Source organism: Hoplias malabaricus, chromosome 8 (assembly GCF_029633855.1).
Source record: "Hoplias malabaricus isolate fHopMal1 chromosome 8, fHopMal1.hap1, whole genome shotgun sequence".
NCBI classification, from domain to species: domain Eukaryota; kingdom Metazoa; phylum Chordata; class Actinopteri; order Characiformes; family Erythrinidae; genus Hoplias; species Hoplias malabaricus.
The window spans coordinates 17,627,906-17,731,482 of record NC_089807.1 but is presented as its reverse complement, the minus strand read 5'-3'; the positions used below and the strand labels follow the sequence as shown (position 1 = coordinate 17,731,482).

General features: G+C 38.2%; 7 protein-coding genes across 8 annotated transcripts; 2 read left to right on the top strand and 5 right to left on the bottom strand.

The window, feature by feature from the left end:
- The first annotated feature begins 2,274 nt into the window (after positions 1-2,274).
- On the top strand, positions 2,275-12,782 carry sfxn3 (sideroflexin 3). The gene is made up of 11 exons (XM_066679410.1): positions 2,275-2,418; positions 3,986-4,159; positions 5,351-5,521; positions 5,991-6,089; positions 6,868-6,943; positions 8,263-8,348; positions 8,428-8,555; positions 9,444-9,493; positions 9,598-9,647; positions 9,739-9,786; positions 9,875-12,782. Exons 2-11 carry the CDS (start codon positions 3,996-3,998, stop codon positions 9,969-9,971), a joined length of 969 nt encoding a protein of 322 aa, XP_066535507.1. The 5' UTR covers positions 2,275-2,418; positions 3,986-3,995; the 3' UTR covers positions 9,972-12,782.
- Positions 12,783-13,572: 790 nt separating this feature from the next.
- On the bottom strand, positions 13,573-18,866 carry selenou1a (selenoprotein U 1a). 2 transcript variants are annotated; one of them, XM_066679071.1, is made up of 7 exons: positions 18,734-18,859; positions 17,298-17,695; positions 16,958-17,137; positions 16,749-16,840; positions 16,523-16,663; positions 14,852-15,016; positions 13,573-14,701 (listed from the first exon to the last, which is right to left on the bottom strand). In XM_066679071.1, exons 2-7 carry the CDS (start codon positions 17,548-17,550, stop codon positions 14,606-14,608), a joined length of 927 nt encoding a protein of 308 aa, XP_066535168.1. In that variant the 5' UTR covers positions 17,551-17,695; positions 18,734-18,859; the 3' UTR covers positions 13,573-14,605. The 2 variants fall into 2 exon arrangements, with proteins under 2 accessions (XP_066535168.1, XP_066535169.1); XM_066679072.1 differs by lacking the exon at positions 17,298-17,695 and having other exon boundaries at positions 13,574-14,701; positions 18,734-18,866.
- A 7,248-nt stretch (positions 18,867-26,114) lies between these two features.
- Positions 26,115-34,817, top strand: mat1a (methionine adenosyltransferase 1A). Its single transcript, XM_066678874.1, has 9 exons — positions 26,115-26,411; positions 29,195-29,272; positions 29,567-29,689; positions 29,821-29,933; positions 30,031-30,174; positions 32,052-32,270; positions 32,382-32,564; positions 32,771-32,904; positions 33,180-34,817. Exons 1-9 carry the CDS (start codon positions 26,336-26,338, stop codon positions 33,280-33,282), a joined length of 1,173 nt encoding a protein of 390 aa, XP_066534971.1. The 5' UTR covers positions 26,115-26,335; the 3' UTR covers positions 33,283-34,817.
- Positions 34,818-36,333: 1,516 nt separating this feature from the next.
- zgc:154058 (Transmembrane protein 150A-like) lies at positions 36,334-63,320 on the bottom strand. Its single transcript, XM_066678875.1, has 8 exons — positions 63,028-63,320; positions 62,593-62,785; positions 58,713-58,760; positions 56,314-56,400; positions 51,474-51,541; positions 45,515-45,642; positions 39,357-39,534; positions 36,334-38,644 (listed from the first exon to the last, which is right to left on the bottom strand). The coding sequence occupies exons 2-8, from the start codon at positions 62,667-62,669 to the stop codon at positions 38,400-38,402; spliced, it is 831 nt and encodes a 276-aa protein (XP_066534972.1). The 5' UTR covers positions 62,670-62,785; positions 63,028-63,320; the 3' UTR covers positions 36,334-38,399.
- Positions 63,321-66,082: 2,762 nt separating this feature from the next.
- On the bottom strand, positions 66,083-72,058 carry LOC136705841 (tripartite motif-containing protein 16-like). The gene is made up of 6 exons (XM_066679638.1): positions 71,442-72,058; positions 70,459-70,554; positions 70,105-70,338; positions 69,201-69,360; positions 69,047-69,106; positions 66,083-67,990 (listed from the first exon to the last, which is right to left on the bottom strand). The coding sequence occupies exons 1-6, from the start codon at positions 71,859-71,861 to the stop codon at positions 67,467-67,469; spliced, it is 1,494 nt and encodes a 497-aa protein (XP_066535735.1). The 5' UTR covers positions 71,862-72,058; the 3' UTR covers positions 66,083-67,466.
- Positions 72,059-75,339: 3,281 nt separating this feature from the next.
- si:ch211-198a12.6 (uncharacterized protein LOC563253 homolog) lies at positions 75,340-81,101 on the bottom strand. The gene is made up of 2 exons (XM_066679843.1): positions 80,937-81,101; positions 75,340-79,162 (listed from the first exon to the last, which is right to left on the bottom strand). Exon 2 carries the CDS (start codon positions 79,032-79,034, stop codon positions 77,457-77,459), a length of 1,578 nt encoding a protein of 525 aa, XP_066535940.1. The 5' UTR covers positions 79,035-79,162; positions 80,937-81,101; the 3' UTR covers positions 75,340-77,456.
- Positions 81,102-83,780: 2,679 nt separating this feature from the next.
- stox1 (storkhead box 1) lies at positions 83,781-103,343 on the bottom strand. Its single transcript, XM_066679345.1, has 4 exons — positions 102,854-103,343; positions 87,203-87,355; positions 84,405-86,727; positions 83,781-84,209 (listed from the first exon to the last, which is right to left on the bottom strand). Exons 1-4 carry the CDS (start codon positions 103,188-103,190, stop codon positions 84,056-84,058), a joined length of 2,967 nt encoding a protein of 988 aa, XP_066535442.1. The 5' UTR covers positions 103,191-103,343; the 3' UTR covers positions 83,781-84,055.
- Positions 103,344-103,577: the final 234 nt, after the last annotated feature.

The following is a 103,577-nucleotide window of genomic DNA, read 5'->3' as shown; positions in this document are numbered from 1 at the left end:
ACTTAGACTTTAGCTGGACCCTCTGTTTATTACCTTGGTCTAAACAAGCAGCAGTAAAAGTGTAGTGATCCTGAAAAAGCCAGAAGTCCACACATGCACAGTTAAACTCCACACAGTGTTTACAGTATTTGTCTTAGTATCGTCACACGCTTCAAGGTGTGAAGCCACATTCCTCAACTATTTAAAACAAAGGTCTACAGGCTATTTGAAAGCGGACTGTCTAAAGACATTTAAAAACTTCAGCAAAGGGAAGCAAAACGACATTATTACCTGTATCCATGCCGCGCTGAATGACCTCACCTAAGTGGAAGGCAATATTAGTGTTCCTCAGGCCCGCCTCTCAGGAAACATGATTGGATTACCTGCACAGGCTTAGAGCACAAACTTCAACCCCATTTGATCCAGAGACTAGCAATCAACTCGCATACCATAAGAGTATTATACAAGTATGTTTTTTTTATACATTATACAAGTATGTTTTGGAACACACATATCCAATTTAATCACAGACTTAGGGGTTTAAAAATGTCTTTGATATCGTTTAGATAAACAGACAGCCCAGGATTTGGTGAACACAGGTTTAGTTAGACAGTAATAAAAGTTATATCCATGTAAACCTACATTCGTTTAGTTAACTTGGATGTCCATCAACTGCTGTTTTTACCGTGTGTTGAATTGAATGATCATTACTAAACGAAGATTTTTTTCTGTAGGCCCATTTCCCATTTAAAACCCAATGATCTGCTTTTGACGCTACGAAATTTTCCCACAGCGTTATACTGCCACCTACTGCTCATTCGCCATTACATTACACATAAAACAATAACTTTTACTTCGCTCTTATCTCCCTTTTTAAGTGAATTTTAAACACGACAATCGTGTACCTGTTATGGAAAGGACCATATAATATAAAAATATGTTGGTATCAATACATCACAATATTGAGCTTCAGCAAGAGCAGTTATATTTGTCATGGCCTCAGCCTACATTTAATACAAATTATAAATAAAATGTAACATAGATATATGTGGAAAACTTGACCATTAAAGCCCATGTTAGTGCCTAGATGTAACTTTACTCTTTGCCTTTATTCAGTATGTGTGGACCTATGAGACAATGTGAACCTATAGTGAAAACCTATAATGAAAGCACATCATTTTAGCTATTTATACTGTAATAGGTTTGGCAAACACTAAAGCCTTGCTGTTTGTTTTACTGGGGCCTATGTTTGGCTATAGTCTAATAAGAGACTAAGGGCAATTCCATCCAAAGTTGACTTTTTTGTCACATTCATAAGACGAATAAAATGCCACATAATTGTTTTATGATGCAAATTATGTTAGGCTACGACTGGTGGCATTTATTTTTATAGCTTTTAATCATTCTGCAAATAAAACAAAAATTCAGCAAGGTCTTTTGTGATTAGGCTATTATTTGTTATACATTTAAGAGTTTTTAGATTAATGTGTGGTTAGATAACTGGACTGTTTATCCAACCATGTTGTTGGTTGAGGGGGGTCCATGGGCACTGCTTGTGCAGAAGGTTCAGAATTTGGTGCTACACCCCTGCCTATGGCTATTCAATTACTCACTGCCCCTTTCTCCAGTCACCCCTCTGTCATTCTCTGTCAGTTTGAAACACTTTCAGCTCCCACACATTGACAGGATTGGTTCTTTAAATTTAGGAAAACTTAGCTGTCTGAATCCATGTTTATTTATTTTTATTTATTTTTTATTTTTTTTATAAAATGGAAATGCTCAGCCATAGCATTGGCTGCTTGCTCATTTTGCAGGGTAGATCTATTCTAAAGTATACAGTATAAGAGTACACTTTCTTTCAGTCTCCAGTTTAAATTTGTACTACGTTTGGAAAATGGAATGAAATCTTCCCGGGGCTGGGATCATATGTGCCTATAAGTTCATGGGTCTCTGCCCTAAGAGCTACATGTAAATGCCCAGATGAACATTAATCTTAATAAATGTGTGATAAATGTGCAAGACTCTACGGCAGAGAAAGAGAAAAGTTGATGAACAGCCTTACAGACATAAATATATACGAGCAGACTGTTAATGGGTGTATTTGGACTAAAATTCGCAGAGTTTCTGTAGAATAACAGGGCTGGGTTAAGGGGAGCTATGGAGGTGTGATGTACTTCATCTTTAACGGTAAATAAAGCACCAATAGAGACTCGGCTCTCTCTCCACGCCCTGTCCAACTCCACCAATGAACTTGGAGTTCCTCAACACCGCCTTTATTCTCAGACGCCCCTCATTCTCTGTTTAAAACCACAGGAATCTGCGTTTCGTCACATTTACTGGTGCTTTTCCAGTTTGACCGTGTGGACACTCCCAGTAAAGGAGCGTTGTGTGAGAGTTCAGTCACGCTCCAGCTGTCCCTAGGTTTATTTACTGATAACGGTAAGTAATGTTATGCCGGCGACTTAAAGAACCGGTCTCTCTTTTTAATGACATAAAGACTTATATTTCTACATGACATTCCCATTCGCTGTCCTTAGCTTTGTTAGCTTGCAACTGAAGCAGGGAGGTTGCTTTGTAAAACAGCTAGTAAGCTAGCAACTCACAGCATCGTTACAAATATAGCTCTCTCTCTTTAGCAACAATTTTAAAATGGATGTACTTTATAGAACACTTAATTTGTTAATCCATAAATACAACCTTGCTATGTAATTGTAACTTTAGATAAATTGTTAGTGTACTAATGTTAGGCTCAGACGAGGCTGCAACTCACTAGTTCTAATTTGTAGGTCCACCTTAAAAGATAGGCGCTAGAATGGGAATACTGCATCATTTAAGGTGGAACACAAAAATCGAAAAAGATGGCAGCTTAATGTCAGGTAGCAAACAAGTTTTCCGATCGACGATTAAGCTAGCTGTTTGGAACAGTTGACGCCACACGTCATGAAATGTAGTTTTTAAGTCAGCTTTTCCTCAAATGTGATCTCGTGAGCAAGCTAAGCTAGGTATCGCTAGTACTAGCTAACGTTAGCAAGTCCGTTAACATGCCTCATGACTCTGTCGTTTGAAAGGTGTGAGGGTTAGTTAATTATTAACAGCTACCTGGTTTTTCATCTTTTAGCTTAGAGTCAAGAACACTACTTCAAAGATAACACTAATGTTTCTTCAAAGAATTTAAGTATCGCTAACGTTATAGGACAGGTATTTTTCAACTCTTGACTGTGTGTTCACCACCTGGTGGACATAGCTAGTTACATTTGTTTAGTTGCAATTGTAGCTATTATTTTCATCATTCGTATACATTACTATGCTAAGCCAGTGTTCAGTGTCAATATTTTAAGTCTTAAGTCGTCTTAGTGTCTGTTAGGTGTAGTCAAATTTTAGGACGTCCATATTTTTTTTATCATTCTCTTTCTGAAATGGGTGAGTGGGAACTCTAACTGCAATAATGAACAGGTTGCTGTCTTTATATTTACTCTCAGACGTCACTGTATATTACATCACTCTTCCCTCACATACATCTTTTCAGTGTAGTGTTTTTAAACTAGTGAGTTTAAAATAGTTGTTTAGAGCAGATGGTTTTTTTTATTTATAGACATTTGAAAAATGGTAGCAAAACATCATCTTATCTCTATTCCAAATGATCAATCATTACATTTTTATGTCAAACAAGAGGTACATAGTATTGTACATATTTGGTTGGATTTAAACCATGGCCATAAATAAGTTAAAACCTTGCAATTTGTCAATGACCAAAGCCAGAGTAATTCAGCTATTTTTGCTGTGCAGTAAAAATGGCTGTCGCTTTCATTTCACAGAATAAAAAGTTTAGAAGTTGTACAGTTCAGGAGTTTAGACCAAGGTAACAGTGTTATGTTTATAACTGTCCCATTTGAAAATATTATTATTATTTTAATGAATCAGTGTTTTCCATATGGCATTTAGTCTCTTTAATACATTGAGAAGAATGATGAGATAAGGGAAATCACATTTTATGGTTTTCTTGTAGGTAGAAGAGGATGTCTGGAGATTTGCCACTGAACATCAATATTAAGGAACCACGATGGGATCAGGGCACATTTATGGGCAGAGCCCAGCATTTCTTCACAGTGACTGACCCTAGAAACGTTCTGCTGTCAAGTGAGGTTCTGGAGGATGCCAAAACCATTGTGGAGGATTACAGGTCAGCATGGATTAACTGGGGAAAAAAAATGGGCTTTTATGAGGAAACCTGACACTCAAACCATTCATTTTATTGAATACAGTAAGCCTGTGTCTATGTTAGTGGTGTGCTGAGTATGGATTTTTATGTCTGACTGCAGACCTTTGAGTATTCTTTTTAATTGAATATAAATACCAGCCAATGATGATTAATTTATCTGATATTTATTTTCCATTACAAAGAAATATACAAAGCTTGCGTTAGTGACTGTGGTTGTTGTATTCCATAACCACATCGTCAGTAATATTTATTTGTTATTTAATGGGCCTAATTGACATATAAGTTGTCTATTTAAATAATGATCAATTACAGTGACACATTAAACACAGTATAATTAATAATTTATAAATTTGCCACAATTATTGTGTATTAAGGTAGCAGCAGTGTTCAAATGCAGTTAGTACATCTCTAGGCTCTGTAGCACATGGGATTATTACAATTCAGTGATGGTGACTGGATTATATTTTGACATTTCATTTTCCTTTATAGAAATATTGGACTGAATTGGGGGTGTAACAAACTATATTTGAACTGATTCACAACACTGTTTATAGTTTGGTGTTCTTGTGATCTTTTGGACAAAAATGACATGAAGAAAAATTTAAGGACATGTTGTTACAAATGACACTAGAGCTTGTAGGCAAGAAGAATGCTGGACTAAGTTATGCATGCTTTAATCAATCTAAGTGATTAAAAATGCAGTTTTATGTGATGCCATGATGAAACAGAATGTCCTTTTTTTTTTTTTACTGTGCATTTTGACCTCACTATGATGCACATTGTCAAAAGTGTGTATTGTAGTCTCATAATGCATTGTTACACTCCTATACTGAATAATGGCTTTGAAACAGTTAGGGTTAGTTCTGTTATGATGTCTATCATTGCTTCAAGTTATGCACATGTGGTGATGTACTGTCTTGTGATTATAGTGTTGTGTGACTGTAGGCTGCAGGCTTGGGCATCTGTCTACATTATTTTAATAAGTGTTTACAAAATAGACAGAAAATGCACTTCATAAATTAATAAAAACAAAAAACATAGTTGTGTATCAAAGTGCTAGTAAAATAGTTGCTGCCTAGGCCTACTATGAAAGAACCTGATGGTGTTATGCACTGCTGTTGAAGTACTAAAATACTCTGTCCTCTTGTACAGGCAGGGTGTAGTGAAGCCTGGGCTGACCGAGGATCAATTATGGAGGGCCAAATACATCTACGACTCTGCTTTCCACCCAGACACGGGTGAGAAAATGCTGCTGGTTGGACGCATGTCTGCACAAGTGCCCATGAACATGACCATCACAGGTTGCATGCTCACATTCTATAGGTAAGGACAGTGTACACAACTCGTATATTATAACTGAAAATGTTATTTACTCATATACTCATATTTGTGACATATGGCCGATTAGGAGTGATTTATGCTTTATGCTTCAAACCGTACAGGACATAGAGAGAGAATTAATCCTTGCAGATCTGGCAGAAATATTACTGCTCAGCTCTGAGTCATTCACACATGAGTCACACTGGAAGAAGCTTCTCATCCACTTTTTTTTTTTTTTTTTTTTTTTTTTTTTTTTGAATGCAGTGTTCTTTTTCCTGGGTTTTGTCAACATGTTTCTTTGTAATTTCAACAATGTCTTCTATTACTGGTAGAAATCTTAATTTTAAATTAAGTTTTAGTGGTTGTAAGTTATTTGCAAAAACAATAAGTTACCAAACTTCTTTTCTGCTGGTTTGTTTTTCTGTGTAATTATTCCACATTAAATTGTGTATCACTTTCCTATTTCTTGTAGGACAACCCCAGCAGTTGTGTTCTGGCAGTGGGTCAACCAGTCCTTCAATGCTATTGTCAACTACACAAACCGCAGTGGAGATGCACCTATCACTGTAAAGTAAGAAAAAACGACATTTACATTTTCTAGGGTGATGGCTAATTTTGCAACTCTCACAGTAAGTAAGTGTTGCTGAAAAAGCAATACATTGCTATAATTTTGTGACCATTCAATTGACACCTGTGGGGTACTTCAAAATCATAATGTTAAACATGCCATTTAATCCCCTTTTTAACAATATTTCTACAGACAAGTACACACACGTTTGCGGTCAAACTTTCCTTGGCATGTAAATGCATGTTTAATGGTCTTTAGGTATGTTGTAAAATTATAGATGGTATTTGATGTAGGGAGTTTTAAAAGCAACAAAGAGCCATCAAGCTTTAATTGGTGTTTGAGAGTACATTGCAAACTCAAATAGGGCATAATATCCATTTGATAAATTTTGAAATATTTAATTGAGCTTCACTTTTTTTGATTATGGTGATAACTGTCTTTTTTGATTCTTGAATAGTTTTTACCCACTTGAAGTTTAAGTTTCCCCCACGCACCAAACTCTTTTCCCTCTGCCCAGTTCCTGAGCTGAGCTGATTTTCCACACTATTGTTTTGAAATTTTTGGGTTTTGACAGTTTGGAGACGGGGCAGGGCCATTTTTGCTCAGTGAATGCTATTGGCTTATGTCTCCTGGTTCTGTGGCTTATATTTTCCACCAGGTGTTTTTGTGCCCTCTACTTTTGACACTGATGGGATGCCATAGTTTACATCATCAGCACTATTAGTATTGCTCTAATGAGTGTGTGTATGTGCATATTCACAACTTTCTGGTCTTTTTGCAGTCAACTAGGAGCAGCCTACGTCAGTGCCACTACTGGAGCTGTAATCACTGCTCTTGGCCTTAAATCACTAACCAAGGTGAACTTTACTTTTCATATCACAATACAGTAACACTTAAGTTTCTTGCTGTGTGCGATTCTTTCTCTTAAAGCCTTTTTAAGCTGTCCTCAGTAAAGCATTATTTTATGTGGACCTTTTGTTAAATCCCTTGGTCACTCAATTTAATAATTGCCTTCTAATAACTGTCTATGTAATATTTAAGGAGGTTTTCTGCTGTCATGTTTTAGTTGGACAATGTATTAAACATTTGGCTTATGTAATGTCAAGTCTGCTAAAGAACCACTCAGAAATTAGCAGCAGCAAACATTGGTGCATTTAATTACCATTAAACTGCATTACACTGCACTGCACTGTATATACTTATTCCAGGGTAGGTCTTTAGTAAGGTTTTAAACTCCATCGTATTGCTGTACTTGCTAAATGTGCATTTTAAAAATGTAAACTTTGTCAGTTATCTTTTGAGAAGTGTCTTAACATGGGTAACATCATTTGGATAAAATTGTTTGGTTGGTGCTTCTTAGGATCAGTGTATACTGAAAATAGATACATTTTTAGCCTAATGAAGTAAATTGCTGTAATCCATAACATATTTGGGGCTGGTTAGTCATGCATCCATATTAAAAATAGACTAAATGGCCCTTTTCCACCAAAATAATTTTTTTCCTGTAGATTCTTAGAGCTTTGGTGTGAACCAGCATGCGTTTCCACTAGTTTTGATGGGATGTATCAGATCCGAGTGATTTTTGATACATATGTGGAAATGATGCAGAGGTCTGTTTGTTAAAGTTTTGAGTATTTCTATATGGTTCCAGGGCTGTCCTGCTAAGCTTGGGAACAACAAAAAAAGTAGCCTTAAATATGTCAAACTGACCACAATCACAGAAAACACAGGCACCTGATTTTATTTTCTTGCAGTTTACTTTTCAAATCAGGAATCAGATAATCATCCTTTCTTCCATTTTACTCATTTAAAACTAAAAGGTATAGCAACCCATCAGGAACCCCATAGGAAACCCACGCGGACACACCAAACTCCTCACAGAGTGTCACCTGTAGCGGGACTTGAACCCACAACCTCCAGGTCTCTGGAGCCTCCTGCGCCACCACGCACAACTAAGATTATTGTTTCAAAAAGGACTAGGCTTAATTCTTGCCCATGAAACCAGCTCTTGTCTATGAATAATAAATGGAATTATCTGTATCAGCAGTGTATTAGCTTGATCCAATGCACACAGCTAAAACCTAAGCATTTACCTGAACATTTGTGAAATAATGCTGCAGTAAGCACTAATGTTTCATATTTCAAGTGTTACTAAAATTGCGTCATCTGCCTCCAGCATCTGCCAGCTATAATTGGTCGGTTTGTTCCATTTGCTGCAGTGGCAGCAGCCAACTGTATCAACATTCCCTTCATGAGACAAAGGTAAGGGTTATTCCATAAGCAGCATTTACATCCAGCAGCAAAGGAACAATACTCACTTGCTCTTTTTGCCTTCTCATAGAGAACTGAAATATGGTATCCCTGTAACTGATGAAGAGGACAATCGCCTGGGAGAATCTGCCAATGCTGCCCGGCAGGCCATTGCACAGGTGGTGGTGTCTCGAATTGGCATGGCAGTACCAGCAATGGGTAAGGGTGTAAAATGCTTTAACCCCGTAGGAAAATAATTTGACACTAATATTGTATTCAGTATAGACCAAACAAGTAACACTTGATCCAGAGTTCATCATGGCCAATGAAAGATTAAAGCCCGGATTGTGAAATGGAACTGATCTTTTCTAGGGTTAGGTCTCGTGGTAAAGAATGTAAGTGAGGTATTTAATTTAGTTGAATATGAAAGTGAATTAGTTAACAAGCATGACTGCATTTCTTTGACTGAGAACAGTAACATCATCTAATATTTACGAGCAGTCAAAATTTACATTCCACTTACACAGGCTGATTATTTGTCATTGGCCTCTTTGTCTTGAGTTGTCCATTCTTCATTTTGACTGTTGGCACTTCTAAAATTACTGATTGTGGCTTTAATTGCAGACTAATAAAGACACAGCTAATGTGCTACTTGTAATTTGTCATATTCTTTCTGTTATTAAAGGGAAGTACGATTCCATAATTTGCTCCTTTCCAGTCTGTGTTTACAAAGCTCCAGTGTCTGTAAATTTCTGTATGCTCTCACTGCTTATGGGAAGGGAGATTTGTATATTTCTCTATTCCTGCTCCATAGATGGGGAAATATTGACTTATTTTTGCTGTTTTCGATTAGTTACGGTGGAATTTGTCAAGTTACAAATGAGTTTCCGTGTTAATTCAGTGATTAAAAATTTACAGACACACTTCAGCCATGCACAAACGTTAGTTTTTCTTCTCAAACATACCACTCAATCTTTAAAGATGTGGAGATAAACAACACAGAGAGAATTGCGTTTCCCCACAATCGTAGATGTCCCTTTTTAATAAGAAGGTGATGTAAAGTGACGATTTCTCAGGTGTACATTTCTGTTTGTGTTCTCTTTACAGCTATTCCACCAGTTATCATGAATGCCTTAGAGAAAAAAGCCTTCATGAAGGTAAAGTATCAAGCTAGAACATAGCATTCCTGTGGTTGGTTCTGTAAATTGTATATTTATAAAATATGAATGCACCTCAGCTTTAACTCTCTCTCCTTCCACAGCGCTTCCCTGTGCTTAATGCACCAGTGCAGGTCGGGCTTGTTGGATTATGGTAAGTTCCACTTAAAGTAACGTTGGAACTGTGTACTAAGATTGTTTCTGTTATAGCTGATGAATATCTGTGTTTTTCTCTACTCTCACAGTTTGGTTTTTGCCACTCCATTGTGCTGTGCCCTTTTCCCACAAAAGAGGTTAGTTCATATATTTTCATCCATTCTTAACTAGGTTCTGTGTCGACTGGTGGATTGTAACAATGCATGTATGTCTCTGTATATGCAGCTCCATGAAGGTGAGCAGTCTGGAGCCTGAGCTGCAAGAGAGTATACGAAAGAGCAGTCCTCATACCACCATTGTTTATTTCAACAAAGGGCTGTAGAGGTTGTGCTCTCCCAGTCCATACTGCTGCACTCTGCTACATTGGATTTTAGTGGGCACAAATTGAAGGGTAAATATATTTATTATATTGTTTTTTTTTCTCATCTGAAATAGATGTCTCTAGTGTTGCTTTGCTCTGTGCAATCTATTTAGCTTCCCTGAAGATATTATGCAACCCTGTTTCAGTATACCTGTACAACATATGGAACGAGATGCTTAGTTTGAATTAGTAATGTAACGTGGTTGTTGGAGTCATCTTTTGGGGTTAAGGGTTCCTTGATATGACTGCTGCTTTGATATGTAATCACACCTTCATATATATTTAGTCTTTTTTTTTTGTAGCTTATTATATTGTGAATGTGTAATTTTTTTTCCTCACCATGAACCTATTTATTGTTTATTTATTTTTGTTTTTCACAAAAATACTTGAGCTGTTTTTTTAAAAGCTTAGCCAAACACTTATGTACTATTGTTGGAGCACTCTCTCAAAGCTAATGAGCAAAATATGGTTTATAAAATCAATTTCACCTCTTAGGATTAATGTAACTGGTGTAAATTGTTTCATCTGATAAACCTGTTTATGTGCCATTAAAGTGCACTTAACTCTCACATTAAGACACTATAGGCCTCGTTTGAAAGCAAATCTAATAATTGTACTTAACTGTCACTGGCCCTTCATTGGCTGATGTTTATAGGGTGCAGTAAGTTAGTGTTTGTATCTAAGCTTCGAGCCTTATGTGGTCTGACAGAAGTAAAATGATACACGCACATATCAACTGTTAAATTAATTATAGGTGAAGTTTGTAATGTGTATAGTTTTTCCAGAACCTGTTTGGGAATAAGAGAGAGAGAAGAGAATATATTAAAGGCACAATAAGGTTTTTGTTGTTGTGGTTTTTTTTTTGTTTTTTTGTTTTAGCCCCCTTTTTTCCTGTCTTTTAACTTCCCCCACACATGCACAATTTTTGTTTGTCAGTTTATTAACACTGTTACTATGGTATATGCATTAGTGCTAGTTGAATTGGAAGGAGACCATTTGTAGATTTTAGCAGTGATATTTCCCTTCGCTGTACAGCAAATCCTATTACCATTCAATGCCATTCATGTCTTTTGATTGGATGAATTTAATGGAACATTCTAGTTATTTAACGTTTATACAGGGTCTGTGATTATAAATATCATATAAAGATACAAATAAATGTAATACATTTTACTGAAATTTATATTTGTTCAAAAGATACAGCCCAGATAGTTGCTCCATTTTACTGTTCATATACTGTCACCCATTATTGCTTTAATAAGCAATAACGAATGTAAGGTAATATTATTTATTTGTAAAACTTATATTTCTTGCCGTTAGAAGAATGTTGTACCAAAAATATGATCATTGATCTAATAGACAGTCTTGTAAATTTCTTAACTAAGTCTAAGAAAATTGTTATAACTAGAGCAAAATGATCAAATCTACATTTCTAGAAGTGTTGTTGTGAGGTGACAATGTGTTTTGTGTTGTTGTGTATATAACATTTCATTTTTCCTCACCACCTGAAACATACTGTAGATATGTCATGAAGAATGTAATTAAAACACGTTGAACTTTGTTTTATGGCCACACAGAGAGACACAAAGATTTCCTTTTGCTGCACAATGACTTGTGTGATTCACTTCCTGAGTTGATACTGCAAATCACACCTTCTTTTAATTAAATGAATGTTCTGTATATTATGCAAAACTCATGTCTTTGAAACAGATAGAAAATTGTTAGATTTGCAGTTTTATTTTTGAATATTGTTCTAAATGGGACAGGCACAGGAGCCTAACTGTGGATCATGCAATATGGTTGGAAAATGCCCAGCATCTGACATTAGGGCTGACCCCCCCCACCATCCCTGTTCACACTAGCAGGCGACAAAACAAGCGTCCAGTTGTTTCCTATGGAAGAATGCGATTTGTAGCCTTGATTCAGCAGCAAGCAACAAATTTAGCCAAATTAGTTATGACACGGTAATGCACCATTTTAAGTGATTGACTGTGAGAAATTCTTTGAACTGATCATAGACACAAGGTCTGAAGTTCAGCCAGCTTCTTCTCTTTGATCCGCCCCCCACCCCAAGACAACAGGAGCGGCGTCGACACACCCACAAGAGACAAACTTGGGGCGACATAATAGAGTTGTTAAAGTTCCTACACTGACAGAATTTTATAACAATTTAACTCCACATTTAGAGCCATTTATAGACTTAAAATAAAACTATACATTGTCACTAAACACTAAATAGTAACAAGTTTTATTACCTGCATGATCTCATTTTATGGGTTGCTGGCCTTAAGGAGGCACAAGTTGTCTCAGTGAGAATTCCCATCTAGACCCACAATGTTGGCATGCAACTCAGTTCTGTCCATATCATTTCAAAGTTTTATAACACGCGCGCGCACACAACTAGTTAGGAACAAAGAAATACAAGGAAAAGCGTCACTGTTTTGCATACCTTATATATGTTACTTTATATCCCGAGAAAAGCACATATTTGGGCTTTAAACTTTCATGGTCTTTAGCCATTTAAATGCAGTTTGAATTGTCACAGTTCTTCTCTCCTAAAAGTTCATGAAGGAATTTATTTTTTTTGTGTGTGTCATGTACTTTTCCATTTCTACATGTATGGATAATGCAAAGGCTTTTCAATTTTTAAAATGCCTGTAAATCCCTTAACAGTACTGGTGCTCCCCCACCCTTCCTCCTGCGTTTTGTATCCTATTCCATTTTCTTACCTGTGTTATATCTGTTTGTGTGACAATATAATAAAGATTTTAAATGATGAGTCACTCGTTTAGGTGTAACGATTTTGTCAGTATTAAAGTGTGCTGATGTAGTACAAATAAAATTTTAAAGCTGAAATGGCACTCCCTGATTTCTTGTATTAGTGCCATTTCCTTAGTGTTAGTTCTGTAGTAGACAAAAGGAACTCGTGAACAAAAACTTTTTACATCAAATTAAGGACCCTGTTAAAAAATTATATAAAATTATATATCCTATATTTAAAAAACTGAAAAATACCTGGCTTATACATTGTCAACTGTAGTTCCTCTACTATAAATTTCACTTAAGTCTCAACTAGCATGTTATGCCCTGATTTAATCAAATTCATCAAGAGCGCAAGAAATTGCTATCAATATGAAAACAGTGAGCACTATAATCTCTAAACAGCTGGAAAAACAGATCAACTTCCCAGTAACTGCCAATAATAATTCTCTTAAATACTTTGCAAAAATCTCCATTCACCATTCAGCCATTCACAAAAGCATGGAAATACAAATAATTGCCTAAGCTACAGTCCATTTATAATATCATCAGTCAAAAAGGTCTAGGTACAAATGTTGGCAGAACATGAATATTCTCATGCTTGTCATAAAGCCTCAGGATTTATGTTTAACCCACTGATACACCCTAGATAATTATACCCTGTAATACAGCTCTGTTGTCAAATCCTGCAATATGTCAGCTAACTGCAAATTGATTAAAAGAGGAAATCCTTATTCAATTTCCAATTCATTACAATAAAAACATGAATAATGGATATTTCGTCTATTTAATAAACTTATTTAAATAATCTCACATGGTTGAAACCTAATTTAATCGCTGACAAATGAAAAACATATCTCAAAGAAAAATGTCTTTACAGGAAAAAGAAATATCTTATCTATATTTTTTTACACAACATGAAGGACAGCTGCCATGTTCAAATGATGTAGTAAACTAAAAACTGACAAAAATGTGAATACATTGTTTTTCATTGAACAACGTTGATATTCGGTTGAAACGCCAAACACAATTAAACATTGAGCAGATCAATAAGAAGAAATCAGTCAATAAGCAAATACTTCACATCACGGCAACATCTGTTGTTAGTGTGTCACTCATGGCGTTCTGGAGCATATGTCCTTAGTTTCTAAAAATATGCCTAAGAATGCTGCTCAATAGCTGGCAAAACATTCTCCCAATGAAATCACATTTTTATACTTGTGTAGGCTAAATCAAAGCTTGTAAAAATGGGTTGACTGCCACTTAACACAAAGAAACATCACATTGCTTTATATTTGCTGTTATTTATTGTTGTGAATGACATACTTCACCAGATTCAGAACTTTTAGATGTCCACTGATCAAAAATTGGTGAGCAGGAATGAATGTGTAAAGCTTCAAATCTGCTCTCTCACTGAGGAGTTTTGAGTCAGACTGTCATTAAAACACAAACACAACCCGTCACTAGCCCAGCAGCAGACAGCCAGCAGCACCTGACTCAGTGAAGAACAGCATAATACAACATACATCTGCTTCTATTGCAGAACCAACTGCCAAGCAGTAAGAGCTTTAAAGTACCTGAATGGAAACTATTTAACGAAAAAAAATAAAGTTCCTGCAACAAGGCATGATTTAGTCCTGAAAATTATTCTCTATAACCAAGAGTTTAACACAGCCTGAGCTTTCCTTTATATTCACAGCATTTAGTAAAGAAAATGTGCAAATACTTAATTTGTTCTTTCTAACATTTTTAGTTACTTGGAATCTGCATTATAATACATTTATTACTAACATTATTATTATTACATCTATATCAGTTAGAATACCAAAGCAAGTCTAGTTTTCCACCACAATATTCTTAGCCGCCTCCAAAACAGATTCATTGGTGACTTTGTCACCAAACTCCTTCTCTCTGTGTTCGAGCAGAATTCCCTGCAATTGCAAAAAATACATGATTACATTAGCAAGAATATAATACATTATTGTATTGGTTTAATACAGACTTAAGAGAATTACAAATATTACCCTTTTATGTCATAAGTGTAACTTGTAAGGTTTATACATTTGAACCATTGAAATCACCTGCTTGCCAGATCCAATGACAAAAACCCCACCCAGCATGAAGCCCTCTCCGTTCATATTGCCCTGGTAACCAGACTTCCAAGCTCTAATGAAGTTCTGCCAAACTCCTAGACGAATGAAGCCAAGGCCACCCATTTTCCTCTGGAGTGGTCCATAGAAAGCTTTCTATAAATAAATATAAGCATTTTAGTGCACATACATTTTCGTCACAATACCTATAAAGACTTTCTCCACAAAATCATGCATGAAATGTCACTTTTTTTTATTGACTTCTGTTAAAAAATATTTTAAAAAGGTGCACTATCCAAGATTTTACTCATTCATATATCAAATGACTCGTTTCAATATAAACGTGTAGTTGAATTAAGGCGTCCTGAGCAGCTCTGCTTTGTTGTTTTCAAGGCCTCGTTTTCACCCTTGGTACAGCTTTTGTTCCCACACTGTTGAAACTTGGGTCCTTCCTACATTTGGTTTGCCCTCCCAACAAGTCCATCACTGACAACAAAGCTTCCTCTAAGCAAGATGGTGAGCTCCACTACCAAATATTCAGGACAACACATCAATTCACATGTTCCTACAGCCAGTAATACAGAGTGACAAAACCAGAATCCACATTGTACTGGCTTTTCCAATATGGAGAACAAGTTCTGTTAAAAGGCTCCAACAGGAATCTGTACTCATAGTCATTCTCCTAGAAACCCTCTCCTGGGTCAGTGGCTCCTATCCTGGCTGATGTGGTGTGATGGCGCACTGGGAAATACTACTTCCTCTTCTCTAACTCACATCATCAGGTAAACTCCTGCTTAACTCACTGCTGGGTTGCAACTGTTGGACTGGGAGAGTGTGTTTCTTTTATCCTCCTCAAGTGCTGCTGCAGTTACACACTGTGTAAAGCAAAATCCTAAAATTAGCATCCTATTCATCAGTCCCTTATTCAGATTTCCCATTCCACCTTAAAAGCTCATTTACATACATTAATAGGCTAAGGTTATCACACTGTGTTGTTTTTTTCCCATTCAGGGTGTTTATACAGCATTTTATTTAGTGTTTTCATTGTTATTTACCTTTATTAGTGGTAAAACACAATGTTTACTGGCACTATTTAAGGTGGATCAGAAAATGAAAATGAGATGCTAACTACTGCAATTCTCTCTCACACCGTTACTGCCCTGAGTCCAAACAATGAGGCCAATGAGGAACACACCCTGGAGGAGGCGCCAGTCTTTCACAGGGCAACACACACTCACACATTTTCATTCAATAGTCGTTCATTTCAGAGTAGTGACTTACATTAGTGTCCCAAGGGTCTGCCCATTTGACTGATGTGTAATATGTAAACAGTGCGTAAACAACTTATAAGAACTGCAGCAGACTGTATGCACAATCCAACGATCTCCCTGTGATGGTGTATTGTGGAAAGATTCTTATCGTTTACAATCTAATATCATATCACACACCCCTAACCTTAGGTGTTACAAATATTATAAGCTTGGATTGAGTGAGTGTGACATTTTAACACGATTGGAGGTGTGGTTGAGGCAGGAAGTGGCTGAGGCTAAAAAGAAGGGCATTGAATACTTGTTTATGTTTGGCTCTGAAATGCTTGTGCGACCTCTGCTGGCAAAAGCTTGGTAAGTGCACCTTTTAAACTTGATTGAAAACATGAATAACCTTTTCATCCAGAAAAATGTCCCCATCAAAGTGGGGTCTGAAATCCTGAATCTCTGTACCGATGTCCTCTTTGACAATGGCATACAGAGGGACCCCAAGCTGGTCCAGCTGGGGCTTCAGAGAGGACAGCTCAGAGGCCTCCTGCAAGGACACAACACCATCAGTTAAATCACCAAAAAGCATGCTCTTTACTGAATTTTAATACAGGAGAGTGTATTAATGTTACCTCTCTGCACAAAAATCATCCAGGTCTCCGTACAGCCATGATCACTGCACCAGAGTTCTCCCACAGAGTTCGAGCTTTAAATGTCTTCTCATCTACATGCAGTGAAAACCATTCGTCAATTAAAGCTATACATTTGTTTTTGTCTTAGGTTCATTGTCCTTCAAGGAACAGCTACCATAAATGAATGAAGCTGTGAAGTTTTTACTGACCTCCTAGAGTGTTTCTGAGGTCAGCATCACCCAGGTACTCTAAAGTGGCATGTTCAGGCTTGGTCAGGAAAAAATCAGTATTGGCAAGAATTATGCCTGCAATGGCAGCACCTATAGCCCCAAGGCCCAGGGACCACATCCCCATGGCAAGTGTCTCCCCCTCCAACACTGAAAGTGATGCTGCAGTAGTACAACAGAAAAAGAAGGTTACATAAATACCTTTTAACCTGTCAGTAAAGGATTGACATACAGGCATCCTGATTTCCACCTCATTTTATGCCCTCACACTCCTCCCTGCTTAGGCGGAGGAAAAAAACTGTAGAGATGCCTGTAGCAGTACCTTTGGATTCATGGGTGATGGACTGGCTGTTCTTGCCCCTCTCCGATGGTTGTTGATTTGTTGAATAAGCACGAATGCTGACACAACTATAGGAAACTGGTGATTTTAAGCATGGTTTAAACCTTAAAAAGATTTGTGCCTCATCCTTAGGGTGAAGGTGATTTCTTAAAAGCACAGGTCTCTTATATGGGGCAGGCCTTACTGGCCACTGGGGCAACACTTCAAAATTGCTGATATTGTACAATCCTGTCATAACAGCACTTTTCACGCAAGGGATAGAGTTTCCTCTTTCCAATAACAGATATTCGCTTGAGATATACTTTTATAAAGACCATTTCTGACATCCACAGTTTTAGCAGCTTGTTCTTTATCAGGTAAAATCATACGTGGAGAAAGCACTAGAAAGGAAAAGAAGAATTATCTCTAAGTGTAAGATCATGAATTCCAAAATCTGTTTAAATACAAGCAACAAACAAATACAGGAAGCACTTGTGACAAAATCTATGCACTGTAGGAACATGGGCCTACATTATCCATTATCTGTATATATGCTTTATTAAGGGTAAATCCGTAACTGGGTAATTGTAACCGCAAGCCAATTTTAACTAGTTAATTGTCTGTTTCCATTTAGACAGATCAATACAATGTATACTGTGATCATGTATACTGTATATCATGGATTTGTCTACTTATAAATTATAAAATATCAGGTTACCATTTTCTGAAGTCAATGTACAATGTGGCCAATAACATTAAAGACTAAATGAATAGTTATAATTCCTCTCCTTTTCTAGATTGACTAGTGTTTTAGATACAGTTAACAAATAAAATTATTTGCTATTATAAAATGTAATAAAGCGGAAGTAAAGGAAAATTAAACTCTAATCAGAGATCAGTTTTATAGGGTTTTAATTTAGTGAAAGGAAGCAGTGTCACAGTTGAGGGAACACTGTCCTGTTAAATTGCCACTTTAGTCTGTGCAGCCTGTTCAAATGTAAAAATGAAGCTTTAAGTGTACACGAGAGAAAGACAAATGATATCACAAATGACCAGGCGCTGGAGCTACCCTCTGTCTGCTGTGCACACATTCACCCTTTATTTAGCTATATTTTCAACGTTTTAACTGTGTGCTGGTTTAAAAACAGTGTAACAAGCGTGAGCGAACGTTAGCTATCACTAGCTACCAACTTCTCTACTCGTTTAGCTACAAACAGCTAACGACAGCTAAACACCCTACAAGGAACCTTGCCAGCTTTAGTCTGGTCTAGCCAGATGTTTCGAAGTCGTTTTGAGATTAGTACGTCAGACATTTAGAGCTCGATTTAAAGCAGGGAACAAAGTCCAGTCAGACTCTCCGAATTACTAACGTTACACAAAAATCTGCACGCAGAAACACCAAAATACCTTCCCTCCACCGCTAAAGTATAAATACTCACTGAGAGTCAGTTTCTCTTGTAACTCTTGAGTCACTAAATGTAGTTGCACTCCCCCTCTCTTCGGAGATTATGTAAAGCTATTTTGAAAACAGACTCGACTATTGGATTCCCGAATCGTCGATGATTGCTGCCGACCGGAGCCAAGAGGGGCGGGGTTTTGGAGGAGGAGCCTAGTCACAATTTGCATCAGGCACTGAAATGTTTTCTAATGCCACTGCTAATGTTTTCACAGGTCAGTTGGACTTCTGGACCTCCAAGAGACGGGTTAAACCCGGAGGTGGGGAAATGAGACACAGACGTACTGCCGTTTTCCCTCTTTATGCAGAAGGGTGCAGTGCACAAGAATACGTTTTTAAAAATATTAGGCTTGATATGTGACGGGACTAATCCTCCGTCACCTAAATCTTCCTAATGCTCTGCCCACACCAGCCACCACACACCCAGCCCAAAACACTAGAACACAACACAGCAAATTAACCCCAACAAGACTTTAAACGCCCAAAAGACCCCACGATGAGCCCCAGCTCGGACCGCACGTTCCTTAAAACCTCAGACTTTAGAGTGGCGAATGCAAATAATGATTGACAGGGCCACAAGCGCACCGATTTAATAATGGAGATATAGGTGAACAGATGAAGAATGATTTTTTATTTGCACTCCAAAAGGTAATTCACCTGTTTGAACGTGCACCCAATGTTGACATATGCGTTCAAACTGTGGAAACACAGCTTAAATAATCTCCATAGAAAAGCATAAAAGTAAACAGGACACTGCAGCATCTGCTCAATGTCTTGTGAGCTGAAGAGTCCCCAGCGAAAAGGGTTACACAGTAGTGATGTGTAGGTCGCGAACGAAACGGTTCAAAGAGCCGGCTCTTGTAAGTGAACGATAAGAGCCGGTTCCCGTATAAGACCGAGCCATTTTTTTCTAAGGCTTGCCATTCAACCAATCAGAGAACAACAAGCAAGCTCCAAACTTCCAACACTCCAACCCTCCGAGCTGAGACACTTGGTTTTCCTGAATGCCAATCTGCCTTCCAAAAAATAGTTGAAGAAAATGTTAAATCAGTTAAATGTTTGTTGACAGCTGTGGTTGTTTTAATCACTACCATTGAATGCTGCTGTTTTGCACTTTGCAGAGTATTTGTTTATTTTATTACCCAGAAATGGATGAATATTTAATTTAATAAACTATTTTGTAATACCTACATTTTGGGTTCCATTGGCTGTATTTCAGAGTTTACAAGTGATTTTTTATTAAGGTGTTTAAATAAAAATCCAGTTATTTATACAATTGAATGTGTGAGTGCAATCAGTGAGTTATTACAAGACAGACATAAAAACAATTGGCCATTGCAACACTATTATTTTTAATATTGAACAATAATATTTTGTCCATATAGTCATGTAAAATGTAGGTAATATTGCTCTGTACCAGTGGAAATAAGTGGTAAAACAAAGAGCCATTTAAAAGAGCCGGCTCCCCAAAAAGAGCCGAAATTCCCATCACTATTACACAGTAGGAGGTGTATGTCTGTGTGGGTATGAATGGGCGTAGGAGTGAGTTAGGGGGACATATTTGATTAGTCAAAACCCACCCCATCCATCCATCCATCCATTATCTGTAACCGCTTATCCAATTCAGGGTCGCGGGGGGTCCAGAGCCCACCCGGAACCATCGGGCGCAAGGCGGGAATACACCCTGGAGGGGACGCCAGTCCTTCACAGGGCAACACAGACACACACACGGACACTTTCGAGTCGCCAATCCAACTGCAACGTGTGTTTTTGGACTGTGGAAGGAAACCCACGGGGACACGGGGAGAACACACCAACTCCTCACAGACAGTCACCCGGAGCTGGAATCGAACCCACAACCTCCAGGCCCCTGGAGCTGTGTGACTGCGACACTACCTGCTGTGCCACCGTGCCGCCCCAAAACCCACCCCATACCCTATAAATTGATTCCTATGTAGATAAGGCAGTAAAATAATGCATTAATGATGTGGATCAACATTTGATTAACATTAACCTTAGACAGTCAGGCCGTGTCCCAAAAATCTTACCATGGAACTTTACATACTACACTATAGAGCATTGCTAATCGTTGTATATTATTATTATTATTATGGTTGTATATTATTTTATGCACACTATTCAGTGGAGCAGTGTGCAGTTTGGGACACAGCCAGAGACTAACGTTAAGTTGCTGCCTGTTAAGAGCGCTTTCTCAGAATCTGAACACAGCTAATTTAAACGTTAACTAACTCTCGGATACTTTGTGTCCCCCATTTTTCAGTGACTAGGACCACCACAGAGCAGGTATTATTTAAATGACTTTAAATGGACTGAGTGTTTAGGTATTTTTCTCATACAGTACCAAGAGCCTACATTTATGAACGAGGAGAGTCCATTAAATTTTATACCCACAATACCACTTTGACAACCTATCTACCTATGAGTTAATTGGCTATTTTTAATAAAATGTGGGAGCACCTCAAACACAACATTAAGCATGGTGAGCTTTCCTTTGACCTCTGTACCAGTGACTGTTGTCCTCACTTATAGCATGGTTCCTAAGGATTAAATACAGTAAATTCCCTTACATATCTGTCAGAATATTTATAAAATGTATATATAGTGTTTGGGCACATGATATACTCACGTTTGTGTTGGGTCTGTTTGGTTGTTTTTTATTAAAGCACATTTTGTTCAAATGAGTGGGAGATTTAAGGTTCTTGACGTTTTTTACTTTCCACAGCGTGTACAGAGTATATTACGATTATGATACACTAACTGTGTATTATACAGTAATATTAGAAGTTAGAGGAGGGTTCAGTTTTGGGCTAATTGTTATTTTTAGGGGAGCATGGGCAAAGAATCATGAGCCTGATGCTAGCCACTGCAGAGAGGAATGTGCTGAGAAGGGGGCAGCACTGACACCACACCCCAGCCTGCAGTTGCTGTTGCATTCCTGCTGGCTACCAAGCTGTCACGGGACACCTCCTGCTTTCCGATTTCACCCACTTTCCCATAATCTGCCTAACTTGTACTTCATCTCTTCATGCTCAGCTATAAACAGATACCAATGAGCATTTTACTTTGATTTGTTTATATTTGCACATTAGTTTTAGACCTGTCTATTACTACCATGTACCAGACATCTGACTTCACAGAATACCAAAATATTTAATAGCAAATATAAAATATAATTTAAAGTGAATTAGACATAAAGAATAATAATGCACTGCATTTTCTCATTATTTAACATAAGACTTTCATTAACATTCTAAAAATCTTGTCCAACATCTCAACAGTGATGTGTCAGTGTTGTGAGTGCTGTGAAGGAGTCAATTTTCACTTCCATGAAAATTAACTCCAATCGTGTTCAATTTTTTTTATATTAGATTTTCACTTTTTTTAAAAATTCAGATTGTGACAATTTTAGTGAATTCACAATTAGGGTAATATCCTCTCTAGCCACTGAACAAAAACACAATGCTTTTAGAGTAATAATTTGCAGCTGGTCCCTAAAGAGACAATAAACAGGTTCATGATAGTGGTGACAAACATCTAAGAGGGTAGCAGCAGTAAAGGTTTCATCTGTGTAAGGCTTCATTAATAAAACATCAGATACCTATGACTTGGCAAGGATTACAGATTGTGTACTGCTAGATGTTTTGTGCCAACCTGAAGAGACAGATCAGGATCTATTTTGTTTACAGGAGAAATCAGGGTAGGTGATCGTTCTTTGTTTTCAGGCCATGTTTATGCTCCAGCTGTTTTGGTTCACACCATGTCCTACTGACTAGCCCCTCCTCTGTCACTTCAGAGGTTATGACCTCTACTCGGTCACTTCAGAGGTTTCTATGACCAAGCCACGTTTCAGCAAAATGTTTGGTACAAAAAAAAAGAACCAACCCTATCAGCGGAAAGGATATGTGCCCCTCCTTCTGAGGGGCTCGGTATATGTCGACTATTGGCTGGTGAACAACACTCCTCAATTTGCTTGGTGGCCTATCAGACTATCAGAGACACACCAGGTATAACTAGGAAGCCTAAGAGTCCGTTATGTTTGCTAATGTTAGCATGATGCCAAGAGTGCGGAAATTCCAGGAATAGCTATAAATGCATTTATAAATCTGGGCAGATATGTTTCATCTTACATAACTGAAAAAACTAAGGCAAAACCTTCCCATACAACATGCCTGATTTTAAATTGTTGTTATATTTTTGATAAACAGTAATAAATAATGTACTATGGAGCTGGTTTTAGTCAGTAAACATGTACACACTGTGCAGGACTGTCATAATCGACCTTGGACTTTAGAAACATGAAACTGCTGTTTACAATCTAAGTATTTGTTCATTTATTTCAAGCTGTGTAGTGAGGGTTATTGGCAGTGACATCAGAGTGACCACAGTGACATCAGAGACCATTAGTAATTAATTCTGGTTTGAAAGTAGCATTAATAACAATTCCTTACATACAGACACAGTATTTACAGCATTTTTAAATCATTAGTTATAAAATTTTCTTTAAGTATATTTCTCAATTGCTTAATAAGCTGTAAATTTATAAATTAAAAGTTACAAAAATACAGAAAATTATTATTATTATTAGCAGGAGAATAATTGCATTTATAAAAAGTATTTAATTTAAGCCTCTTACCACACCAGTTTTTCAGTTCAAACAAGTTCAAACTTCCTTTAGGTTTATTTTCTAAGATTCCATATCACTCCAGGGTAAAGTTGAAGGAAATGCTGCACTTTGAATCATATGTCAGCATAATCATACATGTTGAGCATAGCAAACTGTAACTAAAATCACGGATTTCAGATTTGCAAACTGTAACACAGCAGTTTAGTTCTTATTTAATATGTGTAAATATGTAAACACAGACATTTATTCATTGTCTGTTGGAGCCTAGCTGAAATCATTGGGCACAAGGCAAGAACACACCCTGGATGGGGCGCCAGCCCATCGCAGGGCGATACACATTCACCCACACACTCACAGCTATTGACTCTTTATGAATAGTCAATCCATATAGTAACGTGTGTTTTTGGACCATGTGGGGAAACCAGAGCACCCCAGTGAACTTCACCAAACTCTTTACAGTCACCTTGAGCGAGGCTTGAACTAACAACTCACAAGCTGTGTAACCGCGACACTACCAGTTGTGCCTCCGTGCCACCCTAAAAGTGGAAACTTTAATTAAAAATGGTAAACAACTGAAAGGTATAGATGTTTTTAATACTTACAAAACATTAATATTTCACACATTTGAATTTGTGTCAACAGGCAGTAATTTAAAATAATACACCTTGAAAAAACCTCCAACAGTTTAGCAGGAACACCTAGGATGTGAAGCATAAGGACACACTTGGGACCCTTCACCAATCCACCAATCATACTTAAGTTTGACAGTTAAGCAAGTGAAATATTGGCAAGGCCATAGCACTGATATGGTTATCTTTCTACTCAGTGCAATTTTGTCTATTGTAGAAAAAAATGGCCTCTGTCAGTCATTAACTTCTTGCTTTAACGTCCAGTTTTCCACCCACCTATAATCTGGCATTGCTTGTGTTACTTAGTGGCAGAGATGAATGTTTTATATACATGCATGAGGCCAAATCAAACAGTGATGTACCATTCCAGGTGCAGATCAGTGTCAGTTTGTGCCTTTAAGCCAAAGTTCAAAGATCAACCAGCTTTATTTGGTGGATGGATGATCTTTTAATGCACTGCATTTTAAAGCCAGTTGTTCACAACCAAAATAAATCTTGCAGGAGTGTCATGGCTACTGGTAAGAACTTATGATCTGACATATGGCCACAGTGACATGATCTGACATAACACCACAGTGTATATACAACGTTACAGCTGCTCCTGCAGAGGTTTGCTCACATTTAGAACTTTTATTTTTATTTTTATTAATTATTTAATTTATTTATTTTAACCTTTAATTCCACCAGGCAAGTCATTAAGAACATGTTCTAGAACTGCATATAATATAATATTACATTGCATATAATCATTCATATTACAAGATACCTGTTACATACATAGCCTGCTATGCATATTAAACTAAACCTGTTACACCAAGTTGTATTTCATACAATTAGTCTTTTACATGAATTGCAAAAAATTCCCATTCTTTTCTTCTAGGCATGACACACACAGTTTCACCAATATCATTATTATTTTTATTTACAACAAGAAAATATAAGGATTAGCTCTTATTTGTCTCACATTCTTCTCAGTGCATAGTGGCATGCATTGTCCACTGAGACAGTATGTCCTTCCTGGTGTCATGCCATATGTTCTCTGGCAGTATATGCATGCCCTCCTTACTATAGCAATGAGTGTGCACAACATTTTTAACACTGGAAATTGTATCTGAATTTAAGAAAAAAAATACTGTATTTCAGCATTTGCTGCCATGTTTGCATAACTGATACAGAATAGTCCTGAATATTACACCATAAGGACATTCCAATTACTCATGTTTTATGTGTGTACAAAATGAAAAATATTGGTCAACATTACATTGCCATTACTAGACTCATTCTTACTGCACAGTCAAAAACTTTCTGCCCAAAACCAATCCACCAATCAAATGATCAAAAAGCTGTAAGGGTTCACCCCACCCCCCTAACTGTTCACATTTTAAATCATGTCTTACAATCAGCTTTTCTGTGTGCACAAATGACATAACAGCATTCACAACATCTCCCATTTGTTTTCTACTGGGTTTAGTACAGATACTGTACAGTATTTATTAATCATCAAAGCTGCAAACAGTTAGCATGTACACTTAAAGTGCCTCAGTGATCTTAAGATGCACATTTGTGCACTATAAGTTACACTACATTTAGTTTTTTAGGGGGGAAAGATCATACTTAGTATCATTTTTCGTAAGTACAATTTTAAGAAGAAAAAAAATTAAAAGCTCAGAATCAACACAGAGAATACGGAGTGGTTTTACATTAGAATATGCTAACTACACACACTAAAGGCTTACCCAGAGTGACACTAACCCAGTGACAATTATGGTTAATTCTGGTCAGAGTGAGTAGGACTTAATAAACTTTATATACTGTAAACAACATAAGTTCAGACTGACACACTGAACCTGACAGGTCCTAGCTCAAAGCTGTGTCCACATATCCTAGGATGGCCCTCAACCCACAAAAGAGTTAGACCATGAAGGGTTAAAAGGGTGCTTCTGTAACTTTGAATCCCCTCCCTCCAACAACTCCCCCTGGAATGGCCAGCCCCAATGGTTCACATGATGCATATGTATGTGTGTGTGTGTGTGTGTGTGTGTGAGAGAGAGAGAGAGAGAGAGAGAGTTTCTCCCAGCCATATATAGGAGTATGTTTGGTTAGAGAGCTGTTGATAATCAGTGATCTGACTGCAAATCTCCCTCTCCCTCTTTGTCTCTCCTTCCCCTCGTGGTCTTACACACAGTCAGTGAGGAATATAAAGGAAACAGCACTCTTGTCCTTATTCAGCTGCTGTTGGAGAGCATTAGAAAGAGGTAGATTAATTGTATCCCTAGTTAATTTTGGGCTCTCAGAATCACCTTGAAAAAACATGGAAGGACTGAATGACTTTCCTGATGACGGCTCCTTCATGTTCACCTCAGAGTCAGTGGGAGAAGGGCATCCGGGTAAGTCTTCACTTCTATCTTTTCTGAGTTAATTGCAGTGAGAATGCCTTTAAAGTGTTTGATCTACACAGTGCTATACTGTTTAGTATTGTGAGCAGTAATAATGTCTGTAGTGAAACTGACAGAGTCTTTCTATCAACACATTCACAGTTTTCTTAATCTGTGTAGTCCCATACAAGCAGTTCCAGTGGCTAGCTGCTGACACAGCACTCTGCTTGCCTCATCAAGTGCTTATAGAGAGGTCTGAGTCTGAGTGGCAAGACTGACGGGATTGATCCCCCTGGTTAAATCTCTAGGCAGATATTTGGGGGATAATGTAATTAACCTCTTAAAAACCTAGGAATATTAGATTCTACGTTTAAATATTTGGTAATTACACTGAAAAAAAGGTTATGGTATAGTTAGGGTATAGTTAAAACTGTGTAAACGTCTGATCCTGGCTAATTACTGACTTACACAGGACAGTTGTATGTACAAAAATGTAATTCAAAATAATCATAATTAAACACTGAGCCATATCATGCAGAAAAACTCAGGTGACATATGGTTGGTTTCGGAAGCAGTCAAAGACAGGTGGCTCATGCTTAAAGTGAAAACACATTCATGCTACTGCACACTCAGCTGGAATTTCATTCAGTGAGTACAACTGCAGTGCTCATAGTCCAGACTTATATTACACACTTTTACACGTAGAGTCTCTGAAGAGATATTTGAACTGCAGAAAACACTTCAGCATGTACTCATGTTATAGAAATAGCACATTCCCCGCAGGGCAACTGCAATTTCAAAATACAAAAAGCCAGATTCGATGGTCACATGACTGAGCATTTGAGCCTGCTTCAAAGAATCAAGAGTTATATTGATAAATTTGTTATGTTTACTGAGAAAAACCTTTGTTTTTCTTGTGTGGGAATTTGCCAGATTTCACATTTCTTATCTAAGGTTTGCTCACAGTGCAAGGCCAGCACAGTTCAAAAACAGGTAAAATGATTGACGTCCACCATTGCCCAAGGGGATACGTAACATTTTCACCAAAATCATTTAATAAGCTCCATTAAAAACTTTTTAACATTAAACCAGTCATGCCAAGTTAGAACTCTAAAACAGAAGTATTTAAAAAATGCTTGCTCATAGACCTCTGCTTTTTTCAGTCAACCTTTGACACTAAATCAATAAGGCATAATAAGGGTCATTGACTTGGGAGAAAAATGCATATCCCATACATTTTCTTTTTGGTTGAGTTTTAGACATGCAGCATGGCTTTTCAACTCAGCTGAACTGATGTGCAGGCCTTAGAGGTCAAAGAGGCTTGTTATTGTTAGTGTTGTTTCTGATGTAACTCACATAAGTTGTTGCCTCAGTGCAGAACAGGATAAAGTGTGTAAGCAAAGGGTATTGTTCTGCTGTGGCATCTCTTTACTGGGGCACTTTTGTGTGGTTAAAGCAGAATTTGACAGCCACACTGTGAACGTGATTAAAGGGTAAGCTTTTCTTTGTTTTCATTTTGTAATTCCTCTCTGAATAGTTTTTTTTTTCCTTTTTTTTGTGATCATATTTTGCCTCACAGCTCCAAGCACTTTTCAGTTCAACTCTTGATTCAGTTCAGTCTCCACCTCAGGTTACTGCCCGTGAGGGTGTGTTCCATTGGTCTGGTTCCTCGACTTGTAATTTGTAACAGTTGATGTCAGAAATTGACTCTAATTATAATTCAGTACAAAAGCAGCATCCAGGAATGCATAGACATTTAGCAAAATAATAATAATAATAATAATAATAATAATAATAATAATAATAATAGTAGTAGTTTGGTGTATTCTCCCTGTGTTCGTGTGGGTTTCCTCCGGGTGCTCCGGTTTCCTCCCATGGTCCAAAAAACACACGTTGGTAGGTGGATTGGTGACTCAAAAGTGTCCGTAGGTGTGAGTGTGTGTTAATGTGTGTGTGTTGCACTGTGAAGAACTGGTGCCCCCTCCAGAGTGTGTTTCTCCCTTGTGCCCAATGATTCCAGGTAGGCTCTGGACCCACCGTGACCCTGAACTGGATAAGCGCTTATAGATAATGAGATGAGATGAGATAATAATAAATAGGACCTACACTTTGACAAATGTGTTAAAATGTTTAAAAACACGTCCTCATAAAAAAATTGGGATTTTGGATATTTCAAGGAATCTGGCGAAAATTCAGCAAGAGCAAAAACGCAAGTCTTAACTGAATAACTGTGATCTCTGATCCCACAGACGGCACTGCATGAAAAAACATAATTCATAATTCATAATTCAATTCTTGGAGTTAGAGAAGAATAACAACTGTAGCAGTAACAAGTCCAAAAGCCAGGGTCAGTCATAATATGAGAGTCTATCTTACACTTCTGTGATAGCACAATTCACACTAAATCATATAAAAAATACTGACTTCAAGAAGACAATTTTTTCCATTTCCTATGTATATTCCAATCCCATTAAATTTAAGCACTGCAAAGGTATGATTGGGAAAGACAGGGGTTATGCTCTGGACTGTGGTGTGTCTATAATCTGGACAGTTCAGAATGTGGCATATTTTGACACACAAAAACAACAAGAGGGAGAATGAGACAAAATTATACTCGAAATGTTTCATCACTTGGACTTCAGTCCCTAATTCGTTTTATATATTTGTATTGAAAATATATCATTTATGTGTACTTTCCATACTGTTGTATCGTTTTGTAATTTGGTGTTTGTTGATCCTGGAATAAGATTTTTGTTCACACATTTGATTAATTTGTTCTCTTTGCTCTTACGCAGATAAGATTTGTGACCAAATCAGTGATGCTGTTCTTGATGCACATTTAAAGCATGACCCTGATGCCAAGGTGGCCTGCGGTAAGTTTAGAGTGCTGTAATGTTACAATCCTGTTACTGATTTTCATATTCATTCTTATGAAGCCAGTTCTATTTTTTGTAAGGTCTTTAAACAGGGCAAAATATAAAATAAATTATAAACATAGGTCAAAATACATGTCACCATGTAAATAATTGTACATTACAATTTTAAGCAGACCTGTTTACCATCTATTACATGCAGACTATTCTTTTCTTGACCCAGCCTTGATATATTTGTCTGCTGTCTTTTTGTACTGTCGATGCATTTCTGGTTGTGTTTATTCTCAATCATAGAGACTGTATGTAAGACTGGTATGGTTCTTTTGTGTGGTGAGATCACATCCCGGGCGAATGTGGACTACCAGAAAGTTGTAAGGGACACCATCAAGCACATTGGATATGACAACTCCGACAAAGGTAAGAACACATGCATAAAAGCATATATATATATATATATATATATATATATATATATATATATATATATATATATATATATATATAGGTATTATCTTCAATCACACCTGTATTTTCTCTTCATTTTTTAGGCTTTGACTATAAGACCTGTAATGTATTGGTGGCTCTTGAGCAGCAGTCTCCTGATATTGCACAGGGAGTCCATGTTGACAGAAATGAGGAGGACATTGGAGCTGGAGACCAGGTATTAACTCAATGAACAAGATTAATATAAGAGTGAATAGTAAAGGATGGTTAATTAACTACAACGAAAATTAACTATATTCCTTCCTCTCTGGCAGGGTCTGATGTTTGGTTATGCCACCGATGAGACAGAAGAGTGCATGCCACTAACTATTGTACTTGCCCACAAACTTAATTCCAAGATGGCTGAGCTCCGTCGTGATGGCACCATTCCTTGGCTCCGTCCAGACTCAAAAACACAGGTGAGACAACGATAAAACATTCACACAATGATAAATGTAAATCATATTTAAAGTTCACTTAAAGCTAAAATGTCCAGGCTTTAAGGTCCTGACTAAAATTGACCATGTGTTTCAACATTTTTTAATTCTTTGTGGTCTTCACACTTCTCTGTTGGCTAATAGATGCAATCTCCATTGAGTAAGATCAAAAGCATATTTTTACGCCCAGAGATAAAAAGGACTCTCAAAATGATATCCAGGGCAGGTTGGAAAATGCTGCGCAATTTCAGTCTAGCCTTTACAACATTGCAGCTTCTCGCATTACTACCCTCTCTAGAAGGCTAAACTTTCCCAATTGTAACATACGGGTGACATATTACAGGAAACACAGTCTAAAAAATATTTAAAATATGTAACTTATGGACACACCCAAACAAAGTCCATGCACCAAAGCACATATTCTAGAAAATGACTTGTGCTGGAAGTATGAGGCATTATTCTTCCAAACCACAGTCACACACTTGTTGTTTCTTGATTGTGGTGGACATCAGTGTCTAACACAGTGGTGAATATCCTCCACAGTTGTTTAATTGGGATGAGATCTGATGGTCCAGAAGACTGTGTTTTTATAGACTTATAGAAAACTATAATGTTTTCCTCCATATCAATGGAAGCTTCTCACATATGCAGGTCACCCTTGCTATTTTCACAGGTGCACCGCATACACGGCACACCATGAGAGATGTTGGCTTTTACACCTATTACTGATAATGGTCTGGCTAGTCCCTTTCATCATTAGCATGGAATACACAACATCAGTTTTTTTCCTCTGATGACAGCACACATTTGTACTTCTTTAGAACATCTGAGATGAACTTGAGCCAAGAGAACACATTAGCAGTTTCATATAAAATTGATATTTCAGGTTGATTCAGGTTGCTTTTATTGATGAAGTGGCAAACTTTGTAAGATGACAACAGTTTTTTGAAGTGCTCTCAAGCCCATGTGGTTATATTCAACACTGCAGCACGATATGCAGTGCTATCTGAGGGCTCGAATGCCACATTCATCTAAAATTAGTCCAGCCTTACTCTACATGGACTGGTAATTCTCCAGATTTATTGAATAATTTCACAGCATTTATCACAGTACTGCAAAATGTTCTGATTAAACTTTTTCATAATTCTTTCATTAAGTTCAGCATACAGTATTGAGCAACCAAAGACATAGCCTTTGGGGAATGCTCCTTTTATACCATATATATATACACTTGCTTATAGTGTAATGCTTCAAAACAGTGTTAAATGAATCTTCACATGGACTTTTGACACTTATTTTTCCCATTCCAGAATTTTTGGAGTGTGTTGCAGGTATCAAATGCTAAATGCTTTACAGCACAAAATCGAATTAGTCAGTGAATACTTTGGAAATGTTAGAAGACTGATAGGTGCAAGAAAAAAAGCTGATTTAGAATGACCTTTCCCTCTAAGACAAGTGGACTCCATCATAACAAATCCAAAAGCCCCTCATTCATGCTCCCTGTAGATGTCAAGCCTAGGCCTGAACTGACCTCTTGATTTTATGACACATTCACTAGCCCATTTGTATGCTCGTACGGTAGAGGTACATTAAAGGTCACTAAAGGTACAAACAGTGTAAATGTACCTTTAAAAATACAAGTGGTTTTGAAGTCCACTTCCAGTTTTTCTGACAGTTTAGTGAATTAATTTATCTGACCATCTCTGTAGTCAAGTGCCTATGGACTTATGGTCCGTAACCTGCACTGCAATCTACTACTACTATAAAATCTGACTCTACATAGTCATAATTTGACTATTCTTAATGCTCACACATTAAGAATTAAAACTAAAATAAGCCTCTTTTGTGTATGCCTGTAGGTCACTGTGCACTACAAGCAAGAGAATGGAGCAGTGATCCCACTGCGTGTACACACTGTGGTCATCTCAGTGCAACATGATGATCTCATCTCACTGGAGGAACAGCAGAGGATTCTGAAGGAGAAGGTCATCAAGGCTGTGGTGCCTGCCAGATATCTTGACGATAAGACTAGATATCACCTGCAACCTAGCGGTCGCTTTGTCATTGGAGGGCCTCAGGTGAGTTTTTGTTATGAACCATTTTTTTTATTTGTTTACTTGTTTGAATCACATTCAATATCTCATCAAGATTTAGCTTCATCTGGGACCTCACTTTTCACCGTTCATTAGGGAGATGCTGGGGTCACTGGAAGGAAAATTATTGTGGACACTTATGGTGGATGGGGTGCCCATGGTGGAGGGGCCTTCTCTGGAAAGGACTACACAAAGGTGGACCGCTCTGCAGCCTACGCTGCCCGCTGGGTAGCCAAGTCTTTAGTAAAGGCCAAGCTATGCAAAAGAGTGCTGGTGCAGGTGAGAAAATTTAGGCCATGAGACTGCTGAATGTGTTCTTGAAAAAAGTAAGAGCATGGCACTGTAGTAATCATAAAAGTGAGATGGTGTGTTCTAGTTTCAGGATGAAGATAAATGATACTCAGCAACAAATGGTAAGATCACTAAAGTTCATGCCTCGCTTGAATATTTTATTGAAAAACTGTATTTTTTCTTTTGCTGTTCAGGTATCATATGCTATTGGAGTGGCCCACCCCCTGTCTATCTCACTTTTCACGTATGGGTCTTCTGAGAAGTCAGAGAAAGAACTGCTTCATATTGTCAACAAGAACTTTGACCTTCGGCCTGGTGTCATTGTTAGGTAAATATACATGTTGTTATCTTCAACATGAATCAAATACAGGGGATAACAAGTTTTTATGAATATCCTTTTGGATTAAAAAATAAATGTTCAAAAAATATATCCAGGATGTTTGAAACACACTGTACAAAACACAAATACATAATACTCATATATCAATTAATTCTCTTATTTCTAAAAAATGAGCCAGTAATTTTTCAGCACTACATGAATTTGCTGATTTTCTGGTAAATTAAGTCAGATAGTAAACACTGAAACGTTAACTCTGTTCACAGGGATCTAAAATTGAAGAAGCCGATTTATCAGAGCACCGCCTGCTATGGTCATTTTGGCCGTTCAGAATTTTCCTGGGAGGTTCCCAAGATCCTTAAGTTTTAAATCAACACAAGCCAGTAGAAGTGCTTCCAGCAGACAACACAAAAAAACAGAGAGTGTTTTATCTGCTCCCGCCCATTTATGTAGGATTCCTCATCTGCACACTAGTGGACACTAATGTGTTTATCTGAGCCCATGGTGCATTTCTTCATCTATAGCACTCTGTTAATGGTGCTGCTTCACACATTATATTGTAATTTACCACAAAAATCCTGAAGCATAATTAGCCACCTGTCATTTTCACTGATAGTGTGTGCTATTGAAATGACTGCCTTTGAATCAAAACCACCATGTGGGATTGCTTACACTTTATGGGTAGGGCTCAACTGCAGGGAACAATTTCTTGCAACGCAAGAGCTTCAGGCGCAACTATCTTAAATACAGTCAGATCTTTAAAAAATGGGAATAAATGTCAAATTCTCAGTCTTATGTCTTAACTCCTTGTGCTGCAGCCAGTTCACACGTCAGGTCAGTTTTTGATTTCAAAGATGTACACCATAACCTGTTACAAATGGTCACAAGCAGAGTTTCATTGAACTGGGTGTTAATCCCTCCAGCCACAGTCTGAATCATTTCCTTACAATTGTGCTGCATTTTGCAAAAGTCCCTTTGCATCAATTCATCATTAAAAAATAATAAATAATTGAACACCCACACACATATCTACACACAAATCATGCCTTAGCACTGCATAATAATAAATTATTGTCATAAGTATCTCATAATTTTGAATGCATTATAACGAAAAGGAATGGGATCTCATTCACATAAGACAGAAAGGCATAATTTAGCAAGATGCTCATGCAGGACTTCTTAATTGTGAGACACCAAGTCATAATTATTGAAATATATGTATTATTACTAACAAATTGGCTATTTTTACAAGTGGGATTAACAGACTTTCATATCAGATTTTGTCTTCAGTGTTCACTTTATTTATCAGCAGCACAACTTCTCTGGAGCCTGATAGTTTTATTGTGTTTTTTGATTTCTTTTATTTCTTTAATTCATCCTTTTTGTAAATTTTGTTTGTAAAAAATGGATCTATGAATTATTAAATACCACGCTGTGAATAGTGGGCATGAACTGGTGGACCACTGTAAGCGTTGCATTATAAAGGCTATTTTAATGCTAAACACTGCAGGAAGCATACACCAGAAGAAATCATTTTGTGTGCCTTATTTCTTATAACGATTGCTTTTTATACCCTTTGGAAGGTATTAATGTTATTATAAAATGGTGCAATGGCGATAGTGCTAGATCGCATGAGTGAATATTGCCTGCCTGTTTACATGTATAGATCCACTGTGGTGAGAGACAACATCCTTCCATAGTATTACCATCTAAAGCCAAAACCATGCTGTAAGAATGAGGTGTGTCAGTCACAGTAGGACTCATCTCTTATCTGTGTCCTAGCATTCTACGAAAGGTGCTACTCTTTTTAGGAAATCTACAATCATTTTTGTTCTTCTCCAAGAAATGTGTCTTTGACAATCTGTGATCTGATCATGTAAATAATTGTGAATAATTAAACTATTGAAACAAATGTCACTTGTTCATTTATGCATTTACAGTACCCCTAACACAGTGGCAGATGCTGGTCTTTCAAGGAGGGGAAGCTCAATTTCGGCCTACATCATAAAATGTGTCGGTTTATTTATACATAAATTCTACCCTCTGTTCCTTTTCAAGAAAATGATCTGTGACCCTGTCGTACCAACAAGGCGTCTTTTCCAGGGACTTGACTAGTGTGTCAAGTGTGACTAATCAATGGCCAGCAGAGCTAGGCTGCTTAAACGGCCTTGGCCCATGTGAAATGTGTCCGCCTGTGAGTGTTTTGTGACGGTGGAGGGGCTCAGCAGCACCTGCGATAGAAGTCAGTCTCCAAACACAAGCAGCTACAAAAAACCCCACCAGAAATAGAAGCTCGATTTGTCGCTAGTCGTTTTTAACAAAGAAAATGCCGCTAAGAGGATTAAGAAAGTCTCTGGTTCAACTCAGAACAGAATGAAAATTTACTGCTCCCACGAATCTTTACACCAAAGGATCGCTGATTCGCTCATTTCGCTGTCAATCAAAAAGGGATTCAGCCTCAGACTAGTCATCCAATCATCATGCAGAAGCTGAGCGTCCGGTCCAGCCGAGGCCAGCCCACTGCCCCATAGGCCCCCAGAGACGCTGAGCGTCCGATGGGCGGGACAAAGCCCAGCATTTATCCAATGACTCGCCTTGTTTTGCTGCACTTCGCTGCTTCACTATTGAACTCTGTGGACGCTCAGTGTCCACACTGTTTAAAGCACTGTGAAGCTGCGGGAATGATTGAGAGGAAAGCCGTGTCTTTACCAGTGATAAGAAGCTGATTCTGAACAAAAGTTGAGTAGAATGTAGTAAAACTAGAATGTAGATTTTAAAAAGTAGCAAACTTATATACATTGGTTTAGAAAATTGTATTGATTTTTTCATCACTACATTATTAAATGCTTTTTAAAAACTCTTTTTAAACATGACTGGCAAAACTCAGAGCTGGTCAACATTTCATTTCTAATTAAACTGCCATTAAGCACAATTAATTTTTAAATAATTATTTTTTAAATCTAAAGAAGCAAGAAACATTTATGAAATAATTAAACTTCACACATTACCTCTGCATAATCCACTGAAACTTTACCATTATGTTGCCTTTCAAAAATGGATGCATATGCATCTAATTCCTAAGCATCTAAAAATTTTTGCTTCAAGCTGAATATTCACAGACTATGTTCATCCTTGAATTATGAAGAGACAATTCTACACTGAGTCTGACAGGATGCAGCTCTCAAGAACGCATTACTGCAAAAAAGTAAGAGATATATTAACAGAAACAATTAATGTGCATTTATACATCAAACCTGAAACACTATTAGATGTTGAGTAAGGTTTTAAGGATGTTTGATTAAGTAGAATCATATGGATAAAGTGTAACATGAATTCTAGAGCTTCACAGAGCTTCTTTGGAAAAAATGAAGGCATTGTAGTTATATATGGATTTGTTTTATTTGTTTATTTTTTGTACAACTTAATGGAATTATACATTACAATAAAAATATATCCTAATTTCTACTTGGAACCATTTCAGTCTTTGGTTGAATGAAAGGAAAGGCACAGGAAGGTGCTTTTTGCTTTCCAGCATTTGTTATTCCACCTTGAATATGGGAGAGGCTTTTCTGTGAGAGTTTTTGCAGTTGTACACTGTGGCCATACATTTGTATTTGCTGTCGGTTTGAGCATGCTCTTAGTGTGTTATCACACTTTACTCAGTAGGAATGTTCTTTGACTGGAAGTTTAAGCAATACTACAGTCGTTGGTAAATCAAAGTAAAAAGTGATCCTCTAAATCACCCCACTTTGCAAAGAAGATACATTGCAATCGGCATATATGAGGTAATGTGTCTTAGAGAGATAAAAACATATAGGCTATTTAAAGTTTTGCATGTCAAGTGTAACACTTAGAACCTGCAGGTGACATAACAGATATACTTCAGACATTGATTTCACTGTAAAGCACTCACTCAGCTCAAAACTCTAATATTTTTATAATTACGTTCCAACACACTACAACTACTACTCTTTTATTTAAAGAACCCTAAAGACCACATTACCTGAGGAGTAGACAAGAGACCGAACACAGAACGACATAATAGTAAATGTGATAACATTACACATAGTAGGATCCATCTAATTTGTATTATGACCGAACTAGCGAATGTGTAAAGGGTTTCTGTTCAAAGTTACTTAAATGTTAAAACTGCGACAAACATTAAAATAATAATAATAATAATAAAAATCGCAACAGGATATGTCTATCAATCTGAAAGATTTAAATAATAAATGTGCAGTCCTGCTGCAAACCTCCCTGCTGATGTCGAAAAGAGCTTAGCTTTATGAAAAAGATCAATCAAAAGGGGGCTGTTGTGAACTTTTAGGGTTTTTGTCCTCAAACTCTGTCTGGCAATAATCCAGCAGGGAGACACCTCTAGTCAGAAAAGCTTCAGCGTATTCTCAGTATCTACAGGAACAGTTGACCATGACAAACAGAGCAAGCAAATACAAGGTGCTTAACTGAATACCAAACCATGGCCAAAGCTTGAGATCAATATTCATGCTACATCTGCTTCAAACAGTCACTATTGAATAGTAAAGGCAGGCTGAGATTGTTTGAAGCAAGCTGAATGAATCATTTTTGTTAAAAAGGGATTTTGGTGTAGACCCTTTTTCTTAATAGGCTGACAAAGATGTAAACAGAAAACCACCTCCCAAAAAACCACACCTTATAAGGTTCATTAAACAGAGTATGTGACCACAATTACAAAGACAACAAAAGCAAGTTCAAAATATAGTTATATGTGAATGCTTTACATTAGTGTAACAACCATCATTTTCTGTTGTTGTCATTGACACCTCTGTGATAACATTTTAAGTATAAAAGTACATTTACCTTTGCATTGAACTGAGCACACCATGAAAGAACAGAGTTACTGGTTATTTATGTATAATGTCCATTATACAGCTTTTCTTGGCCCCTTTTCATAAGGCACAGTGGTAATGATAGTCTGCCTGAACTGAAGATGCATTGCTGCAATCTAGGAAAAGCGAAACATCCTTTCTGGTCTTAAAGTCTTGAAATGTGTAGAAGGGTCACAAAAACATTTGTGTCAACGCCCTGCCTTGCTTGTAGACACGTGTGTGTCTGTTTTATCAACATTGCTACAAAACACAACACCTTATGGATAACACTGCTTTTCTCCACCTTAAAGCTCCTTTTATTACTGGATAACATTGGGAAGGAACTAAAGGGTTGATGATTTTGGTCTTTTAAACGGCAATGTGCAAAATGTGAGCAGAGAACTTTGGCAAACTGCCAACAAAGGCAGGAGATCAAGGATCAAGTATCAGTTTCAGTATTGTTTTTTGCTGGTCTAGTGGCGTCCTCCGCTTCCTGTTTGTACATGTGCATGTAGGTGTTGAGGGAGATGTGTAGATGAAAGAAAAAAAAGGAGAGAGAGAGACAGAGAGAGAGAGAGAGAAAAAAAAACAAAAAACAAACAAAAAAAAAACTATCCCGGTTTCTCTCTCTCCCTGAGGTTAAAGCATGGATAGGCTTTCAGGCTGGTGCTGATTAACTCCACTCAGTGAGTCAATTTTGTGGTCTTTACTGGAGCTTCCTAACGAACCTCCTCTGGCCAACACCATCATTGTTTTGCTGGATATGCCAGCAAACTCAAAGGCAAATGTGCCATAAAAGAGCATGATGATAACACAGAAGACCCACTCGAAGATGGCAGAGGCGTGCTGCAGGACAAAACTCTCCTGGACAAAGAACACTCCACCTGGAGGGCAAAGGAGTTAAGGAGCTCTTAACTCCACTGAAAACAAGAGGTCAGCAAGAGGCACAGATTTTTTTTGTTCATTAACTACATTCAGAAGCAACCTAACCCAGATGCAAATAAATAAGTCAGTAGGTTTAACATAAATATTAATTTATTCATTATCTGTAAGCGCTTATCCAGTTCAGGGTCGTGGTGGGCCAGAGCCTACCTGGAATCATTGGGCGCAAAGCGGGAATACACCCTGGAGTAGGGACACATTCGAGTAACCAATCCACCTACCAATGTATGTTTTTGGACTGTGGGAGAAAACCCATGCAGACACGGGGAGAACACACCAAACTCCTCATAGACAGTCACCCGGAGTGGGACTCAAAGCCAGCACCCCAGATCCCTTGAGCTATGTGACAGCGACACTACCTACTGCACCACTGTACCACCCTTTACGATAAATAGATTAAAGGTTTTTATTAATTTTTTTTTTAAATAATGACAGCAAAAGAAGGAAGTAGCAGGCAATTCAATTTGTTGAATGCTCTGAACACTGCTCTGAGGAGAATGACATTTAAATGAAAAATTTTAAAATGTCATATTATGGCAAAATCCATATATTGAGATACATCCACATTATTCACTTTTATTCCATTCTACATTTTATAGTGGAAACACATAATTAGAGAGTTGTAAACAATGCCTTATCCAAAAGGAAGGATACTGAGCACCAGGGCTACAAAAGCCAACAGGGTCATGATGAGGCGTAAGTGTCCCATGTTGTATTCACCCTGAGTCTTGGCAAGGCGGTAAGTGAGTGCTGACTGTAGAGACACAAACAACATGCTGGTGGGGAACGCCACACCAGCTCCAACATAATGCAACACTTTTGCATTATCCACCTGGAACAGAAACAGAACAGAAGCAGAGTCTTAGTATTCTCCTCTGAAATGTTTGTGTCATAATGGTATATTTTGAATAAACATACAATCACATTCACTATGTAGTCAAACCTGAAGATCCAAAGAACCAAAAAGATCAGAATCCAGAAGCAAAATGACTTCAGAATTTGTATGTCATCATTTTAATATGTTCTATATGTCTTTAGAAATATGACCTAAAATAGCAGATCACCACACAAGTACTAAAAAGTACTTAAAATTTTAATTAAACATTTAAGACACTTAAATGATCCAATGGAACATATCTGAAATTGCAAAAAAGCAAGACAAAAAAGAGGAACAGCTGGTTCTTACATACGAAAAACTTAAAATAAATAAATAAACAAACAAGCATTTTTTAAAAACTTCATTAATGCAGACATTGGACAACCGGAGGAAATCCTTCCCAGATGGCATCAACCTATAAAGATCACTCCAAGAGCAACGTAAATATATTGTTGCAAGGTCACCAAAAAAACCAAGGGTAAATTCTAAGCAACTAAAGGCTTCTTTCCAATTGGCTAATGTTAATGTTCATGAGTACATCCTCAGGAGAACACTGAACAACCAATAGTGTGCGTGGCAGAGTTGCTCTGAAAAAGAACAGTGCTGCCCATCTGTAATTTGCTAAAGTTCAAATGAAAAAGAAAAAGTTTACATTCCAGAAAATGAACATTGACCCATCTGTGAAGGACACATCTTTGTGAACAGAATCTCAAGAGAATATGAATCACGCAGTGAGTCAATGACTAACCACCCAGTTTTCTGTACTTTGTATTCTTATTATTCATTGTACACAGTAATAAAGAAACATTAATAACATTATTCTTAATTTAAGATGAAACCAAAACTCCTCTTTTGTCAGTTTCCTGACAAAAGTATATTTAAGTTTCAGAAGAGTACAACTGAACCAGAATTTTTTTTTTTTTTTGCATTATTGTTTAGCAACTGGGTTTTGAGCCTGTAGGCACAAGAAGACAGTTATAACTAGCTGTTAGAAGCAGACTTCCATGTCAAGTGAACCACAACCATTTCTCCTAAAAAGAAACACAGAGTAGCACAGGCAGTAATTACTGTTTGCACGGACTTGCATATCTGTAGCTGCCAGCTATTTACAATGCTCACCACACAGAGCTGTGCATGAAGATCAGCAGGCTCAGAAATACAACCCAATTCATTTGGTTGTAGTCATTTGGCCTCTTTAGCATGTGTGTTGTGTTGGTTTATTATTTTTAGTATATCAAATATTGTTCTACTGAATAATGTATTTTTTTCCCTTTTAACATTTAAGGTTAAGCAAACAAATTAGTTTTAAGCAGCATTGCTCTGACCTTACCAGCTGAGGGCAGCAGAGTTCACCAATTAATGTGATCTTCTTCACAAAATTTCTACACATTGTAACATCTGTCTTTATGTATTCAGACAGCACCTTCTTAAATCTCTAAAATCCCTGGTGCCAGCTCACATATTTTGAGGAGTAAAGTGTGCTGCGGGAGTACAGTGGGCTCAGGCGACTCTCAGAAGAGCCCTTGTCAGGCCGCTTTCAGCCAGAATGCACAATGAAGCAGATTGTAATCTTGTGACCTGGGCCACACAACCAGACCATGCAGTTCTCTCTCACACTGGTTCTACCGATCAGACCTGATAAAGAGCTTACAACAAACTAACCATTAACCTCACACAGCATCACTTCAGTGACATAAGCAGAGTTTTAACAGGAAGAGAGACGTGTTTAAAAAAGGTAAAATAACAATAAGAAGAATCAGTGCTTGGACCTCTAATAACTCTCAAACAACAAAGCTGTTATTACAACCTTTTCACAGTCACAGCTAGTAAGGAATCTTCCAAAACAAAAAATGTGTCTAAAACCAAGGCAGAAACTGGTTACATAAGTCCATGTGTGCAAGTTATTTTCTTATGCTGCTCAGAGTGGCCAGTTTTGGAGAGTGGTGGGACAAGCCGCACTCTGATAAACCTGCTCTAACATGTGGCTGTCTGATCACCAGACCTGTTTAAATATAAGCCTCTTAGATCTGTCTCAGCAGAAGGTGAAAGAAAAAAGTGGACAGAAATGCTCAGAACACAATCAGGAAGACCATGTCTAGACCATGAGAAGATATGGCATTTAAAATTGTGAAGTAGATTGCTACTGTGCATTGCCCGACTGATATCTTTTAAATGTCATCCTTTAAATGCCATGAGGAAGTCAAGGTTGAATTAATCTGTCGGAACATTTCAAAACCATGAAGCACGGGGGAAATGAATGCATGAATATTGATTTACCCTGAAATCTAGCCATAAAAGGGTTACATTTAGTAAGTGATGGACATTGTGTGTGTACTCATCTCAATAGGCCTGTCTTTACTTAGAGCTGTTTCTGTGAGCCATGGGAATTCAAACGGAAAAGCTCCCCAAATGCTGGCAGATGGAATCTGCAGTTTGCTTTGGCCGGCTGTAAATGTCACCAACTAGACACTAGATAAAATGTTTATTACACACTCATATACAGCAGTTGTGATGTTAGATTTGGAAGTAAAACACACTGGGTTTGTAAGTCCAGTAAAACTGCACAATGCAGACATGATGCTGTTTCTCACAATGACAATATGAGAAACACCACTGTTGTTCTATGTAGTTAAAAAGAAATGCAACTAAACTCTGCTTTCAGCAAATACCAATAATACAATATACCACGCCTCTTTCATTACTGTCCAAATGGCAAAATAAACATATAGAAAAACAAACAGCAACTTACTAGGACTTAATCTTCATATCACACCATGGCACTAATATTACACGCTTCTTAACACATTTCTGTCAATCTAATTATGTCACTTTTACACCGTGTCTGTAATTTAATCTGTTCTGTGATCACAGCCCTTCTCTATGTGCTCACTGTGGAAACTCTTATCCGTCTGTTGATAAAATAAAACTATTTATAATCATGCAGCCCCATAGTCAAATGCTGTGGCAGGTTAAAAATTGCAGTGGGCTGCACACAATCATGAGTAAGTGTAATCACATACCTGCATATCCACACAAACCTCAGTACACACATAGTGAAACCTACATACCATATAATAAAAAAAAACAAGCAGACAAAACACAAAAGTAAACACAGAAATAATGAGAGCGAGGGAGAGACATGGGGAGAGAAGAGTGTATGCACGTATATGTGTGTGCAACGTGGCAGCATTTTCTCAGCGTGCTCAGGCAGGTTTGTTAAAGACTGAATCCCCCAGAGATGCTTACACACCTGTACCTGTACTAACCCTCTGATGAGGCTCCAGAAAACCTCTTTCATTTCTCCATTCCTCCCCTCTCTTTAATCTCCTCTTCCCTTCATCCCCTCTGTCTCAGCTGAACTCTACTGGATAATTCAAAACATTTACAATTACAGCATCCCAAGAAATGTCTGTTTATCAAACTTTTGGTCACCACAAGAATACAGCCAAGGGGATGTGTTATGTAAGCTCTTCTGTTTGCTATTGGGAATAATGTGATTCTCATGCTGCTGCTCAGTTGATGTCCTGTATGATTAAGAGAATCAGTGGAATTCTCCAGAAGAGCAGGCCGGCAGGAGTGATTCACACACATTACCAGGAAATTTTCCTCTATTTCACAACATAAGTAATTCTGTAAAGTGAGGATAGAAAAATAGTTTTCCCACACTTTCAGTTTTACATGTTCATTCTTAGGTTTGCTCCAGTAATGAGGGGATCTAGGTCGATAAGCAGAGGACATTTATGCACCTTTTAAAATAAGAAATTGCGTTTATTTCTCTTTGTGAATTATGTATACTGTTCTTTATAGTTTATTCTGCTTACATTAAAACCTTTTTTTTTTACTTTAAAGTAAACATACATTCATTTCAAAATGTACACTCACACCCCACCCCCTGCCACCTTGGCTCAAGAAGTTTTATTTGGCAGCAGGAATCGACTCACATTTCAGTCGGCACTAATAGAGCTTGCACTTGAGCCCTAAATGGAAGGCAACAGCCATGTGACTTTCTTCCACAAACAGAGAGGAGTAAGGAGAGTGGTTCTGTTTGTACGTCCCTCCTACTAGGCCACGTGTTGAAGAACTCCACACACCACACTCACAGACAAAAGGATCAGTCCATTCAGACTTAATAGCTTGCAGATTGTATGTGTTTAGTCCAAACATGGAACACTCTGCTGCTTTGTGGTACACACTGTTTTCCACACATAGTGAGGGAGGTCTATGTAGCAGCCACACGTGCGTGAATTAAACAGAAATCTAAAATCTTTTATTTTAAAATATTATATATATATATATATATATATATATATATATATATATATATATATAATGATATTCTAATATATAATATTTATTAGGCAGGTTCTGTAATAGCTGAGCATTTAATTTGCTAAAAGCTGGGGTAAAACACGATATTTTATTTCCCTGCATTGTTATGTACATTACAATGACTGAAACTCCAAACACAATTTACAAGCAAGCAAACATCATGACATGACAACTAAAAGGTCATTTTTAAAAACATCAATTCCAATACAAATTAATACTTAACATGATCATAGACTAAGGGCAATTTTAATCCGGCATTTATTTTAACAATAGACTATTCAGGGTTTAATGTTATAGCACTGAAACAGACTGTTCTTAAAACTACCTAGAGACACAAATCTTAAAGTATTTGGGAAGAACTGCAGACCTTCAAGCCATTCAAAAAAAAAAAGGGGATCTACAAATTTACTCTGACGCGCGCACACACACACACACACACACACACACACACACACACACAGAGATGAGCACATAGTTAAGAGGTGAACGTTTACATTATCAGGACAAGTATGAGAACTTGCTTTCCTCTACTCTGTCACTATGGCAACTGGCCCATAAAAACCTCTGTCTGATGCCCTTTTGGCCAACTTCCCTGCATTGCTTGCAAGCACCCAGCCCAGCACCCAGCCAAGCGACCAAACATTTCAGCTGCCTAAAATTCAGTCCATAAACAGCCTGTACCGAATCATAAATAAAGGTAAAAATAATGCTCCTACCCCAAGTGATTCTCCCTGTGTCCAAGGGATTACAAAGGCTGTCCTACAAACTAACATAAAAATGGGCACCACCTTTGCCCAAGTCTAATAAATTTCAGGACCTTTAACTGACATATATCACCATCATGACTCATGACTTTTCTCAGTGAAATAAACAATGTTGCCTCAGGAGACTTTGCACAGACCATGGTCAGCCCAAACCCAATGGCAGTCAATATGATCTACAGAGCCACATGAAACCAGAGAATGGCTACTAGGGCACTTCTGACATTGATTATTCTTTTCTACAAAATGTACCATAGACAGCAGACTAGAATCACCTCTAAGATTTGCAAACACACCTGATGACAGAAAATTGCAACTTTGGCATTGAACAGACTGAGTGAGATTGGGTTTCATTGCTCTGATATTAATGTATACAACAATCTTTAGAGTCAGTCTCTCTAACAATCCCCAGTAGCAGGTTATCTTTGTTTGCACAAATATATACAAATATTTTGCATTAAAAATTTATTATTTATTATCTTCCTGAGCTTTGATGACCATGTGTTTTCTTTTTACACAGGTTCCAACTAGTTTTTGTTTTAATGTGAACCTGTAGAATAGTAGTTCTATGAAAACTTGTGCATATATCAATTCATAGCCATCACATAGCAGAAATAGTTCAGTTCATAAGTGTGTCCATTGGAACATGCTTGGAAGCTTATATTTAAATTCCAACATAAGGTTCTTGCCTATACTTGGTATTGCTTTGTTAGAGAAGATTTTAAACACCCTTCATAAAAAGATAATACAGCACAGGTGATGAACTGACGAGGAAATAGGGCCTTTTTGGGATTGTTATAATGTCGTACTGTAATAAAGTAGGATTAGGGCATCAGTTGTCTTACCTGAAAGTTTCCAACCATGATCAGACCTGCAGAACAAATCCAACCAGTTGAGAGGCTTGCAGTGTTTAACACACAATTCTGGTGTTTCTCAATAACATGAGCGTAACGCAGCAGCACAATCACCATAACTGAGAGAGAGAGAGAGAGAGAGAGAGAGAGAGAGAGAGAGAGAGAGAGAGAGAGAGAGAGAGAATCTGTATTACATGTATTATGAAACAAATGTTAAATGTTATGAGGAAGACTGTATATTTATCACCACAGCTTTGTCTGTTATAAAACTGTTTGGCTTATTTCTCTATAAACAAATGTTGCCAGGATTATCCTGCCTCCTACATCATTAAGATAATGTCTGGTTTATGTCATAATATTTAAAATATATATATTGCCACCCTTTATCAGTGTAATATTTCTGTGTGATCCACCACTCACAGAGATTGGGGGTGCACCGGCATGTGCATGTTTCAGCATGGCCTGATTGTGCATGACCAAAAAAAAAAACAGGCTGCTTTTCTTCAGACTATTCATTGCTTTCCTGGAAGAGTGGGGGGTGGGCTGAGGAAAGAGCAGGGAGGCCGTGCTTGTGTGTGTTTTTTCTTGTGGGGGGTGTGTAATGGGGTTGATCTTTATGTGCCGAGAGTCGTCTAATGCAGTCTCTATCGTGCCAGCCTGTTCTTCTGTTTGCTCTGCTGGGTTAATGCTTAATGTTTAATGAAAGCTGACTGGAGCTGCCCAGCTGGGGGCAAGCATAGGGACAAATCACCCCTTGCACCATAACGGCCTCATCAACCTCACACTCAGAAGGAACGGTTCCAGAATTTTCAGACACAGAGCCAACAGCCAAGAATGAGAAACTGAAACACAACAATCTCCAGGGGTGTTGATCTCAGACCTCACAACAACTGAATTGCAATACTTTGAGAAATGATTGAAGAACATTTTTAATGGATTTTCAAATGTCACCATGATTATAATAAATTATTACTGGACCATTAAAAGACTTCATAATATTAAAAAACATATTACATTGTTAATTAAATCAATATCTAGATATTTACAAGATTGACTAAACAGAAAAGAAAAGAAGCATGAGGACAACCTGCAAATGTGCCTTAAAATTTATTCTATGGCAATTCACAAACGCATTATGAATAATTATATTATCTAAGAATAATGATTTTTTTTTACATGATTAAAAAAATTGTGCACATCTAATAGACATATATTTTAAATAATGTTGTCAGGTAGATTTTGTTACTATTCCTACTTATGTATATGTAAATATGCAAATGTATACTGCTTATAGGTGTTAGTCCCCAGTTCCTATTGAATGTGTGTGGGCAGTGCATGATTTCCTGACAAGACCTAAACTCTTTAGGAGAAGTTAGGTAAGTTACAAGCATGGAAAAACAAACTGCATGTCTTCAGGCAAAGGAAATGATCTTCCTAATTCTTTTTAACAAAGACCATCTGCAGGAGAAAGAGAGAGAGAGAAAAAAAAACATGTATGCTTGTTTACTCTATTGCATTATAATATTGGCTAGGCTTGGCTCTCAAAATCTCAAAATTCACTAACAGTGACTTTCTCCAGTGAAGAGGATGCACAGCGGATACTTTCACAGGAAACAAGTGCAAATTCAGCGTACACAGCATTTCACAAATGGCTAAATTTATCTGTGGAATGACAGCACTGCAGGGCTCTCATCACTGACTGTAATAAGGTGCCAGATCTTGACACAATTTATCATGTCTTATCATTTACACTGTGAAGCACCAGCACTACATCACATGTATGGCATTCAAACCAACAGAACAATGACCGCTGCACTACCAGGCCTGTTTACTGGAACCAAGGCAGGAAGGTGATAAAGGTCATTGAGGGTCATTGATCTGTAGTCCCTAGAGAAACCTGTATGTGAATGTGTGTGTGCATGCATTTCCTAGAGCTGAACTTGCAACATAAAAAAGAAAGAGGTGGGGGGTTGTGGATGCATGCTGTGGTTGGCAATCTGCCATCATTATTTTTTTACTCTAAACAAACACATAGGGTGGGGCAGCCTCCCTTCAGAGAGGCCACCTAGCCAAAAGGGTTGGTCTTCAGCCTGGTTTGGTCCCACGCCATCCCTCCTTAAACAGCGTTATATTTATGTAGAAACCATTTAATCACACATGCAGAAATTATGCCGCTGTGGCTACATGTCACTTGTGACCACTTGAAGCATTTACAGATCATTCTCCATTTAAGCATCTCTGCAGCTGCAACGTCACCCCAGCAGTTTCTGCAGACTGAGTGAATGCATGATAATGTTTGGTGTAAACACATTGGAAATTTACTGGAGCTCTTAAAGCCGTGCTGTGAGTGATAATAACACTGACAGCAGGCATTGTGTTAGTCACCCACTTGGTGTGTTAACTACGCTGTTAAAGTTGATAAGGCATATTGTGCATGGTGCTCTTTGCCAGCTGCTTCCAAAGTGTAGACTCTGGTTCTCAAGTAATACCAGACCATGGAAAAACAGCATAATTTAATGGATCTACATTTAACAATGACCCGGCCATACGCTATTAGGACTGCATTCACTTACCGTATTAAAACTGAGTGGAAGTGTAAGATTTTCTGTGACTTTATGGACTGAAAGGCAGCAATATATGTAATACAATGTTCTGGTCAATAGTGAAAAATGTATCTGAAGACTGTGAGGCAACTGATTTTAATATACAGTATCTTAAAACTTTAAAATAAATAAATAAATAAATAAATAAGTAAGTAAGTATACAAAAGTAAGGAAACACCCATATACAGGTGCTGGTCATAAAATATCATGATGAAGTTGATTTATTTCAATAATTCCATTCAAAAAGTGAAACTTGTATATTATACTCATTCATTACACATTACCATGCAAGACATGGGTAATGAATGAGTACAATATCCAAGTTTCAGTTTTTGAATGGAATTACTGAAATAAATCAAATTCACAAAAACACACAAACGTGGAAGAAGGAAACTATGGCCTAGCAGGTTTCCCTGATCCAACACCTAAATCCAATTTCTAAAACTGGATCAATGCATTTTATGTGTGTGTTCCATTCATTTTATGTGTGTGTTCCATTCATTTTATGTGTGTGTTCCATTCATTTTATGTTTCCTTACTTTTACCTTACTAATACAACGATTTATATATTTAGGTTAAACTTTTTAAAAAAATATCTAATTAGGAAAAATCATACCAAAAATTGTATCAGATAAGTGAGTTTGAGGTTTTATGATAAAAAGAGTTTGGTGGGTTCTCCCTGTGTCTGCATAGGTGTCCTCCGGGTGCTCCGGTTTCCTCCCACGGTCCAAAAGCACACGATGGTAGGTCAAAAGTGTCTGAATGTGTGAGGGAATGTTTGAGTGTGTGTCACCCTGTGAAATACTGGCGTGTTCTTGCTTGTGCCCAGTGATTCCGGGTGGAAACCTGAACTGGATAAGCGGTTACACACAGTGAATTACTGAATTACTAATAAGTCAGACTTTTTATGCACCTATAAACATGTACCTTTCTCATCTTCCACCAGTACAGAAATCAGCAGCAACTATTGGTTAACTTTGAGACTCCATTCTAAAAGTCCTGAGACTGGGCTGTCACAGTGAGGAGTGATTTTGAAGGAGTCAGAAAGGTACACCTATACAATTACATACAAGATGACAACTGACTTATTCAGGAAAAAGGAAATGGAGAGATAATATTTTGCATAAAGATGTTCTCTTGTATGTCTACTGGCCTTGGTACGCTCCTGCAGCAATCTCTGTTTTATTTTATTTTCATACTGTGTTAATATTCAAGGATGTTTCCTCCTGTACTCCACTTGTTACAATATATAACGTTATATAACGTTCAGCAATGCCAAGCAAATGCATCCCTGGTAGTGAAACACTGCCAAACATATTTACTCTATTTACTCAGGCAGAGTGTCAACATTTTTATTCCTTACAAAACCCATTTCTGAGGTCTACCTCTACAAAGCGAATGCAGCATATATTAAACATACATAGTTCTGTAATGTTTAAACAAATGTGGTATATGTTATGGCTTTAATCATGTATTACAGAATGCCCAGCTTAGTTAATAGCAGCATTATATAACAATTAAAATGGAAACGTGGCAAAAAAAAAACAAATAAATAAATAAATAATGGCAGGTTTCTGGTATTTCTGGAAAAGGCACTGCCCTTCAAGGAATAAATAAATAATTGCTCATAATGACATAACCTGACTGATTGGCCTATGGGCAACAATATAGACCTTCAGCCCTGACTATGTAGTTTGTAACCTGACCATGTCATAGGCCATGATTCACCAGGAACACAACATAGAAGACTTTCTTCTGGGACCTGCAGCACAGTTCACAGCTGGTTGTGATAGTTGGGTTCACATAATGCTGCCCATTCAGTTCAGGACTTCCCCATTCTCACACCCCTGTACAATCAAATTAAGTTACAGAATGACCCTGTCGTCTTCTTAAACATTCATAGTTTTCCTTTCAGCTGTTAAAGAGACCCCTCAAATCTTTGTGTAGGGTGAAAAATTACAAATGGAAACGAGCAAGGACTTTTGAGCACAGCGCAAGTGAAAGACTGGATCTGAAATATTTTTGACCAAAAATGTCTTAGATTTATTTAAAATATACAATGATTTGATTGTGCAGTGTAATTTAAACAACTTTTCATTACTGTTATTTTTTTGTATTTACTAATTTTGCTATTATATATTATAAGATATTACTGATATTTTGATATGTTTAACTAAAAATCAAGCATTTATCATTTGATTAAACAAGTATTTGTTGTTATGCTTAATATCTCTCGCGCTCTCTCTCTCTCACACAGAAACACGCAAACAGACAAAAGTAGAGAGATAAATATCAAAACAGTTTTGAAATTTGCAAGAGTTTTATCATCAAATTTGACTGTCCATACATCCATCCATTATCCACCGCTTATCTGGGTCCAGGTCACGGGGGAAGCAGTCCGAGTAAAGAAACCCAGACCTCCCCCTCCCTAGCCACTTCTTCTAGCTCTTCCGTGGGTATACCAAGGTGTTCCCAGGCCAGTCGAGACATTAAGTCTCTCCAGCGTGTTCTGGGTCTTCCCTAGGGTCTCCTCCACGTTGGACATTCCCAGAACACCTCACTAGGAAGGCGTCCAGGAGGCATCCGGACCAGATGCCCGATCCACCTCAACTGGCTCCTCTCAACGTGGAGGAGCAGTGGCCCCTCTCCGAATCTGCCCAGCTCTCTTTTCACCACAACGGACAACATTACAGAGTCCACATTACTGCTGACGTTGCACATATCCGCCTGTCAATCTCCTGCTCCATTTGACTATATGCATCTTTAATGTATAAGAATCAGTTGTAAGTGCTAGCTTTATTTTGACACTGCATTTGGTTCTCTAGCACTGTGTGAGATACAATGTTAACTGTTTTCTTGTTTAGCGACTTCAGATGAGCCTTTGTGCTCTGTATTGAGCCTAATCAGATTCCAGCGGAATTTTATGGTTCATCTTAAGTCCTCTTTAGATTACACGTGATAAATGTGAAAGTATAACATGATGATCAGCCACTCACTTTCAGATACTTGAAAGCAAATGTCATGGAAAAGGACTTGATGAAGCACTAGAGCAGCAGATTCATGAATTAATGCTTGGCAGATGGTGAACTTGGGATTCATATCATTAGGTTAGATCTAGAAATTGTTACTGGCACATTATTATTGCCAATTTTAGTCCAGCAGGAACCCCACAAACACAAGCTATATCCTCTTTCCCTTATACATGCTCCCATTAGGAAACATGTTTTGGACATACAATTTATCTTTTCATTATTTGTCATGACCAAAACCACGTCACGTTAAGACTGAAAATAACTTAAGCCCTAGAAAGTTTGTACAATCATGTTGCAGAATAAACACACACTCACCCATAAAGGATCCTGTGCTGCAGATAAGACTGAAGAAGCAGCTCTCTGGAGGCAGTGTGCCACACTTGCTGCAAACAAGAAAAACAGCAGCGCAGAGGTTAAATATTTGAGTTGCTTATTCTGAAGGCCCAGCCATGGGAGTAAACCTGGGACAGTTCTCACTCTCTTTTTTTAAAAAAATATGTAATCATGTTCTTTTCAGAGCAGAATCAAAATAAATGCTACACTAGAATTTACACAATTAAAAGACACATCATTGTAGGGGCGGGGTAACAAAACTGGTATTGTATTTTAAGATTATGTGATGGACTGTGAGTATATTATGGGTATTGTTTGCATTTTAAGATGATTGTAAATCTCAATATATCATATAAAAATGCTGTTAGACCAATTTAGATGTTTTTTAAAATTAGTAAAGACAACAACATAAAAAAATCCTCAAACACCAGTGTCTAGGTACGCATATTATGCCTGCACAAAAAGCTGCTTAACGTCCATCAGATATTTCAGATATTAGGCAAAATGGCCTCAGATTCAATAACAATAATTTAGCTATATTTAAGACTAAATACTATAATAATCATAATTCATTCATTTATTCATTCATTCATTCATTCATTCATTGTCTCTAACCGCTTATCCAATATCCAAAAGGGTCGCGGTGTGTCTGGAGCCTACCGGAAATCACTGGAGAATTTAATTTAATAAAATATTTTTTTGAAATATACCTACAAATCATTGTTTGCTGACATCATAAAGATTAAGCTAAAACCTACACTATTTCTTTTTGCAGGCACAAAATTAGCGGAAGAAAGTGTATAAAGATTTTAGAAAACAAAAGGCTCCTAAAACTTCAAAATATTCCAGTTTAACTGGTTACCAAAGTTGTTTTCCACACAAATAAGACACAGGCAGAAGTCTACAAAAAACAGCAAAGCAGAAGGTCCTGTGATGAACCTATTATGGCAGCTGATTAAAACAGGCTCTGCTTGGGCCCCTAGGAACAGTCCAGTAGCTAAGCAAGAAGAGAGAAGAGGAAAGCAGGAGCTGAGATTCATCATAGCTGTCAGCTTGCATCCACAACAGAACAAGACAAACAAGACAGCACCGCAGGAGTATGACGAGAACCAGAGGAAAGCTATTCCAATTTTTACTGATGGGTTAAAATACACACTATACATTGTATTATAGAATGAACATTTATACACACAAATCAAGCTAAAACAAGACAACTTATCATTTTACATTCATTCATTCATTATCTGTAACCCTTATCCAGTTCAGGGTCGCAGTGGGTCCAGAAATACAATGGAGTTTTTGTTAAAAGAGAATGTGATGAACCCAAAAACAGAAAAAATACTCAGAAGACACTTGACTAAATTTTGTGCTCAGAGGCATGAGGCTTTATCCTCTAAATATGTATGTTTTGAGCCTAAGTTCACTAGAAAACCATCTGCTGTGTTGCGCTAAACCACAAGTGCCTGTTAGCTGGCTAGCTATGCTTCTAAACCGTGTAGAACCATCTTACTTTGCTTAGTGTCCAATTGTTCAGTTCCTCCAGCACCAGTCGCTGAAATTTGCACTCTCTGATTTTTATCATCAACACATGGCGGTGTGCACTGTCAGTCTGTGCTGAGCTGAACTACCCAGTGCAGAAAACCCTTCTCTCAACCCACACTCTCAGATATGAAGCTCACAAAGCCCAACAGTGCACCCCCACCCCACCCCACAGTAATACCACATACTGTCTTAATATTATTAGATATTAGGTATTAAAAATGTGAATACTTCCCATTCCTAATTGTCATCAAATCTCAGTCACAAAATCATGTCAGCAATAAGAACAGTAGTTAACCTTTCATTGCCTTTTGTAACCACATAAACAATACTACGTACCTCATTTAACTATATATAGAAGGCATGATAAATGGTCTGCTGTGGTCTCCAGTATCTGTGCTCACACTTTACACAGAAGTCTGACCTTTCACCTACTTCAAATACACATCTGTGCCAGGAAGGGATGATGGGAAACAGCATGAAAAACACCCCCTCAACACACCCACGCTGCAGAAACAGTTCCAGCACAAGGCCCAAGGACACATCCAGGAGCATTTATAAACATGTTCATATAAACGCAGGTTTATTCACCAAACTCCACAGGCCACAGTGCAGTAAAAACACAGGAAATGGATATTTAGGACAAGAAAGCAACTTAGAAAATAAAGAAGCCCAAACGTTGCTCAAGAATCTAAAATACTGAGCATTAAAGAGTCAAGGCCACTAAGTGAAGAAAGCATTTCCTGTAAAATAGAAGCTCGAGTTCTCTTCTGGGTAAACTTGGGGGAATTCCTTTGTCTGTAAGGCAAGCACATGCCCATCCCAGGACTGTCATACTGAAACACAGGAAACCTTCCTCCACAGACTTTATTCATAGCAGACTCCTCATTAACGCCATGGGGCAAATAGATATTATACTACCACATTCGCACTGGACTACACTAGTCACAAAACAACTACTACTACTCCTACAGTTCATACTTCCACTACAATATTCACACTACACTACAGCAGTGGTTCCCAAACTTTTTCTTCAGTGCCCCCATTTTGTAGATAACACTATTTTCAAGCACCCCACTCCAGCATATATACATGTGAAAACGCAACTGGATTTTTTTAAATCACGTTTACAATGGAATTATGACATATCCCATACATTTCTTTTGCTGCCCCCCTCTACTATCACTCTACAACATATACTGAATGAGCTTTGATTTACACACCCATGGATTAATTGGAAATGGTTCTAAGAGCCTATTAAAAAAATAAAAACACTCCATATCCTCTTTACAAGAGACAACGAATATAAGAACTTCCGGGAGATGAACACAAAGTTATCTATGCATACATTAAACATGAATGTGCCTTCAAATGTATTATTATTATTTTATTTTTTTTTGCATTTATCATGGTAGTATATATTTCCACAAGAGACTATGGTATGTGAAGAAAAAGCAGGAGGAAGAGAAAGGGGAACCCAGAAGATCAGTACCAGATAAGCAAAAAAAGCAGAAGAAAGAATAAAATTACAGATTGTTTTGCTGGTAGAAGCAATCCTTGCTCATCACATAGTTCTGAAAAACTCTTCAAAACAATCCCAGGAGCCTGTGATCAAACACTCTCTGGGGATACATTACACTCTTTCAGTCACTATGTCAGAGTTAAGTACAAATGCCTAAAAGATGGGTTAGGGCACCCTCCCTTGCTGAAAGAGTTGGCAAGGCCCTGACTGGCTAATCACCCTCAGCTCATTCAGTAAAAGCTATTGTAATTGGTTATCTTTAGGAATGAACCGATAACACTTTTTCTCTTCCGATACCAATATTTCATGTTCAAGTAGTTCAAGTCTGCAGATACCGAGAACCGATACCAACTCTGTCCATCTTAATTACTAGATATGTGCCTAAAAATCCAGAAATTTATATTGCTATACTTATAGCAATTAATGTATTAAAGCAGTGTGCTGTATCATTAATAAGATATATTAAGCTTGAGGGAACATTTACATTTTATTAACTGCACATTAAAATTTTTTTTTCAGAGCCATGAAAAAATAAATATTTCCACAATGCAGTAACAAGTACAATTAGGAAGACATAGTCTAGCCTGACTGAACAGCTTTTTACACTCTCATGAAGATATTTGTCATGACTGTGAAATGCACTTTAAGGACTGCTGCTGACCTGTGTTAGTGTGCTTCTTTGTGGTTGCTTGAATGAAGAAACTGCTTTTGTCATGCCTTAAGCTGGGGTTACACTGCATGACTTTTAGCCTGATTCTAAATATTTTTCCTCAAAATTGCATTTCAGGCCAGTTGCAGCATATCAAACGTTTGATTATTTTCGAACCAACTTTGGACGTAGTTGCACAGTGTAAACTCTCCACCAACTCAAGGCTGAACAAGTCCTTTCAACGGCCAGTGAGAACAGAGAACTGAAACAAGCGCGTACAGTGGAGCTCTACAGTGGAGGGCGGAATAAATGGTTAAATTATGAAACGCTACATTATATTAAATAGTGTTGGATGCACATGTCCCCAAATATAGAGTATTACCTGTAGGAGAACATAGTGAGCCACAAAACACATTGTCACAGCCTTTATTCCAAATGTATTCTAATTTTCCATTCCACCTTAAATGGCACAATACTGGAGCACTGCCATTAGCGCAGTTTCTGAACCATTTAAGGTGGAACGTAGCCGTAACAATGTGCTATTCTAATCTCCAGCTCCCGCTGCAGTGTGTAGAGATTGAGCTGACTGAGTTTTCACATCCATGACCCATTTTTACATGTTTTTTTTTTGTGAATCCATACAAACAGCAGCGCAAACAATAACTGCAGAGATTGTACACCCATATTTATGTGTGTTTCCTAGGAAACGAGAGTTGCGTGTTTGGTTGAGGAGTTTGGGGACGTGTAAAAATGGACAAAAACGTGTAGTGTGAAATATCTGGTCTGTTTACAGTGTGCTCTGACTTAAATTTGAGCTGCAATTAGTGGCGTGTATGTGCATCAATATCTGCCATAAGTGTTGGTATCAGTTCCGATACGGTATTGGTATAACACAAGTTGCTTTGATGGCATAGTGAAGTTCTTTCTGCTCTCCTGAAACACACTCACACTCTTCCCAATCTCATATGAAAGTTATGGAAGCTATAAACTCTACACTATAATGGTATCAGTGTTATTATGCTCATGGGGTCCAAAAAAGATATAAATAATAATAATAATAATAATAATAATAATAAAAAACTTAGCTCACAAACTTAGAGGACTTGCCTTACCTGATAAGTGGCACATTGTCCAGAGTACAGCACAGTGTTGGTCCACTTTGCATGGGCAGATCCTCTTCACAGGACTGATTATACATCCTGGATGATAAACATACAGGGTCAAAGAAGTACAAATATTTTGTAATACATTTTTTAGACCAATATCAATTTTGAAATGCAGTTACAACAAAACAACTAAACATAAATTGAGCAACTTTGACAGAAGGTTTTCACTTATGAGGAGCAACTAAAAGAAGCCCATTAGGATCCAACACTTCAAACCGTACATATATACATATATAAACAGCTTAAAATATAGCATCAAACAATGTAATATATCTGGGTAGATTTGTGACAAGTGTGTGTCATTATTTATTCTACCCTGATATAGTTGCTGTCCAATGAAAAATATGTATCTCCATTTCTGTCAGAACCTTCAACCTCCAATCACACACTCAGATTACAAGCTGTAGTTACACTTCAGTAAGAAAGCCCATCTTACATAATGGAGCCTCCTGCATTTGTTGAAAAGTGTCTTTTTTTTAGTAAGCAGATTTTTAAATGGCTCATTAGAGCAGAAATAGAAAATGATTAAATATGTATGCAAATTTAAACCTCATATGATTTCAATGATCAGCCATAACATTATGACCACCATCTTCCTCCTTCAATTGTCAGGACCTCAATCAGGGCCACCACATAGCTGTTTTTATTCGGGTGGTGGATCATTCTCAGAGCTGCAGTGACATTGACATGGTGCTGGTGTGTTAGTGTGTCTTTACGAGTAGATCAGACGCAGCAGAGCTGTTTGGGTTTTTAAACACTGTGTCCACTAACTAGCCACTCGATTAGACACACCCACCTTGTAGATTTAAAGTCAGAGAAAATATCTCTTCTGTTGTTGCACCATTTGTGTTGGTCATCCTTTAGTGGTCAGGATAATTTTAATCCACTCATACCTGAACAACACACACTAACACATCACCACCACCAAGTCAGTGTCACTGCAGCACTGATCCAGCAGCGAAATATTACCTGCCCTGTGGTGGCCCTGGCCATTGAAGAACAAGGAGAAAGAGGGCAGACAAAGTATGCAGAACAAAAGATGAACTACTGTCTGCAGTTGTAGAACTACCAAATGCTCTTGTATGTTCAGCGGGAATGAGAGAATGGACAGCAAGTGTAAACAAGGAGGTTGTAATAATATTATGGCTGATCTGTAGTAACATTCTACAAACTCATACAATTCAGGCATTTTACCTTTACAAGAAATTTTAATGGTGTTTTTCATGCACATTTTGATTCCAGCCTACTTCTGTTTAAGATATTTATATATTTTACGGCTTCAAGTGGCTGCTGCTAACATTTTTTATCTAAATTCTAGTTGCTGTGAATTAAGCTTTCACTGATTTTTGGCTACTTTCACCTCCATTGCAAAACTAAAGAAGAAAATGTGTGGCGTCCAACATCTTAGATGATGTAAGCTGATCTGGTTAGGACAATTTCTTTAACGTATCTGTAGAACAGTTGGAATCTGGAAATCTGGAGTCTAGCAGATGGCGATCAATGTCTGAGTAGTGAAATCAAGCCAAACTGCAGAAATCAAGCTCTACTGTTGCTACTGAAGAACACCAAATGCTCTACATAGTCACATGACTGTGTCACATGTCACATGGAAACACGAATAACTATTGTATAAAATTCTTTTAACTCAATCTCTATTCCCCCCCAGACACTCCATACATACATATTCAATGATCCAAAATTACCTACACCAGGGATCTCAGGGTCCTGAAGTGTTTGTGATTTCTCTGTTTAAACACTTACACTAAACCTGGTGATTACTATATTTGAATATATAATAATATATAATTACTATATAAGTTGAATTAATAGTTTTTGAGCAGGAAAATGATCAAACAGTGCTGAATACTGGCCCTCCATGTCAAGAGTTCAAGTACCCTGAATTGTACCAATCATGAACATGTCAGCTGTACCTAAATGCTTACACAATTTCTCACTCTGTAAAGAATGACCAAAAGCTCTGTCTTCAGCAGCAGTTACCTTGACTTGTTTAACTTTAGATAGACAGAGAGTTCAAATCTGTTATTCAATAACCTTCCTACCCATGATGAACAAGCTAATATTCTTTCAACCTCTGAATGAGCAATTGCAAGACATGTTATAGCAATTAAGAATACCCATCTTAAATGAAGATTAAATTACTAAAAAGAGACTATAATTCCATTCATAACTAAATAAGCCTAATGGGGTGTTTGTTATTTTTTAAAAAAAATGTTGTAACAGACAAACATCTATAAAGCTGGTGTAGGATTCTAAAGCCCTACTGCTACATGAATTGTTTGGTAATTTACAGCAAAAACGTTCAAAACAAAACAACAGAATCTTACCAGTTATCCACGGGGCAGACATGCTGATTGTACAGGGCCATGGCATACCTGAGGTAAAAGGCAAGAGAATAAATTAGAATACAGTAGCCCAGTAGTCTTATCAGAATCCTTAAAATATTTTTAATCCCATAAAGATCCATCTCATTTAAAAGACATTAGATCAGTACAATGCATTAAGTCATGGGAAGAGACAGGATTATTAGTAATGAAGGCTAATTAATGAGTCTCTATCTCAGTATATAAACAACAGGAGGGTCCAATGCATGCTACTAAACAACGTGACAGCTATAATCTTAAGGTTAGAGAGGTGAGCTTGAAACTGGAGGGTCACTGGTTCAATTTCCAGGACCAGCAGGAATAATCCATCCATGACTAAAGTGCCCTTCAGCACCCAGCCCCAAACTGCTCCCCAGGCACTATGGTTGGCAGCCTGCTGCTTCCGGCATGTGTTCGTTCACTGCCCCTGGTGTGTGGGGCTAATAAAAATTGCTCTCTAGTGTGTGGTTGTGTGTTCACTACCACAGATGGGTTAAATGCAGAGTATCAGTTTCCCCAATGGGATTAATAAAGTAATTCTTCTTCTTCTAAAGCATTAGAAGAAGGTTTGCTTAAATGATCATTGATAGTAATGAAATTCCTGACTGATTTGCTTAGTTTTTTTTTTACTTTGGTAAAACACTCTAGTGCTCTGTGAATTCAAAAGATTTGAGAGATCAGTTATCAGCTCAGAGTAGCATGACCATATTTTATACATCTCTCACTGTCTGAGGCAACACGGTCAAAAAGCAGCTGATACACAGTGACCCTGACTGGATGTCAGTGAAAAGTGGGGCATCAGATAACGGTCAGAGTAAACATAGGCTCCTGAACATCTACACTGTCAAATGTCACAAGACTTTCAGAGGAACATTTCAGCAAAGAAAATGTGCTTACAATAAGACACACTGTGTCACCCAACAAAACATCAAATCAAATGCACACACTCAGAACACCAAGCTACAATTTGCAGTTTTTCCTACCGTTCACAAAGAATTTGCATTTGTCCAGTGTAACTGCATCTGACAGTGTGCTGGGTCAGCAACAGGCTAAACATCAATTAGGGCAGTTTCCATCTCTCACTGCATCTGCATGTGCGCATGTATGTATGTACACAGTGAGGTGCACCTCCGGAGCCCAGTTCAGTGCTCAACCTTACACCGAGTGAAATTACATTTGCTAAACAAACATTCTGCCATCTGCTTCAAATGGTGTTGTGAATAATCTCATATATAATTTCCAGGTTACTTTAAACATCAGTGAGGAAAGAGGTAGCAAGCATAGGTGTGTGGGGTGGGGGTTAAACAACACCACCACCTGTACCAGAGGTTCTGTTTCTTTCATATTTGTTGCCTTTTTCCTTTGGAAATTTAAAGTAACAAAAAAATTAACTGAATTAACCGTTTGTGTTTTTAAATATCTATTTTTTCTTAACATAGGATATTTGTGTGGGAATATGTAAAATAAATATAATAATAATAATAATGTGCTTTTACCCAACCTGTTTCAACCTCGCTTTAAGACAAATTATACACAATATTTCTGATATAGTACTTTTTGACAAATACACAATATACAGATTGGGCAAACCTGAGCAAATTACATGTTAATTGTTGAATGAAAAGGGGTCAATATGCCATTTAGAACATATATATTATGTATGTCCATATATTTGACATCACTTTTTCTATAGGGCAGTGTTGTCAGCAAAATCCTGGAAGCTAGTGTTCAATTTTCAGCTGCAGCTTAAAGACACTGGGGACAGTAACCAGATCCAAAACTTACATTAAATAAGCAATCAATATTTATGAAACAGAAGTATTCTGCAGAAAATGTGTAAAAAACTTTATGGGAATTAACATTAGTTATATTTTAGTGTGTCCCATTCGAAAAGCAGTTTGGGCTAAAACACTTACAACTTCAACATGAATAAGCAGGACTAAGGCATCAAGTGAGACCTCTGTGTAAACCAAGAGCCAGCCCTAGGGTAGTTGTGGCACTGTTTCAGAAATTCCCAGTGAAGACAATGAAGGGAGTTGGAAAGACGATAAGCATTAAAGACAGTGCTTGCATATCAACAGCAAAGACACAGCCTCACACACAAAGAGCCAAGCGAGACTGAGCTGATGTGTGTGTGTGTGCATGTGCGTGTGTGTGCTCAAGGGCAGAATGTGAACAAAACCACTTTTTCCTGGTCCACATTTAACAACCCGAACATAATGAAAACTCACATGGAAACTCTGCCATGGAGACTAAGCCTAAATGGAAAGGTTCAAACAATATAGCACCAAGACTGAACTATTCAAAGTAACAAACATGTGTTGCATTTTATATGTGGGTTGCACGTTATTAAAAGCCAAAATACTAAAACTTAATCTAAATCTGGGAGCATTTCATGTAAAAATGACTTCTTGGGCATCTTGTAAACAATAACAACATGTCAGAGCCCTCTTTTTTAGGGAACACAACATTTTAATATATACTCTAAGCTCTAGGGTTTTAGTAAATCTTCTGTAGAGTCATAATTACAGATGCTTTTTTACCCTGCAAACAAACCTCGTGGTTAAAGCAACTATTTAAGGAGCAATGCAAGCTGCCCACATTTTATTGGGAACTGCCCCATCGCGTCACTAAGGGAGACGTGGAAAGAAGTCGTCCAAATCTTTCCTAGAATCTTCTCACAGCCAGTAAGAAGTGAATGATGCTGTGTGGAAAGCGTAGAAGTGAGCTCCACCCCTGTTTTCCTCTCCTTCTCCCAGGCTCCCATTCTGGCAGTAGCTTTATGTAACCATTCCTGCCTTGCCACACTCAGGGGCCTGCTGAACATGTGAGGAAAAAGACTCCCATTTGATTTCAGAAAATGGGCGCCTATGAGCATTCCACAGGAAGGAGCTTGGGCTGAGCAAAGAGACGATGGTGTAGTGCTGTTGCATCTCACGTGCACGGAAGAGAGACAGTTGCCTACCTGTGTCTGTATTCCATAACAATGTCCGCAGAGTGAGAAAATACGTTTTTTAAGTCCAATACAGAAAGGTGTATAGTCTTATTCCCCATTGAATATTACACAATATCTGGTTTCTTATGCGTTTTAGGTCTGAACTTCACACCAGCCACAGCACATTCCTCTCTTAGGACAAGACTAATTTGCACACAGACATGCCTAACGGGCCTTGGTATAAGTGTTATTAACAAACAGGTGCTTTTTTTAACCTTTGACCAATAGGTTAGCCTACATTGTTTTTATGCATATTATCGCCAGCTAAGTAACAAGACTACATTAAAAACAGCTGATGGCTTGAACTTGTAGAAGTAACATCTCAAATTAGAAATCGACACAAAAAAAAACTCTTATATACCACATTAAGTAAATATTTGAAAAAAAAATATTGCAGTACATTTATTCAATTAAAAATAAACATAAAAAAACATTCCACACCTGCGTGCTAGATATACATCAGCAGTTGAAACTGATGAGCAATACTATCATTTTCATGCAGCATGGGGAATTCAACCTACCAATAAATCTATAACAATGATAACAATAAACTCAATTCTTAATAATTAACACAACGGTAATAATTCTTTTTGTTAATTATTCGTTAAAAAAACACGATCCAAACAATATTTTTGTGGAAGGGTACACTGTTGATTAAAATATGTAGTGTCCACAGAAAAAAAAAACTGGATTGAGAGGTGTACCGAAAAAGGGAGGGGGTGGGTAGAGGAAAGATAAACTAACACAGAAAGAAGAGGGAAAGAGATACAAAAAACAGAAATACAGACAGGAGAAATAGAGATAGATATTAGAGACAGAAATAGAGACAAAGAGAAAGAAAACACTTACACGACCCAGATGCCGGTGATGGTGAGAGCAGGGAGGCTGACGGGTAAAATCATCCACAGAGACATCATCATCATCATCTCCTCCTCTCGGCTCTGCTCCTCTTCCTCCTGCGCCTTCGCCAGCCTCTCGCCGGCCTCTCACACTCTCGCATTTACCGACTCCACACGACCCCCAGATCCTTCATCTCACCACGCTGCATGACAGAAACGGGTTTAGTCCAAGTCACGAATAACTTAGAGAAGCGACTGAAATGCAGTTGATTAATCCCTATGAATGTAGAGACGTGAACTTTATAAACACACTTTTTTCCCCCACAGAAGCAAAATGGCTGAACTTTGGAACACCAGCTCGGAGGATAAGGACAGAGAGGATGCAGGGGTAACAAGGTTAGCAAACCAGTGTAGCACAGGAGCTCCAGGTCCTTCGTTATCTTACCTTCCCCCTCTCCTGACGGACCGTAACAGACTCACTCCCTCTCTCGCCTTCCTTTCTCGCCTTTCGTTTCTGTCCAGATTTGCCGCTTTTTGCGTGCCTTTTCTTTTTATTATTCTTCTTCTTCCCCTCTATTCCTCAAACTGTAGCTGCAGCACCGAGCCCAACACTTCTCTCTCAGTACGGTTTCTGGGTCTGGTGTGTGTCTATCTGTCTGTGTGTGTGTGTGTGCTGGTGAAAATCAGACAGCTGGAGAAGAGCAGCTCCTCCCCCCTAACCGCTCTACAACTCCAGCTCCAGATCTCCCACCAGCCTCGTGTCATGCCTCTGACACATGTAACCCTCTCATTTCACTATGTTTCAACTGCTCGATTATTACTAGAGGTCATATTGGAAAATAATTTTAAAATGCAACCCAAATCACCTCATTATGGGAATAACATCATTGCTGTTGACAAATCATTTTTCATTTTAAAATAATGTATTGACAAACAAATCAATATTATCCCAGATTACCTCAGTTTAAATTGTGTAACATTACCTTACATTTACATTTAAGGCTATTTTAAGAAGTTGCTATTTTGGTGATACAAAGTTTTGATTGCAAACATCAACTGGACAGTAGAAATGCTGAGGGAGGCAGCAAGATTTCTGCTGCACTGACTCTTTCATGGTGAAGCTCTTGCTTGCACTACTGACTGACAAGTACACTCCGATCATTGACTAAGAGCTTTTCTCCAGCACAGTGTTGACCATGGAGAGAGGGAAGTAACATAAGGGTATACACACACACACACACACACACACACGCAGACACACAAAGAGTGAAAACAGGCATACACACAAAACCACAAACAGAAAAACAACTCATTACATATAAACAGTCATAGGCAATAAACACACAAAAAATAACTTCTAGCAAAGTGGTCAGCAGTGCATCATGGAAGTTGTGACATCACCAGCAGCTTTCTCTCCCTTTTTCCTGCACACACACAGCTTGGAGTTTGACACACAGTTTTCATGCTGCAAGATACAACAATATGTCAAAAACGTAGTAAACATACATTCATTCATTATCTGTAACCCTTATCCAGTTCAGGGTCACGGTGGGTCCAGAGCCTACCTGGAATCATAGGGCGCAAGGCGGGAATGCACCCTGGAGGGGGGCCATTGCTTCACAGGGCAACACACACCTTCACACATTCACTCACACACTCACACCTACAGACACTTTTGAGTCACCAATCCACCTACCAACGTGTGTTTTTGGACTGTGGGAGGAAACCGGAGCAACCGGAGGAAACCTGCACAGACTAGATTCAGGTCTGGGGAACGGGTAGACCAATCCATAGCATCAATGCCTTCATCATGCAGGAACTGCTGTCACACTTCAGCCACATGAGGCTTAGCATTGTCGTGCATCAGAAGGAACCCAGGGCCCACTGCACCAGCATATAGTCATATATGGCAGTCAGGGTACCTCTGGCTAGCACATGGAGGGCTTTGCAGCCCTCCAAAGAAATGCCTCCCCACACCATTACTGACCCACTGCCATACCGGTCATGCTGGAGGATGTTGCAGGCAGCAGAACATTCTCTACAGCGTCTCCAGACTTCAAACTTGTGGATGTTGAGCCCTCATACCACCCTCATGGAGTCTGTTTCTGACAGTTTGCGCAGAAACATGAATATTAGTAGCTTGCTGGAGGTCATTTTGCAGGGCTCTGGCACTGCTCCTCCTGTACCTCCTTGCATAAAGGAGCAGGTAGCAGCCCTGCTGCTAGGTTATTGCCCTCCTACGGTCCCCTCCACGTCTCCTGGTGTACTGGCCTGTCTCCTGGTGTCTTCTCCATGCTCTGGACACTGCTGACAGACACAGCAAACCTTCTTGCCACAGCTTGCATTTATGTGCCATCCTGGATGAGCTGCACCACCTGAGCAACTTTTGTGAGTGGCAGATACTGCCTCATGCTTCCTCTAGGGGTGAGAGCACTGATAAAATGCACAAGTGACCAAAACATCAGCCAGAAAGGATGACAACAGAGAAATGGTCTGTGGTCACCACCTACTGAAACACTCCTTTATGGGGGTTGTCTTGCTAGTTGCCTCTCATTTCTACCTGTTGTCTGTTCCATTTGCACAACAGCAGGTGAAATCTATTCACAATGTTGCTTCCTAACTGGACAGGTTGATTTCACAGAAGTGCGATTGACTTGGAGTTACATTGTGTTGTTTAAGTGTTCCCTTTATTATTTTAAGCAGTGTTTTATTATTATAATGTAGTATTCCTAATGGAGCTGGGAACTGAATCCTATATAACAGTGTGGAGTGCAGTGCTGTTATCAAAACACCATATTAACTACCAGTTCCAACTGTAAGAACAGCTTGTAAAAATCTCCATAATAAATAATGGAATGTAATAGGAAGCCCAGGAGCAGCTGCACATGAGGCTAAGCTCACCAAGCCCGGTACCAAGCATCAGCTATCACTGGGCTGTAGAGCAGTGAAACTTTGTTCTCTGGAATAAGGGAGTACCAACCGATACTTTATCATCCAAAAAGGAGGGTGATTCACTGTAGCGAATGTGAGAAAAAAAATCGCTTATTTGAAATCGCTATTTTGTTTTATAGCATTAAAGGACCAACACATTGGAACTCTTTCTACCCTCTGTTAAAACAAAATCATTCTAGGTATCTTCAGTGTGTCTTCATAAGCTGCAAGGGTCACACTTGTGGAGGTCATTCCAAATGACATTCCATGTCAATGTGGACAAAGAGGATACTGTAAGACAAGGCTGAATGTAAACAGTTTTGAAGAAACGTTTACTGAGCTTTCAGACCATGTTAGGTTTGTGTGTCCTGTGTATATTTGAAAACAGCTTGCAAAGAGTTTACTTTAAAAACAGCAAACTATGCTGCATTTTATTTTATTGAGGAACCAACTTGTCTGGTTTCTCAACTCTCAGTTTCTTTTTTGCCTGTCATGTGGGTTCCTAAGTATTATGTTGTTTGTGTAAATGTTAGATTGATGTTTTTGTTTCCTTCACAACAAGAGCTCTAAATGAACAAATTTTCTAGACACTAAATCCAAAAATATTCTCAGTATTAAGGTGAATAAATTTAATCTGAGTGCTATGAATAGCCATGGAATTATAATTTAAAATAATCTGCGTTTTCAGTCTGTTTGCAGGGCTGTTTGGCCATTTTGTCCAGTTATGTAATATGTAGAATACAATTTAATTAATTAATTACTTCATTCATTTATTCATTCATTGGTCATTAAACCATTCATACATTTTCTGTAACCATTTCATCTTGATCAGAGTCACTGTAGCCTACCTGGAATAATTCAAAATCTATTTTTCCAATTACATATCTGGTCCACAAGTATAAAGAAATGTGATCATTCATATATTTAGTAGATGTACAGTTATTTTGATTTTGACCCTTAAAGGAAGTTTGAAACATTGTGTTTTATATGAAAACATCCTTTCAATTACACTGGATAGACCCTATTTAGAAAAGTATCATTTTATAATTTTGTAAAACCACTCATTCATTGGGGTGGCTGAGTGTGAGTAGTAAGAATTAATTTTGAATTGTTGCATCAACTACACAAATAAATGGAATTTGTAGACAGTGTTTTTTTAAACTAAAATATAAATTCACTTTTTGTATCAAATCTGCAATCATTTTTTTATACACGGATTTCACTCATAAAAGAATGAGAAAACAGTAAGTTAAAAAAATTATAATAAAATCTAACCAGTGCTGGATTCACAGAGGTTCTGCTCATAGAGTGACTCCAAAACAAAACCAGTAATGTAGTTAATTCATTCATTAGTTAACTTTTTAGTATTAAGTAACCATTAGACCAGTCCCTCTTCCTTTTGGGGACAACTGCTTTGTATAATTATTTTATACTATTTATGAAAATATTTAGAAACAAAAGATTGAATTTCGCCACCTAGTGGACTGCTGTTACATCATCATCTGTCCCTCACCCCTGTACAAGAATGTCACTGTCACCTTTTGTCAGCCTTTCAGTTGAATTACCACCTTGTAAAAATGGAGAAACCTTACACTAAAGACATATTAAATGTTCACATTTTATCAAACTTCACATGTATATTCTACAAAATATAGGGTCCTATGAAGCAATTCCTTAGAGCACAGGTTTACAAAACTGGTTGTGGAGTACACCCCCGGACTTTAATATCAAGTAAGAAAAGGCATGTTAAAATGTGCAGGACAGGGGGGTTTTCCTTGACCATGTTCCGGAACCACTGCTTTAGAAGAACCACGCCTGTTCCCTAAAATCCTTTTAAAAAACCATTCTGTAAAGAACTGCTTATAACATTTATAACTTTTAAATTATACAATACATCCAAGTTAGGAGCTGTTACTGAATGTCTATTTTAAGACTATACACATTGTAAGGTATTTACAGAATCTTTACAGTCGTTCCAAATCCCCAAACTCCAAATCCAGCGTATAGTGGCTGAGAGAATGAGGTGTTAACCTTGTGGAGAAGAGTCATTGTGTCCGAGACACCATAAAATGCCAGTGTTCCAGCTTTGTGGTCCAAATACACTGCTATTTTGGAGGAAGTGGGCACTGTTACCATGGTGCTTTTGTTGTTGTGCATGAAGGAGTATTTGGACTCTGAGCAGTACAGACTCCAGGATTTATCGTTCCAGCCAAAGCTGCAGACGTTGTCATTGCCTTTTCTGCTCACACCCTTGTATGTCACAGCTATGTCAATCTCAGTACCGGACCAGTTCACCTCCCAGTAGTAACGGCCTCCAGACAAGCCCTCCCTGCAGAGGACCTGCTGCCAGTGGTCAAAGCGATCGGGATGGTCAGGGTAGTTCTTGGGGTCACTGCTCATCCGCACCATTGTATTCCCCTCAGAGAGGATTAGGTTAGGGTGAGTTGTCATGGGATCCAGAGAAAGGTGACAGGCATCTGTATACAGAACAGGATATAAAAAGCGTGCAGGATTTGAGGTAAAATGAGTTTATATATGTAATCCTTGTATAGAAGAGGTTGAATGCTTGAAGTGTCGCAGTCACACAGCTCCAGGGACCTGGAGGTTGTGGGTTCGATTCTCGCTCTGGGTGACTGTCTGTGAGGAGTTGGTGTATTCTCCCCGTGTCCGCGAGGGTTTCCTCCGGTTGCTCCGGTTTCCTCCCACAGTCCAAAAACACACGTTGCAGGTGGATTGGCGACTCGAAAGTGTCCGTAGGTGTGAGTGAATGTGTGTGTGTCTGTGTTGCCCTGTGAAGGACTGGCGTCCCCTCCAGGGTGTATTCCCGCCTTGCGCCCAATGATTCCAGGTAGGCTCTGGACCCACCGTGACCCTAAATTGGATAAGCGGTTACAGATAATGGATGGATGGATGGATGAATGCTTGAATGTGGTCATTTTAGGTGTACCCTTTGCTGAAACAGATGTTCATTTCAGGGCAAGAAAAGAAAAAATAATAGTTTCACAGTTTAATTTAATGTAATATGATATGAAAAGTAAGTGAACATGAATTCTAGCTGAACCTGAATTGTTACTGCCTGGACATGTCACAATACCACAACATTTCACTTTCATTTTTCAAATAGTTTCAAATTAACTGTAGGTAAGCAGATGAATGTGTAGTAAAATGGACTAATGGCAGTTAACATGAATCAGCCTGTAAACAGAATTTACATGGCTAAGATCTATCTGAGGCTACAGTGATGCCTTTGTGTTATTATTGAATTTTGCTCATGCTCAGGTAAGCTATATTTTCACTTCTTTTATATCCTGACGGTTATATTGCATTCAGATCTACCACTGGAACGAAAGCTTTTGCCTGCAAACCAGTTCTGAAAACTGGAACTACAGCTTCACGCATATTTACCTTTATTACAATGTGTAGTTATCATAATTTGAGGTTTGTAATCTTTGGTAACTGGGGTGTTTAAAGAAGCAATAAGTTTTAATACGTTATTTTTAACTGTGATGGGTTGAAAAAAAAAGTCTACTTACATTGTAAAAAATCTTCCCTTGTTTTGGGTTCCAGAATGTGCAGAATCTGAACTTCTCTTACTGTGAAGGATGGATAGTCACAAAAACAGTAAATGGAATAAGCCGAGTCCACTGATAACAACAGACATTTACAGAAATGTCTTATTTCACCCACCTGCAGATGAAATCTTGTTCAGTTCCTCCTTACTTACATCCTCTAACTGCACTTTAAGCTCTGAGATTGCTTTCTTTGCTTTATCAAAAGAATGCTGATGGGCTAGAGCCACTTTGGACAAGTCTTCATACCCTGAGGGTGCAGAGAGTGACTGCCAGCTCTGTGGTCAGAACAGAGATGGATTAGAAATAGCATTTAATGGTACTGTATTTACCATTAACTACACTTCTTATTCTTCCTTCGGCTGTTCCCGTCAGGGGCCGCCACAGTGGATCGTTCGATCCGCATTATCGATTTGGCACAGTTTTATGCCGGATGCCCTTCCTGACACAATCTTCCATATTTATCTGGGCTTTGGGACCTGCACCACAGCACAACGCATTTCAGTCACTAGGTTACCATTAACTATACTATATGTCTAAAAGTGTGTAGGCTCTTCTCGAAATGAGTGATTATTCTTAAATTAAGGTGCACCGATATATGTCACAGACCTTCAACAATATGCTACCAGCTTTTATCATTTCCACAGAAAAGCAGTGTCAAAAGAATGGGAAATGATTTGCACCCACAAAAGATGTATCTGTTATCACTAAAGTTTTTTGGGGCTGAATGCAAGAACATACTTAAAAAACTTTATAACCTCTAGTCTTCCAAGAAGATTAGAAACACTTACTTCAGCAAAACAGGACAAACTAACTAACTAACTTTTATGACCCTTCATTTCAAAAGAAATTTTGAAAGACCAGGTGTCCACCTACAATTGGTTATACAGTTTTTCCTGTAAAATCATATTTATGATTCTCATTATCTTCTTCATCGCATTCTTTTTTAATACATTTCATACAAAAACATTATCATTGAAAGATAGTTACAGTGAAATGTTTTGATGATCTCTGCTTTCTACCTGTAAGAAATGGATGTGATCATCAGAGTTGGAAAGTTTCTCCAGGTCATTGTGTTTCTTCTTCAGTAGTGTGATCTCTTCTTCCATTCGGCCCAGGTGTCGCTCAGCTTGAGTCATCAGCACCGTCTCTTGAGTTCGGACTGACTCCTTCACATCCATGTATCTCCTCTCCAGCGCTCGTATAAGCTCTGTAAAGATCCTCTCATTCTCATCCAGCACATTCTGAGACGAGTTCTGCCAGAAACCCACAGTGAAGTATTTAGAAGATCTACTGAGTTCATAAACTCTAGACACAATATGGCAGAGAGAAAGAAAACAATAGGTACAGGGCATCTCAGTCTATAAAAAGCCCACCTTTAAAGACTCTGTTGCCTGCCTCAGATCCTGCCACTTCTTCACTCTCTCCTCTATCTTCTGCTGAGAGGCCATCAGCTTAGCACCAAGCTGTTTCTGCAGGAGTGGAATATTTCAAATGCTTAAAACAATATTTCAGATCACAATTAACTGCAGTTTAAAGCTAGATAGCTAAAAGGTAATGGGAGCTTATAAGCAATGTGCTGTTGTTAAAAATATAGAAAAAGAAAGAAAAAACAATTAAACGAAAAATGATTAAATAATCAATCACTTGACTTAAGCCAGGGATGGAAATTGTGGACGTATGTTTTTTTGGTTGCTGTCTATTATTCCTAAAGCATAGCGGGTAATACCAGTGATCTCAGCAAAGCTGCCATGCTATGACAAGGACTCAAAGTGTTATTTATCTGAAGCACATGGGGACGCCCTTGTGGCATAGCCCCAAAACCTCAGAGATACTTGAGAAAGAACACTCTTTATAGTGCAGTTCCTAAGTAAGTGAGTAAGTGATTTAAAAAAAAACATTTCACAAGGTGTATATAAATAGAGTTCTTAGGCAAGACCTATAATATTACTCTTGAATGCCTGTTTTTAAATGATTAATTAAAATGATAATGGCTGGGTTGTTATGTACACATCATGTGGGGTTTTTTTTTGTTTGGTGACTTTTGATTAATTTAAATCATCTACAAGATTTTCACAGGTTTTATCAACATTTCATTTCCCAATTCATAACCTCTATGTAGGACTCACTCTGGAGAATATACTGGTTCATTTAGGCACTACATTCACAGCATATTAGTACAAAATAAATGAATGCAATCACTGGGAGTCTGGCAGTTCAAATGAACGATTCAAAGTTCAATTGAATGGATTCCATCACACAAACACAATGCTGGCCAATGTCCCTAGACTTCACAAGAATTTGAAGAATCTTCTGGTAAAGAAAAGTAGGGTAAAAGCATGATAAACACTTCGCTCACCTGCTTCTCTGTTCTCTCTGCTGCAGCCGAGACAATGTCATGTTTCTTGTGTTCTTCCATGATACACATAACACAGACACACGTCTGGTCGGAGCGGCAGAAGACCTCCAGCAGTTTGTCATGCTCAGCACAGATCTTTTCCCTCAGTTGTCCAGTCGCTGTGACCAGTTTGTGCTTCATCAGTGCTGGGTACTCATAGTGGGACTGCAGGTGGGTCTCACAGAAAGATGTCAGACATGTCAAACAGGACTTAACAGCCTTATTCTTCTTGGCCAGGCAAAAGTCACAAAGTACAACTCGTTGAGCATCCTGACTGCTGCTGGGCCTGGGGCTGCTGTATCTGTTGTAGGAATCAGTCTTCTTGGACTTCTCCAGTGTCCCATAGCGGCCCTGGTCAGCCGTAATACTTCGGCGAGACATTCTGTACTCTGTAAGAGAACTCCACAGAGTAAATCCACAGCTAAGCTTGGTGCCTGTTCTTTGGTTTCAATGAAACTTGTTGTGTCACAAGCTTTTTATGGGGGAATGTAAGCAATGAACCAGTTCTAGAATAAACCTGTATGCCTTGTTAGGGGAAAACACTGCAGAGGTGTGGCAGATGATGAAAGGTGTTTCAGGCACAACTAAGGGGGTGGAGTTTGAAAGTTTAGAAAAACATACCACAGTTGTAAAAACATTCTGAAACTGTGCAACTCCTACTGACCAAACGTTTTTTTTTTCATCTTCAAAATGCAGCCAAACTGGGAACTGAAGAAATGTCAAGACATACAAGATCTCTACAAATTACAGGGAACAATTTCCTGTGGAAGAAATACTGAATAAGGTTGCTTATTGCTGTATTAATTAATTTAATGTATTCAATGTGAGAGGTTATTACTAAAATTACTTTTAGCCCACTTTCTGTGGTAAAATGATATATAAATATGTCTGTGTCTTTGGTATTTTTAAAAATAATCTGGTGATCTTAAGATATAGATTAATAGTCCTTATATTCATTGAGAAGCATTAATAATAAAAATATCAGACATCCCTATTAAACCCTATAATAGGATTGATATAATGTAGCATATCTTGATGCATTTTTTCCTAACCCATTTACTATGAAATCTACTAACTATATAGAGTAATACGACACCAATCACATAAAAGGCAGACAAATATAAGATTAACGCTCACAATGTTATATAAAAGGGCAGCAAGGTGGTGTTTAAGTTAGCGTCGCTGTCACACAGCTCCAGGGTCCTGAAGTTCTTTGTTCAAGCACCACGTGAGGGTTTTGTGTGTTCTCCCGTGTTGGTATGACTTTGCTCCCACAGCCCATTAACACGTGTTGGTAGGTGGATTGGCTACTCAACAGTGTCCATAGGTGTGAGTGTGTGTTACTCTGCAAAGGACAGGTGCCCCCTCCAGGGTGTGTTCCCGTCTTGTGCCCAGTGATATAGGCTTCAGACCCACCGCAACTCTGAACTGGATAAGCAGTTACAATGAATTAATGATATTTCATTAACTTGGAACAAGACCAGTGACATGCAAAAAACTGAACATCAGAGGACAGGTCTGACATTTCTTCCTAACTACACAGTTAAACTAATGTGTATACATATATAAGGCATACACAGAAACATAATGAAATGGATAAAGTTCAATGTTTTCCAGTTAAAGTTTTTACTAGAACTGTATTTCCCAGCAACCTTTATTTTTAGTGTTTCCTTGAAGAAAACAAGGACATATGGTCATTCATGTGAGGCTTAATAATACCCCCTTGTGAAGCTGTCGTTAAATATAAACGTGAATGTGAGAAATAGCACTCGTATATCAATTCCTAACCATGAGTGAGTGAGTTACACAAAAGTTCCAGGTGTTTGACATGATAAAAACCTCAAAGTAATCTCCAATTTTCTCAAAGTAATTCAACTTCCAATTTTGAAATCTTCCCTGTAAACAAAGGCAGTAGAACTGGACAATAAACTACCATATTAAGCTACATCCAAACAAATGTTTTGTTGCTCTCTTAGTCCACACCATCCAGAGTTTCTTAAGCTAGAACTACCATCTGTAGATTAGTCATTCTTAGATCTACCAAGGCCCTTTGTTGCCCACATATTGTTATCACGTCTACCACACTGGAAAACAAGTGTTCTTTACACTGACTTGAAATAAAGTCTCCTTAAATCTCCCATTTCCATCCAAGTTACAATGTTACGGGTAAGTTCTTTGTTTGTTTTTAGATCGCTATGATATATCTTCCACAAAACACATAAATTCTTATTATATGGCCAGCAGAAAGACAATGACCTTAAAAAATATTTGCATCTCATTCATAATTTTCACTGCCTGTTTTCTTTTAAAGGCGGCACAGTGGTGCAGCAGGTAGTGTCGCAGTCACACAGCTCCAGGGACCTGGAGGCTGTGGGTTCGATTCCTGCTCCGGGTGACTGACTGTGAGGAGTTGGTGTGTTCTCCCAGTGTCCTCGTGGGTTTCCTCCCACAGCCCAAAAACACATGTTGGTAGGTGAATTGGTGACACAAATGTGTCCGTAGGTGCGAGTGTCTGTGTTGCCCTGTGAAGGACTGGCACATTCCAGGGTGTATTCCTGTCTTGTGCCCAATGATTCCAGGTAGGCTCTGGACCCACCGTGACCCTGAACTGGATAAGGGTTACAGATAATAAATGAATAAATGTTTTCTTTTAAATACCTATATTGTAGGCACAAATGTAGAATTACTTTTTTAATTTATAAACATTTTTATTTCAAATTGTAATAATTTTTTCAAAGCTCAGCCAAGACGATATCTGATGTGAATTTATTTTAAACTCTCTCCAGTTGTGTTTCATAAAAATATGTTACTAAGTCATTAAATCTGTGGGGTGGGCACATCTATTTCTCATCTTTTTTGTGTGAGAGAACAATCCAGAATATGTTTCTGATGAACCCCAAACATTTTTTTTACATTTTAACCCAGAGAGAATTTGAGATGGCATTCCTAAGACTGGGCCACCTCAAAATCAAATCACCATCAAGATCCATCACTTAAAGTTAAGGACACAAACACTGTGATTCAACTTTCCATGATGCACTTACAGCTATTAAGAGGCGATGACTTTACCTAATTTACAATTCTGCACCTGGATGACATCCCATTTTCCAGATTTTCCACAAGTTCATCCTACACCTAAGACTCATTTTTCAATGGAGTAGATCACAAACGCAACAGAAGAAAATTCTCGTTGTTCGTACACTATGTAAATATTCTAATTGAGCAGCTTTCACTTATATATGAAACGCAAATTGTGTGTGAGGAGTGGCATTCATTTAGTTGTCTTTAATCTACTAATCCTGCAGTTAATTTTGTTTTAGGAAGAGAGAGTTTATATATATATATAGTTTAGGACTGAGCTGGAGTGTATTTGGGATAAATTCTTAGCCTTGATATGATTGTGACCATCACCAAATGTTTAAAAATATTTTAACATCAAGAAAAATCCTAGGAGAATTAGATCTTACTACTGCAATTACCTTTTCGTAATCTCTTTGAAAGAACTGATGGATGAGCAGGTGTCCATAGCAGATACTGAGTCAATAATATCCTTAATAAAATGTCCTGGAAAAAGACAATCTGTTATACATTTCCAAGTGACATCACCTTACGCTGTAAACATTTTACTATGTGAATCTTTTCAAAGGCTAACATGAAAATGTTGAGTGTAGTAAAATGTGCATTCATAAACATGCTCGCTGATTTACGTTATTGAAATGCAAAACTCACCTGTCCATAAAACACTTCATTGAATTTATATATACATATATATCAAATATACCACGTGGTAAACATATCCTTCAGGATAAACCGACTGTGATCTGCTATATTTTAAACCACGTTAAAACAGAAGTCTTTTATTAAAGTACATAGCTTCATACTCATGTAATTCAAAGCACTGCCACAGCGGTACATAACAGCTCGGGCAATGTTTCACACATCCAGTCAGCATGGAGAACACAGCGCCACACAGCGGCAAATTCAGAACGCAACGCAGGACCAAAGCAGCCTGGAGTTTTATGACCTAGTCTTTTGACTGTATACTACGCCAAATTATTTGGTGCTTTTGACTGTTCATTATCTGCTGTTATTAGGTTAAATTCATCCACTACAAAACTCAGGTGTTCATAATGACTGTAATAAAAGCTGCAGGTTTTCTGAACTTAAAACTGAACTATCTAATTTCAACTGAAACAAAAATGACAAATATTCACACCACAGATTATAATTCCAAACATGTTAAAGAAACCCACATCATGGAATGTTTCAAAAACAGATCAACATTACTTTAACTCAACCAAGAATCAGGTAAACAGATAGTCAAGAACCTTTATTTATCCATGTGTGCCACTCCAAGATGGGGAAGAGACATGGAAAAAGATCTGACCACTTAAGATTGTGATCAAATTATGAATCAATGGCATTGTGTAACTTCTCATTTTAAACCTTTAGTTATTCTACAATGAGGCCAGCGGGCAGGGAAATTAAAAGACAGCAGTAACAGTGTAAACATATGTTCATATACAGAGAGGCAAAACAAGTTACCTGAAGTCAAAGTAAAATATGTTGGTTAGTATGTAAAGGAACAAAAGGGAGTAGAAGCCAATTTTTTTTTTCTTTTTCCTTTTTCCTATTACAGCTCAACATACATTTCTACACAGCATGCATTAAGGCACCTATCTAACACAATGAATAAGCCTATGCTATGTGTTTAAGCACAACTGTTTGTCAAATGAAAAAACAAAATAATAAAAAGGAAAACAATTCAACAATGTTCACTCCCATAAAAAGTGTTCCTTTCATGTCCCTTTCAGATTACCCAAACCATTTTAAAAAAATACATCCATTTGTAAAAGAGACTTTCCATACACAGAACTGTAAGTAGAAAGCGCATATTTACGGAGTTTTGATAAACTGAATCAAGAGCGAGCTATATAATTTTATTTGTATGGATAAGTATACAATCTATTACACTAACTTTCAATATTTTGCTGCATGTGTCCAGAATACAAGTTAACTATAAGCTATATATATAGATGACAATTAGTTTTATAGCTGTGGCAAGGAATTGATGTAAATATGCACAATTTACTTATTACTATCAAGGTGGAGTACCCAAAGAAGAGGAAAAAAATGCTTAGAACTTTAGACCAAATTACACCATTTTAGACTACAAATTGATTTCTATACTCCCAATTTAGGTGTTCAAATCAGTCAGTAAGTCAGCCAAGTGGAAGATTGAAAGGCAGAACAATTTCTCCATTTACCCAACACTCAAAAGGGCCTACGAAATTCCTTGCTTCTTATTTTTGAATTTACGTGAACAATGCAGCAGAAAAGGAAAAAAAAAAAAAAAAACTTAATATTTAGAACTGCACACTACTCACCTATACACATGTACATATATATATTTAAAAAAAAAAGAAATCAACATTATTTACAAATGATATCAGCTTCTGAACAGCCCATAAAGATGGTATTGGTAAAGATACAAAGTTTGGGGAGTGACTGGGGGAGTCAAAATCTGCTTTACTTGGTCACCAATTATGTCTAAAACCCACAGAGTCGAACAAAAGTACATCCTACGATGCACTTGACAATTTTGCCAACTACCCACTAACGGCAAGTGTGCTGTTAAAAACATAACTGGCCCAAGTCACCGAGCAGAAAATTGCTACACATTTGTCTACATTATCATATAGGAGTCAAATTAAAAACAGCAAGCTCTGTATGCAGATTTGGCAGATCACTATTAGCTCAAATGTCAATCATTCTGCTTATTGAAGTACATTGCTCTTAAAAGGTGAAGTACTTAACCAAAACCTTCATTTCAACATATAATCAAGAATTTCTGGTTCCTGGTCCATATTAAATTTTACATTTCCTTACATTTTATATGTTCTGAAGACAAATTCACATAGCCTGAAACTAAGCTGGGGCATATTGTAAAATACTTCCAAAACTTTTGTTGCAAGCTCACTGATCAATATGACTTCTGTGATGCCTGGACAGAGAAGAAGAATGATTGAAACCTTTGCCACACTGAGAACACCTGTATGGTTTCTCACTCTGCAGAATTCTTTGTTTCAAGATGGTAGTATGAGGGAATCCTTTTCCTGATGGAATAGCACTATAAGAGGACTTCTCATCCAAATGAACACGCTGGTGCCTTGCAAGAGAAGAGGAATGATTAAACCTCTTGCCACAGTGGGCACAGGTGTATGTTTTCCCATCAGAATGAGTTCTCTGGTGCCTAGACAGTGATGATGAATGATTGAAGCTCTTCTCACAGTGGTTGCAGCTGTATGGCTTTTCACCAGTGTGCATTCCTCTCTTCATAGGAGTATCAAAGGGGAACTCCTTGTCTGGCTGGGGGTACATTTTGGCTTCTAGATGGACCTTGTGATGTCTTGACAGAGATGAAGAGTGATTAAAACCTTTGTCACACTGAGAGCATCGGTAGGGTTTACCACCCTGGTGAACAAGCTGGTGCTTCTTCAGGTGGCGTTTCCTCACAAAGCTCTTCCTGCACTGGTTGCACTTGTAGGGCTTCTCACCAGAGTGAATTCGCTGATGTTCTCTCAAAGTGGCTGCTGCAGCAAAACATTTGCCACACTGGCCACATCTATGTGGCTTGTCACCGGAATGAGTCTTCTGATGCTGTTTCAAATTAGACGAAGTTGCAAAGCCTTTACCACACTGTGGGCAAGTAAATGGCTTCTCCTGAGCATGCAGCTCCTGATGTTTCTTTAGATGACGTCTGCGAACAAAGCTCTTTCTACACTGGCTGCATTTGTAGGGCTTGTCATCGGAATGCATTTTCATATGCTCTCTGAGAGTGATGGCTGCAGCAAAGCTTTTACCACATTCAGAGCACCTGTGTGGCTTTTCAGGAGAGTGCATCATCTGGTGAGGTTTCAGGTTGAATGCATCAATGACTCCTTTACCAACCAAATCCACACCAGTGGGAACATAGCTTTTCTCTTTCATATGGATCTTCATATGCCCTCTCAGACTAGCTTCTATAGCAAAGCTCTCCCCACAGTGAACACAGATGTAAGGGTTTGTTGCTTTATGTATTTCAAAGTGTTGGTGCAGATCACTCATGCTCCCGAATATCTCTCCACACTCATTGCATTGTAGGCCGTGAGCTTCATGAATGATAACACCATTCTCTGATTCCACTGTAAGCTCTCCTCCATGGTCTGATTCTACTTTAATCACATGCTCTGCACCAGCTCCACCCATCTCTGCCTTCAACAACACTTCACCAAGCAGGGCCTCATTGCCCTTCATGTCTGCCCCACCAAAATAGTGTGGGTCATGATGTATGTCAGATTTTGTATAGTCATGATCCGTCTCCGTCACTGCATCAACACAGGTAACAGCCCCCAGATCTCCATGAATGGCTTCCAGATCAAGTCTCTTGTCCTCTTGAGTCATGATTTCCGTCTCTGCTGCATAATGCAAGTCACCAACTTGGTGTGCTATAACACACTCAGACCCGAGTGTGTCAAGGCCCGGCGTGTCACACTCAGTCTCTGACTCCGCCATCAGGACGCACTCCAGCCTGACGACTTCCGTTTTTAAGGTTGGGTGAAGTTTAGCGTTGCTCAGAGAGCACCGCTAACACAAAATAAAAGATGTTTGAGGCTTTTAGCCTGAGTCAGGAGTTTTCTTGCCTGTTGAAGACAACAATTTACAAATAAGATCATACGTCACAGCAAACATGACAATCACATTGTCAAATTTAATACCTCACTAAGCCTAAACAGACTGATAAGATTTTACACCACTTTCTTAATGTCAGTACAAACGGAGGCTTAATGTTGTTGTACATGCAAAACTCTAAATTTTAGCATACTTCTTGACCAATAGGCTAACAACTTAACTATTCACAAGATGTGTAAAGAAAATGAAAAGTACCAAAAGGTACTGCTGACAGAGACAACACACACATATCTATCTATATATATATATATATATACATATCTATCTATCTATCTATCTATCTATATATATATATATATATATATATATATATATATATATATATATATATATATATATATATATATATATAGCACCGACTTGCCACATCTATAGTGCTTGTCACAGATACGCCTATCTGGCTATTGCCATTAAGCTAGTTAGCAAATTTCTGTATTGCTAAAATCTGGCTAGTGTTAGCCAATGGTCAGTAAATTTATGGCTAGGTATACCTGTGAAAAAGTTTACACATTACTCAGTGAATGCAAAATGTGTAAAATATTATCCAATATCCAGCAAGGGTTTGATGGTTGTAGCACATAAGTTGTCTAAATGATATGACTTCAGAACCTACAATATCTTACTATATAGTGATTGTAAACACTGCCGTTCTGTTGTTGGCTAAGTTAGCTGGCTAAATAGCTTGCTAGTTAGCTTCATGAAGCATACAATATCAGCTAACTAGCTGGCTAACTAGCAATTTGGCTAGTGCAATAGATGCACAGTACCATTACATGTTAATTTATGACTAATTTATGATTTAATTCTTGTTAACTAGTCCGGTATAAGCTGAATGAGCGTCCATCTCATGGACGCTTACTCAGCCTGGTGGCAGAACAACGCCGCCTTTAGCGGTGGGCATCTTGTGCGATTGAGGCAGGAACAGCTAACTAGCTCTAAAATGGCCGCCGCTAGCTTCCGCCCTTCTGAGGCATGTAGCCACGCAGTTAGGCGAATACACACCGCGGCGCCGCGGGCGAAATCACCCCACGGGCATCGCGCAGTACACGGAGAGCGGAGATATTCGCTACGTAACCGAACTATACCCAGTGTTTATATAAAAATTAGTAACGAGTGTAGCGTTTAGGCTGAAAAGGTATGGCTACCAAAATGGCTAACCTTGGCTGAGCGCTGAGCGAAAAGCCCGGGAAAGGCGGCCCCCATCTTACATAACCGGCCGTGCGCTGCTTCATCCGCAGCAACGGTCAAAATTGAAACCTTAAGACAGAAATAATTACTTGTAAAACCGAAAAAAATAGTAGATGGCGCTACTAGCGGTGCGGGTACCGCTAGCTAACGACGTGGTTTCTTTTAGCGGGTTCTTAGCTGTGTGAAACAACATGGCCTGCTGTCGAGCTAAAGGGAACCTCGCTAAGCTACGAGCTGCCCACCGCCATTGCTACACAACAAGAGCTTAGTGACGTGCTCAGGTTTTACTGCTGCCACACGAACGAAACTGTGATCAAACGCCAATTTACAGCAGATGTCGAAATAAATAAGTTGTATTGAATCAAAACGAATAAAAGTATAATGGAACGGGACGCTTATCTTAAAATAGCGTTATCCTTATAGCACGCTAGCTAGCCAAAAAGGCTAGACCGTAAATTGAAATCTGAAACGGTGGATTAATCACGTAATCCATCCCTCCGCGGTTTGAACACACACAAAAAAATCACTGTAGCCGACCTGTTCGTCCTTGGGGCGATCTCCAGAGCGCACCACAAGGACCGTTGTTTCGCGGGGATTACACAAACCCACGGCCTCGGGATGCTGCGCTTGCGTCTGCTCTGCTGCGGTCTGCTCTCCGTCTCTCTCTCTTTCTCTCCCTTTTTCCGAGTGTGTACGCGCTGGCGCCTCTGAGCTTCTGGCGCCAAGTGTGTTTAAGCGCATGAGCAAAAGGAAAAGTCTTCAACAAAACGAACGCACGGCTGCCATCTACCGCCTCGGCGCATGAACACGACCAGTAAAGCACAAAACAAAACAAAGCCTGATTCCAATATGGGGGTATTCACTTTGCATGAGTATTTAATTTAGCCAGATAGCCTAAGCCAAGACAGTCTAATAGAGCAAAAAACTGTGGAACTTTTATATGGGAAAATCCTCAGCTGTAACATTTCTGGCTACCTGAGAATTACTGTATTTTCACAACTGTCCAAATGGCTCCAGGAAATGCCACGACTCATTATCTTGTTTGTAAAACATGGTGTCTCTGTGAAATCTTAGTCAAATATTAATGAGCTGACTCCCAGCCCCTTGGCATGATAGTGTAACACCTGATTGTCAGTGTGGTCAGATTAAGGCTAAAACTCCAGTTCTTTCCTAGTTCCCACACAATGTGTAGATAATTCAATGGCTCACTTGAAATGTAAAACAGGTTCATGTGAATTGAATGTTGAATGCTTTACACTGAACGATCACTGGATTAGGACCACTCATTGTCCATTTTGTCAGTTCCACTGACCATACAGGAGCATTTTGTAGTTCTACAATAGCCGTCCATTTGGCTTTTTTTTTCTGCATACATTCTTGTCCTTATTTCACCCTGCTCTTCAATGGACCTCAGTAGGACCACCACAGAGCAGGTATGATTTGTGAGGTGGACTATTCTCAATACTGCAGTGACACTGGTGAACTGGTGGTGTTATTGTGCTGGTATGAGTGGATCAAACAGAGCAGGGCTGACTGAGTTTTTAAAGCCTTCAGTGTCAGTGCTGGACTAAGTGCACGCCAACAAAAATGATCCAACCAACAGCGTCCTGTGCCCACTGATGATGGGGACGTAGAGGACGATCAAAACAAACTGTTGAGCTACTGAGGTAGATGTGTGTCTAGAGGACAGTGCATGGACACGGTTAAAAAATCTCAGCAGAACCGCTGTGTCTGATCCACTCATACCAGTGCAACACATATTAACACACCATCACACCAATGCCACTGCAGCACAAATAAGGTTTCACCACTACATCATGCCTACTCTGTGGTTGTCTTTACCATTGAAGAACAGGATGAAATAGAGTCACAGTGAAGCAGGTGGATACATATATATATATATATACCACCTGCTTTGCTGTGCCTCTATTTCACCCTGTTCTTCAATGGTGAATGGTGTATATATATATATTTTTTTCTTCTTCTTCTTACCATGGCTATCACAGTGGAGCTGATAATATGGACAATGAGTGTAGAAAGATGTTCCTAATCGATTGATCGGTCAGTGTATTTAGTGTCTTTCAGTGCATCTAGAGTTTCTAACTTTACTTTGCCTGGTTTCTGTTAATCTTACTAAGCCTGTAAGCAACGTTGTGTATAAACATGGCTATCAGGTAAAATCAAGACAGACAAAAAGGAAATGAAAACCCATTCAACAATTCGGCGGAGTCTCGCTATTCAAATGCAGGTCTTGATGAATTGCACTGGATGAATTGCACTGTTTTCCTCCAACAGAGAAACAGCCTGTTTCTCTTAATGGCGGCTCATGTTTTTCCACCAGGAGCCGTAAGAGAGCAGCTTCAGCCCGTATCAGCGCAGAGCACGTTCAGACAAAGGAAGAGAAGAATGTGTGGTAATACAGGTGCATACGTTTGAGAGCTAAAGCTTAATATTTACAAGATATTTAACATTTATTACTAGTCAAACTCATCTGTGTAACAACTACATTTAGGTTTTAGCTGTTTTTGACTTACCTTTTCACATGTAGGTTATTCAGGAACAAAGGAAGTTATTTTTTGTTTTGTCTACCTGCTCCATTTGAAATTTGAGACTGGCAATCACCTTTCTAAAAGTTGACATTCAAGAACTTCAAAAAAACATTTTCCCAGACTTCACAATTGTCACGTCTTTCATGTGCTTTTCAGCTTGGTAAACGTGTGAAGATGAAAATAGTGACAGCACTCAAATGGAGGAACAAACACCTAATATTTTCAAATCCAAATTTTCAGTTTGTTCCTCCACTCGAGTGCTGTTTGCTTAATTCCCCATTTCCTGTGTTTCTCATTCAGTATCCATTCTCCCAGCTCTTCTAAATGCATAGCACTTTTTAGTTCTAAACATTTAAAAGCAAACTTGATTTATTACAAATGTATTATACATGACTGCTAAATAATTCAAATAAACCCTGATACAGGTCGAGGATATTTTAATGCTATATTAGTAAGAATATAGAAAACAACATATAAACTAATTGTTACATTGAAATTCTTTAAAGCAACTTTGATCAGTATGTACCTCATACCACAAACCATGTGAAGTCACTCCTTTCACCACAAACAAGTGATGACATCCAAGAAAAAAAGTATTAGTTTGCGTCCCATACAAGGACTTTGTCTAGCTATTGGATTTAGACTATAACAAAATTTCACAACTGAATATACGTCTAGTCAAATTTTAAGCTGGGCCTTGGCCAAATGTTTAAAAAGTTGTGCTGTACTTTATGATGTTTCATGAATACCTTTGCTCCAGTACCCTCTTCATGACAAAAATACAAATGGAATTACAGCATAAAAGGTTTAGCACATAGTTTATTTTGTCAGTGCTTACATTTCTTCATATTTTGAATTTGCAAGACAAAGGGTTAATTTAATGAATGCATCCCTCTTTATAAACAGAGGATCTCTGTACTAAAAAACACATAAGAAAACCTAGAAAACCATAAATGAATATTCCAAATGTCCAAAAAATGCTACCTGAATGTACTGCTACATATAGTGTGAAATGTTATTTACACGTAATAATGATAAATATACAAATATATACAGAGCCATTTGAATGAGCTGAAACTACAGTGTTTTGACTCTTTACACAGCCATTCACACATTCATGACAGGTGTGAGCTGAAGTAGGGAACTCTGCGGGTGAATGACGTTGCTTTTAGAGTGAATCTTTTCAAGGTTCTGCAGGAAACCACGTTGCTTTAGCCCCTTCAGAATCAAGGAGTTACTTGAAGTTAGACTCATGCGTGTTCTGCAAATAAACAAACATATAACCGATTTCTGTAACAAAAAGTTAATAATATCAACATTTATACAGTACAGCCATCCAAAAAGCGCATTATGTTTCTATTATTAGATAGCTAATGCAGAGAGAGCAAAAACACGCTTTGTTCATGTCAGTAACAATGTGTATACTTCAAATTACACAGAATTACATGTCACTGACCTTGGTGAGTCAATCCCACTGTCTGCTGTATTGCTTCGATTTTCTGCTTTTTCCACCATGCAGGCTCCAGAAGAGTCACCATGACTGACACTTGCACACTGAAGATCAGCAGAATCCTCTGGTGTTTCACATTTACTCTGATTGAAGTCTTTTCCTTGTTGGTGACTAGTCCAGTGGCTGGACAGGCCATCTACTTCATCTGCAGACTTAAGTACTGTTTCAGTGTCTGAGTCCCTTTCACTTGTGTGACAGTAATCAAAAATGCTGCTGTCCAGGGTCTCTGTTTGTTCAGAGCATCCTGGGCTGGGCTTATGATGTTTCTCATCAACACATGGTGTTTTTAGGTTAGGGCTCGCATCTGTTTGCAGGTGAGACGGAGCCGACTGGTGCTCAGGTGCCTGCCACCTGTATTCATGCTGTCTTTGAGTGGCTCGTATGGATTCTTGATGAAGATGCAAAGCATTATCCATGAAAGTGCTGTCCCAGTCCCCATCCAGACAAACAGGATCACGGCAGCGAGCTGTGCCATGATGAACTACTTCACTAACACACACCTCATTCAGACAGAGCGAGCTACAATCATCATCATCATCATCATCTCCCGCTACTTTCTGGTAAATATGCTCATCATCACTGTAAACTTCAATGTCTGCATGACTGGCATCTCTGCGCATGCTCTCGGTGTCTGCCACCTGTTGACTGCTTGTTTGCTGGTGTGAAGACAAGAGGTCCGGACAATGTTCAGATTCTTCCTTGCTGTTGACTAGATGGAGGGACAATCTACGTTGAATTCCAGGTTTGGGCCAAGGCATGGGTATTTCTGTTGTTCCATATAGATGTGAAGCGAGGTCTGTAATGTGTGTTTTATTACAAACACCTGTCAGATCTTCCTTTTGAAAAAACTTATGCTTAATCTCTTTTCCTCTTCCATTTGTGAACTCTATGCTTCTGACTTTGCTGTCCCTCAAGATGACTTTGTCCTCTATCCTCAGTGTGCTACTATCAGGGTAGACAGAACTGTAATCACCAGGAAGCTCTTTAATTGTTTTAGAGTCTACAATAGGGTCTAAATTTAACTCTCTTTCATGAAGCCTCTCACAGGATCTGTCCATCAGCATCTGGACTTTGGCCACCTCTTCACTGACCGCTTTTGTATGATGAGGGTCCCAGGATTTGGACCTGTGACCCACTCGCTCTCGTCGACTAGAGGTCTTGGCATCTCTTCTCCTTTGTTCCTTGTGGTTTGTGGTTGGTACTACCTCCTGCCCTGGCAGCGACTGAAACGGATTCTCTATGCGTTTCTTGTAAATGCATTTTGCATCTAAAGCTGTACAATCCTCATGAATGTCAGTTTCATCTAGAACTAATTCAGGCCTGAGGCGTGATGGGATGAGATCATCTTGTAAATCGTCATCGCATGGAACGTCTTTACTCTTTGTCCTTTGTTTTTCTTTGGAAGAAGGGCCTCTTCTCTTGCTCCTTGTGGCTTTAGTGACAGGCCTCTTTCCAGCAATTTTGGATGAATGATGTTTCTGCTTAGACAGTAGCATCTCTGTGGACATGCCTTTATCACTTGTCAAGGCCTTTGTCATTCTCTCTGCTTTTTCTTCCAGTTTCTTCATCAGGACTGTGTGGCGGACCAGGTTGTCTACAGTAAGCTCAGGGTTGATCCGTTTAATTATGGCATGTTCCAGATCTCTGGGAAGGTTATTAAGGTCATCTTCATCCCTGACTGGCCACTCCTCAGGTGGGAACTGGCCAGAGAATGTAGCATATTCCTTCTTCAGCAGCTTGGTTTCTTTCTTACCCGTGTTACGCCGAAACAAGTTGAGGCCGAATTTGCGTCCAGGTTTTTCTTTGTCCTTTCGGCTTGCGGTTGTGGACTTGCTGATTTCACTAGCTTGGTAGTCTGCTTTCGTAGACGTAGACTGATGCTGGACAGTGGGTTTATGCTCTCTGGGCCACTTAAGGCTTTTCCCAGTACATTCACTTACACTGATAGACTGGTCCTGGACAGATGGAGGACTGTCCATCACTGTTGGCTGAGGTGTAAAACAACTACAGGACTTGCAATGGGCCATGATGGGTACTTCATTGGAGGCATCCATGCAGCTTTCATTGCTCACAAGGTAAGTGACAGGGGGAGGAGAGGGAGGATCATTATCACCTGTCCACCAGTTCTTTTCTTTCATCATGTTGTTAGTGATAAAATAAGTCTGAGGAGTAACAATAAAGTAGCCCTCTCCAGTGTGGTAGATTTTCCTTTCTTTAATGAGTGCTCCTAGAGCATTGTAAAGAATGTCTTGAGTGGGAATCGTCATTCCTAAAACATTGAAAAGAAGCAACTAAAATAAAAAACAATGACCCCATTCTGACAGAGAATGACAGTATGTAAAGGACATTGAAAAAAATAATAAATTTGTTGACATTTTTATAGATAAATTAAAATAATACAGAATATAATGTGTTGCTCAGATTGGTGTATTTTACTTAGTACTCGATTAAAAGAAAAGTTTTTTTTAAGAGATGTTTACACGGAGTAGTCTTAAGATAATTCACTTGCATAAAGTGATGGTCAAAGGAAAATGACTGAAGAAAAGAGTTTACAATACTGCTTTTGAAAATGTATTAAAACATACAAACAAAATGAAACTCTGTGCAAGGCCTGATAAACCACCAAAACATTCACCACCAGACAGTATTTAAACAGATCATCTTTCAGAGACAGGAGAAAAAAAATCTTTCCACTTTGAAAAGACTTGGCTAAATCAATTATAATGTGTTGTATGTTACAGTACCTGGATGAGCCTTCATCATATGTTTTATCAAAGCTTCTTGGTTGACCATTACGTGAGCAGTATTCATGTCTGATATGACTGAGCATAGCACCTCAGACAGAGGGATAAACTGTGACTGGGTAATAGGAGACATCTGCACCGGGGACAGGTCACCTGGAAAAAAAAAAGTCTCAGTCTGCTTTTGTCTTTATACATACAGTTTTCAAACCTGGTAAAAATAGGCACATTAAACTGTGCCTAAGCCACTGTCTGTGTTCTGGGGCAATAAAGAAGGGACGGCATAAAACCACATAAAACACTGTCTGAAGTTCAAACCAAGGACATAAAAACATTGAAACATCAAAGATCACTAAATCCAGCAGAATAAGTTATAATTTGTTTCACTAGACATAAGACTTAATTACAGGGAAATATTTCAGCATATTAGTGAGTGACATTTTTATTAACTTAAGTTTTTGCAAAAAAAAGTGTGACATTACTGAAAATAGGGAAATACAGAAAGTTACTCAATCAAAACTATTATACAAATGCAACAAAACCTGTGTAAACATTAAAATAATGTAATAAGTTTATCATAATTTAAAAGTTTATTAATGTTAGAAGGAGAATTATAGCACAATATGTTTATTAGCTGTAAGGCCAGTACCATCCTTAGTGAATGGTCAAATCCATTTGCTATTCCCAATAAAGCCCAAAAACTCTCTGTACTTACTTACTTTTTCTTGGTAATTAATGTAACACCAAATAGGGTTATTCATCTACAGCTACACATCTGGTTTCCCTAAACATTAATCATTAACAGTAGATGGCCAAATTAAAACCAGGAGACTTCATTTTACATTTACAGACTCCAGACTAATGAAAAGAAAATTAAGACCACACACTTCACTAGATTTATCACACGGGTTTGTATCTAACCAATGCATATGGGCTACCAAGTTCAGATTATTTTCCATTTTAAATCTGTCTAACCGAGATATACCAACAGTCACATTTACTGTTGTCTATGTTCATAAAATCAGCCATTAAGCACATACGAAAGCATTTTTAAGCATAAAGTAATCTAAAGCAGCCTTATGTCAAGGGTAAAGAAAATAAAACTTTAATTAGGGAGCTGCTATTACCTGGAATCTAATCTGTACAAAAGGATGTAAAAGAAAAAACAAAAAACAAAAAACAAAAAAAGTAAGTAAGAAATAAATGAATAAAAAGGAAGGAGAATTTTAAGGAGTATAAACCACAATAAAGATTATGTACATGAAAGATTGATAAAAACAGAATGCAGACATTAGTATATTCCCTTTGAAAGCTATAGGAGGCATATTGATGTCTGCAACACCTTACAGGAACTGTAATAGGACAACAGCTTGTTTACCTTCTCCTTTTTACAACCCTTAATAATTGTTTGGGGACTGTATACACCAACTGGTGACGTTTTGAAAGTAGAATTTTTGCCATTCTTCCATTACATAAGATTTCAGCTGTGCAACCTTACGGGGCCTGGTCATATTTATCACTTCATAATTTGCCACATTTTCAGAGAGAGGCACTGAGTGCTTGAACCTCATGCTTTCTGTGACATATATATTTTTAATATATAATGATTATGTTCTCCTTCAAAACGGTAAAAGTGTTCACATCATTTGTTAAATGAATCATAAATGCTAGAAAGCTGCACAGAGAAAATCTTACTGGTGGCACTAACAAAGAAAGTCAAAGGTCAAATGTTTTGTGCAACTTGGCTTTAGAGCCTGAATCTTTTGTGTTTTCACAAACAGGTGAAAAAACATCTCACAGTGACTTGGAATTAAGGCTGTAATCCAAATGTGGCAGGGTGTGACTGCCACCGTGGGCTAAATGTAACTTCTCCTCTTGCCATGGGAAAAGACTCTGTGTTCATTGTAACATGAGGCAGCTCTCCGGACATTAAGACCTTTGTCACATACAACATGAATACCAAGCCAGGTACCATGGTAACTCCAGAGCATGCCACAAAAGCATGGGGTGGCAAGAGACTGGGCCAATAGTCACTAGTCACTCTCATTTAGGGATAATAATTTATGGGGTAAAAGATTCTCACATTTAAAGATCCTAACATTCATGCAAGATGTGGTGGTAGTTCATTCTGGATTTTACAAAAAAAAAAAAAAAAAAAACTGAACTGCCTGAATGCAGATAGTTAAATGGTAAGTACAAAGTATTTTACATGTTTATGAGCTGTAAGAAATATTATGACTCACATTAAGTAAAATAGTCACATTACTTATCAACTACTCTCTTTAGAATCAACATATAGCTCGCTAATCTCTGCTGCTACATTTAACTTGTAAATAATACTGTACCTTTAACTCTACAGATGATCGAAATGACAATAATGAAACCTATACATTTTTTATTCCTACAATTTACAATTTTTTTCTAAGCATATTCAAATATATCTGCTTTAATTAAGGCATGAGAGTTGTTCCATTGTATTAGAACAGATTTCTTTATTCTACATTTCAGTTACATTAACTGGGTTTTTATAACAAGCAACATTGCTTCAAAATATATCATATCTCCTTTAAACTTTACTGTATGTTTTGGGCGAGAAACATGCCATTCTAATTATTCAAAAAGGCAAGGCTTGGCTACTCAGCAGCTAAAGCTGTTAAACAGTTTACTTATTGTTTGTAGTTTGTTGGCATACAATCTTACGACAGAGGTTTAGGGCCATGGCATTGAATAAAAATAAAGATTTAGAGAACAAAGTCAGGATTCTGAGAATAATCTTGGATTAATTCTGAGAATAATCTCGGAATAATTTTGAGGAAAAAAGGTCAGTGTAATTCCTAGAATAAAGTCAGAATATTTAAGACGCTGTTTTGGGTTATTATTTATTATAATATGTAGACAGACAGACTCACTGTCTGTGTGCCAGTGAGTTGTGAAAGAAGCTGTCAGTGAAGAGAATTATTTATTGAATGCATATATATGACATGGGCGGCACGGTGGCGCAGCAGTTAGTGTCGCAGTCACACAGCTCCAGGGGCCTGGAGGTTGTGGGTTCGATTCCTGCTCCGGGTGACTGTCTGTGAGGAGTTGGTGTGTTCTCCCCGTGTCCGCGTGGGTTTCCTCCGGGTGCTCCGGTTTCCTCCCACAGTCCAAAAACACACGTTGCAGGTGGATTGGCGACTCGAAAGTGTCCGTAGGGTGTGTTCCCGCCTTGCGCCCGATGATTACAGGTAGGCTCTGGACCCCCCGCGACCCTAAATTGGATAAGCGGTTACAGATAATGGAAAAATATATATATGACATGTCAGTGCAGCCCCTGACTGCGATGCATACAGCTTTAGGTTATTGTACAAGTCCATGATCCATAACACGATGGAGCCATTGTGGACACGCCAGAGTTCCATTTCCTCTGGATCGATCATTTTCGTGATCATTAATTGAATCCTGTGTAACTACAGGCCCTCTTCTGAATAAACGGGTTCCTGCACCATTTCAGGGTTTAAATACTAATAACGATCTTGTCCTGATGTGGCAGTGAGTGTTTATTCCTGAAATCTATACCATAGTATGACTTCATCAACACACTGCATTCCTGATTTACACTGTGGTTGTGTCTGCCCTCATATGTGCAGTGAATTATTCTGAGATTAATCTAAGAATTATTCAGAGATTATTTTCAATTTTATTCTGAGATTATTCTCAGAATTCTGACTTTATTCTCAGAATAGTATTTTTTTTTCTTAATGCCATGGCCCTAAATTAAACTAGAGCAGCATTTCTCAAAGTGTAGGCATTGCAGGTGGAGTGCAAGGAATCTGAAGAAATAACATTTTATGCTTGTATTTATTAATGTTTTTTTTTTCAAACTTTTATTTTGAAAATGCCACAGAGATTAACACGTTTTGGCAGCTAGTCAGACAAGGTGGCACTTCGTTAAGAGTTCGTTAATGTGCCTGTTCAAATATAAAGCTTCTCCGATCATCAGCTTCACTGGCCTCCGAATCACCGTCAGAGTCTGGTTTATAAAGTTAGTTTTTACCAGCTCTGGGCTCGAGAGCACAAGAGATAACAATGAGGGCTAATTACAGTTATGAATTGTATGAAAAAAACTAAATAAATATAGGTATACACACACCACACACACACGCACCTCCCTTACCAGTGTTTCTGTAGTGTAGTATGTAAAATTCCATAGTGTGTGTGTTGTTTAGATAGTCTCACTATCTAACGTTAATGTTTATCTAATGCAGTATTTTACTGCCTTATCTACATAGGAATCAACATATAGCTAGCTAATATTTTGAGTATGGTGTGGGCTTTGACTCACCAAATATGTCCCCAACCAATATCAAACTCACTCCTATGCCCTTGCACCTGCCTTTGCTCATTTTTGCACTGATAGAAAAATGAGAAACTAAAGCACAGTTTAATTAGTATTAATTAGCCAATTTACTGTATTTTTGAATTTTTTATATTAAGGTTGTATTTGGTGTTATAATGGTAATCTACTGATTTAGAGATAGAAGTTGATGTTACTTAAATATATTAGAAAATTGTAAACTTGCATGTGTATTTTATTACTTTTTTTGAGATATGGTACAGGTGGGGCTCGGAAATTCCCCGTCTTCTGAGGTGGGGAATGATAGAAAAAGTTTGAGAACCACTGAATTAGAGGAAATTCAGCCATGTGTGTGGGAGTCCACACAAGCAAACCACAGAGGTAATTAACTTGCAAACATGCCATGGATTGAGCGAATGTGCGCACACACACACACACACATCCACAAGTAGGACTCCCCTGTGATACATGTCTTTGTACTAATAAAGTTGGGGTTTTAATGTGGTGAGGTGTGTTTGTATATATGTGTGTATGTATGTCAAGTTATTCACTAATGTTTTTGAATAATAGGAAAAAATAAAAGTATAAACAAATTTCAGCATCCTTGAGCTGTTGATTGACAGAAATTTCACCTAACAGAAATCATAATCTAAGTAATCCTTCATTCAATTGCACTCCCAACACACCCCATCCACATCTACCATCAACAAGACTGCCCTTACAGTGTTCACTTGATCACACTCCTATAATCTCCTGTCTAAAACCTTTCACTTCTGCCTGGCTTAGTCCCAGTCTCTGTGTCCAGCTGTTAAGAGTTCTGTAGAGGAATTGTACAGGAACAATCACCTACAATTAGGATTGAAGAATATGACAATGTCTCACTGCTCTAGTTATAACCATATATTTATTGAGTATGGTATTGGTATGTAGATATTGGTGATTTTTCATTTGTACAAACCCCACCAACACCCCCCCCCCAAATAAAAAATGCAATCCATTTAAACATTATATTTATTTGAAACTAGTACAGAGACCATATTTTATATGCTAAAACTGAGTAAATGTATTGTTTTTCGCAAAATATTTTCCTATTTTGAATTTAATGCCAGCAACATATTACAAACAAGTTGGGATAGGGGCAAAAAAGACTCATAAAATTGTGTAATTCTACAAAAATACTATTTATGTTCAGGAACTTGTTGCTGGCTTCTAAGTTAAATTGACATATATTAAAGAAACAAAACATTTGAAATATTGTCTTTGTACTATTTTCAATTAAAAAGAGTCTAAATGATTTGCACATCACTGAAATTTTTGTATTTAGTTTACACACTATCCTGACTTTTATGCAAGTGGGGTTTGTATAATTTTCTGTCAAAATGACAATCAAATACATACTACTAGAAAAACGTGCACAGGTTTTCAGAAAAAATAATCCACTAAAACAAGTCTGATTAAAAATCCACAAGTGTTTCTGACAATCTTTCCACACTGAGAATACAACACAACCCAATAGATCTGGAAGAATGCACTGTGAAGCTGTCAAATGAACCATGAGGAGTGAAATGCAACCACATTCTAAACTACTACACTTCTTGGAAGTCTCCCAAAAGAACTGGAAGATGGACACACAAGATACAAAAAATATATATTTTGTTATTACAACTGTTATTTTCTGTTAAATATTTGCTTCTTGTCCCTCATGCTGAAAAACAAATTGCTTTATTTCCACTTTTCAAGGAAAAAGTTTTTTTTCTTTTAAAAACTTAAAAATATAAAATTTTGTAAATTGTGGCTTAACTTGTTAATGGTTGTATAATGTCAACAGAAGGTGCCAGGTTCTAGCAAAAGCATTCAGCAGCTTTTACGAGGTAATACTGTTCTGGCTACCATGGTGCTGGGGAAAGCAGAGTAAATGGGAGCTATAAATGAACTGAGAGAGTCCCACTCGACCAGCATGTCCTGGGACATGTTTTCTAATAGACATGGCATTAAAAGGTACACATGAAACATGCTGAAGTCAAGTAAAGTCAAGTCAAGAGTTTTATTGTCAATTCTGAGTATGTACAGGACATACAAGGGATTGAAATTACGTTACTCTCCTCTCCAAGATGCAGTAACATTTACCAAAAAATAGACTAAATTCAACTAAGCTAAGTATATAAATATATGAAAGTGAACAAACAGAAGACAAGTGCAGGACATACGATACCAGCAGCTCACTGATAGACATACATGAGACAATGGGACACTGACTGAAGACAATAACCTGATTTGAAGGTAGGATCTGTTGAAAAAGTCACAGTTAGGTCTGATGAGGAGCTTTAGTGACAGTAACTGAACATACTTGTACAACATGTTAAGCTATAAATCTCACCTTTCACTTAATAATTATATAGCTATTTAAGCACAGAAGCTGTCCAAAAAAAATCAGCCTTGATTGCTAAAGTAAATCAAACTTGGCACTCCAAGGTTTGAAGGCTAATCCACTAAATATGATTTGTTTGACAGTAATATTTTACTCTGCCTATACTGACACTTGTCATGTAGATTTTTCCTCTCTCTTTTACAGTTACTATGGAAACAAATCTGGTGTCTTATTGATTGCTCTAGTAAAATACAACATAAAGACACCTAAAAACTAGTTTGCAAATATGGACTTGTGCACTGATTAACAAAGGAAACTGCTTTACACAGTCCTACTGAAGATTACTTACAAAAATGCTCATTTTCACGTATGTCTACATTTTGTGCAGTAAAAAGGAAAACAACCTGTCTTTAAGTGCTTTATGATTTCTTAACTATATATTGATTTTCAACACTCAAATTAGCCTCCTCCCAAAAGGTCAGGAAATAAATATTTTAGTATTTACAATGCACAGCATCTGTGTGCAGGAAAGTAAAAGGAAAACTCAAATGATGTGTAAAGATCAATATTTTTGTCTGCTTGCTTATCTTCAGTTTCCCGCAAGGAAATAGCAAAACCAGCAAACTTCTGTTTCCCAGCTACTTCCCCTTTTCACAATGTGCAGTATTTTAAATATACATCGTCTGAGAAATTCTCTGGTGATATGTGTCTTAGAAGAACTGCCATCACCCAGTCGGCTCTAGATACTAGGAAGAGGTTAAGTTTTACTACATGATATTTGGCAAGAGGTTAAGGAGGCCATGGGAATTTGTAAACTTAAGCCATCCATGCCACAAATGGCACTGCTGAAAAATACAATTGAAATACAATCAGGAAAGTCAACACCCTAAATTTAAAGACAAAAGCTGAATTGGAAAGTAAACCATAGATTAAACACACAAGCAAGTATAAAACTGCAGACAAATGTTTACATACGCTTAAGAGTTTTAAACTCACATAGTTTACATAACCATAAATTTATTTTTATAAGGCAACTAGGTTATCTACTTTGTTCACATTAGACGTCATTTTAAAACTAAGGATTAGAACTTATTTCACGCTTAATTAACTATATCAGGGTTTTTTTTTTTTTTTTTTTTTTCCTAAATAGAATTAGTTTCCCCAAGTAGATAATTAAAGTAACACTTTAAATACACCAATTTGACTGTCCCTTTAAACAATTAAAAATTGAATTGATGTAATCTAAAGGAATTTTAGTCTGAAATTTTCAAATGAAACAAAAAAAAAACAACAATAAACCTTTCAAGTTGCATCAAGTACCAAAGTGTCCACATGCAACATTCAGACGGTGCTACATATCGCCATAGCCGGAAATGCCGTCATGCAAGAAGGATACCCCTACTACAACACCTGTAGACTGTAGTATTCACATTATCATCCGAAGAAGGCCTAGCCTACTTTTGAGGAGCTTATTCTCAGAATACAAAATGTTAACTGTGTCGCTGTAATGCAAGAAAAAAAGCCGAGGTCTTAATCCAAAAAACACCATCCCAGCTGTAAAGCATGGGTGTGGCAGCAACATTGTGTGGGGCTGTTTTTCTGGAAAAGGATATATATATATATATGAGGTTTAAAACCAATGAAAATCTAATACTGTAAATTTGAACCCATTTCTTTGATATGTTTTAGAAATAATATCTGTTGGTCTTAAAAATACATACACGAATTTAACTAATACATGACACGTTTGGTGATATAAAAAGTGTGGAGCTTTGAAAAACTGGATCTTTGGCTTGTGTGTATGTAAAAGGTGTATGTAAAATTTTGGCCTCAACTGTATTCTTCACTACAATTTCATAAAATGGTTAGCAACATGAAGGTTTGATACAACAGAATTTAAAAATAAAAAAAAGAGGTTTAAAGTCCTCTTTAAAGTTTTAATGTAAAACAAAATAAAGATTAAAATTCCTACATACAGTATCACATAGCCAATATTTCTCTTCAACTTAGTCTGATAGTCTCTGTCTTTTATAATCATTTGTTTGACAGAGAGGGCCCTGAAAAATGCTGGGGGTTCCATTTCACAAGATTTCCTCCATAAGATGTTTAGACATTCCAGGTGTTTCAGGCTGGTCTCACCTCCAGAAGCTGGAGGAGCCCACATTTACTGCACTCACACACCACTAATCAAGTTCCATGACAGTAATTCACACCAGATGAGAGCCATTTCCTCTAAGTTAGACTGAACTACATCAGATTCAGGGTTTGTTATCCTAACACTGGGAGGCCTTTGCCATTGAAACACCTTAATCAAAGTCTAAATCCCAAGCAGCTCTAGAGTTAAAAGCATGATGTATCATGATTTCAATCAAGGAAGAGAACAGAACTATTATGGTAATACAAAGATCAAAATAAGTATACCCTTTTAGGAGGTCAAAATACATATCCACTGGAGTGTAATTTTATATTTACTCCCGCTAGAGAAGTCAGGATTCTTTAAAAATGAACAGAGCTTAACTGCAGGACAACAACCTTACTTCTTCATTTGTTTTTATCAGCCCTGGTCTTGGTTTGCTCATTGATCATAAATATGCCAACTCTGATCTCTTAAAAAATGGATTTCCTGTCTAATGGGAAAAGGATGGAGCAAACAATGTCCAGCATGCTTTCAAACAGAGGTCAGATCTTAGAACTGAGGCAAGGTCGTCTTCCACATCAGAGCTAATGAAGAGAGCCAGACTAAGATGTATCCTGTAAGATGTATTCATGACAACACAAACTCCTCTCATTCTCACTGTCAAAAACACACACAGATAAACCATAACATTATGACTATCTTCTCATCTCTGCACTCAATGCTCATTCTCTCAGCTCCACTGACAATACTGGATAATACAATACGGACTTGGGATTTCGAGGTAACTTAAGTCACAAGAGAGATGTAATGTTGAAAAGTACAGTGTTGAACAGAACACTAGATCACTCCTCACTAGACCTCAAACTCATCCATCTGCTTGCAGTCAGTGTTGTTTAACTACACTGATGGATAAAGGTTTCACTGAAAGAAAGAAAGAGGGTGAAGCCAACGACGCACCACACACAGCTGCTAGTGGTAGACTTTGGTTTGGTGTTTGGTTACTGCAAGAAAACATTCCAGTGGTAGCCTTCTTAGAAACTAGATCCTACACACTCTGTCTGTCAACACTGGGTATCCACAGCCCCCTTTGTTCCTTGTACTTCCATCCAACTTTCTAGCTGTTGTGTGACTTGTTTTGAATTAGCATTACAAGTACAAATATTTTGATACTATTTTCATTCATATTTGAATGCCCTGTTTGGATCATTCAGATTAACAATAAATGTGCTAATTGCATAAACATATACCTATTGGTACTCATTAAGTAATTTCAGGGAGGAAAGCAAGCCTCGCTTTAATGAAGGGGAGAAAGCTTGTGTTCTTTTACAAGCATGTGCTGGCAGAACTGGGCTTCCCCTGTGTATGGGGCACACCTGGAACTGCTGTGTTTATCTGCTGAGATCTGCAATCAGCTCCATGAAGACAGCACAAAGGGCAGTGACCTTTGGTGTCCAGTTAAATGTGAGTGCAACCTTCAATGCTTAAACACCACAGGGTGCTTCAATCTGGTTACAGCAAGCCAGCATGGAGCCTGGTAATGGCTAATATGCAGAGATCTAGGAGACGTGGGCCATGTTGATGAATGGTCCTTCAGTCTTGAATAAGACTTTTACAAAACATTCATTGGGTAGAAGCAATCTGATTCCCAGACAAGTCAGGGGTACATTTGGGGGTTCTTAATGCCACTGTAGCGCTGAGATTACAAGATACCAAAATGAGCAAGTCAGTGTTGCAGTGAAGAATGTGGAAACAGGCATGTAATGAAGTGAGCACGACAAAACACTCATTTCAACCAGAATATGTCCCTCCTTAACTCTTAAACTTTTAAACGTCTTAAGTTTTGAGATGTTGCATATGTTTATCTAATCTCTTTAAATATTATTATGCATTAGTGAGGATTGTTCACACAGCATGTAAAAGTGGCCCAAATCTGATCTGCTTCTTCATATATGACACACGTGTTATTTATGTGGCTGTGTGAACAGCACAAATTGTATTGAATCTGACTTTCTATAATCAGATTTGAGCCACTTTAATATGTGGTACTGAGATCCGATCCATATCCGATCTGTGGCAATGCGACTGTGTCTGAACGGCCAGATTGGAATTCATTTGACTTTGTGTAACCCCATGGACATTGAGAATTACTCATGGATTCTGGTCCAAAGCATTTTCATTGTAATTTGAGGTGTTTAGGACATGGAAACGTCCTGGTCATAACATTTTTGTTTTTAAAAAAGTATTTTGAAACAAAAAACGTAGGGCGGCGCAACAGGAAGTGTTGCAGTCACACAGCTCCAGGGACTTGGAGGTTGTGGGTTCAAGTCCCGTTCCAGGTGACTGTCTGTGAGGAGTTTTGTGTGTCCCCAGGTGCTCCGGGTTTCCGCCGAGGGCTCATGGTCCATAAATACATGTTGGTAGGTGGATTTGCACCTCAAAAGTGTCCGTAGGTTATGAATGAGTGTGTGTGTCACCCTGTGAAGGACTGGTGCCCCCCCTCCAGGGTGTGTTCCTGCCTTGCGCCCAGTGATTCAGATCAGGCTCAGGATCTACCGTGACCCTGAAGTGGATAAGCGGTTACAGACAATGAATGAATGAACGAAAAAACATGTGAAACTTCTTAATCCACGTTCCTGTCTCTAGTTTATGGGAAAATAAAACTTGCGGAAATTTGTAAGTGTTTCAAACATGACATGAGCTTCCTTCTAAGTAGTTCTTAGCTGCTTAAATATGGATCATGAAATATTTTGTGTGCACTCGTCTCCTTCTCTTTGGAGACATTGTGTTTGAGCTAGATTTTGATAGAGTAAAAGACGTTTTAAATGAATACTCTGTGTTTAACATAGAGCTCATTTGGAATGAAAACAAGGTTGTTTTGTCATACAGCGCTGCAGTAAAAAACCAGTCCAGTTCCATTCTTTCAATTAAAAATGAAAAGTGCTTTGAATGGAACAGACAAAATTTCCTTCTGGTCACTGAGACTGAAGCATGGTCCTTTTGCACATGGTGGTCAGTTTAGAAGCACGATATGTTCACACTGATGTCAGATATAGGTTACATTATATAGACAGTCTGAACAGCAAAAATAAAAAAAATCAGATTTGTGCCACTTTTACCTGCTGTGTGAATATGACCTTGCACTTCCAAACTCTGATAGAAAAAAGCCAAACATATAGTGAGGGTGTTTAAACAAAAATGGCAATACAAAATAATTAAATAAATAAAAATCTATGATAAAGCATCTATCTTTTTACACACATTTAGATTTTTGTTTAGTATTTGTAATTTCACTATAACTTTACATGATAATATGAATTATAATTAATTAATAATGTATTACACCATGCTTTTGTTACTGAATAACAATACCTTTACAGGTTAAACTACAGGCTTATTCTTAAATTATTAGACTTCAATTAACAGGTCCTTGTAGTTTAAGAGGTGAAAGAGCAGATTAACCGTGCTTGATGGTACTGGACACCTCATTACAGCTCAGTACCGCACTCCATGCATTACCCTTTAGATCCCTGTGGCTGTTCTAAGCTCGATCTGGAGCCACTTAATAATGCAGAGGCCCCAGTCAACCATTGTGAGTAGAGCTTCAAATTTCACTTGACAAGCACACAGCAAAGCCATGGCCTTCACTTGACTACATTACACTCTGGAGTATTAACACCATGTCAAAACACATCACTGAGTTATTATACATATACATCAAAAATTTGTTTTAGCATTAAAACAGATAATGATCTAAATGGGGGTCAAATAACATCTACATTATTCGCTGTGAATTGCCTTTTTCCGATGCCAGTGGTCTAAGAAACCCAGAGAAGAAATTGAGCTTGTCTATTTATCTACTTAATAATGAGACACTGAGTGCATAGTTTAGAAATACACAGATTATTTACACAACAACCTTAATCAACATCTCATGATTCCTGAATCGCATAGTTCCTGATCCAGTTCTAAGACTCAGATTAACTTGCTGTCATTCATCTACTGTAATAAATGAAGATGAACTACAGTTAAGCAAGTACATTAAAGTGTTGATGAAGAGAGGCATGAGAAACAAGACTCTAGATACAACTTGACCCACAAAAGGTCAGCTTGAGGATCATGAATAACAGCCACCCCACCCCCCAACTCAAAAAAATAACATAGTCTTGTCATTCTCACCCTGCCAGGTCAGACAGCAGTGGCTCCAGAGAACAATCCATCTTTTCACTTAATGTACACTGAAAATCAGGAGCACAGACTGAGGGGAGATGGCCTAATTCATCATCAGAGCTGCTGATGGGTAATCCCAGGCCAGCCCTAACCAGCTCCTGCTGACTAAACACAGGCCTGGAACATGTTGGGTTGAACAAACTGTTTTTGATGACATATTTCCTTTTTAATAAATGATATACAAAGCCCAAAAATATCAAGTACACAAATTAGGTTACTGGTGTATTCAATGTATTCCATTTTATTTCGTGAAAAAAAAATCCTTTTCAAGTGAATACAAATGTAACCTATTTCATCAAAACAGTGTTTTCTATTTGATGTTAAGCAAAAACTGTATTGATGTGCTGCATTTTATATACAGTATGGGGAAATACAGGCACTACCCTTCATTATTTAAATTTCTATTCAATACACCCTTAATGTACAATATATCATCTTCCAGAGATATATATTTAAGGAAGCATGCACAAAGAAAGAAAATCCAAAGAAAATGAAAAAAGGACTTTCCACTGCTTTAATAAAATATTGGTTATTCACAAAAACTTTCACCAACAGAAAAACAGTACATGGAACTCTCTTCGTATGTTTGGGATTAATAGTATCATTATTCAAATAAGTTTGAACGGAGGTGTGAAAACATACCCACACAAGCTTGAAAAAAAGTAAAAGTTGATTTAAACACAAGCTGTAAATGTTCTTAATTTTATTACGTAAACAACTGATATATATATATATATATATATATATATATATATATATATTAATGATTCTGTGAAATTTACTGTTTAAATTTTTTATTTTGCTATTTGATTGGAACGCAAATACAAGAAATGAGATCTCTGACTTTTGCACAGTTCTTTATGGGAATGACCATTTTAATCCAGTAAAGTCACTTCTCAGTATCTATATTATAGCAACAAAACTTTATTTTCTTATTTTCAGTGTGCAACACTGAATCTCTGTAGTCTTCTGTGACGAGGCATCAGTGTTTCATGACCACGAGGGCTTTATGAGCAGCCACTGGACAGGTGATAACTCTTTACTTTTATATCTGGTGAATGGGTGGTAAATTACAAAGACACTACGGCTGAGCTCACATCCCAACATGACAATAGATTTTCATCTGACATGAACTTGCAAGAAAGCACTAGGACCATGTGAGTGTGTTTATGTACCTTAGGCTTCCAAAGGGATGTCTACCTAAATTCATTGAAGTCTCCCACAGACTCACCCAATCTTACTGTGTGGTCTTGCCCCTTAAATTACTTGGATTCATGCTCCCCCTCTACCCACACACACACACACACACACACACTGACCTCCACCTTCCATGGCCCTGACAGCAAGAGCAAATGGCTGATCTCACACAGCGGTGATGGCTTTGTTTGAGTGCACCAGCAGTCGCTCAGCAGTGGCAATCATGTGAGGGGCCACAGACCTGCCACCTCAACATGTGTGCAATGAAAACAACTTTAACTGTTGCCTTTGTACAGTTAAGTCACCGACACTGAAGACTCAGTTGTAAAACTGATCACAATTCTTCCTTTTCCATTCGTTTTCAGAAGACAATTCACATAAGGTGAGCTCATACTGTAGGCTGAATGTCTCTTTACTTGCATGTGGTGTTGTCAGTGTTGTGGGGGTTAAAGGCCACTCTCCACTGAAATTATATTTCCTGTCATCTGGAAATAATACAGTAATGCTGCACGCACAGTTATGCCTCCAGCATGTTGAGATACCTCAGAGAACTGCTGGTCAGGTTGGGTTCATGAGACCACTCTTTCCTAATACAATTTTTTAGTGAGACTAGAAAGCAGGAGAAACACACCACTTTGGGAAGCTTAAATATACAGGTCCGTATAAAAGAAACTGTATCAAAGTTTTATTCAAAGTATAAACAAAGTGGTTACAATAAGCAACCACGAAGTGCAGCAAGCTAAATATTATCAGTATTGCTTGTCAGATAGGGTGGATATTTGATAAGCAGGTCATAAAAATATGCAATGTTGTCTATTGCTTCTTTTTCATCTGAAAATTAGCTGTTAATGAGCAATACACTGGGCGCTCTAAAAATGTGCTCATTGTGCTCTTAACAAAACACTGTACCTTTCAAAGCATAGACACTATCACCAGAGGCTTGCCTCATTTTCAGTACATTTTTTTTTGCACTTTGTTTTTTTTATGCAGATAAACAGATTGTGTACAAAGTTAGGGTACCGTACATTTACTCATTTAATATGCAAAAATGGACCATTAAGATTTTTGAGATTACAAATAGTCCATATTGTTTTTACCCTGGGGCAAACAGGTCTGACAGTGTGTGACAACAATTTACAATTCTGACACTGATGCGACATGAAGGGCATAAAGTTCGACTGACCCACTGAACGCTTTTCAGATCTTTTAGAGTTTTATGACAACTACTCGAAGTGCTCTGTAAACAAATCTACAAGCCTCTTTCCCTCGAGACCCAGCCCACTTTGATTCGCAGAGCTGTACTTGCAAATTTCGCACTACCCCCTGCAGCCTGAAAGACCAGCATATTAAGGATCCGAAGAACACATTTCAGATGGTATTTATACCTACCCACAGCTTTGATGGTGAATCCTCTGGGAGACCTGAGCGCGCGGCGCATCCACGCCTCTCTCAGCACCTCCAGGTCGCTGCCGTTCCCTTGGATGAGCAGCACGGAATTCTCCATCCATCCTTGGAAATACACTTCGGCCACGGCTTTAACGAGTCTTTTATTCCAGAAGCTACGCAGGTTTTGGGTTTTAAAATCCGCGAATATATCTTGTCCGTTGTTGCAGGTCGCTGTGCTCTTCTCCTCGTTGTCCTCCTCATCGTCTCTCCTCAACACAACCGCCAGAGCGGCCGCTGACAGCCGCACCACACGCCCCTGCTGCGGAGCCGCCTGAGACATTATTTCTCCGCGGTTTTTCCTCAAAACACTAACTTCAAAACCGTCCGGGTTGTAAAAACAACCCCCTCTTCCTGCTCATCCACCAGCGGAGCGCGGGTTCCCTCTTTTCGCCGTTCTCAGCGTATCTCATTCCCCTCAGCTCTCCGCTCCACTCTCTCCTTTCTGTTGGCTCGTCTCGCTCCCAAGGCAACTACAGCTGATGACGAAGCGTGAGGGGCAGGGCCACGGCGCTCCACTTCACGATACCAACCAATAAGAAATCCAAATACGAAAACGTCACCGCAGTCGTCTTCAGGGCAGGTGCAGCTAGAGCAGGGGACCGATCAGTATCCAACGTTTTCCACTCACCCCAAGAGAAGTACTGTTCCCCACGAGTCTTATATTACA

What these genes read in the sequence shown, in the direction of transcription:
- sfxn3 (XM_066679410.1), top strand. Translation starts at nt 3,996, where the DNA reads ATGTCTGGAGATTTGCCACTGAACATCAATATTAAGGAACCACGATGG. An exon ending in CATGGCAGTACCAGCAATGG is followed by an intron (nt 8,556 to 9,443) that starts GTAAGGGTGTAA and finishes TTCTCTTTACAG; the next exon opens with CTATTCCACCAGTTATCATG. An exon ending in GTCGGGCTTGTTGGATTATG is followed by an intron (nt 9,648 to 9,738) that starts GTAAGTTCCACT and finishes CTACTCTCACAG; the next exon opens with TTTGGTTTTTGCCACTCCAT.
- mat1a (XM_066678874.1), top strand. Translation starts at nt 26,336, where the DNA reads ATGGAAGGACTGAATGACTTTCCTGATGACGGCTCCTTCATGTTCACC. An exon ending in TTGTCATTGGAGGGCCTCAG is followed by an intron (nt 32,271 to 32,381) that starts GTGAGTTTTTGT and finishes ACCGTTCATTAG; the next exon opens with GGAGATGCTGGGGTCACTGG. An exon ending in GCAAAAGAGTGCTGGTGCAG is followed by an intron (nt 32,565 to 32,770) that starts GTGAGAAAATTT and finishes TTTGCTGTTCAG; the next exon opens with GTATCATATGCTATTGGAGT.
- zgc:154058 (XM_066678875.1), bottom strand. Translation starts at nt 62,669, where the DNA reads ATGATGATGATGATGTCTCTGTGGATGATTTTACCCGTCAGCCTCCCT. An exon ending in GTCTGCCCCGTGGATAACTG is followed by an intron (nt 56,401 to 58,712) that starts GTAAGATTCTGT and finishes TTTATCATCCAG; the next exon opens with GATGTATAATCAGTCCTGTG. An exon ending in CAGCACAGGATCCTTTATGG is followed by an intron (nt 45,643 to 51,473) that starts GTGAGTGTGTGT and finishes TCTCTCTCTCAG; the next exon opens with TTATGGTGATTGTGCTGCTG.
- LOC136705841 (XM_066679638.1), bottom strand. Translation starts at nt 71,861, where the DNA reads ATGTCTCGCCGAAGTATTACGGCTGACCAGGGCCGCTATGGGACACTG. An exon ending in ATCACATCCATTTCTTACAG is followed by an intron (nt 69,361 to 70,104) that starts GTAGAAAGCAGA and finishes TTCTGACCACAG; the next exon opens with AGCTGGCAGTCACTCTCTGC. An exon ending in GAACAAGATTTCATCTGCAG is followed by an intron (nt 69,107 to 69,200) that starts GTGGGTGAAATA and finishes CATCCTTCACAG; the next exon opens with TAAGAGAAGTTCAGATTCTG.
- si:ch211-198a12.6 (XM_066679843.1), bottom strand. Translation starts at nt 79,034, where the DNA reads ATGGCGGAGTCAGAGACTGAGTGTGACACGCCGGGCCTTGACACACTC.
- stox1 (XM_066679345.1), bottom strand. Translation starts at nt 103,190, where the DNA reads ATGTCTCAGGCGGCTCCGCAGCAGGGGCGTGTGGTGCGGCTGTCAGCG. An exon ending in ATTCACCATCAAAGCTGTGG is followed by an intron (nt 87,356 to 102,853) that starts GTAGGTATAAAT and finishes TTTTTTTTCCAG; the next exon opens with GTGACCTGTCCCCGGTGCAG. An exon ending in TATGATGAAGGCTCATCCAG is followed by an intron (nt 86,728 to 87,202) that starts GTACTGTAACAT and finishes TCAATGTTTTAG; the next exon opens with GAATGACGATTCCCACTCAA.